Genomic DNA, 144,179 nt, shown 5'->3' on the forward strand with positions numbered 1-144,179 from the left:
TTGTGTGAATGTTATTTGGACACTTAGGCTATTTAAAAATGTTAACATTTTCTTAAGAAATGGATAGATGTTTAGATCTAGTAATTGAGTTTTGTAATTAGCTACAATTAGGTAACTAACTAATTATATGCTTTAATTTCAGGTCATCCAAGTAAGATTGTTTCATATTTGTTTCAGAATGCTTCAATCTATAATAACTGAAAATTGCATTTAGTTCTCATAATTTTTAAGAAAGTTATGGGCTTTTGACTGTCCTCGATCACAGCTTTTGAGTTAAGTCAATGGAAAAGCAATAGGGAACAAGATGCTAATTTCAGAGTATGAAAATTGCCATAACTGTTTTAACACTGAAGATATGAAAGTGAATTAGGTGTCAAATTAAACTTCTTTTTATGCTTTATCTGATGGGATAAATTGCAGACTTGATTTTTTAAATCTCAAAATATTGTAACATTGCTACAATATAATTCAGGTGTGCAGCTCTCACGAGGTGCATGCTTACAGCAGTCGTGAGTTTAATTAATTCAGATGCATGCACAAGATTTATTCCCCATGTTAGACATGCACATCAGTGAGAAGATCAAAGTCCTATAGCGGATCTTTGGTGAGGATGCAGCGTGGACGCGCACCCGCAGACGAGGCCAGCCGGCCTTATGGCCGGCGCTGCGCAGCCGCAGAAGAAACCTGCCTGCCTGGCAGCCGGCGCCGCGCAGCCGCAGTGGCCGGCTGGAGGTGCAAGTGTCGGAGCCGGGGAGAAGCTGGGCAAAGTTGGGCGCGTACCGGCCGGGATGTGGACAAGGTGGGCGCAGTGACCGAATGGGCGGGGGAGCTCAGGAAAACAATCATCAACTACCGCATTGCACCGTTGGACCCCCTCTGTCCTTCGGTTCGAGGTGCAGGTTTCACAGCTGGTCGAGCGTCAGGTGAGAAATGGCCGTGACGTTAAATAAAAAGCCGATGTTTAGATCAAGTGTGTGGCGGCTTCCATCGCCGCTGGCGCCGGCCTGCTGACGTCCCTCGCGGATCCAGGCGCGTCGCGCGACCAACCGTTTTAACGACTCGACGTTCCATTATTTTCGAACTTTACTTGAAGGGGGAATGGCGGGGTTCTGATTTTATGAATGGGCCGGCGGTCACGTGACAGCGGGCTGCGAGCCCCCCAGCTGTGCACCTGGAGATTGATACCTGTGCTGGTCGCAAGGTGCAACCTGCCTCCCGGCCTTGCTGCATGGTCAACTCACTCGCTGAGGCTAGCTGCGTACAGACAGGGTTTTATTTTTGTGCGGAAATCGATTTCACTTGCAGTCCAGGTACTGAGAAAGCACAATCGAAACATTCAGCAATTCCCAGATGGAAACCCTCTACAGATTGAGTGGAGGGGAATGTGTGGAAAACAACCCTCGTCCGTTTCTTCAAACAAAACGAGACTCTGTGAAAGAAGTGGGTTGTATATCGTCAAGAGATTTTCATTTAATCCAGTGACCATTGTGGAATTATCCGCATGGATTAAGAGAATTGATGTAGCGTCGGTTTATTGCGTTATAATAGAAGGCGATTTTTATTTGGCTCCGTTACAAATATAATGTAAATTCCCCCAATTTGTTATTTTTCTCGAGCAGATACACTATTTGTTTAGACATCCTGTACAAAAGATTATTTTCAATCAATTAGATTAAAACAGTTCGATCTCTTTGATTCTGCATCTACTGTCATAATTGTCATCTGTCATAGCTTCTGCATCCACTGTACGTTTACATGTTTACACTCGAGAGTTGAATACAATATTTGCTACAAAACACCAAGTGCTGGAGGAACTCAGTGGGCCAGGCAGCCTCTGTGGAGGCATTCCAGCATCTGCAGTTTCTTGTCCTCAGAATTTGCTAATTAACCAACTAGTTGTCTGATTTCCCACATTTAATTTTTTTATAAACTTAAGTATAAATGCATTTCTTCTTTTGGATCATCGTTTGCTTTACTCATGTGAAACTCCTATATTACTTTCATCTGTTACTTCTAACTTATGGAACAATAGTTGTATTTCCATTTATTTGGGTTGATCAAAAAACAAAGTGCCGGAGGAACTGCTGAACTCCAGGCAGCTCCTGTGGAAGGCAGTGGACAGACAGTGTTTTGGGTTGTGACCCTTCTTCAGACTGGTCACCCGACAGATCCACTGAGTTCCTCTAGCACTTTGTTTTTTTTTTGCTCAAGATTCCAGCATCTTACAGTGCCCTCCATAATGTTTGAGACAAAGACCCCATCATTTATTTATTTGCCCCTGTACTCCATTTTTTACTCCAATTTGAGAATTGTAATAGAAAAAAATCACGTGGTTAAAGTGCACATTGTCAGATTTTATTAAAGGGTATTTATACATTTTGGTTTCACCATGTAAAAATTACAGCTGTGTTTATACATCGTTCCCCCATTTCAGGGCACCATAATGTTTGGGACTCATGACTTCACAGGTAATTTTAATTGATCAGGTGTGTTTAAATGCCTCCTTAATGCAGGTTTAAGAGAGCTCGCAGCACCTAGTCTTTCCTCCAGTCTTTCCATCGCCTTTAGAAACTTTTATTGCTGTTTATCAACATGAGGCCCAAAGTTGTGCCAATGAAGCCATTATGAGTGAGAAACAAGAATAAAACTCAGAGACATCAGCCAAACCTTAGGCTTATCAAAATCAACAGTTTTGAACATCATTATTCAGATTCAGATTCAGATTCAATTTTAATTGTCATTGTCAGTGTACAGTACAGAGACAACGAAATGCATTTAGCATCTCCCTTGAAGAGCGACATAGCAAACGATTTGAATAAACAATAATAAGTGTCCGGGGGGGGGGGGTGGTGATTGGCAGTCACCGAGGTACGTTGTTGAGTAGAGTGACAGCCGCCGGAAAGAAGCTGTTCCTCGACCTGCTGGTTCGGCAACGGAGAGACCTGTAGCGCCTCCCGGATGGTAGGAGGGTAAACAGTCCATGGTTGGGGTGAGAGCAGTCCTTGGCGATGCTGAGCGCCCTCCGCAGACAGCGCTTGCTTTGGACAGACTCAATGGAGGGGAGCGAGGAACCGGTGATGCGTTGGGCAATTTTCACCACCCTCTGCAATGCCTTCCGGTCGGAGACAGAGCAGTTGCCATACCATACTGTGATGCAGTTGGTAAGGATGCTCTCGATGGTGCAGCGGTAGAAGTTCACCAGGATCTGAGGAGACAGATGGACCTTCTTCAGTCTCCTCAGGAAGAAGAGACGCTGATGAGCCTTCTTGATCAGAGTAGAGGTATTGTGGGTCCAAGAGAGGTCATCGGAGATGTTGACTCCCAGGAACCTGAAGCTAGAAACACGTTCCACCTCCGTCCCGTTAATGTGGATGGGGGTGTGCGTGCCGCCTCTGGACTTCCTGAAGTCTACAATGAGCTCCTTGGTCTTCTTGGAGTTAAGGGCCAGGTTGTTGTCAGCGCACCATGCTGCTAAGTGCTGGACCTCCTCCCTGTAGGCCAGCTCATCGTTGTTGCTGATGAGGCCAATCACCGTTGTATCATCTGCATACTTGATGATGGTGTTAGTACCATGTACAGGTGTGCAGTCATAGGTGAAGAGGGAGTAGAGGAGGGGGCTCAGCACACAGCCCTGTGGAACGCCGGTGTTCAGGGTGAGGGTTGAAGAGGTGTGCTTGTCTAACCTCACAGACTGGGGTCTGTTGGTTAGAAAGTCCAGTATCCAGTTGCAGAGGGAGGGGTCGATGCCTAGGTTACCGAGTTTGGTGATCAGTTTTGATGGTATAATGGTGTTGAATGCTGAGCTGTAATCGATGAACAGCATTCTTACGTAAGTGTCTCTGTTGTCGAGGTGGGAGAGGGCGGTGTGAAGTGCCGTTGAGATGGCATCCTCCGTACTCCTGTTCTTGCGGTAGGCAAACTGATAGGGATCCAGTGTGGGGGGTAGGCAGCTTTTGAGGTGTGCCAGGACCAGCCTCTCGAAGCACTTGGTGATGATGGGGGTAAGTGCAACTGGGCGGAAGTCGTTGAGGCTTGCCGCAGTGGAGTGTTTTGGCACTGGCACGATGGAGGTGGTTTTAAGGCAAGTGGGGACAACTGCTTGGGCAAGTGACAGGTTGAAGATGTCAGTCCAGACGCATTATGAAGAAAGGGAGCACTGGTGAGCTTACTAATCGCTAAGGGACTAGTAGGTCACGGAAGACCTCCACAGCTGATGACAGAGGAATTCTCTCTATATTAAAAGAAAAATCCCCGAACACCTGTCCGACAGATCAGAAACATTCTTCAGGAGATTGGTGTGGATTTTTCAATGACCACTGTCCGCGGAAGACTTCATGAACAGAAATACAGAGGCAACACTGCAAGATGCAAACCACTGGTTAGCTGCAGAAATAGGATGGCCGGGTTACAGTGTGCCAAGAAGTACCTAAAAGAGCAACCACAGTTCTGGAAAATGGTCTTGTGTACAGATGAGACGAAGACTAACTTATATCAGAGTGATGGCAAGAGCAAAGTATGGAGGAAAGAAGGAACTGCCCAAGATCCAAAGCATAATCACCTCATCTGTGAAACATGGTGGTAGAGGTGTTATGGCCTGGGCATGTATGGCTGCTGAAGGTACTGGCTCACTTATCTTCATTGATGATAGAACTGCTGATGGTAGTAGCATAATGAATTCTGAAGTGTACAGACACATTCTCTCTGCTCAAGTTCAAACAAATGCCTCAAAACTCATTGGCCGGTGGTTCATTCTACAGCAAGACAATGATCCCAAACATACTGCTAAAGGAACAGATGATTTTTTCAAAGCTAAAAAATGCTCAATTCTTGAATGGCCAAGTCAATCACCCAATCTGAACCCAATTAAGCATGCCCTTTATATGTAGGAGAGAAAACTGGAGGGGACTAGCCCCCAGGCAAGCATAAGCTAAAGATGATTGTAATACAGGCCTGGCTGAGCATCATCAGAGAAGACACCCAGCAACTGGTGATGTCCATGAATCGCAGACTTCAAGCAGTCATTGTTTTCACTGTTTCGCCATATTCATGACAATGACGAATCAATACCAACATTGAATTTATACTGTATGGATAAAGATTCAGATTCAGATTCAATTTTAATTGTCATTGTCAGTGTACAGTACAGAGACAACAAAATGCATTAGACAACGAAATGCATAAACAGTATTGAAGGCCAACAGACAATGCACTGACAACACCAAATCAAAATAGGAGACATGCAATGCCCTCCATGATGGTTGAGACAAAGACCCATCATTTATTTACTTGCCTCTGCTCCACAATTTGAGATTTGTAATAGGAAATAAAAAAAACCACATGTGGTTAAAGTGCACATTATCAGATTTTAATAAAGGCCATTTTTACACATTTTGGTTTCACCATGTAGAAATTACAGCAGTTCCCCCATTTCAGGGCACCATAATGTTTGTGACGCAGCAATGTCATGTAAATGGAAGTAGTCATGTTTAGTATTTTGTTGCTGATCGTAGGTGACAATACCCCTTTTCCCCCACGACTATTCTCCCCACATTCCAATTCTACAACACACGTACACCAGTGTAAGTTTTTTTTTACATTGGCTAAATAGCCCACTAACCTGTATATCGTTGGCATGTGAAAGCAACAAGAGTAAACCCTGGTAACCATAGGAACCGCACCAGAGGGCATGATTGCACCCAGATTACTAGAGCGTGAGGGAGTAGCTACCCTAGTTTCACCACTGTGCAGCCACTATCGTGTGCTGATCGTAGGTGACAATGCACTCATTTTCTAGCTATCTCCATCTCCTTGGAAATATAGAGGAGTACATTTTGGCTCATTTAGTGGATGGCCAACTCGGAACAATCACATTCCTGCACTAATTTTCCCTGAAGTGTATTTTACCCATGTTCCCAATTCTCTTTGATTGCCCTCAATGTGTTCATGCCAACAGTTGATCACACTAATTCTATATTATCCCACTTTCTTATGCATTTCTTACACACCGTGGGGTAATTTAGAGGCCGATTAACCTACAAACGTCTCTGGGATGTGTGAGGAAGCTGGAGCACCCAGAGGAAACCCACCCAGTCACAGGGAGAATGTGCAAACTCCACACAGACCGTGTCTGAGGTTTGGGCTGTGAGACTTCAGCTCTACCAGCTACGTCACTGCTTCTCCTGAAGGACTAAGTGTTGTTTAAGTCGAACAAAGTGTTGTGGACTGCTTTCAATTTCTAATGAGTTGTGATTGGAATTACATTTTGTGATCGTGAACATCTTCATTTCTGATTATGGTGGGAGGAAGATAATGACATTGTTTTTAAGTAGGCAAGCTGTAGCTGCTCATAGCTAGATGGTTGTTGTTTCACATTTCATTGATTGAGCTATCCCATCAGTACATTTCCACCACTTGTTTTCCATGTAACCTATTCTGTTAAATGTTCTGACATATCTTTCACTGAAGACAGAATCTGTGTCTAATAAATGTATCACCAGCACATCTTTGAGGATGTGGGAGAAAAATTGAGCACTTTGGGAAACCCATAGTCACAGGAAGAGCATGCAAACTTCTCGAAGATAACAGCTGAGGTCAGAATTGATCCTGGGTTGCCGCAGTGAGGTGGCAGCATACCTGGTGTGGCTGCTGCTGTTCCTGGCATGTAATTCTGGAATCATTACACCAGTTTATGTTCACTGGCTTCAGTGAGCATTGTGTCAGGCTTTGAGGTTATAAATTGTGGTGGAATACATGTGTGCTGCTTGTCATCGTTGCATCTCGGGCATGTTATTTAACATGAATATTATGTCACATAAAGCAATGATATACCAATATCTTTAATCTAGTAATTCAATGTAAAATGCTAAATTGATAAATTAAGTTAACACCCAATGCATTCACCTGCCCTGAAACAAAATAATATCTTGTGGTTCTGTCATGACTGTAAGTAGGTGAAAAATAAAATTCAATTTTAGAGAGTGGAGACACAGGAACTGCAGATGCTTGAATCTTTCGCAAAACACAAAGTGCTGGAGGAACCTAATGGGCCAGGCAGCATCTGTGAACGAAATGGACAGATGATGTTTTGAGGTGGGACCCTTCTTCAGATCAGTCTGAAGAGGTCCAGATGTTTCAGCTAGATTCCTGCTTTTGACTCCATTGTGTCATCTGGTTTTGCCTCATCTGATTTGGCTTTGGTTAATGATTTTGTTGCCAATAAACTTAAATTCTTGTGCTTTCCTAGGTGGCCTCCATTTAACATTGCTGCAGAAGATTGCGCTAGTCTAAAACTCTGATGCTTATCGGTTCTGTTCACCATCACCGTCATCTTTGCTTATATAATTCATGGTTAAGGTCAAGAGGGCCTCAATATTAAAATGTTTGTCCCTTTTTTGCAAATCCTTTACAGCCTTGCCCTTTTCTATCAGCAAAACTTTCATGCTCCAATTCTTTAACAAGATCTCTGTGTTCCTCTTACTCTAGTTACTTTGTGTATCCTTCATTTTTGGTTTCTGGACCTTGCATTGCCTAGACTCCATATATCTCATCTTTTTTAAAAGTCCGAAAAGCAAATCTCTTTCACCAAACTTGTCACCCGCTATCCTGATGTTATTTTGTGTAATACGTGTCAGATTTTGTTTTTATAAAGCTGCTGCACAGCTCCTTGGAATAATGTGCATCCATTTGGGCAGCATGTAATGTCACATAATTGTTTCTGGTTTGAGAGTAAATGAAATTTTGAAATGCCTTACTGTTACTGATCGCCAATACACAACCTGATCAATTCTGTCGTCGTAACACTTCTTCAACTAAAACCACTAATCACTGTAGGTTTAGGTGCTGTAGATTTACTCGGCAGTCTGTAGTTGAACTTTATTGGGCATTTGTTCGTGTATCTTTTCCTTCAATTTAAATAAAAGCAAGTTGATTTTCCAGTTAAAAATTAAGTAGCTGTCTGAGGATTATATAAACAAACTAACAATCGTCATGATTATTATTTGAATTGTTCAATTTTAACATACAGATAGTTAGGTTGAATTTGTTCCATGCAGCAGGGTATCTGGAACTGCGGAGCCGGCAGAACCGTTCCCATAGTCAACTTCAGACACTGTTTTTTCGGGCCAGTATCTTCTCACCTGGACAGCCCAGGCGGACTGTTCTGGTCCAATGTACTCCTCTTGGAGTCTGTGACTTCCGTTGGACTGGCTGAATGAATAATCCTGTAAGGCTCTGGAACCAAGGGTGCCGGAAAATCGGTGGTGGACCAGTATTATATAAAGTTAATAGTTCTACATATTGTGTGTTATGTCCACAGATGTTTAGTTTATTTTACAACGTTCTAATTTGCCAACCTCTCACTGAGAAACTGCAAGAATTGATTTTGAGAAATGAAATTGACATATTAGCTATCAACAGTCTTGATGAGATGTACTGCTCACTTTTGGAACAATGCAACAGTTCTGCATCTGTGGTTAGAATGCTTTACAATTAACTCCGAAGAACTCTTGTGTGAATCTTAATTTTTTTTAAATTGAAAATAATTTAAAACCCCATCTTGCTAAATCTTGCGATATTGAATGGTTTAAAACCTGGTTGGAAAATGTCTTTCTTTTGAGTTCTAATTTTGCATTTGGTAATTGAGCTTTGTACTGATCCTTAAATAATTTATTCTTTTGTATGTGCTTGTAAATAAATAAAGAAGGCATCTAAGCTTGTGTGACAGCTGCCGTTTGTAGCATGTTGAAAGCAAGCAGAGATAAAGACCTAACAATATTTATTTAAAAAGTGGCCCTTGGTGACAGTACACAACAACTTAGTTTGGACGTTTTGATGTTTTGAAATAAGTTCAGTGAATTGCTACTGTTCTTTGTTTAGGAATTTTTCTAATTTTTTTCAGATAAAGGTTTTTAAATTGATAACAGATGCAACTGCCATCAATTTTTTAAAGAGAACCAGGTAGTAAGTTTATGATAACCTTGTAAATCCAAGCAAATATTGAAAATGGAGAGGAAACATCATTAATACTTTTGTAACTTGCCTGCTGCACTCACAAAAATGGACACTGACAGGTCCATGTGCCTGCGCCTATTCATTTGCTCTCAAGAACCATGTTAAATTGCTTTTGTCAGCTCATTTACAGGACCTAGGAGCATATGCAGAAATTTACATTTCAATATTTGTTTTTTGAGGGGTGTGTTAAACTGGCATGTTTACACACAAACATGTGCGCATCCTCTGTCCTCAATGATTTCAAGAGAGAAGGTTTTCTGTAATGAACCCCTCAAACCCATGTTGAACCACATTGAAACACCCAATTCTTTGGATGTCCGAAATGGATTCCAAATCTGTTAGTGCCACTTGAAGCCCTTTTTTGAAAAACAAAAAGATTTATTCTGGTAGTAAAATAGACAAAGGGATTCTCACAAATCATCCAGATTCGTATATGACATAGAAAGCTTTTCTAAGCTGTGAATGAGTAAAGCTAGACCTTGTTTCTCTGACGGGGCCACTGGACAATATGTGTGGAGCTAATGGGAGTCTTGTATCTGAGCAAACAATATTGCATACAAACACTTACCTGCTGCAGCTGAAAGTAATCTATTTAATAAAAGCTCTGGGCCTCAATGCCATTTGTAGCCGTTTGTCAATGGCTTCAATTCACATGACTGATCAAATAAAGTAGAAGAAAATCTGAGAACTCCTGCTTAGTGCCCTTCCCTCTTGATCCAGCTGGTATTCCTGCCTTGTCGATTCCTCCTTGGCACACAACCAAAAAACACCGCCAGCCTACCAGGATTACACAGAACTTTTATCTCTTTCAAATTTTGTCATAGTTATCAATAATACAAGATCAGACTGATGTACAAAAATATATTCTGGTGATCCAATTATCCTTAACTGGTCCACAATTTTGCATTTTTAGTTTAGTTTAGCAATACAGCTTGCAAGCAGGCTCTGTCCCACCGAGTCCACGCCAACCTGCAATCTCCGCATACTAACACTATCCTACACAAACTAGGGATAGTTTACAATTATACCAAGCCAATTAGCCTACAAACCTCTACATCTTTAGAGTGTGGGAGGAACACGGAGCACCCGGAGAAAACCGGAGCAGGTCACAGGGAGAACGTACAAACTTCGTACATACAGCACCCCTTGTCAGGATTGAACCCGGGTCTCTGGTGCTGTAAGGCAGCAACTCTACTGCTGGGCCACCACCACATGCTGTGACTTCATTCCCCCCCCCCCCCCCCCCCCAAGTGATCATGAATTCTATTTGTAATCTTGGAGGATGGGAAATTACATGGTATCTTTTGTTATTACTCGGTATCTTTTTATCATTTATTAATATTCTCCCAAGTGTTCACTGGTATTAATGTTCACTGGTGACAGCAAGAGCACAAAAATACCACTGGAAGACAGGATTGAACTTGGGTCGTGAAGCTGTGCAGTAGTTGATGTTTCATTTGACAGGTGTTATGTTGGTAGTTATATTTCATAAGTTATAACGATACATACATTTAAAATGCCTCATTCTGATGTTAAATAATTCATTGCAATCACTAGTATATTGATGAGCTGGGAAATATTTTTTGTATGTGTTTTCTGATCAGGGATTTATAAACCACTTGCTTTAAATTATTTGCGACCAAACTGTTCAGTTTGCTTTCAGTTTTTCCAATTCAATATGGACTTTCTGTAATAACGTTCTTTGTAGACATTCAAAATAATGTTGCTTTGTATCAAAACATTTCTGATAATAGGATTGAACACATTGATTATTTAAAAAACTAAAATTGCTGTATCTTTATCTTTATCTTTATTTATTTCGAACGATTAAAAAAAAACGAAAAGATGAAAATGAATAAATAAAAGGAAAAATATATATACATATATATATATATATATATACATAAATACATATACATGTACATATATACATACATACATATACACACATACACATATACATAACATATATGTACATACATAAATTTAAAAAATCAAAAGCCAATTTCAACATAATACACATTAGACTCGTTCGAAAAGGGATAGGAAGAAGCCTATGCTTGTCAAGTCCTACCCCCATTCTTCACCATTAACAATTTTCTATATAATTTTCAGTTAAATGTTACTGTGTTGCTATCCATTTATTTACAAATAATGGGACATTACTACAGAATAAGAGGCTGATCATTTAAAACCTGAGGTGTGTAGAAATTTCTTCTATTGTGAATCTCTGGAATTCTCTGCCCAGACGGTGGTAGAGCCCAGATCATTAAATAAATTTAAGGTGAATATAGATAAATATTTGAATGATTTGAAGTATGAAGGATCATGGTGTACCGTCATAGAAGAGGAGTTGAGGCCAGCATAGATCAGCCATGATGAGAATGAATGGCAAGGCAGACTTTGGGGGATGACTGGCCTACGCCAGCTACTATTTTCTTGTACTCTGGTGTCAAGTGTTTATGATTGGAATCAGAGTAGTTTTGTTGTATAATTCCAGCTATTGGGCCTGCTTGAGATACTGTCACTGAAATACAGGTGCACAACCTTTTATCCGGTGTTCCAGAAACCGAAAAGCTCCGAAAACCGGCCATTTTTTCCAGATGTCGTCTGCGCACCAAAGCTCGCGTTTGGCGCCAAACTTGACCCAAAATGACCCACGGTCAACCCAGGTCTGTACTACTGTAGCGGCTGCCTCCTCCCTGGAGACCGGGAGACGCTTAAACATCTGTAAATCATTGCTTAAATGTTAGTCAGTTAGTTTGGAGGGCTTTTATGTGAAGGGGGGTGAAGGGGGTAAACTTTAATTCTTAGTCCCCTACCTGGTCGGAGAGGCGGGGAGCGGTCAATGCCTTACCGGGTCGCTGTGCAGTAAGCTCCGCAGCGCTGTGGCCCGGTCTGGCGCGGGCGGCGCCGGTTGTAGCTCCGACCCCGGCAACTCTACCCCTGGCTGCGAGGCGCTCCAAATCCAGCGCGGCCCGCGGGCCCCGGACGTCCCAGCTCCGAGAATGTCGGGAGTCGGCGGCGTCGCGAGCAATGCCTTACCGGGTCGCCGTGCGGCAAGCTCCGGAGCGCTGTGGCCGCCGACACACAACATCGCGGAGCGTCGCTGGATTTGGAGCCGCGCAGCCAGGGGTAGAGTTGTCGGGGTCGGAGCTCCAACCGGCGCCGCCCGCGGCCGGACGGAGCCCCCAGCTCCGCGGCTCCAAATCCAGCGACGCTCCGCGAATGTTGGAAGAAGGCGGCCACAGCGCTCCGGAGCTTGCCGCACGGCGACCCGGTAAGGCATTGCTCGCGACGCCGCCGACTCCCGACATTCTCGGAGCTGGGACGTCCGGGCCGCGGGCCGCGCTGGATTTGGAGCGCCTCGCAGCCAGGGGTAGAGTTGCCGGGGTCGGAGCTAACAACCGGCGCCGCCCGCGGCCGGACGGAGCCCCCCCAGCTCCGCGAGGTTGGGAGTCGCCGACCAGGTAGGTAGGGGACTAAGAATTAAAGTTTCCCCCTTCACCCCTACACCACCACCACCACATAAAATCCCTCCAAACTAACTGACTAACATTTATGCAATGATTCTCCCGGTCTCCGGGGAGGAGGCAGCTGCTCCAGACTTTTCAAGCCGCCCGCGCTACCTACCTAATCTACGCTAAAAATCTTCCATTCGAAAATCCGAAAATGTCCGAAATCCGACAAGTGTCTGGTCCCAAGGCTTTCGGATAAAAGGTTGTGCACCTGTACATTGAAATTTGCTAAAATACTTGGTCAAGTTAGATGATAAGGTTTGACCAGTCTGTACAGCATGATATTGAAGAAGCAATCCTTTGGTTCATCACGGAATTTCTTCCAATCTTAATTTGGTTGTGAGGTAAAGTGCTGTTGGCATCTATGAGTACGCCTTTTTAATAATCGGTACAAAAGCTGAATTTGTTAAAATGTTTGAAGTTAATAATGTTCTTCAGCATCAGGAATGGCCCAGCAACAGTTGTGATTGCATTTATGGTTACTTGTGAATCCATTTTGCAAGTGTATAATATGTAGAAATGCTTACAGTGAAATTACTTCTGTAATATTAACGTCATAATTTTATGCAGGTCACTTAATTTAAGCATGTATTCAAGCAAATTTAAATGTATTTCAGTTAATGAAGTATTCTCCAAAGGTAATTATCAGTATATTCAGAGAAGCATATCATAATTTATACTGCAAATCTCCTTGATGTAGTTGAAATATTATTTTACACACATCAAGCTCTTAAAATGGAACACCACGGTTTCAGCAAGACAACAATGGCACAATAAACCTTTATTGAATAAAAAAAATATTTGAAACCATTGAGTTTTTTTGTAAATATGAAAATAAAATGCCAAAATGTTTATTTGGTGGTTGATATTAGTACCTCGTTGGGCAAGATTTATTTGGGAATGAATTGGTATAAACTTTGGAGATTATGAGTCACGTGTTAATATTGAATGTGAATCTCAGAGCCTCCAACTTTGCTGGCAGTAAAGGTTGAGTGATTTAATTGTCTCCGAAATACCTATGAGTGTCAGAGACATCTAAAAATAATCTATTTCAATTTACATTTATTAAATTGGAAAAAAAGGTTATGAGAGCCCATCCTAGTTTTGCTGTTAGCTGAAATCCTAATTTGGTAGAGATGATTCAAAAGCAATTATTTGCAAATGGGAGTGAGAACATTGCTACATAATGCAATTTATTTCTTTATAGCAGTGGGTGTGTACACCACATGACTTTCTTATCAATTAAACTGCAGCTGATATTCTATAACTTGCCGCAGTTCATCCTTGAACCTTGGAGTCTCTTGCTCTGCATGACTCAACAGGGCAGCAGGTAATGTGTTTACTTAGCATTTTACTGAGCATTCAAATTAATCTTCATCGAAGCTGTATGTATTTCAAATAGAAACATTACTATATAAGCAATTCACTATTTTCTGGTTTGCTTTCTTGTTGCACAGACTTCACCTGTGAAAGTTGAGTCATTAATAAATTATTGTTTCATAACTGCTATATTAGTAATCTTACATACATTTTAGAGCTGTTCATTATAATCTCCATTCTTGTTTATTTAACAACATGTTGCAGCTGGCAGTAAAAAAAATGAATATTTCATTAACAAATTTTCATCAAAAAGACATTACCTTTGTACATTACTGGGTTGCAATTAAGCGACCCACATGCCTGCACATTTCAACAACCTGCTTATGGATTCCAGTTTTTAATAGTGCAAAATATGCTTCCACTGTTGTTTAATCTTCAAGGCAAGATAATTTGAGGACAGATTTTAGGCTCAGAGGGAGAACCTTTGAAATTAATGAGGGTCTTTTTAAAAATGTCATAAAATGGGCTTCACTATACAATTGAAACATCCTACTAATTATTACCCTTCACTTCTGACATGAAAATAAATGGTTGTCATGCAGTCTGCTGACAGTGTGGTTGTTCAACGATTTTTTGAATGCTTTGTTAGTTGCTGGGTTTTCCCACTTCCTGCACTCTACAGTATAATGGTAAATTTTTCTTCATCATCCCACCCTGAAACTCGCAGTGACTGTTTTGGAATTGACGTGTAGTCCAATGTGTAAACATTGTCAATGTAGCCTTCGTAAGCTGTAGTGTGTGCAGTTTCTCCAATGAAAGCATGTGTGATCACTCACACTGACAAGAACTTATTGGATTAATAAATAAGTCGCACTGTAAAATACCTTGCTAAAATTATGCTTTGTATTATTTAAATTAGGTTCATGACCTTGTAAGCATTTAACTCCTATTCGACCAAATCTCTCCGTTAAAACTAATTTTAGATATGATAATTTCCTCAAATTTTAGAATATTATATAAATCTTAATTATGTAATGTTTAACTGCAACTTTCATATTTTGTTCTCCGTTTTCTTTCTGCGTATTCTTTATTGCAGCTGCTCAGATATTTTCATGTTCTTGGATGCCAGTGATCGTATTGAATTGATGCCTGACAAAAGCTGATAGCAGGATTTGCTGTCTCAGAGATCACAAGATTTTTGAATTGAGGGATATGGTTACTGCAGGAAAGTGCTGCTGAGATGGAAGATCAGCCACAATCTTAGGACATAGGACATAGAACAGTGCAGCACAAAAACAGGCCATGATCTCTGTGCTGACCATGATGCCAAACTAATCTCATTGCATCTGCCCAGTCTATTCATGTACCTGCCCAATAAGCAAGTTCGGTATTCCGACTGCGCGTGTCCAGGTCATGGGTCACTCGCGGTAAACATTCTCGGCGGCTGTGCTGCCGCGTGGGTGCAGACATGCGTTTCATTTGTGGTTGGGATTGGGCCCGGGTCTCCAACGATGCAAGCGCTGTTGAGTTGCTGCTGGGCCATCCCCATCCCCTCCCGGGTGTCCCGTCCCTGCCTGGGGATGTCCAGGGTGGCCCTGGGCTGGCGGGACGCTTGTCCATTGCGGTGGCGGCCCAGGCTTGCAGCTGGCGCGGATTGAAAGTGCTGGCTTCAGCTTGGCTCTGGCTGTCCCGCCGGGTTGACTGGCGCCCTGGACTGGCCGGGCGCCGACCCGTTGCAGTGGCGGCACGGGCTTGCAGCCGGCGTATACAGAAGCACTACTAATTCCACTGCTCCGGGCTGGTGTCCCGTCAGTCCTGGGCTGTCGGTTAACGCGGTGGGACGGGTAGAGTTGAGCTGGAGTTGACACTTCACTACACTGGCTGTGGGCCTGGGCTGCTGCTGGGGCGGGCCGGTGTCCCGTCTGTCCAGGGCTGCTGGTTGCCCCGGCGGAGTTGGGCTGGAATTGGCGCTTCTTCGCGCACGTGTCGGGCCGGTGTCGCCCCAGGATGGGGGATTGGGCGCTCGGGGGGGGGGGGAGAACAGGGACCAGTGATGGTTCGGCGGCGCCGGAGGCCCAGGTTCGATCCTGGCTGCGGATGGGTCGCGGGTCTGTGCATACTGCAGCACGGTTGCCACGGGTGTTTATCGCAAGTGATCTTTGACAAATCCCATGATTCTTTGCGTTTTTCAGAATACCGAACTCGCCTATTGCCTCTTAAACATTGCTATAGTGTCTTGTTTCTTCCATTTATCCTGGCAGCATGGCCTGGGCACCTACCACTCTCTGTGTTTATTTAGAAAAATACATACCGCATGAATCTTTTAAACTTTCCCCCTTTCATCTTTAACCTATGCCCTCCAGTATATATACTTTATATACTTTCATTAGGTCACCACTTGGTTTCTGACGTTCCAGAGAAACCAATCCAAGTGTGTCTAATCTCTTTACAGATAATTAATCCAGACAAAATCCTAATGAACCTCTTCTACATCCTCTCCACACCCTCCACGTTCATCCTGTAATACGGCAACCAGAGCTACACACAATTCTCCAAGTCTGAGCTAACCAAATGCAACTTTGCTCTTTTATAGGTTAACCAGGTATGTGTAAAGCCTTTATGGTGTACTTTGAAGCACCGCATTTAGGAGGAGGCATTTAGGTTTTGTGCCCATTGCACAGGTCGAACAGAAGAATCATTTTGTGTACTTGACAATCCCTTGAACTGTAATAGGATAAATGATAGCTTAGCTCTCTTTGGTGTCACTGTGCAAGGATTGTCGATTGCAATATATTGCAGTAAACCCCCCTGCTAATTTTGAACTCTGACTTTTATTTGTGGGGACCAAAAGGCCTCTGTTTAATGACCCATTTGAACTGATACAACATTTTGGTGCCAAGCTAGATTGTGCATTGATATTTTAAAGTATGATTTGGAGCTGGAGCGCTCTTAACTAAACCAAGTTTCTGTCCCCTATACATATTAAGTAGGATGTTGGGAATGTTGTCTTTGGACAAAAATATTATGATTTAGTGCCTGTCTAATTCTAGCTCTTAGTAATATTCCACCTGAAGGAGCAATGTTCATCTTCTTACTGTCCAGCTCATTTAGTCCATTACTGCAGAGGTGGTATTAAATACAAATTAATTAAAACTAACTAAAATGTTTGTAATAGTTGAACTAATTTTAACAATTTGTTACCAACTATGCACAGTTTGTTTTGTACCCTATTTCTCTTGCGTTAATTTTGAGGAATTTAGTGTGTCATCTGTCATTTGCATTATAGCTCTGTTATATGCTGTAACTCTCTTGTGTATCTCAAAATTCCATGATGTGTTTGTATCTCATTGGCTTTCACAATAAAGAGCAAAACAAAATGACGGAGGGAAGTTATTGTTAATAGCATTCACGCAAAATTGAGACGGCTTGCATTTTCATGTGTAACTGAAAAATATTTTAGTCTTAAAGCTACTTTAACTAAAAAATAAATTGGAATTTTAGAGTGGCCATATTGTCTTTCAGTAAAACAAGTGTTGGATAATTGCAGAATACAGGCCTTGCTCAGTAGCTACCATAACTATTTATAGTTGAGGATAATCCATTAATCAGAGCAGTGACTAATCCCTATTTTTGCTACTGTTCAATAAGCAAGTTTGTTTGTATACTTGCAGCTTTTATTCTTGGAAATGGTAAATATGGACCTGGAATTCCAGTAAGATGTTTAATTTAGTAAAGCAAGGGTCGCTAAATTGCACTGGTGATTTTTGTTTTGTTATGATTGCAGACATTGATGTTATTTGCTCTTGGTTCAATTAAATCTTTTATTTTAATATAATGTATTAAATTCCTCATAGTGAAATGCAGTGACCAGGAAACAGCATCCCCATTTTTGGAAAATATTGTTTGCGGAACAAACTACTGGAGAAGCAGAAAATGTGCTGATAATGTTTCTGTTCATATTTATATACAAGCCTGTATAAAGTGGAAACCCATTCTGTTCTCATTGCAGACTTTGTGTGAGATTGATGTTTGCAAGCAGCAAACCTGTGTTAACGATGACAAGCCTATCTAATTATCTTGCACTACTTCTTCCTACCTGGTTTCTTCGGCTGCAATTATATGAATTAAATATTATTGCAGTTTCAGAGGCTGAATGTTGGTTGTTTTAATTTTAACCACTAGTACCCCGTTTACAATGAACAGGTGTTTAAAAAGATACTTTCTAATGTATCTCAGAACATGAGCTAAATTTGAAGGTCTATTATTTAGACATGGAGGTACCTGTATTATAAAGCCATTTTTTTGATTAAAAATATTTTTTAACCAGCTTTAAAGATCTCTGAAACTCTATGTGTAACAAAATTCCCGTTGTTTTGGTTTCCTCCCTGATCCCAAAAACATGCAGATTGGTTGGCTAAATGGCCAATATAAATTGCCCTTGTGTTATTGGTGAGTGATAGAATCTGGAGGAGTTGATTAGAATATGGAGAGAATGAATAAATGGGGTTTCTGTCGGTTTAATGCAAATTGGTAGATAATGGTTGGTGTCGGCCAGAAAGCCTGTTTCTATAGGATATGACTTTCTAAAACCAGCGGGAGCTGTTTCTAAATTCATGAATGTGATTTTTTTTTTTTTCCCCCCCTGATGCTTGTTTTTAATTTAATTGTATTTCACTTATGTAATAAGTGCAATGCTCAGACCTATGTTGTGCACTCTCAATCTTCTGTTTTGCTCGATCGTACTTGAGTTTGAATTGTATTTATAGTATATCTGATTTGTTTGATTATCATGCAAAACTGTACCTCTACAAATTATAACAATAAACATAAACCAAAAAAATGTAAGAAATTTAAAGCAACATTTATAAATAAAAGTTGTTAATTGTGCTTTTTCAAAATGAATTTGCAAAATTAGGTAGTCCTATCTATTAGGATGTAATAATTCTATGTGGGGGTGGAGGTAGGGTGAGAAACTTCATAAATATCTTTGTGTAGTTCAGTTGCTGAACGGTCTACATTGCCAACATTGTTAATTTGCCCATGGTCTTCTCTATCAGGGCAACATGCACACAAACCACCAGTGTATCAAATTTAATTTCTGTCTTGTGCGGGTAAGATCTGCTGGCAAATTTAGAAAAGCTGATCTAAATACTAGTAATAACAACAATAAGATTGCCATATACCAATCTGAAGGTTAAATAAAGTGTCCAAGTCATTAAGCTCTGTTATTAGAAGGAACTGCAGTTGCTGGAAAAATCGAAGGTAGACAAAATTGCTGGAGAAACGCAGCAGGTGAGGCAGCAACTATGGAGCGAAGGAATAGGTGACGTTTTGGGTCAAGACCCTCCTTCAGACTGATCAGAGTTTCTCCAGAATTTTTGTCTACCAAGCTCTGTTATTATGCTATTTTTGCTTGGATCACTTACAACTTGTTTAGAATTTGTTTTCCTGATTTGGCAAGTTTACTCTTGTTTGTACAAATTAGACCAAACTGAGATTAACTGGATTCTGCGGGCATTTTTAAAAATGTTCATATTTTCCTTTTTAAATTCACACAGCTTTATATAATGAACCTACTGCTATGGCCAGCAACACTCTTGAAGGCTTCCATGAAGTGAATTTAGCATCGCCTGCTTCTCCTGACCATACAGAACTGTCTCAATCAGAGACTAATGAAGCTGCTGCCTCAGGAATTCTTTATCATCCTCATTCATTGGTGAGCTCAAGCCCCGTTCAGCCCTGTACGCTGATTACTGCAGACCTTCCTACCCAGCCGATTTATCCTTCTTCTCAGAACCTCAGCAGTGGAGAGTCGAGAAATGTCAGGTACATTTATCTGCTGTGTTTAATTGCTAGCTTTAGCTACACTCCTAAACTATTTTTAATCAGTAGAATAATTATACATGCTCGATGTATACATTATGTTTAGATGGATTAAATGTAACAGCTTTGAAATTTTAAATGTTTTATTTGCAATTTTGGAGCATGGCCTTTCTTTTCAGTTTCCATCCCGGACAGTTATTTAGCTTTAATGCAAGTTATCACCTGCAAATTATAATATCTTTGCACTACTGACTCAAAAATAACAAGAAATATAACTACGTGGGCCATTTAGCCCTAGCATTCCTGTCCACAGTAGATCTATGAGGTCATTTCCTTGTACAACCATTTATTTGAGCTTTCCCCTCCCCTCGCCTCACTAATTCCAGATATCAATCTAGTGAAACTTTTTTGCACTCCCTCTGCACAAGTATATCCTCCCTTAAGAAGGGAGACCAGATCCTACATTCCAGGTCTAACTGCCAAGACCCCACATATTTATGGTAATGCATCTTTTATACACACTCAATCCTCATAAAGTGAAAGCTTTCATAATGCTTTCTAATTGTCTGCAATCTCTGCATGTTAATTGATTATAGTGTACATGGGTGTCTGTGCTCTGAGCTCTTGCATTTTACACTCTCACTATTTAAAAAATACTTTTTCTATCATTATGGATATCTTTATATTTTTCTCTTCTATTTTCCATTTCCTTGTAATTTGCTTATCCTTTCCATGGAGGATAAGCCCCTCTGTATCTTCCTCAAACTTGCATTAACACTGAGCATTGTATGAAGCTTTTATCATAATTGATAGCATTTAGAAAGCTCTAATAAGTGATCTTAAATTAAAGTGGAAATGAAGTAGGTGGTCCATATCGAGTTTCATAGTGGTCACTACGACTGTTGTCTGCATTACAAGCCAGGGAGCAAAAATGAGCAGATTTTCCTCTCCAGGTTATTGACATAAACCACTACTGAAAATCTCTTACAAGATATCTTTACAATTTTATTTTTTTGACAAAGAGACAGCCACGTGATGCATAAATGAGGGCACATTTGTTTGGATAGATATTGTGTAAATAACAGCGCCTTCAGCGGAAGAAGGAAGTTTGGTAGCAATAATGTATATTGAATAATTAATAGATATGACTGAGAAATCAATCATTGCAGTAATCTTTAATCTTAAAGATAACGTGCACATACATCCCATGATGGTTTTAACCCACAAGATATTTGCTTTGATTATATTTGTTTTTCCTAACTTAAGATGCAAAGCTTGTTCCATACCCCCACCACCCTTTGTGTGAAAAAGTTACCTTTCCGATTCCTATTAAATCTTTTCCCCTTCTGATGAGGTGAACAGGTACTTTGGATCTGTCTTCACTAAGGAGGACACAAACAATCTTCCTGATATAGCAGTGGCCAGAGGGTCTGGGGTGACAGAGGAACTGAAGGAAATCCACATTGGGCAGGAAATGGTGTTGGATAGACTGATGGGACTGAAGGCTGATAAATCCCTAAGGCCTGATGGTCTGCATCCCAGGGTACTTAAGGAAGTGGCTCTGGAAATTGTGGATGCACTGGTGATAATTTCCCAATGTTCTATATACTCAGGATCAGTTCCTGTGGATTGGAGGGTAGCTAATGTTATCCCACTTTTTAAGAAAGGCAGGAGGGAGACAGTGAATTATAGACCAGTCAGCCTGACATCGGTGGTGGGGAAGATGCTGGAGTCAATTATAAAAGATGAGATAGCTGAACATTTGGATAGCAGTACAGGATCACTCCGAGTCAGCATGGATTTACGAAGGGGAAATCATGCTTGACAAATCTTCTGGATTTTTTTGAAGATGTAACTAGGAAAATGGACATGGGAGAGCCAGTGGATGTAGTGTACCTGGACTTTCAGAAAGCATTTGATAAGGTCCCACATAGGAGATTAGTGGGCAAATGGGGGTATTGGGGGTAGAGTGCTGACACGGATAGAGAAGTGGTTGGCAGACAGAACCAACGTAGTAGGGATTAACAGGTCCATTTCAGAATGGCAGGCAGTAACTAGTGGGGTACCGCAAGGCTCGGTGCTGGGACTGCAGCTATTTACAATATACATCAATGATTTGGATGAAGGGATTCAAAGTAACATTAGCAAATTTGCAGATCATACAAAGCTGGGTGGCAGTGTGAACTGTGAGGGGGATGCTATGAGAATGCAGGGTGACTTGGACAGGTTGGAGGAGTGGGCAGATGCATGGCAGATGAAGTTTAATGCGGATAAATGTGAGATTATCCACTTTGGTAGCAAAAACAGGATTACTATCTAAATGTCGTCAAGTTAGGAAAAGGGGAAGCACAACAGGATCTGGGGGTCCTTGTACATCAGTCTATGAAAGTAAGCATGCAGGTACAGCAGGCAGTGAAGAAAGCGAATGGCATGTTAGCCTTTATAACAAGAGGAATCAAATATAGGAGCAAAGAGGTCCTTCTGCAGTTGTACAGAGCCCTAGTGAGTATTGTGTGCAGTTTTGGGCCCCTAATTTGAGGAAGGACGTTCTTGCAATTGAGGGAGTGCAGCGTAGGTTTACATGGTTAATTCCCGGGATGGCGGGTCTGTCATATGCTGAGAGAATGGAGCAGCTGGGCTTGTACACTCGAGTTTAGAAGGATGAGAGGGCATCTCAGATTCAGATTCAGACATAAGATTATTAAGGAAATGCATCTCATTGAAACATAAGATTGTTAAGGGCTTGGACATGCTAGAGGCAGGAAACTTGTTCCCAATGTTGGGGGAGTCCAGAACCAGGGGCCACAGTTTATGAATAATGAGTAAGCCATTTAGAATGGAGACGAAGAAGCACTTTTTCTCACAGAGAGTGGTGAGTCTGTGGAATTCTCTGCCTCAGAGGGCAGTGGAGGCATATTCTCTGGATGCTTTCAAGAGAGAGCTAGATGGGGCTCTTAAAAATAGCGGAGTATGTGGGGATATGGGGAGAAAGCAGGAACGAGGTACTGATTGGGGATGATCAGCCATGATCACATTGAATGGCGGTGCTGGCTCGAAGAGCCGAATGGCCTACTCCTGCACCTATTGTCTATTCTCCGTGAACCTATGTTCCCTGGTCCTTGATTCCCCTACTCTGGGCAAGAGTGTGCATCTATTGATTTATTCCTTTAAAGTATAGGTGTTTTGCAGATTATTTAATATGATACTGTAAATAGCTGTCATCTTTCACATGTTTCCAGCAATATATTTTCAATGCCGTGTGCTACCTCTGGAAGTGTACATAATTCACCAAAACAACTGACAAGTGATGTTGGCAACCATCGTGCAGAAGTGGAATTTTTACAAGGTGTACTAGCAAATGATGTTCAAGAAGGCGCCGAGGATGCCTTTGAACAAAGTACAGACAGCCTATCTCATTTGAGAAGCCCATTTGTACAAGAAGTGAGGGAGAAAGGCTATGAAAGACTGAAAGAAGAACTTGCTAAGGCTCAGAGGGTAATTTGTCTTCTATTGTTGCACGTATGGATTATGGTCTATTTAAAATCTGTTTAAGGATTACAATATTTCATTTTAGAGCAACTAATTTAAATTGAACTGTTTAGTTTAGTTTAGAGATACAGTACGGAAACAGGCCCTTCAGCCCATTGATTCCATACTGACCAGCGATTATCCATACACTAGTTCTATCCTGTACACTAGGGACAATTTACAGAAGCCAATGAACCAACAAAACATCACGTCTTTGGGAAGATACCGGAGCACCCAGAGAAAACCCACGTGGTCACAGGGAGAACGTACAAATTCCACACAGATAGCACCCGCAGTCAGGATCAAACTCAGGTTTCTGATGCCTAAGGCCGCAACTCTACCGCTGTACCACGTTTTGTTGATAATCATTTCTTGCTTTGGCACAATGTAGTGTGGCTGAACAAATGGGAAATCTAATTCATTTAAATTTCAGTTATATATTTTGTGACAGAGCTATTGTAAAACAGATACAGCAGATGCTAGAAATCTCAAATAAAGCAGTGCCAGATCGGTGAAAAGAAAATCAATTGGTTCTTTTGCCAAAAAATTGAAAATATTGGTGACCAAAACCAAACAGCAAAAGGGATGGTTTGGGATGGAATGACACGCGAGAGAGATTAGATGAGGAAAGGGGTGATGGTGCATATCAAAAGTGGGTGTCAAGGAAAGAGTGTCTGTAAAAGAGATACTAATAGGAGAAATAGGAAATTTTAAATAATCACACCGTCATACAATTTTACTGATTACAAAATGTTGAAGTTATGCAATTTAAAAGTGGATTCATACTTCAAACTCCTAAATGCACCAGGGAGAGGCATGCAAAGCCTAGTATGAGAGACAATTACCTTGAACATAGTTTAAATATACTTCAGGATAAGTCGCCTTAACTATGCTGATAAAATAGAGGAGGTATATTTATCCCTCTTGCGTTTTTAGTAAAATGGTAAGCAACTCTCTTTCTCAGCCAGTAAGCCTGCATCTGTAATATTTAATGAGAATACTGTATGAAACTGTTTAACTGAAAACCCTTAGCCAAACATTTAAACCCTTAAAGTTTTTTGTGGAAAATCACTTGTCATATTCTTAATTTGAATAATTTGGATAATTTCTGTGCAACAGGAACTGAAACTAAAAGATGAAGAATGTGAGCGCTTATCCAAAGTTAGAGACCAACTGGGTCAAGAACTTGAAGAGCTCACAGCTAGTTTATTTGAGGTTTGTATGTGCTGGATTTGAATTTGACTATGTTAAATTCAATTTGATTATTGTTCTAAAAACCCCACCTTTGTGCAGGATCTGATCAAGTTGTTTGTTAGATGTTTTTCCATTTCTAGAGTTGATATGAACAAATTTGTTTTTGAGTCAGGGCAGTTTTCTGGAACAAAAAGCTCTGGAATTGACAGGGAAACTGCCATTTTTAGGTGTGTGATAATTTTCATTTTCTTCTCATAGCCACACAATACTGTGGTGACTTTTGCAAGATGGATCCTACTATTTGTATTATTTTTTTTTCAGTAAGTTATTTATTCTCTTATTCCTTTTGTGTAGTTTTGCCCATTATGAACCTACTATGTCCTATGCTATCTGAATCATAAACTGACAGAGGTAATTAAATTTTTTCCTGCAGTTAATTTTAAAGTTCATGGTCTGTATCTTCTCTTAATTTAGTGGATTACAACAAATGTATAGTTGCTCGTGTGTGTCGCTCCTTTTCATTGGATCTTCCGTTTTACTGCACCAGATAGATGAATCTATCTCTGTGGTTTTTATCTATTATACACAAAATGCTACATTTCCTCAGAGTGGCACTTTTCTATATACCTATTATTTGTTTAAAACATAAACTGTTACTTTATCCCTATTACATTTTTAAACTAGATCTCTATAATATCAATAGTATTATTTGACTTCCTCCCCAGCAGGGACATCAGAGTTTTCTGTTATATCTCTGACTCTTTACATTCTGTGTGAGATTCTGATGTCTGGCAAGCTGGTCTCCTTTTGAGAAGTACTTGCACCTGATTGGTTACGTAAGCTGACATTGGGGAGACACAGTGTCATTTGAGACTACTGTGCACAGCTGCAAAACAGATTCACATTTCAGCAATAATAAGTGTACTTAACGATTAATCTCTTCAGTGTTTTTCCGTTGTATAACCCTTTGCTACATGTTGTTTTTAAAAAAATGAAAGGTGCAAAATGTTGTTTTGGGGATGGGGGGAGACCTTGTTAAAACTTACTGAATAGTGAAAGGCCTGGACAGAGGGAACGCAGAGAGAATGCTCTCACTAATAGGAGAGTCTAGGACCAGAGACTATAGCCTTGGGATAAAAGGACGTACCTTTAGAAAGACGATGAGGGTGGTGAATCTGTAGAATTAATTGCCACTAATTACTGTTGCAAAGGAACTACAGTGCATTCAGAAAGTATTCAGACCCCTTCACCTTTTCCACATTTTGTTACGTTATAGCCTTATTCTAAAATTTATTAAATTCTTTTTTTTAATCATCAATCTACAGACAATACTCCATAATAAAAAAAGTGAAAACAGGTGTTTAGAAATTTTTGCAAAGTAATTAAAAAGAAATATCACATTTACATAAGTATTCAGGCCCTTTACTCAGCACTTTGAGGCAGCGATTACAGCCTCAAGTCTTCTTGGTTATGACGTTACAAGCTTGGCACACCTGTATTTGGGTAATTTCTCCCGTTCTCCTCTGCAGATCCTCTCAAGCTCTGTCAGGTTGGATAGGGAGCGTCGATGCACAGCTATTTTCAGGTCCCTCCAGAGATGTTCAATCGGGTTCAAGTCCAGTCTCTGGCTGGGCCACTCAAGGACATTCACAGACTTGTCACAAAGCCACTCCTGCGTAGTCTTGGCTGTGTGCTTAGGGTCGTTGTCTTGGGAGGTGAACCTCCGCCCCAGTCTGAGGTCCAGAATGTTCTGGAGCAGGTTTTCATCAAGGATCTCTCTGTACTTTGCTCCGTTCATCTTCTCCTCGATCCTGACTCGTCTCTCAGTTCCTGCCGCTGAAAAACATCACCACGGCATGATGCTGCCACCACCATACTTCACCATAGGTATGGTATTGGCCAGGTGATGAGCGGTGCCTGGTTTCCTCCAGACGTGACGCTTGGCATTCAGGCCAAAGAGTTCAATCTTGGTTTCATCAGACCAGAGAATCTTGTTTCTCATGCCTTTTGGCAAACTCCAAGCAGGCTCTCATGTGCTTTTACTGAGGATTGGCTTCCATCTGGCAACTCTACCATAAAGGCCTGATTGGTGGAGTGCTGCAGATATAGTTGTCCTTCTGAAAGGTTCTCCCATCTTCACAGAGGGACTCTGGAGCTCTGTCAGAGTGACCATTGGGTTCTTGGTCACCTCCCTGACCAATAGACAATAGGTGCAGGAGTAGGCCATTCGGCCAATTCTATGTGATCCTGGCTGATCACCAAGGCCCTTCTCCCCAGATTGCACAGTTTGGCTGGGCGGCCAGCTCTATGAAGAGTCCTGGTGGTTCCAAAGTTCTTCTATTTAAGAATGACGGGGGCTACTGTGCTCTTCGAAACCTGTAATGCTGCAGAAATTGTTTTATACCCTCCCCAGATCTGTGTCTCGACACAATCCTGTCTCGGAGGTATGGACAATTCCTTTGTCTTCGTGGCTTGGTTTTTGCTCTGACTTGCATTGTCAACTGTGGGACCTTATATAGACAGGTGTGTGCCTTTCCAAATCATGTCCAATCAATTTAATTTACCACTGGTGGACTCCAAGTTGTAGAAACATCTAAAAGATAATCAATGGAAACGGGATGAACCTAAGCTCAATTTTGAGTGTCACAGCAAAAGGTCTGAATACTTATGTAAATGTGATATTTCAGTTATTTATTTTTAATTCCTTTGCGAAAATTTCTAAACACCTGTTTTTGCTGCTTCATTCTGGAGTATTGTGTGTGGATTGATGATTTAAAAAAAAAGAATTAAATCAATTTTAAAATAAGGCTGTGACATGACAAAATGTGGACAAATCTAGGTGTCTGAATGTTTTATGAATGCACAGTATATTCTACATCCAATCATGGTCGGTTTGATGCTGATCCTGGCTTTCTGAAATGAAAAGTATTCCATTCTCTCTCACTAACTTTCTTCACCTCGTTTCCAAATCACAAAAACATCATGGAACAGCACAGGAACAGGTCCTTTGACCCACAATGTTTGTGCTGAGCATGATGCCAAGACAACCGATATCTGCTTGTAAATGATCCATATCCCTCTATTCCTTATATATCCATGTGCCTATCTGATTGTCTCTTAAACGGCATTGTCGCATCTGCCTCCACCACCACCTGGTAATGCGTTGTAGACACCCACCATCCTCTGTGTTTAAAAAAAACTTGCCCTACACATCTCCTTTAAACTTTGCCTCAATCACCTATGGAAAGTCCACCAGTTACGAAGCTAATGAGTTTAAATCATCACTCTTTCCTTTCTTTCAAGGAAGCTCATAAAATGGTACGGGAAGCAAATGTCAAACAAGCAGCAGCTGAGAAACAGTTAAAAGAAGCTCATGGCAAGGTAAATGCGAGAACATTTTTTTCCAATAAAAACTGCATAGAACCACTTTCATTGGGTGCACCTTAAAACATTTAGTTTGAAAATCTCAGCAATGCTGTAATTCCACATCACTTTTCAAAACCTTTGTTTTTCAGATGTAGATTAGCATATTGTTTTTACTCTGCATTTTTTAACCTTGTGTTTTGTTGAAGTAAACTAATTAAACTTACTAATTTTAATTATGTGGCAAAACTATTTTGCTTTAAAAGATTGATGTGCTACAAGCTGAAGTAGCAGCATTGAAAACACTAGTCCAGACTTCTTCACCAACATCACCCATGAAGGAGCTTCAATTGAATGCAAAACCTCATTTTAAAAAGGGACATGCTCGAAATAAAAGTACAAGTGCCATGGCAAGCAACAGCCAAGAGATGAATGTGATACAACCTATTGCAAGAGATTGCAAAGAAGTAAGTTTTATTAAGGAGTTTCACTGTTACATTGTGTATAATCTAATCCATTTGTAGTTCTTAGATAAACACACCAGTGCTCGAATCGTGGTCAATATTATTTTTCATTTTGGGCATCATTCCTCTTCATTTCTGGTGACATGGTTGACTGTGCCATCGTCCTGCATCATCCATCTGTGTCTGAACAGAGCTTCCCTCACCTGATTACATAGTTGCTTGTGGGGAATGAACAATGAAGTTTCTGGTGCTTTGCAATTAGAAAGAAAACACTGAAAATTATGCAGTGCTTTTTGTTTCATTAAGACACCAGTGGTCAGGGTTAGGGTTTGATTTTTATCAAATGATGCCACCTGATAGTGGAGACGTGTTCTCATTTATTGTCATTATTGAAAACCTATATCTGAACATCTCCCTCAAAGCTTGGATCGTAGTATAGATAGCAAAATCATGACCACAGCTTGATCCTGGAACACATCTGAATGGACTTTGTGCAATTCATAGAATCAAGGCTGACATTCTTCACAAAAGTAAAGTCACTTGTATTGCCACGCCAGTTGTGAAAGGTGCTTTTCTGGTTTGGCAGAGTGGAGAGATTTTGTGTACTAATTTATTTTGGTAAACCTGTCATTCTATCAGAATAAATACATTCTGTACAACCTTAAAAAAAATCCGGAATAGTATTGGTAGTAAATTTAAGAGTTAATGGTAAATTCAAATTATCACGCAATTTGCTAAAATGCGGGCACTTTCAGCAATTATTTTTGAAATTTCCAAAGTTAGATATGATTAGTTTATCTTTGGCCTTACTTACAACTTATTTTGTAACTTTGCAAAAGGTTGATTTGCTTCTGTTTGGTGAATTTAAAGCATGGAAAGAAGAACCAACAATCGATAAAACCTGCTGTTTTTTAGACAGAATATATAAAGAAGATATATATCCTTGTTTGACCTTTTCAAAAAATGAGGTAAGAAACTCAACCATATAACTGAAAGTGACTCAATGTTAGTAATACTTGCTAATCAGGGTATGGAAATACACTACTAGACTGTAAGAAAATAATTTCACTGCGTTTGCACCATACATGTGACAATAAAAGTACAATTGAATGCTATGAATTGGGTTGAATAGTTAGTTCTTTAAAGTTGACTTCATGTTTGCTTATGTTAATAAGGAAAAGTTAGAGCAGAAACTTTGGTTGAATCATGTGGGCATTCAGCATCTCCCTGCTCAGTAAATCCCTGAATATTGTAGTCCAGGATGAGCTGAGTAACAGATGGAGGTACATCTGTCCATCCACTTTATCACTGGACTCCACCAATGGAGCCCAGACATGCTGTGCTTTCCAGCCATTACATCTTTTTGATTTGTATGATTGAAAGTATCCTGCGGAATTTCCAGCATGACACATTTCCATCTTGATATTGTCAACTGCATTCTGCTCTTGAAACAATTTTAATAATGCATTGTTCTAGGCCACTGTCTTTGTGGGAAAAGTGTAAGCCATTGATCATTTTGAGCACATTCTACACTTGTGTCTGATCTGTACCGTGCTCATTTCTCTTGATACTCCAGCAGAAATCTGTGCATCTCAATCTTAGAGCTTTCAAATGATGGTTCACAGACTTCTCAGAGGGTGTTGCAGATCGTTATAAAATCCAGCAACCATCCATTGAGGTGGTTTTGTTTACAATGTATTCCATATAGATATGATTGATGCAAAAACGTAATTAATCGCAGTTAAGTTGGCTGAACACGTTTTTAAGCAATCTTTAAATATTTTTTCCATACTCCAGCTAGCTTCCACAATTCTTGAAGCTGTGGAAGGGAATACTCTAAGCATAGAACCAGTTGTTTTTCAACCTCTCCCTGTTGTGAAAGCTTCTGCAGTGGAATGTGGAGGGCCCAAGTAAGTTTAATAGTTTTAATTATATTGAATGTGTGTAATACACTAATATTTGAACATGAATATATTTCCTGTATCAAATTCTATAGGAACAACGGTATTTACATTTATGATGGAAAATGCAAAAATAAAGTTTTTCTATTTATACTGAAGCTATTAGTATATTTATGGTGCAGCTTCAGTCTTCTATCATAGTATGAATAGTGGAGAAGCCAATGCTTTAAAAGTCATTTCATAAATTAATTGGAGCTTTTTAAAATTTAAAATAAAACAGGAAAGTATGTCAAGGAAATAAAGTCTGAATTGTGTCTGATGCAGTTAACTGAACTGGTCAATAAATACAAATGGTCTTCATTTCCTCTTGCAATAGGACTGTTTAACACAAGTCATAGCATTTTCCCTTGAGTCCAAATGATTTGTAAGGATGGGAATTATATGGAGCTGCATCTAATCGAGTTAGATAGAGCTCTAGGGGCTAGTTGAATCAAGGGATATAGGGAGAAGGCAGGCACAATCAGCCATGATCACAATGAATGGTGGTGCTGGCTCAAAGGGCCGAATGGCCTATTTTCTATGTCCTCAAGACTATCTTTCCTTCAACCTTCATCACAATCCTTTTATTGTTTCTGGTTGATGTTCAGGAATTCCCTCAAGGACCTTGTTGGAGAACATTTGGGCCTAGACTGCAATGGTACAAGAATGCAGTCTGTCAGTGCTATTTCATGATAACAAGAGTTGAACAATTAATATTTGTTTTGACAGCAGAATTCATATCTCAAGAATAAATGTAAAAATATGTTAAATTGTTTTCGGCATCCAGTATCAGCCCTATTGGTACACTTGTACACATGCTTTACTCGTTCTTCCAATTGGATATTTTTTGGAAATATTCCCGTTTTAATTATGTGGTATTCTTTAAGTTTCTATGCATGAACGTGTAGGTAATTCTGTTCAATTAAATACACATGCCACAGAATGAGCAACTTTTAAGCATTAATTATATTTACGGGTGCCGCCTCATTTGTATAGTGGAAGAGAACTAAAATAATGTTGGTATAATGTGAAGCCATTTTCTATCTATAGGGCTTGAGCCCCTTCTCTGCTAGCATCAGTGGCCCAGTGGTAGAGTTGCTGCCTTACCGCTCCAGTGACCCGGATTTGATCCCGACTGCGGGTGCTGTCTGTACAGAGTTTGTATGTTCTCCCTGTGATGCCATGGGTTTTCTATGGGTGCTCCGGTTTCCTCCCACAGTCCAAAGATGTACAGGTTTGTAGGTTAATTGGCATCGGTAAAATTGAAAATAATTCCTACTGTGTCAAATGGCGCTAGTGTATGGGGTGATTACTGGTTGGCGTGGACTTTGGTGGGCGTTGTATCTCTAAAGTCTAAATCAAGAAGATTTTTATTCTGCCATACAAAGTGAGGAAGTGTTTGTTGCTGTTTCTCATTGTATAAAATCTATGGCTACAAGTTGGCCAAGCCCATTTCTTAGCTTTAAATTGTTGCAGGAAGTAAAGATTGAGGAAATATAAATGAAAAATATTTAGTAGAATTAAAGTATCTTCAACACCATCTTCTGAGAGAATGAGGTGTTACACTTAAATTATTGTTTTCAAGGCTGGAGATTGTTGGCAGAATTATGATTAAGCTATGAAATTGAGCTTTTAGGAACTTACCAACACCCCAAAAAGAAAATTGCATCAGCCCTAACTTGCACTTGCTTGGGTGCTAATTTGGTGAACAAATATCCTAATGTATTCATTTAATTACTAAGACCATAATTGGATTTTGCAACTGTGTATCATGTGGATGAGTAAGGAATTTCAGTTAACTTCTAATAGATTTGTGTTTGGTATGTGTATATTGATGTTGCTGTCCATTTTATCTTTTAGAGTGGGTGCTGTTAGTCTCACTAAAGCTTGATCTGCTAATTTTGTACACAAGGTAGTTGATATCTGGTAAATAATGTTATTCATTAATGGTGTTAATAAAATGCTTCAAGATGGTGATTTTTCAGAAGAAAAACAGGTAGTTAAACAAAAGTTTCCAGTTGTTTGGACCATGCGAAAGTGGTCCAATATCCGACTGTTTCTAAGTTGGACTACCCCAGACCTAAAGCTTGTGTATGTTGGCGCTACCTTGAAATTCGGCAGTTTTGGTATGATATTTAAATTTGCGTTCATCTATTCTTGGAATTTTGACACAATTGTGCCTGTTCCTAACATTCATGACTACAGATAAGCTTATTTGACAAAGGAATATAATTTTAAAAAGTGCATTTCTCTAATTGGTTTTCTATTTCTGTTCAGGAAGTGTGCACTGAGTGGTCAAACTAAAACTTGTAAGCACCGAATTAAGTTGGGAGATTCCAGTAGCTACTACTATGTTTCACCATTTTGTAGATATAGGGTATGTATGTTACACGTTTAAAAATATAAGTAATTGTTCTTTCTAGTATTTTCTGATGAGCAGCTAATAAATTATTCTTTTTATTTGAGAGCAAGATATTAGTGTTTTTTTTGTCTTTTTTTAGATTATGTCTGTATGTAACTTCTTCACTTACATTCGATATATTCAGCAGGGTCTAGTTAAACAACAAGGTGAGTACTTATTTGAAAATTGAAAATGCTATTTTGATGGTAATTAAGGAAACATTGTCATTTGTGATTTTGCAATAAAACTGATTAAAGACAAATTATGCCTTCCTACATTTAGCTGAAATCCCAAAACACTGACATGGAATTTCTTTACTTGGTTGCAATGACAACTGACATTAGTCTTACTAGTCAGGAACAGAAGAACGTGAGAAGCATAATGAGGTCATTAGCCCCTCGATCCTGCTCCACCATTTCATAAGCTCATTTATCTTGGCACTGCTTTCCTGTACTGATCCATATCTCTGCAGGTTTGTAAGTGCTGCCAAGGAGGGTTTAAACTAGATTGGCTGGGGGACATAAGCCATTGTAGTAGTGAGGCAAGTTGGAGGCTTGAAGTTATACAGTAGTCAATAATGGCAAGTTCAGTAGACTGGACAGGCAGAGGCATGTCAGAGATCGAGGAACGATGCTTGGAATAAATTGCATTTATTTCAACGCAAGAGGCTTGATGGGCAATGCAGATGAACTCAGGACATAGGTACATGCAACTGGGATGTTATAACTGTTGCAGAAACCTGGCTACGGGGGGGACAGGACTAGTAGCTTAATTTTCTACGGTACAGGGCTGACTTTACTGAAGGATTGCCCAGTGAGGCTACATGGATGGACCTGAGAAAAATAAGGGATGACATCTTGTTAGGATTGTAGGCCCACAAATATTCAACGGGAATGAGAGGAAAAAATATGCCAGGAGATTGCACACAGTTGCAATAATAATAGGGTTGTCATAATAGGAAATTTCACTTCCCTAGAGACTGGGACGTCATAGTGCCAAGGGCTTGGGTGGGGCGAGATCTGTCAATTGTCTTCAGGAATGTTTCCTCAGGTAATATGTAAAGGCCCCACAAGAGACAGCAAAGGACCTGCTTTTGGTAAATTGGGCAGAGCAAAAGACTTAAGTGTTAAGGGGTGAGCACTTTGAGACCAGTGACCACAGTTCGATTAGGTCTATGGATAAGGACAGGGACGGTCCACAAGTTAAAGTTCTAAGATACACACAAAAAGCTGGAGTAACTCATCGGGACAGGCAGCATCTCTGGAGAGAAGGAATAGGTGACGTTTCTGGTCGAGACCCATCAGTCACCCATTCCTTCTCTCCAGAGATGCTGCCTGTCCTGCTGAGTTACTCCAGCTTTTTGTGTCTATCTTCGGTTTAAATCAGCATCTGCATTTCCTGCCCACACAGTTAAAGTTCTAAATTGTGGCATGACCAATTTTGGTATTAGACAAGAACAGATTTTGCCACTGAAAGGAAAAGGTCAGAAAGTCATATTCAGTGAGCAACTGCCAACAGGAACAGAAGAGCGGGACTTTTAAAAGTCAACAGCCAGTTGTTGAGGCACATTCAGTCTGGGAGCTGAAAGCAGTTAGCATTTAGCAAAGAGACTCAAAGATGATGTGTGGCCTCACTGGAGCCATGGTTCAGGATGTCTTGGAGCTGAATATTCTCAAGGGGAGGGCAGGCAGCTGGAAGCCATAATGCACTTTGGCACAAATTATATTGGTTGCAAAAGGAATGTGGTCCTATAGAGTGAATATAGAGAGCTAGGAAAAGGTTAAGTTGCAGGGTCTCAAGGGTAGTAATCTTCAGATTGCTCCTGGAGCCTTGTGCTGGGGAGGGTAGGCACAGGAAGCTGGGACAGGTGCGTTTGTGACTGAAGAATTGGTGCAGGGAAAGGGATTTCGATTTTTTGGACCATTGAGGCATCTTCTGGGGCAGTGGTGACGTACAAGATGGGTTGGGTTGCACCAGGAGCCGATATCCTGGGTTTGCTAATGCTACATGGGCAGGTTTATACTTGATTGGCAAGGTGAAGGTATCCAATGTAGGAGTGAGGGTATCCAATGTAGGAGTGAGCAGGTGAGAGGCTGGCAGTCGTTACAGTGGGTGATGACAGCAAGTTCGGTGGACAAGATTGGCAGGAGCACAGAAGGGAGTGAGGCAGAACAGTTGGTTTAAGTTGGTTTTATTTCAATGTGAGAGACCCGACAGAGTAAGGTGTATGAGCTCAGGGCGTGAATAAATTGAGGCTCTGGTCAGGAAGCAGAAGTAGACATATGTCGGGTAAAGGCAGCTAGGATCAAGTAAATCCCTGCAAGAATGTAAGGAATCGAGGAGCATACTTAAGAATAAAATCAGGAGGGCAAAAAAGGAGCATGAGATACCATAGAGTGATTCAGCTTGGAAACAGGCCCTTCGGTCCTACTTGCCCGCACTGACCAACATGTCCCAGCTACATTAATCCACCTGCCTGCGTTTGGCCCATATCCCTCCAAACCTGTCCTATTCATGTACCTGTCTAACTGTTTCTTAAACATTGGGATAGTCACTATCTCAATTACCTCCCCTGGCACCTTGGTCCATACACCCACCCCCCTTTGTGTGAAAAGGTTACCCCTCAGATTCCTATTAAATCTTTTCCCCTTCACCTTAAACCTATGTTCTCTCATCCTCGATTCACTTACTCTGGGGGCAACTGGGCAAGAAACACAGCGTTTACCCGAACTATTCCTCTCATAATTTTATACAATTCTATAAGATCACCCCTCATCCTCCTGACTCCAAGGAATAAAATCCCAGTCTTGTTAACCTCTCTCTATATCTCAGACCCTCTAGCCCTAGTCACATCATTGTAAATGTTCTCATTCAAATCACCTAGATATCAATCAATCAATCAATCAATTAGTTTTATTCGTCACATTGCACATAAAGTGCAAGTGAAATGAATTTGTCAGCAGCGGTACAATGATAAAGAACACACAATACACAATAAAAATTTAACACAAACATCCACCACAGCATTCGTCACTGTGGTGGAAGGCACAAAATTTGGCCAGTCCTCCTCCATTTCCCCCCGTGGTCGGGACCAGAGTCCAGAGTCGGTCCAGGATCGGCTCTTCCTCACCGAAGGCCGCGGCTTTAGGTTGGTGTAGGCCGCAGGCCAGCGGTCGAAGATTTAAAGTCCCCGCCGCAGCCAGAAGCACCGCAGACCGCCGGGCCGGCGGTCGAAGCTCCCCTCTAGGGGTGATGGTAAGTCCACACCGGGTCCGCGGTAGAAGTTGGCTGCGGGCCGGCGGTGGAAGCTCCTTCTTCTCCCGGGTCCCCCACGAGGGATCCCGGGCTGCGGACGCCGCGCCAGCTGAAACTCTGCAGACCGCGGCTTCAGGCTGCCGCGGGCCTGCGAAACGGAACGCTCCCCTCCAGCAAGGGCTCGCACGCTCCACGCCGAGAGTCCACGCTACGCCTGCCGCAGAAGCCCCGGGTGCGTCTCCGGGAAAGGCCGCCCGATCCTCGTTGTTAGGTCACGGGGGAGGCGACCTGGAAAAAGTCGCCTCTCCATGGAGGAGGCAACCGAAACGGTTTCCCCCTCACCCCCCCACACCACCCCCCACACAAGAAACACAAAAAACAAAAAAAGTTGAAAAAAAACGGACACGCTGCTGACAGGGCACCGGCTTGCAGCGCCCCCACCGATAAACAATAGTGGGCCCAGCACCAAACCCTGAGGCACACCACTAGTCACAGGCCTCCAGTCTGAGAAGCAACCTTCCATCCATGAAGCCAATTTTCTATTCAGCTATCTCGCCTTGGTTTCCATGCGATCTAACCTTCCAGAGCAGCCTACCTTGCCGAATGCTTTGCTGAAATCTATATTTACAGCTCTGCCATCATCAACCTTTTTGGTCACATCTTCAAAAAAAATATTTGGAGCTTCAAACTAGTTTGATTTGACCTGTTCCTTACCTCTTACTCCTTCCAACTGAAATAATATATTTTGCAATTAAGTGTTCATGCAGTTATATATAATGTATATTAAACGTATTTTAGATGAGTCCATGATGTTAAAATGTCTGAAATAATGTAATTTCTGCAAGGCATCGTTCAGTGAATTTTGTTTTTGGAGTGTATTATATCTCAAAATATGACCGTCATTCTATCTATTGCCTATGTGGAAAAAGGTTTAAAAATCAAATCAATATGTCTTCTGTGAAAATCTAATTGTAGTTAGAATTTTAATCACGAATGCAAGCTCATTAAATCAAGAGTAGTACTGACTAATTATTTTGTTTTTATCATTATTTTTACAGTTGAACAAATGTTTTGGGAAGTGATGCATCTGAGGAAGGAAATGTCACTAGCCAAACTTGGATTTTACAAGGAAGAACTCTAAGATTCAGTCTGGAAAATAAAATGCATGAGCTTTGAGTGATCAACAATGTGGTTTCCAGAACTTCCTAGTCTGAAATATTTATTTTTCTTATAATAGGTGTATCATCTGGTTCTTTTTCCCTAGTGACTTGTACTTAAGTGACAAAAGACGGTTTCCTTTCTTGCAAGTATTTAGTATTGTCATTTTAAGAACTATTTGGAGAATTTGCAACTGTATCAGTGGCACACTATATAAAAGAGGTGGGTGGAATAAGAGCAGCTGAAATAAATATTGAGCTCAGTTAAGCAATTTGTTTGCTGGAGAATTGGATGTTTGTGTATTAGTTGTGTTTTCATACGCTCTATTTCCTTTTTTGGATGTAAATCATTTTTTCCCATTTGAATTTAACATGTATTAATAATGGTTTGAGTTATTCAACTTTTGCATCGTGCACTTTAGTGTTTTCAGAGAGCAAACTTTTTTCAAATCTAGCCAACTGAGACAGTAAAGTGTGAAATCTATTAATTATATATGACTGTAACAATCTAAACATTTCCTAAATGGCAATAAATCTATTCTGGTAAATGTTCTAGATTGCAGCTTTGAATATTACCTGCACATGAAGGTTATATGGGAATATGGATTATTCTGAATCACTAGAAATGAATAATAAGTGAACTTAATGAAATATTTGACCTATTGAGAGAGCATTATTCCTATCTTTTTATACTTCAATAGAATTACAATATGAAAATTCAAAATATCTATCTCATTTCCTTCATCAATGTCATTTAATGTTTCCTGCACATACCACGTTGTCACTAGGATGAGTTTGGGGAATAAATTGTTTTTGACTAGGCACCCTGCAATTTTATTCTAATTAGACAAACATTTTTGTCATTGACGCTTACCAAATGTTTGTCTGCACTAGGTGATTGTGTTTTTGTTATATTCCTGCTCTCCAGAATGTTTCCTGAGGATGCCAGGGAATGGATTTTGACCAGATTTCTTCCAGCCCGCTATGAAACCTTTTATTTGTAAAGAGGGGAAAACAAATACTGCATATGGTTGCCCATAGAAATCATTAGTTTCTTGGGCAAAATAATTCACTTCTTTGTTCAATGTCACTTCCTGTACAACATGCATTTTCAATTGGACTCTTCTGTGAAAACAAGGCCTGCAATTATACAAAAAGAAAATACTGTAGATGCTGGAACTTTAAATTTAAAACGCCCAGAGTCAAGTAGCATCTGGAAGAAAGAAACAATTAATGTTTCATGTCAATTAGCTTTTCTGTCAAATTTCTGTTTTGAAGACCAAGATTTTGTTTCTCTGCCATGTCTGCAATGGTAATTGCATTGCAGATCACTGCTTTTTCTGTTCTTGTTTGGAGTCTTGTACACCATGTGAGGAATTGTGTAAAGGATAATCACTCCCTCCAGCGAGCAAAATTTGAAAAGGAGTAAATACCAGCAGCAGAGGAAATGGACAGATGGTGAAAATAAAAGCTGCTGAAATAGAGTTCAGTTATGTTAAGCGACATGTTTGCAACTCAAATGAGTTTGGTCTATGTTTTAAAAGTAAATAAAATGCTAAAATTGGCTTGTTTGTCATATAGTATGCTTTTATTTTATTTGGGATAACCATCTGGTAAAAATAATGACAAATTAAGTCATCAATGAAAGCAACAAATTTCAGTCACTATTTGGAAATCCATAATAATACAGATATGGCTAGCGCTGCACGCAACTGATTATTTTTTTTGGGGGGGGGGGGCAATACTTTTCAGGAGCCCCCGTGAACACAGATGTGCTGATCTCTGCAGGATGTTTCTTGCCAGTGTACTGCTGCTGAATATCTTGTGTTGGAATCCTAGCTTATTGGGGTTCTTTTTGGGCTCTTTAGCATTTACCTTTGGCATAGAATTCCCAACCACATTATTTTGAACAGAAATTTATAAGAATGCAGGGAAGATGATTTTTTAAAGATTACCTTTTCTATTTAATGTTATTTATCTAAATATTAAAATAAGTTTTATATGTTTCTGAATGTCAGAGTAATCATAGCTGCACTGTTGAGAAACAGACATGAAGCTGCAATGGCGACTTACAGATGATCTAAAACATTCTTCAGTGAAGGAGTAAGCTGGAACCACTGAATGACTTGATTTACTTTGGATATTGCTGTTGGAGGTGTGATTATGCTTAATTTATTTGGCACTTTTCACACTAAAGCATCTTGACGTTCCAGTCAAAATGAAAGCCTTTCTGTGTTTAATGGTTTACATTGGGGAAAATGCTTACAATTCTGGGGAAATCGGTGAAGTAGAACTTTTAAACTATTTTCCATTGCAGGCCCTCTGTTTCTCTTTTTTTAATGCAAACATATTGAAATAAAATAATGTTTGAGTGGAGATCATAAAACTAGTATACTGTTATAGCACCTCTGTGTCACAAATGTCCTTCAGGCCTTTACATCTGCCACCGTTGGAGCTCTGGCCTATGTATTACGTCAGATTCAATAGATTTCTAGTTGGACATTTAGAGATGCTTTGGCAATACTGCTCATGTATAATAATGCAGAATTCATTCAGATGGAACATTCGTAAGTTTTATTGTAATAAACCGACTACGTCAATTTAGGTTGTAATTATAGCCGTCTTCAGTGAAATTTGATTGACATCTTTCAACAAGTTTAATACGTTCCACATATTTTAAAGTTTTTCAATACAATTGAAACATTTGAATTGTGATTTCCCCAGCTTCTGAAGTGAGATTACAACTCTTAGCTCTGAACTTATCCAACATTGAAGCATTGTGCTGTGGAAAACAACCGACTTGGATCTGCACATTTCATTTGCAAAAATACTATTTTCCTTTGAAATATATTTGGTTGGAAATTGTAGGCTGGCAACAGAAAACAAAGCAATTTTGTTTTTTTGTGTTCTCAAATTAGTATGTGACTATATTGTCTAGGAAACACCCTAATACAAGATTACTGTGCTTGATTGAGACTCGAATCTGCTCTGCCATTAATATGATTGTGGCTTATCTTCTATATTGATATAATGTTCTTATCACCTTCCAGATATCTATTAATGCTCTTTTTATGTCTGTAAATGTACCCAGTTGCTTGGCCTCCACAGCCTTCTGAGATAGAGAATTACCATCCTTTGGGTAAATAATTTTTGTACTTGGCTTGGTCCTAATTGACTTGCCCAGTAACCTGAGTCTGAGAACCCTAGTTCGAGATGCACCTTCCCTCCTCTCAACCCCAATCAGGCGAAATCCCTTCCCTGCATCCAGTCTATTGAGCTATGTTAGAACAACAATCAATCTTCTGGATGAACTCAGCAGATTGAGCAGCACCCGTGCATGGAAGGGAATGGTTAATGTTTTGGCGTAAATCCCTGTATCAGGTCTGATAGGGGAGATGGCCAGTATAAATGGCCAGTATAAAGAGGGGAAAAAAGGGGGATGAAAAAAACCAAAACACATTGAGCAAGATGTGGGGAGGGTGAAGGCGAAAGCAGTTGCTATATACCTACAGCAATGCAAAGTATATAACTTGGTAACTTGTATATTATGTTTTCAGTTACAAAATTTGTCTGTGGATTTAAAACACAGTTTGAATGAAATTACATATTGCAAAGGTGATTTTTGATACTATCTGGGTGATAATAATGAAGAAATTCCATGGAATATCTATTATAACTAATTTTGCCACCACCGCCAGATGTAAATAACATCTGGTTTGGCAATTCAGCAGATGCTTGCTTTAAGCCTGAATGAAGGAAGTGATGGCAGGAATAATAGAAAAATGGGGGGGGGGGGGGGGGGCTAAAAACCTGCAACTGTTTAAGGTCAAAGACTTGTCATTAGAGCTGGGAAGGTGAGAAAATGAAAAGGGGGTGTCTGGGGCAAAACTGAGGTGACCATGGCATAGATAACAAACCTGTTCTGCATTTTACATTGTGTGGGAAGGAACTGCAGGTGCTGGTTTAAACTGAAGATAGACACAAAAAGCTTGAGTAACTCAGCGGGACAGGCAGCATTCTGAAGAGAAGGAATGGATGACGATTCGGGTAGAGACCCTTCTAGAGATGCTGCCTGTCCCGCTGAGTTACTCCAGCATTTTGTGTCTCCATTTTACATTCCTCTATATGCTCTCACCCTCTAACTTCTCCCATTCACGCACTGACCAGAGAAGCTTGGGGTGGCGCCGTCAGCGATGGCAGCCTTGCCAACGGTCCGTCTGTCTTTTCGTCTTTTTTGTTTTAATTTAGTGTGTTTTAAAAGTATGTGTTAATGTTAATGTTCTCTGGTTTGTTTTATGTGGGGGAGGGGGTCGGGGGAAACTTTTTTCAATCTCTTACCTGGCCAGAGATGCGATTGTTTTCTGGATCGTATCTCCGGTCGCTCTGTGGCCTGACATGGAGCTGAAGGCCTTTCTCGAGACTGACTTTGAGCTCCACCACTGGGCTGTGGACTTACCATCGGAACCTACAATCCGTTTCCTGGGACCGCGGCCTGCGGATTTCACTATCGAGGGGCTCGTAGTCTCGGGTAGAGACTGATGTCGGGATGCTCCAAAGTCGCAGGTGTTTCGACTAACCCCGACCCGGGGTCTGTTCGCCCGGCGCAGGGAGATGGGATCCCCCTGATGCCGGAGCTTGATCGCTCCGAAGCGGAGGGCCCGACTGCCGGCTATGGGAGACAAGATCGTCCCGTCAACGGAAGGCTCGAGGCCCCCGACCGCGGTAGAACAAAGAAGAGAAAAGATTGAACTTTTTTTTCGCCGTCTATCACAGAGGAATGTGGAGGAGTCACTGGTGGATGTTTATGTTAAAATGTCTTTTGTGTGTCTTGTTGCTTTTTATTGGTATGACTATGGCAAATCAAATTCCTCGTATGTTGCAAAACACACTTGGCTAATAAAGTATGATTACGATTACAACATATCACCATGATCACCCCTGTTTTACTTTATCAGAGACATCTTTCTCCACTGACCTCCCTGCAGCTTTCCTTTCCTTTCCAATTGTGACAAAGGTTCTTTGACCTAACATATCAGCTCTGTCATCCCAATGTGGCCTGACCTGCTGAGTATTTCCAGCATTTTCTGTTTTTTTTATTTTGAGTAAGAATAATAGGCCTTTGGGGTTTGCTACCATCGATCATCTAAGAAAATAGCAACACATTTTCAGCACTCTTGAAATGTTTCTTGAAATTGTCATTATTTTTATTGTCTTATTGTCTTATTTTTCCCATCATTTTCCCCTTTTAAAAAAAATACACCATCAGTAAATGCATGACCAGACAACTGTGGAATAAATAGTGCAGTTTATCAAAGTACAGCATTTATGTTACTTGCGCAAGAACCTCACTGCCCTCTGCAATAAAATCTAATTGCAGCAATTTGCTTGGACTGAGTACAGTAATGAGGTGCCTGGTCAAAGGTCTTTCCAATGTTGAGAATGAAGAAAGATTTCCTGCATTAAGTGCACTTATTTAAACATACAAAAGACCCGAGGAAAACTTACCACCTTGAAAGTGTACGGCAACCATGAAGATCAACGTGCTCACTGCACAAGACCTGCACCAATACACAAATGCCGTGTATACGAGGATGCCTCTTGTGCAGTTTGCGGAATGTGAGGTGGAATCCTATTCTGAATAGCTGAACAGTTTTTAATTGGGAGACGTTTCAGTTTTGAGTGCTCTTGAGACTCAACATGGATGTTTTAGGAGAAAAGGAAGCCCTGCAGCAGTTTTTTGATGGTAAGAACAAACTTTAAAGGCTGTCCTAAATTTTTTGTCGTGTGAAAATAGACTGCATTCTGTGGGATGTGCTCTCATTTTTGATTGATTATGTGGAATGGTCAGAGATATAGAAGTTGGAGTGTATTAATATACGTCAGTGATGTATCCTTCTTTTCTGAAATGCCAATTTGCACTATTTATTTTTCCGTAGTTCCCCCTCTGTTATGTCTCTGAAACACAATTAACCTCTCTATATTATGTACAATTTGCACAGTTGGCGTTGAGGGAATAGGGAATGCGGTGTTTAGTTTCACTCTTAGTAAAAATAAATTGTGCTATGGTCATTGAGAATGGGAGCAAATGGCACTCTTACTACAAGTTTTCTTACTTCAATTCTTAATATGGTTTTGTTTTTACTCAATTGCAAACTATAGATCATAGAAACTGTATCGAAAGGAAAAACCTTTCCAAATGTTTGTGCTCAGATACAAATCTAGAAGGAAGCCCACATTTTATGACATCTAGCCAAGTAATGATTAAATATAATTATCTAATGCATTTTCTTGGTCGACTTTACTTTGGGTAGTAAAATGACGCGCCCTTCAATGACTCTTAGATCATTGATCATATTCCATAGATTCATCGTGGAACTCCATTTAATGATTACATTCAAGGCATTCCCAATCCCAGCCAAGATAATGATTTAATCCCACAGACTACATAGTAAACAATTTTGAGGCTTTATGAAAATCTTGTTGGATGCCCAAAATTGGTTACTACATTGCAGTGAGTGGATTGTGATAAATGTTCGGCACATGAATTATATAGAGCTGCAGTGTCTAACCAATATTACTCTGAAGAAATTAATTCACATTTAACAGGAGAGCCTGCCATAGGCTGTATTGAATAAGTTGTCTTGATTGCTGCATAATAGATTCTTAGTTTTGAATCATATGCCCTAATGCATCTCCAAATCTTTGGCAGTATTGGCAATATCTATTCCAAAATATATAATTTTGGCTAAAACCTAGCAATGTTCTCAAATAATTCATTCGTTTTTATCATTTAAAAATAAATTGGATAGTTATATGGATGGGAAGGGAATGGAGGGTTATGGTCTGAGCTGAGTATATGGGACTAGGGGAGATTATGTGTTCGGCACGGACTAGAAGGGTCGAGATGGCCTGTTTCCGTGCTGTAATTGTTATATGGTTATACATGCATTTTGGAACAATGATGCAGATTGTAACCCCTTTTTCTGTCGCTGGTTATCCAAAGAGATTAGTATACAAACTTAAAGCACACGGAATTGGGGGTTTAGTATTGATGTGGATAGAGAACTGGCTGGCAGACAGGAAGCAAAGAGTAGGAGTTAACGGGTCCTTTTCAGAATGGCAGGCAGTGACTAGTGTAGTACCGCAAGGCTCAGTGCTGGGACCCCAGCTATTTACAATATATATTAATGATTTGGACGAGGGAATTGAATGCAACATCTCCAAGTTTGCAGATGACACGAAGCTGGGGGGCAGTGTTAGCTGTGAGGTGGATGCTAGGAGGCTGCAAGATGACTTGGATAGGCTGGGTGAGTGGGCAAATGCATGGCAGATGCAGTATAATGTGGATAAATGTGAGGTTATCCACTTTGGTGGCAAAAACAGGAAAGTAGACTATTACCTGAATGGTGGCCGATTAGGAAAAGGGGAGATGCAACGTGACCTGGGTGTCATGGTACACCAATCATTGAAAGTAGACATGCAGGTGCAGCAGGCAGTGAAGAAAGCGAATGGTATGTTAGCATTCATAGCAAAAGGATTTGAGTATAGGAGCAGGGAGGTTCTATGCAGTTGTACAGGGTCTTGGTGAGACCACACCTGGAGTATTGCGTACAGTTTTGGTCTCCTAATCTGAGGAAGGACATTCTTGCCATAGAGAGAGTACAGAGAAGGTTCACCAGACTGATTCCTGGGATGTCAGGACTTTCATATGAAGAAAGACTGGATAGACTCGGCTTGTACTCGCTAGAATTTAGAAGATTGAGGGGGGATCTTAAAGAAACATACAAAATTCTTAAGGGGTTGGACAGGCTAGATGCAGGAAGATTGTTCCCGATGTTGGGAAAGTCCAGAACAAGGGGTCACAGTTTAAGGATAAAGGGGAAATCTTTTAAGACCGAGATGAGAAAAACATTTTTTACACAGAGGGTGGTGAATCTCTGGAATTCTCTGCCACAGAATGTAGTTGAGGCCAGTTAATTCGCTATATTTAAGAGGGAGTTAGATGTGGCCCTTGTGGCTAAAGGGATCAGGGGGTATGGAGAGAAAGCAGGTACAGGATACTGAGTTGAATGATCAGCCATGATCACATTGAATGGCGGTGCAGGCTCGGAGGGCCGAATGGCCTACTCCTGCACCTATTATCTATGTTTATATCCCTAATATTTACTAGCACGACTATAACTTGAAAATGTATTGACCATACCAACAATGGATGAGAGAGTCGGAGGGTGACTCGTTGCAAAGCAACGGAAGAAACTAAAGCACAGCAGTATATTTCTGAGAAATTGACGAGCGTGGGAGATAGTTGCATTTAAGTTAGGTGCATAATCTTCATAATCAATTACAGCACCATGATGATCAAGTGTGAATTAATCTGTGGTCTCTACTCTCACTATACTCTTGACATCCTCCAATTTCTAAGACTGCCTGTTGTCCCTTTTAAATATTCCTACATAATTTTCTTCCATTCAAATCTCCAACACGTGACTGAATGCATGAGCATATACAGCCACACTTTCTCAGTTTCTGGATAACGAGATGACTCCAGCAGGTTGATATGATTTAAGATCCTTTACTCTTCAAGATGGTTTTGTGTATCCCTTAACAATATTCAACAATCTACCCCATTAAATGTGACAGAGCAGGGACTAGAAGAGGAAAGGCAAATGTGAAGTAACTTGCACTTGAATCGGCTCTGAGGTGTAATCCAGCAACCTAGTGTCATCGTTTTGTGGTTCCCAAAATAATTAATAATTGCTGTCTGTTTGATTTGGGTTTTTAGCAGCTTTAAAGATTTTAAACTGAACACAATACATTCTGTCACATTGCAGGGAATCCCAAAATGGTACTAATAACTGCCAATTTGTAGTCTTGTCATTTACAAAGTTAAATTTGTAGATGGCTATTTCTGGGAATGTTTAAATTCAGACTAGTACAGCTAACTGCATAAACTGCAGTCAGGGAGGAGGGAATAAAACTAACAGGAATACATGTAGTGATGCCAATTTTTCCCCCCCCCCCCCCCCCCCCCCCCCCCCCCCCCCCCCCCCCCCCCCCCCCCCCCCCCCCCCCCCCCCCCCCCCCCCCCCCCCCCCCCCCCCCCCCCCCCCCCCCCCCCCCCCCCCCCCCCCCCCCCCCCCCCCCCCCCCCCCCCCCCCCCCCCCCCCCCCCCCCCCCCCCCCCCCCCCCCCCTTCATAGATTGTACAAAGTGCAAAAATTATTGGTTCCATACAAATCACTCATGATTTTGTTTGGTTACATTTCTTGTAAATACTTTGGGGAAAATTTTACATCCAATTTTTGATCTTTACAACATTGCATATGCAAGATTCAAATTTTGCCTGTAGATTTCAAACCAGCATAGAAACATAGAAAATAGGTGCAGGAGGAGGCCATTCAGCCCTTCGAGCCAGTACCGCCATTCATTGCGATCATGGCTGATCGTCCCCAATCAATAACTCGTGCCTGCCTTCTCCCCATATCTAGTGTTGCTCCTAATTCCCTCTTCCAAATCATTAATATATATGGTAAACAGTTGCGGCCCCAACACCGAGCCTTGCGGCACTCCACTCACCACTGCCTGCCATTCTGAAAAGGACCCGTTCACTCCTACTCTTTGCTTCCTGTCTGCCAACCAATTTTCTATCCTCGTCAACACCCTACCCCAATACCATGTGCTCTAAATTTAGTCACCAGTCTCCCGTGTGGGACCTTATCAAAGGCTTTCTGAAAGTCTAGATACACTACATCCCCTGGCTCCCCTTCATCCATTTTACTTGTCACATCCTCAAAGAATTCCAGAAGATTAGTCATGATTTTTCTTTCATAAATCCATGCTGACTTGGACTAATCCTTTTACTGCTATCCAAATACCCTATTATTTCCTCTTTAATAATTGACTCCAGCAACCTTCCCACCACCGAAGTCAGGCTAACTGGTCAGTAATTCTCTGTTTTCTCTCGCTCCTTTCTTGAAAAGTGGGATAAAATTAGCTATCCTCCAATCCACAGGAACTGATCCTGAATCTATTGAACATTGGAAAATGATCACCAATGCATCCACTATTTCCTCCCTGAGGACCCTGGGATGCAGTCCATCAGGCCCCGGGGATTTATCATCCTTCAGTCCCATTAACCTACCCAATATTATTTCTCGCCTAATGAAAATTTATTTTAGTTCCTCGACCCCCTTAGATCCTCTGTCCTCCAGTACTTCTGAGAGATTGTTTGTTTCTTCCTTCGTGAAGACAAATCTGACGTACTTGTTGAACTCTTCTGCCGTTTCCTTGTTCCCCATAATAATTTCACTCATGTCTGCCTTCAAGGGACCCACGTTTCACTTTGCTACTCTTTTTCCCTTAACATATCTAAAGAAGCTTTTACTGTCCTTTATATTCCTGGCCAGCTTTCCTCCATACTTCATCTTTTCAGCCTGCATTGCCCGTTTTGTTTCCTTCTGTTGTCCTATGAAAGTTTCCCAATCCTCTGGCTTCCGGCTACTCTTTGCTGTGTTATACATATTTTCTTTTAGTTTGATTCTATCCCTAACTTCTCTTGTCAGCCACGGTTGCCTCCCACTCCTCTTAGAAGCTTTCTTCCTTTTTGGAATGAAATGATCCTGTGTCTTCAGGATTGTGTCCAGAAATTCCTGCCATTGCTGTTCCACCGTCATTCCTGCTAGTATCCCTTTCCAGTCTACCTTGGCCAGCTCCTCTCTCATGCCTGATTTTCCCAGTCCACCTGCATATTGAAATCCCCCATCACCACAGTGGCATTACCTTTGTTACATGCCAGTTTTAACTCCTGCTGCAACTTACACCCAACCTCCGGGCTACTAGTTGGGGGTCTGTAGATAACACCTACTAGCGTCTTCTTGCCTTTATAATTCCTTAACTCAATCCACAGTGACTCTACCTTGTCTTGGTTCTTGGTTTCTTGGTCCTCCAAAATATTCCAAATAGAATTTAAACTGGAGGTGGTGGAGGGAAGACTTAAGCCAGGAAGGGTTTTTAGGAAGAAAGAGCTACCTTAAATTTAGTTGTATCTGGTTGGGTAACTATGGTAGGGTGAAGATTATTCCATGCTTTAATTGTGCGGGGGAAGAACGAATTGCAAGAACATCTGTCTTTGTAGCTGGAATCTCAAATTGGATCGAATGCCCTCGTCTGCTCCTAATTGGTTTGGGTTTGGTGTAGGTTTTGTAATCTATGGCGAGCTGACCATTTAACATTTTGTAAAAACAGGTCAAAAGGTGAGCTTCACGTCTGTCTTGGAGAGGGTTCCACCCCAGTGAATTCAGAAGTTTAGTAACACTCGCTTCTCTTTCATAGGTGTTAGTAACAAATCGTCTGTCTTCCCTCACAAGGGACTGAATTCCATTCCTCACCAGAAGAGCTTCCCCCCTCCTCTGCTCTCCTGCCTGTTCTTTCTATTGGATGTATAACCCTGAATATTAAGTTCCCAGACCCGATCCTCCTGCAGCCACGTCTCGGTAATCCCCACAGTCATATCTACCAACCTCTATATGAGCCTCAAGCTCATCTACTTTACTTCTTATACTTTGCGCATTCAAATACAGTACTTTTAATTCCTTACGCATCTCACCATTCACATCGATCCCTACTACACTTGGCCATACTCTCCTATCCCTTTGTGAGTTTTCTTTCCCGTTAATTCTGGGGTCATTAACTATCCCTTTACTCCCTTTCCCTTTAACTCCGTCCTTGACTGTCCCGTTTGACACCCCTCCCCTTATTTAGTTTAAAACCACCTGTGTTGCAGTGGCAAACCTGCCTGCCAGAATACCGGTCCCCCACCTGTTAAGGTGCAATTCGTCCCTTTTGTATAGTTCCCCCTTACTCCAAAACAGATCCCAGTGGTCTAAGAATCTAAATCCCTGCCCCATGCACCAGTTCCCCAGCCACACATTCAGGTCCTGTATCTCCCTGTTCCGGCTCTCGCCAGCACGAGGAACTGGAAGCAAACCGGAGATAACCACCCTGGAGGTCCTGCCTTTCAGCACTTTTCCGAGCTCTCTGAAGTCACGCTTCAGAATATTCATCCCCTTCTTTCCGACATCGTTTGTGTCAACAAGCACTACAACTTCCGGCTGTTCACCTCGCCCTTGAGGATTTTCTGCTCTGACCAAAAGAGTGATTCAAATTTGTGATAATAGATTAACCCCATGAACGTTTGTGGAGGTGGACAGTTTTATTGCCTTGTTAAAAAGACTGATGCATTAGGTATGTTATTTGAAGAGTTACGTTTATTTGCGAATAATTCACTTCAAGAAGTTGTTCATATAATAAGGTGCGACATTAAGTACCATGTTGATTTCTATTTTGAGTCTCATTATTTCAAGCATGGTTTGAACCATTGATAGAGCAAGTTTTCCTCTTTGTGGTGTGAGATTGGCCATGATTGCCTTGTTCATCAGTGCGTAACGCATGGATGGGGCAAGCTGTAATCCGAGTCCCTTTTGGTTCCCATTCAGTGTCACTGAAAAGTGAACAGTTTGGAAACACAAAAGATTGCAAATTCTGGAAACGAGGAAAAAAGACTTCTGAAGAAACTCACAGGGTCAAGCAACCACTTGGAGGCAATCGACGTTTTGGAGCAAGACCCTACATCAGGATTGAGAGCGTACATAGAACTGTCCAGCAGTGGAACAAGCCCCTCAGCCCACAATGTCTCATGCTAAACATGATCCCACTGATCTCTGCTTGCATGTAACAATTATCCCTCCATTCCCTGCATAATCATGTGCCTGTCTATAAGCCTCTTAAATTCCACTATCTAAAGAGAGCGAGAGGGAAGGGTGGAAATGGTTTTCAGGTGATAGGTGGAACCCCTCCACTCCGGTCTTTATACTGGCTATCTCCCCCTATTCACAGTCCTGATGCTGAGTCTTGACCCAAAATATTCACCATTCCTTTCCATCTACAACTGCAGCTTGATCTGCTCAATTCATCCAGCCGTGTGTTTTTGCTGGAAGCTACAGTCAGACAGGTTGCATTGGTATGAAACTCCATCCCACTCTTGATTTTGTCGATCCATCATTGGCCCCCTTCACCATTCAATCAAGACAACATAAACTTGAGGAATTGTTATCTGGACATAATACTGCGTTTGAGGGTCAATATGAGATTCCACAATGTTGGATAACTTTGTTCTTCCCTTATTAACCTGACCTGGCTGATTCTGTTGAAAGATCATCTGTCTGTAATATTAACTCCTTAATAAAAAATACTCTCTCCATCTATAGTGCTCAATATGTTGTGTGTTTTCTGCTTTCACCTTTTCTCTTCAGATTGCAGCACCAGCATCAACCAGCTTTGTTTTTCTCTCTAACTCCCTTTGTTAACATATCAACCAGATGCTTCCTAAACTGTGGAGTTACCTTGGCAATCCAGTTTTGATGTCTTCAAACCTGCGATGTTTTTTCTCTCTGCAGATTGACCCGTGACTCTTGATCTAAATAGAAAGCTGTACAAAAAGCTCAGCAGGTCAGACAGCATCTGTGGAAAGAGAAATAGTAAAAGTTTCAGGTCTGCGACCCTACATCAATGTTTCTACCAAAAGCAGATTGGGAGATTGCTTTGCCAAACACTTGCATCCAGTCTGCAGGAGTGACCCTAAATTTTAGGTTACCTGCCACTTTAATTTCCCAGCTTACTCCCACTCTAATCTTATACTTTCTGGCGATCTGCTCTGTTTTAATCAGGTCCCAACCCAACTCGGGAAACAATACCCCATCTTCCATTTGGGCATATTGCAGCTTTATGGACTCTATTCCATTCTCCATCTTTAGATACCTCACTCATTCTGTCTGTAGACCTGGCCATTTTTGCATGCCGTGCTTCACTTGTTTTTTGTATTGTCAGACTATACAATGTTAGCAAAATATAGAAACATAGAAAATAGGTGCAGGAGGAGGCCATTCAGCCCTTCGAGCCAGCACCACCATTCATTGTGATCATGGCTAGAATATCATGCAGAATTATTGCAACTGCCCCCATTATTTCACCCTATCAGAGACATTTGTTCCACACATTGCTTTATCTTTTCTGCAACCTGGTATAACTTGTTCTTCTATTTCTCAATCTGATGAAACAATCTAGGTTCCACAGATTCTATTTGGCCTGCTGAGTGTTTCCATTATTTTCTGTTGTTAATCCACATTTCCAGCCAATGCATCTTTAAAAATATATTTTCAGTTGAGTTTTCTCCATGAAGCCTATTGATTTCAAATTTCCCAGGGCTACTTTTCTCCATGCAACCTGACCCGCTGAGTTACTCCAGCTTTCTTGCAAAACCTAAATTAAGCATTGGAGAGTAAGTGGCTCTTGATAGCACGTTCAATGTCTCATTCTAGCACTCGACTGATGAAGATGCACAGTTTCTTCCCAGCTGTTATCAGGCAACTGAATCATCCTACCACAACCCAAGAGCAGTGCTGAACTACTATTTACTCTTTGATGACCCTCGGACTATCCTTGATCGCACTTTTCTGGCTTTACCTTGCACTAAACGTTATTCCCTTATCGTGTATCTATACACTAAATTAATCAATTGTAATCGTGTATTGTCTTTCAGCTGACTGGTTAGCACGCAACAAAAGCTTTTCACTGTACCTCGGTACACGTGACAATAAAATAAACTAAGATGAGTAGACTGGATAGTTATTAACTGGATTTGGTTTGTCCTGATTTTTGTGATCAAGATGCATATGGATAAAATTGTACATTTTTGGGTCAATGTTTAGTTTGTTAGTTTAGTTTATTATCCCGTGTACTGACATACAGTGAAAAGCTTTTTGTTGTGTGTATCTAGTCAGTAGAAAGATTGAAGAATCTTTCTGAAACCCAGTCTGAAACATTGCCTATTTCCTTTGCTCCATAGATGCTCCCTCACCTGCTGAGTTTCTCCAGCATTTTTGTCTATAGTAGAAAGATTATACCTGATTACAATCAAGCCATTCACAGTGTACAGATACAGGATAAAGGGAATAACATGTAGCGCAAGGTAAAGTCTGATTAAAGATGGCCCGAGACTTGTAACTGGTCTGCAACAATTCTGTAGTACATTTTCTATAAGGGTCAAGATCCCAGGAAGAAAATTAGGTGGATTATCCGTTCAGGCTGGGTGCTGCAGCCTTTCTTTTGCACGTGCTTGGCCTCAAGTGGAGTTACACAGCTGCCACCTCCCATTGTCTCTCATGACTAGATAAAGCATATTTGCAAAGCTTTATTCAAATTTTGTGAGATCACTTAGTTTTAAATATTGTATGCTGTTTTTACTGTTTTTACCGTTCATCTAGATGTAGCCATTTTGTGTCTGAAGTTGAATAGGTAATGGGTTGGCTTGGATTTTCCTCACTTTACAGTTTGGGCTTCCACCTCCTGCCTCTTCTGTAAGTTAATGATAACCCCATCATCCTGAAATCTGCCTCTGCCCATTTCTTCTTCAGCTCCCATTTCTACCACCGTCTTTCTGACATCCTGAAATCTACCCTTACGATTATTGTTCAAATTTTTTTTTTTATGATTCCATTTCCAGCCTATGCTATTTGAATAGTGAATTTCATGACTGCTATTATCAAAAACCTTATTGTTATGCTGATTAGGTTCTTCATCGATTAATTTATTGTGTGACAGTGCCTTTTTGCATTTTTAGCAAATGAGCAAACTTAAGTGCCATGATCTTCCAAACTACATCTACAGATGCATGTGCCATAAAATATATGCTGTTTATTATCTCTGTGTATTATGAACTAAACTTCAGTTGTGCAAAGTATCAGATCTTATTTTGCCCTCTCAGGTAAAGATGTCACTGGAGAACTGGAGAATCTTTTTGTTGACACCAGTATGTTGGAAGCATATATTAGTAATGAGTTAGAACCAGGACCAATGTAAGTAATCTTTTGACATGGACGACTTCATTGAGTTGCATGATAAACTTGACTCTGATTTGCAACTTTGATTTTATGCTTGTTTTATTTATGGCTTTGAGGGTCTGATGAGTGAATCACTGTCAGATATGACAATAACACTGACTGTTAATGTATTTTGCCTCTGATATATGTGACCTCTATATAGGCCTTACATTAACAAAATTGTTCCTCGACTTTTTACTTTAAAGGGTTACAAAATCTGTTTGGTTCCTGAGATTTATTAAATCTAAATTTTGGAGTACGTTGGTTTAAAGAAGTTGCACACTCCCTCCTGCTTTTCCCCCTTCCCCAGCCTGAAGACAATTACTACCTGCACAGTAAGGGCACAAAAATGCTCCAAGATTTTGCTTGTGGCCACACATCATGTGTGTGACCATGTAAGTTGGGTGCTGGTGGGCTTTCCACTGTGATATATGGAGTGGTTACCACCTTGTCGTGGTGGAGAAGCCTGCCTGTGCCTAAGATCCAGAGAACTAAACCGCCTGGAGCTGTGCTCTTGGCAGGGTCACCCACGGCTGGCAGGTTGAGAGGGAGGTTCATGACGAAGAAGAAGATCTCAATGGTGGAACAAGCAGAGATGGTGGCTGGCCAGTGGGTGGAGCATCACAACAGCTGAGAAGGGAGAAGAAGGTTGCCGCAAGGAGAGACTCCCAACCGTGGTGGTGTCCATGCCGTTGAAGTGGGTCGGCCACTGTCAGAACCATGTGGTGGCTGCCCGTGCTCCAGACTCACGGTTAAAAAGTTGTTGTGCACAGGCATCCACTGGAGGTCCTACCACCTGCACACTAGAATCAGCCTCTTCAACCATGCCAAGACCTACGGAAAGTACAATCATATGCAATGTCGAGTAACCACCGATGATATGTAGGGCATTGCAAAATCACAACTAAACCTCAACTGCAAAGTTCTGTAATGAATGATGCTCAGGATTTCTATCCTTATCATCGTTTGATGCATCTGAGGTGAATTTTGGTATATTTTTGGTGTAGGGTCGAAATCGGGTTCTTGCATAGAATATCCGTGGTATCCATGACAATGTGTGGTATTTATTTACATTCATCAGTGAGATCAAAGTTCTCTAAATCATGGACCTTCTGATGTAATCCATTTACAATAAACCTTTCAGATCATTGGACTATATCTGAGTTATACTGTACAACAAACATTGATGAAAATCCTACAATGCTCAAATGCAACATTTATTGTTTGGCAACTTTTTTTGCAATTGTTAAAAGATTCTCTCTTTACATAGCACGTTACCAGATTCACCACCAGATTCTGTTTCTGAATGCTGTTCCCCTCCACAAATAACAGGTAAGCGACACTTTCAAATGTTACATCGGTCTATGCAGCTAATGTTTTTTAATGTAGGCTTGAAATATGTAAGTAAATATAGATGAAAAATCTTGCTACCAACTGTTGACTTTTTTTAGTAGACCTTAATGTTCATGTCTTATAATCTGCATTCAATGTGTAATCAATATTTAATTTTTTTGCAATAATTTAAATAATCAGGTGATTAAGCCATTTTATCTGTTTCTTCCAGTTCCAAATTTCTACACTAAAACTCAATCTATCGATCTAGTAACTCTAACTTTTATTCTCCCCAACTGTATATTTTCATTATTCCGTATTCCTAATCTATACATATTCTCTGATATCAGTAATGAGTCGATTATTTCTTTTTGTTCTCTTGTTGTATCACAGACACTGCCTCTTAAATTTTACGTAATACCTGGGCTTAAACCCTGAACATTACAATAACTTCTGAATCTTTTAGTCATCATTGCTAAAGTCTATTTCTTTGTGTCAGTTTTCATCTAATTACATTTCTGTTAAGTTTTTTTTTTCTTTAAAGCTGCAGAATGTAATGAAGGGAAAAGAGATTGTCAAATAAAATAGAGTGTGAGGATGTAGATAATAATGAGAAACTAGTGGATATTATAGATATATACATTTTCTAATGCTTTATGGGCTTTTCTAATGCTTTACTGTAACATAATGGAGGACTACTAAGAGAGCAAAAGTAGAGTAGAAATAAATGGCTCACTTTCAGATCAGTGGCTTGGTGTGGTATCAAAAGATCAAAATTAGGCTCTCAGCTGTTCTCAAGTTAGTAACTTAAATGAAAAGACAGAGCACAATGTATTCAAATTAGAGCAAAAGACAGTGCAATGTATTCAATGTTGCAAATCTGGGCAGGAAAATTAGGTGCCATAAGTTTCCATTAGGATGATATACTATTACTTACAAAATACAATTTTGTACTGTAATGCGCTTTGTAATTTCTACCTATGCTTTTCCTTCAATTTAAATATTTGAAACTACTTCAATTTTTTTGCACTGAGCCTTGTTTCCATGATTCCTGTGAAGATATTTATTTCAGAAATTTAATTTCCTTCCTATAAACTCTTCCACTTTGCAGTCTAGGTATTTGGAGTGACACCTTCTCTTCACTTAATGTGAGATTAATTGATAAGAAATATGTGGTGGAATCAAGGGCATTATTTTTAAACCACAATCATGTTTGTCAAAGTAAGGTGCAGTTTTTTTGAAAATGTGTTAAGTTTTATAGATAAGGGAACAGTTGGAGCTGCATGGACAGACCTGGATGATATTCAGAAATAATTATTTTTGTTAAATTACCAGTATTTGATTGGGAGGAAACTCAATGTAGTGAATGATCCACTTCTAGGATGTATAGATGATATCCAAAAACAATTAATAAAAACATTATATTTACAGATCCAGATGAAAGAATACAAGCACAAAGACTTTAAGGAACAGGGGGTGCAAAGTAGGTAGATGTGCAGAATATGCAGTGAGGAATAGAGGGGTCAATGAGTTCATGTGATAGGAGCAGAATTAGGTCATTCGGCCCAACTACACCATTCAATCATGGCTGATCTACCTTTCCCTCTTAATCCCATTCTCCTGTTTCTCTCCATAACCAGTGACACCCGTACCGATCTCTGCCGTAAAAATATCCAGTGACGGCCTCCACAAGCTTCCGTGACAATGAATTGCACAGATTCAGCACCATTTTTGCCAGGCAATGATAGAAATAGGAGAATACATGCAGTGGGAGTATATTGAAAAGTTGTAGATTGTCTGGAACCCCCCCCCCACCCCCCCCCCCCCCCAAGAACAAATTCAAGTTAAAACAAAAAGTCAGCAGAAGGACTATAATAGTTAGGTTTCACAAATGTACATGTTTGGTTAAAAACACACAGGTACATCATTTTTGTAAAATGTTCATTAGGCAACAGAATGCTGTATGAATTGGGGAAAGGTCATTAAAATCACAGAGTTTAAAGTGGTGACAAACTTTCAGAAATTATGGAGAGACATTTTTGATTCAGCAACAGTCGCTGTGTTACCAATATTTATTAACTATTCTTAATCAGTGATGGCTTATAGGACCGACTACTATGGTATTAGTTGGAGCTTTTCAAGTAAGCCATGTGGGAAATATGGGCAGTGTTTGAAGGATCCCCTTCAAGAATGTTTTGCTCTGGTTTATTTAAGACAATTTGACACACTCATTGCCCCCTTTTTCTCGGCCCATCTTTTATTTCTAGTTTTTCAAACACTAAATTAGAACTTTCAAACTGGCATGTTGAGATTTAAACCCATTGCGTCTAAATTATTAGTCCTCATTTACCTAGTCTATAGACGGCATTTGGAGCTGAGAAGTCGTGGAGGAAATTTAATAGAATTTTGAAAATTATGAAGAGTTTGTAAGAGCTAGTTTTATAATCTATCCTTTTTATTTGTAGAGTGGGTGAAGATAGCAATCAATTTAACCTGGTTATTGAGGGACAATAGAGATAAAAATAGAAAGGGTGGTACAGTGGAGCCACTGCATCACAGTGGCAGAGTCCAAGGTTCAATCCTGATCTCGGGTGCTGTCTGTGCAGAGTTTGCACATTCTACCTATGACCGCATGGGTTTCCTCCGGGTACTCCGGGTATTCCGGTTTTCTCAAACATCCCAAATTTGTGCAAATTTGTAGGTTGATTAGCCTCTGTAAATGGCCCTAGTGTGTAGGGAGTGGATGAGCAAGTGGGATAACATCGAATTAAGGTAAATGGGTGATTGATAGTTGGCGTGTACTTGGTAGGTCAAAGGGCCTGTTTCCATGCAGTATCGCTAAACTAATATTTTTCTTTAGAATTATCATTGAAATATGGCTTGATTTTCCATAAAGAGTGATTGTTATCAGAGGGAAATGTTGTTAAATATTTTAAAGTTTAGGCCAAACAACATCTTTGAAGAGAAAAACAACATTTTGTGTTAGTGACCTTTCATCCACAATTATAAGGCCGTGTAGACACAAAGATGGTAATTCTTATGAATTGCATAAGTATGGAACCAGCATAGACACTATATAGCAAATAGTCTCAAACTATGTTGGATCGATGTGGCCATATAAGGTCATAAGTGATAGGAGTAGAAATAGGCCATTTGGCCCATCAAGTCTACTCCACCATTCAATCATGGCTGATCTATCTATCCATCCTAAGCCCATTCTCCTGCCTTCTCTCCATAACCTCTGACAACTGCACTAATCAAAAATCTATCTATACATCCCTTAAAAATATTCATTGACTTAGCCTCCACAGCCTTCTGTAGCAAATAATTTTGCAGTCTTCAGTGGCAAAGAATTTTGCACAGATTCACCACCCTGTGACTAAATACATTTCTCCTCATCTCCTTCCTGAAAGAACGTCCATAGTCTGAGACCATGACCCCTAGTCCTAGACTCTCCCACTAGTGGAAACATAATCTCCACATCCACTCTATCCAAGCCTTTCACTATTCCATATGTTTCAATGAGGTCCCTCCATTCTTCTAAACTCCAGTGAATACAGGCCCAATGCTGACAAACACTCATCATAGTTTAGCCTACTAATTCCTGGGAGTTAAGTTGTTTTGTTTCTTGTATCATCCAGTTTTTCTGGTTGCATATCTTTTTATGAGAAATGCTGTGCAGCTATCTAATACTAATATAATTTAATATTTTATTTAGATGTGCAGTGTGGAGATACGTGGACTGATGGGATCCACCCCCAAATCCGACAGGCTTCTTCAATGAGCCATCATAAAGTTCCATGTAGATTTAGTGAGATGGTGGTGCCTACTCACTCTAACTTGCCACAACAACACAAACAGAATGGACTTCGGGAACATTCCATGAAGTCTCTTGTGAACATGCCTCCAAGCAACTGCTCAGTATCTCCAAGTTCCGTGTGCCTACCAAATCATCCTGTCCAACAGAGTACCAGTCACCCTTCCGAGTGAGTTAAATTTATTTAAATAGAAACGTGGCAATAAATTTGAATTTATAGCTTAGTTCTTGCCTCAATTAAACTAGGTTAAATTCGAGTGTAGAACCAAGGAACTGTAGATGCTGGTTTACAAAAAACAAGACACAAAGTGCTGGAGTGACTCAGTGGGTCAAGCAGCATCTGAAGAACATGGATAGTTAGACTTTGGATCGGGAATCTTCATTAGACTGATTATGGTGATGGGAATGGAGGAGAGGAGGAGCATGACAAAGACTGGCAAGCAATAGGTGCATATAGATGAGGGAGAGGTTTGATAAGCAGATGTTGGACAAAGGCCAGAGGTGAAAAGATAGAAGGTGTGAGACAAAAGGATTGAAGAGTTACAATTTGTGAAGCTAGAGGAAGGAATGTAGTTGGAAGAGTCCAGGTGGAACACAGGAAAGTGGGGGGAGTAGAGGAAGGGGTTTGAAGGGGAGGTTGGTAATTATCGAAAATCGGAGAATTCAATGTTCATACTGTTGGGTTGTCAGCTACCCAAAATCACATGTTGAGTATTATTGTTCTCAATGTTCACGTTGCATTTTAGTTAATTGAAATGCTTTCATTTTAAAACCAAGATATTAATTTAAGTGCCTACTCCAGAAAAAGAAATTCATGCAAAAAGGTCGGCACTGAAGACATAATGATTTACAAAATGATCTAATATTTGACAAATCTTCTTGTGTTCTAGAATTTTCATTCCGCATTCAAACAAAAGAAAACGTTCTGAGTTCTTCAAGGATGCTTCTGAAGATGTGTGGAATGACATTCAAAGCAAAGAAGACTGCTGTAGGTTTATCTTAAACATTTAGATTTTTTTTACAAATTGTCCCAAGACCATAGAATTCTACATTATTAATTTTATGAGTTCAGTGATAAATTTTATACAAAAATATTTTCAGTTAGCTGTGTCTTTAGACAATTACTGTATCTCTGTGTAAATAGAATGCAAGCAGGTTATAAAGATTTCTACATAATTTTAAGAAGAAGAGTAATAAAAATAAAGCGTGCAGGAAGGAACTGCAGACGCTGGTTTAAACCGAAGATAGACACATGAAACTGGAGTAACTCTGCGGGATAGGCAGCATCTCTGGAGAGAAGGACCCCACCAGTCTGAGGAAGGGTCTCGACCCGAAACGTCACCCATTCCTTCTCTCCAGAGATGCTGCCTGTCCCGCAGAGAGACTCGAAAGGCTGGAGTAAATCTTCAATGAAAATAAAGCATGACCTTTTGAATTGACAGGACTGATGCTACTTGTAAGCAAAACACAAAGTGCAGGAGGAACTCAGCGGGTCGGGCAGCATCAGTGGAGGGAATAGACAGATGATGTTTTGGGTTGGCACCCTTTTTGAGACTGATTGGAGTAGAGAGGAGAAAGCTGGAAAAGAGAGGAGGAGGCTTCCGCTTAGGGTGTAATGTGGAGATAGACTCGAAAAGCAGGAGTAACTCAGTGGGTCAGACAGCATCTCTGGAGAAAAGGAATGGGTAACGTTTCGGGTCAAGACTAGGTTGCTTGCCAAAGTGGATATTGAACAGCAATTTTCTGTAAATGAGACTGATGGCTATATGATCTATGTTTAACTTGCCGAAAACCCAACAAAAACTCACAACAATATATGACTCCTCTAAACACAACAAAGCCCAGTCACAATCTCCAGTTTATGCTGACATAATTGGCTTTAGCTGTTTTATTCTGGGTATTTTTGGTTTTGGTTTTAAAAGAAGAGTTGTAATCAAGTTATTTTAATCTGATCATGAATTGATAAGGGAGACTAATTTGAAAATGTATGTATTACCCATAAATAATCTAATTCACTGAGAGAATTTAGTTGGAAAACTAACAAGGGGGAAATAATATTTTGATGTTTTTCTTGTGGGATTTGATTGAGAAGGGAAAACAAGTTTCACGAAGATAAGGATTGATTAATTTTCCGTAATATCTATTGGGTGAAATGGAGAAGGGTTTGGCTGGGCCACGGAAAAATACTGACATGTGTAAGAATCAAGTTCATTTTTTCCTTTGGATGTGCAGAATTTGATCAAATCCTGAAAATGGTGAATTTTTGATTTAATGTACACTATCCATCAATGGGATTCATTTACAAGTGCATACATTTTTCAAGGTTTGGTGAATCCAACTATTATCTCATTGCATTCTTTAAATAACTAATTTGCAATGCCGATATCAATATGCATTGACAGTTCTCCACAATTTCATTGAAGTTTGCTCAGTAAAAATAACAAATCCAATGCATTTTTATTTTTTATTTTTATTTTTTGTAAATCCAGTATGAAGATTTTATTGTATAGCCAGTGCCATCCATTTTAGAATGAGCTCTCTTCTATTTTACTATCAGCACAGCCATATCAATATACATATTTGATTTTCTGAACAACAGATTCCAATGAACACAATGCAGATAATTATAGTTATGATACTGACAGCCAAACAGGAGTTTCGATGGATTATGGTTGTCCATGTTTGAAATGGAATCCTTTCCAACCTAATCATTGGGCAGCATTGTGCAACAGTAGTTACAATGAATTGTAAGTACATTTCACTTTTATTGAAAGATTGTGGCTGAATCTTGTAAATGCCACAGATGGAAATACACATTGCCACAATCTTTAGAGATTGTGCCTAAAATCCTAATTTACAATAAAGATCTCAAAAGCAGTACTATTGATTTTCTGTCTAAAGCCTAATGGCATGAACCCTGATTTTTCCAAATTTCTGGTAACCTGCACCCCTCCTGTCCCTTTCCTCTTTTGATCTATCACGATCCTCTCATCCACAACCTTCTTTCCAGTTTCCTATCATCCTGTTTCTTTCCCCCTCCTCCACCCACTCCTATCTGTTCTCCACAAACTCCTCCCTCTGGTTTCTTTGCTACTATACCGATTTCTTCCCCACTGACCAGTTATATATCTACCATAGTTTTTGTTGCCAGTCACTGGTAGAAACGCACACATACAGTTTTTACCATTTCAGTTCATTCCTTAAATCCTCAATTACCAAGATTCACAAATGTTGATGTACGTTTTTAATAAACCTTTAACCTTCTTTAGGAGATATACATTCTGATTCTTTCCCAAATATTATATTTAACAAATACCTCATTGTATAAAAAGACAGATACATTCTTGTTCCAAAATAATTTGAACATCCTTAATTTAGAGTCATAAAGCACAGAAACAGGCCCTTTTGTCCAACTTGCCCATTCCGACCAAGATGCCTCATCTATATTAGCCCCACTTGCCTGCATTTGGCCAATCTCTCTCTAAACCTTTCCTATCCATGTATGTGTCCAAATTTTTAAAAATGTTGAAACAAGGAACTGCAGATGCTGGTTTACCAAAGGAAGACACAAAATGCTGGAGTAACTCAGTGGGTCAGGCAGCATCTCTGGATAACATGAATGTTGTTATAGTACCTGCCTCAACTACCTCCTCCAGCAGCTTGTCCCATATGTCTACCTCCATCTGTCTGAAAAAGATGCCGCTCAAGTTTCTATTAATCCCCCCCTCCCTCACCTTAATCCTATATCCTCTGGTTCTTGATACTCCTACTCTGGGTAATTTGTTATTTTTTTATTCCTGAAGTAACTTTGTATTATTACAGTATAAACTTGGATTTTCCATGGAAATTACAAATTGGTTTTATATTTCTGTGTTACTGTTGTCATTAGACCTGCTCTAGGATATCAAGTTGATGCAGACAAGGGATTTAATTTTTCAACAGTGGATGACTCATTTGTTTGTCAAAAGAAGAACCACTTCCAGGTCACAGTTCATGTTGGCCTGATTGGACACCCAAAATATGTTAAAACACCTACAGGTCATAAACCAATTGAAACATTCTTCCTTCAAGTTTTTGGAGTAAAGGCAAGTTGTCATAAATTTTTGTCTGCAAATTTATTTTGATATTTAAATAAATATAAATATAATCCATAAAAAAGTAAAGATTACTGGTATAGTTTAGTCCTTAGAATATATTCATAATTATAGTGTGTATGTTGGTGGATACTAGAAATTGTATTTTGTTTAATTTTAAATCTTGAACTTTTATTTGTATAAAAGGTTTTGCGCTGTTATCTGGAATATTGTGCTATGAACTGAAATTTACTTTAAAATTAGAAAAAGCATTATTCAAAATAATGCATAAATTCTATCAACTAATACAGTAAAAATCTGACAATTTGTTATCTGCCGAATCCAAAATTCCAATAGCTCACCATTTGGCCCACCAGAGACGGATTCCTGTACTCCCTTTAAACACGACATCCCCTGCTCCCTTTAAATTCTCTCAGGCTCCATTTCCTGCCCTCCCATTAAACTCACTATTAAATTAATTGGAATATATTTTGAAATATTCCAATGGAAACCACCAGGGGCGCCGCACCACCGGCAGCCCCACCAACAGTTGTCTTTAAAGTTTTTTAGTGTGTGTTAAAAGTTCATGTAAATGTTCTCCGGTTTGTTTTATGTGGGGGGAGGGGGAAACTTTTTTCAGTTTCTTACCTTGCCGGAGATGCGATAAATTTTCGGATCGCAATCTCCGGTCGCTCTGCGGCCTACCATCGATGGCTGGAGGCCTCCTCAGACTGACCCACTGCCCCCACGTGGACTTACATCGGAGTCAACCCCTTGCCTGGGATCGCTCCAACCATGGCCTGTGGACTTTACATCAGGAGCTCGCAGTCTCGGGAAAGGCCGTGAATGTTGGGAACTCCAACGTCGCAGAAGGTTTGACCAGCCCCGACACGGGGTTCTATCGCCGGCACAGGGGAGATGACATCCCCCCGATGCAGGAGCTGATTGCCTCAAAGCGGAGAACCCGTCGCCGGCTACGAGAGTCAAGATCATCCCGTCAACGGATTGCTCGAGGCCCCCAACCACGGGAGAGCAAAGGGAAAAGATTGAACTTTTTTTCGCCTTCCATCACAGAAAGGAATGTGGAGGAGTCTCTGTGATGGATGTTTATGTTAAAATGTGTTCCGTTGCTTTTTTATTGTATGACTGACTTGGCAAATGAAATTGCTCGTATGTTGCAAAACATACTTGGCTAATAAAGTATTATTGTGATTGTGATTATAATACTGTGTAATATCTTTAAAAAATGTTCAAGTGTGTTGTGGTATTAATAGAAATTAGTAAGATTAAACGAGAACTTACCAGTTTGAAGTTTGATCTGTATTTTATGAGGAGTTACGATGAGGGATTTCGTGAAGAACCCCGCTTCCACGCATGCGTGTCATTCTTCAAAGCAGCGGTGTGAGGTCACAGAAACCTATAATGATCTAACATAGTAAGATTATCAAAGAGATACCAGTTTTTGATATGATCATAAGAGGGTGGGAGCGGAGGGCACGAAATCCCTCATCGTAACTCCTCATAAAATACAGATCAAACTTCAAACTGGTAAGTTCTCGTTTAATCTTACTATTTTACTTCGGAGTCACGTGAGTGACTTCGTGAAGATTTCAAAGCTCTGTGACCTCATGCCGTGGAACGAGTCCATGCTTCACAACTGCCTTGGGTATTGGGAGAGAGCATCATTAGTAGTTTTAAAACACAATTATACAAAGAGTTGTGTGGTATAACGAAAAAATATAACATTTTTTTAAAATTTGAGAATCATAACCCTGTAACCTATCGGGCAAATTATTTTGTTGAACCTAAAATGTTTTCTTAATACAATGATGGCTCCAAATTAACTGGTTTATAATACAACCTGTGGAAAAACACTTTTTTAAAATGACCCTCCTGCCATTCTGAGGATTTGGTCTGTGGGTACCTGTACAATATTGCTGCGGATGTTGCTGCAGTCCTGGTGGAATGAGAGTTGAAACATCAGTGTCTATTCCTGCCATTTTTAGGACCTATTTGAGCCACCTTGATATAGTTTGAGTCGTGACCCTATCATGCAGTTTCTTGTAAGAGATAAACAACTCCATACTCTGACCTCGAATGTTCTGAGTATATGCTATGTATTGTTAGATGTGTCTTGTTATACACAGTCGTTTGCCATATGGGTGTACCATAAAATCAAACCCTAGACCCTATGAACCCGATCTTTTATTAAATCCTGTATGACAACACCAGTTTCTCGGTGAGATGATCAGGGAGTCCAGGCTCAGTTTGCTTAATGGCTGGACTTGTTGTGCGGTAAATAACACCATGAGCATAACCATCTTCCTGGTCTGTTACTGAGGTGACAACGCTGTTATGAGCTACAAGCTCCTCAGCATGTTGAGAAAACGACACCCATGTCCCAGATTTTGGAGTACCTGGTTTGCTTACCAGGGGTGCGCTCCCACCGCGTGCCGTTCCGATCCTTGTGATAGGTAATTGGAGAGTGCACTTGTGGCACTATTGAAGGCACTGTAGCTCCATCGATTATCCTAATGGAGGCTTGTAAAAATTCCAATACGGCCAGAATGTTCTTGGCCTTTTGGTCGAGATTGTTGTCCAAGCAGTATATGCCCCATTTCTTGATATGTCCAAGGTACTGCTTCCGTGTTGACAGTCTTAGTGCAGATGAGATGAGATTCATCGTCCTGTCTGACAGTGTAGTGGGTCTGTTAGACTCTACAAATCAATAAATCCATAGTGTTATGGCATGGATGACTGCCTCCAGTCACTGGATAAATCAATAATTATTTGGCAATGTTCATAGGGAACATGGTTCTAACACCATCCCCTGTAAGACTGAAATACCATGATTGAGAAGGTCAGTCGGGTACTCTGAAAATTCCAGATGCCGAGTGTAGTTGAATTTTCCCTAGTACCCCAATGATGGGTCCGAACGGGGGAAAACATCACCCTATGGCTTATTTACATAACAATGTCAAGCTGGTTTACGAATTTTAGTACATAATAATGGGGCTAATGATTGCCCCTTTTGTAAGCTCTATATTGCCAAAGTTCCTCTATTGAGTCAATGCCTGCCATATAGAAACCCGCAACTGACACCAAGTCTATATCAATAATAAGAGCATCCATCTTAAAATGAATATCTAGAACAAATGTGTTTAGGGTTAAAATCAATGATAATCCTGCAACCCTACTCTATCTTATATTTAATAAATATGTTCAATCCCATCTTTTGTGTACAATTCTTGTAGCACCATGTGGGTTTTAGATTGTTTGGTTTATGTAAGGACAAAATGCCCTTCTGGTGTATGATGTACTGTGGTTATTGGGATGAGAAAAACCCTATCAGATAACCCTGAATACTGCTGAGATTATATGAATCTGTAGTGATTATATACCATACATAACTGTAGTGTTGCAACCTCCCCTACCCTCGTAGGTCCCTATTTTAACAGAAGAAAACCCCACCCACCTACCTCCATGGTTACCGGTGGTTTTGTTATTTCCTTGGTTTTTTGAAAATAAGGTTCTGGTTTAATATTTCTTGTTCGGGGTTGTGTGGGAGGTTGAGGCTTCCGCATCTTCCAGGGTGGCCGCCCTGGCCATACCCTAAAACGGATCCTGCAGGTTATATTGATTTCTGACACTGCTACTGGTATGAGCCACATTTTTTATGGCCTTGCCTGTGGCTGGTATCATGCTCCAAAATAGGCCCTTGCGCTGGCCTTGATGAGCCCCAGTGTCTTGGCTTAGTCCACACACGGTTCTTTATTTGCAAATGGTAGCATTTTTGGGGTCCTAGTGCTGGCTGAATGGCCGCCTTCCACGTGTAGTTCAGGTTATATTGCATATTATTAAACAGATCTAGTGCGTCTTGATGGTCTTTGGTTACCTACGTTTAGTCCAGGGTGCTGGTGTGTGCTATGATGCCTTCCGTCAATCCCTTGAAGGTTCTCTGGATCTTGAGGTCCTGGGTTTACACTGGGCACCTGTAATGCCTCACCGTTGCCAGGTGGCAGATGTCTGGCCAGTGTTTGTAAATTTTTCTTGTTGGCGTTTGTGGCCAGACATATAGTAATACTATTGCCATCCTGGATCCAAGTCTACCCATGTTTGACTTGGCTAAAGTAATCGGCCACCATGTCCAGCAGAGTCCCTGCTGTGTTAGGATCATGGGACGCTGTATTACCAGGCTCTGGCCCATCAGGGTCCTGCCTACTCTTTTTTATAGAGTTAGAGATCTCTAGGGTCCCACACGGGGTACCCATGTGGGGCTTAACTGCTGCCCACTTGTCTTTTGTTCTGCGGACCCCTCTTGCAGGTCAGCCCAGAACTGACCCACAGTGCTCCCCTCTGATGGGGTAGAAGCATTGTGCAGCCCTCAAAGAGGTACTGCTGTGGTTTTATCACGTTGGAGCAAGGCTCCATACACCGCTTCTTCCCGCTCCAGCCCTCTCGGGCACTGGTTGCCGGCGGTTTTATGCAAAGTCGGACCCTTCTGAGTCCACTACCTTGTTTGATTTGTGTCTAGCCTACCGCTCGGTCACATGGATCTGGCCGGTGCGGGGCCGACATCGGGCACAGCTGATCCCACTACAGTTGATCCAAGTGCCGCTGGCTGCTGCTGGCTGCCCGCTGTTCCATGGTCCTCCTTCTCCAGTTTTGTCCTTCCTTCCGTGAAGTGGATATGGCCGGTGTGGAGGATAACTGGCACAGCTGCTTACATCTATTCCTTTAACCTGACTTCAACGCTCTCAGCACTCCTGGCTGCTCCTTTATCTTAGACCCCTGGGACCCCCCCCCGTACTGACGGTACTGGTCCCTTATGGTCGTTGCAGCCGGTCAACCCCACTCTAATGCCCTCAATTCTGGGCACTCCTACTTATATGGTCCTTAGATAAGGGACATATAAGACATTAAAACTGATGATAACAGCTACTATAGTTTTTATATAATATATATAGTCCCTAGATAAGGGGTGTATCAGATATTAAACTGATAAGAACAGATACTACACTTGATCTTAGCCAAAAAGCCGAGAAGCGATTATTGTAACTAAAACCCCGCTGGGACCGATCCTGGTACTCACATACTGGTCCCTTATAGTAGATTGCAGCCAGTCAACTGCAAAGTCCTTTGCTGCCGAGAAATGAACTTTCACACCATGCTGGAGCGAAGTTGGGCACAGGTGTTTTTCCCCCTCCGGGAATCGATGTGCCCATGCTGCTCCTGCCGTTGCCAGCTCCTCACGAAGTGCCAGCTGCCACTGCTGCTGTCTGTGCTCCTGCCGCTGTCTGTGCTCCTGCAGCTGCCGGCTGCCACTGCTGCTGCCGCTGCCGCTGCTGCTGCTACTGCTGCTGCTGCTGCTGCTGCCGCTCCTCCGCGGTTCTCCCGCCGGCCTTCTGCACCTTACATGGACCTGGTCCATGTCTGCACCTAGAAAGGTAAGTTGAAGGAAACGCAGGGTCTCTTACCTGCTGTTCCCGACTTTCCTTCTCCCGCCGGTGACCGTCGTTCCCTGTGTCGGGTTCAAGCCGCTTGGACCGACCCCGGTGTTCACGGGCCTGGTCCTTCGCGGCAGTTCCGCAGCCGGTAACCCCGGCTGTTCATATGGATCCCCTGGCCCTTACCTTGTGAAGAAGGTGTCCAGCCCGAACGTCCCGTTCCGACTCCATAAGTGCCGCTGCACTCGCTGAGCGTTTCGAGCCCCGGTACCGCTGGTCCGAGCTGTCTGTCCCGCAGCCTCTGTGCTGGCTGCTACCGACTGCTCCCAAGCCAGTCTCGTTTGAGACTGGCATAGGGACCTTTTTTACTTTGCTTCCCGCCCGGCCGAGAGGTGAATTTTGCCGGTGCGGGAGCAAAGTCGGGCTCAGGTTGTTCCCTCCAGGGAAACTCGTGCTGTTGCTGCTGCTGGCTGCTCGCCCTCCACGGGTCTCCCCGCAAGCTTTCCGCAGCCTCCTAAAAGTAAGTAGTAAAAAGGAACGCAGAGTCTCTTACCTGCTGTTCCCGACTTTCAAATCTCCCGCTTGGGGAACGCCGTTCCCCCCTGTGTGACTCGTTGCAATGCGTGTAGCGATATGTCACGACACGCATGCGTGGAAGCGGGGTTCTTCACGAAGTCACTCACGTGACTCCGAAGTAAAATACAGCCAGTAGGTTGGAATGCACCCACAAGTCCAGAATTATTAGAGTTTGATTGTATTGGTTAAAAGCAAATGGTTTGAAACAACTAAGAATTTATGAACAAGCTTTATGAACAGCTATGAACATAGCCTGTATCACAATCCTTCATTTCAAAGTGCCTTTCAAAGCGACTACCTTTCATTTCCATAGATTATAGGGCCACTCCACTGAGGAACTGCAATCACCTAAGTTCTCTCAGCACCAGTTTTAATTAATCTAATTGGTAAATGTAAATTCTGTCTGGCATGTTATCATCATTAAATCAACCAAAATGCAAACAGTTATAACAACAAACCACTCTAGATGATTGGTTCTGACTTTAGTGTGTGAATGGTCGCTCCAATAAGTCATTGAAATATAGATCAGTTTTTGTTGCTATGTTATTAAAGGTTTTTCTTAATATGAGAGAATTCTTGAGCATTGGCATGTTTAAAGTACTATTTAATTAGTTGTACTGCCCAGCTCTTACCCCAGAACTTCGGCATTTAATATATTTTGTCAGATTTTAGCAATGAGTATTTATCCTATTCTGCTTTAAGATTTATCATGAAATAATTCTTCTCCCACCATCTTTTCAAACAATGCATTTCAGATTCCACCCACTGTCTATTTTCTTAATGTGATTCCCAGAACAGTGCAAAATATTTCAACTAAATCCTAATCAGTGTTTTATAAAGGTTAGAAAACTTGGATCAATGACAAAACTGTTTGCTAACCCAAGAATGGCGGAGACACAAGCGACAGCAGATAGTTTAGCTTAGATACACAGCATGGAAACAGACCCTTCGGCCCAACGATCACCTGTACACTCATTCTACGTTATCCCAGTTTCACATCCTACACACAAGGAACAATTTACAGAAGCCAATCAACCCGCAAACATGCACGTCTTTGGAGTGTGGGAGAAAACCGGAGCACCTGTGGAAAACCTCCACGGTCACAGGGAGAACGTACAAACTCCGTATAGACAGCACCTGTTGTCAGGATTGGACCCGGGCTACTGGCACTGTAAGGCTGCAACTTTACCGCTTTGCCACTGTGCACTGTAAACCTTGAACTGGAATTGAGCCGGGACTCGAAGCGTTACCTGTCCATTTTGTTCCACACTTGCTACCTGACTCGCTGAGCTCCCCCGATAGTTTGTTTTTTAGTTCAAAAGGGCTGTTCACCGTTGCATTTTCAAGGACATTTGTGGAGAGGTCACAGAATATTTGCCTCATCAGCATTCTGTAAATTAATATAAAATGCCCAAACTCTGTAGAAACAATGGATATAATTCTGTACAATAGCTATGTGTGTCCTTTGATCTATGGTAATCTAAAATGAACTATATTTTACTATCAGTGGGAAATTGAAGGCAAATTCATGTTTGTACCCAAAATCATTTTCTATTTCAAATCAAAAAGCCATAAGCTGCTGCACACTTTGGGTTGCTAATAGATTAGTTACCTAAAATTGTAGCGTTTAATTTTCATGCCATTGAGTAAGGTACCCAAGCGGAATATGAAGTGCTATTCCTCAGTTTGTGTGTGGCCTCACTCTGGCAATGGTAGTGCCCCAGGATAGAAAGGTCAGAATGGGAAGCATGTCAAAATGGTTAGTAACAGGGAGATCCAGCAGGCCTTGGTGTTCTGAGTGCTTGGTGTTTGGCAAAACGGTGGCTACACATGGTCCAGCTGATGACCAAATGGTGACTCGCCGACCGTCTGGCTGAACACTTGTGTTTGCTGCCTGACCCGCTGAGTTATTCCAACACTTTGTGCCTTTTATTCTAAACCAGCAACTGCAGTTCCTTGTCTCTGTACATTTTCTGCAGGAGCTCTGAATAAATAAACCAGTCCAGTTGAAATGAGAGATGTCTTTCAGTCAAAGTGGGCAGCAAGTTTGAAAGCTCCAGCATTTAGTGCTATTTTGATCACGAGCCAGAACAGTTAGGAAATAAAATATCTGGCTTTGTCTACAGCTGTGCCATTGAGTGCAATATAAGGCCGCAGTTGGGGTATTGTGCTATTTACCTGGGAATTTACAGTATCCTCATTTTATTTGCACCATGTTTACCAATATCTTCTTTTTTATAATGTTGATATGTTTCAGGATATCACTGTTCTGTTCCTTGAGCTCACCAGCTTTCACATCCTCCTCCATGCTAAATACAGATGAGAAGTATTTATTATTTAACACCTTGTCCCTCTCCTATAAAGGCGACCAAAATCATCCTCGGGTTGTTTGTCTGCTCTCAGATTAACCCCTGTTTGATTTCTTCACTTTATTCCAACATGGTTTACAGTACTTCTTTCCTTTGCTTCCAGTATGTTTTCCTCCAATTCATAATGTATAATATGATTTATTTTCCTCATACTTACCATAAAGTATTGCAATAATGAAAATATTCCTTTTGCTCACAGGCTGAGGCTACAAATCAGGTGATCAGTGTTGAGCAATCTCAATCAGACCGCAGCAAGAAGCTTTTTAATCCTATAAGGTAAATTTAATCAAGCAGTTCAAGGCGGCACAATGGTGCAGTGGTTTAGTTGCAACTTACAGCACCAGAGACCCGGTTTGATGTTGATTACAGGTGTTGTCTGCACGGAGTTTGTATGTTATCCCTGTGACAGCGTGTGCTTTCCCCAGGTGCTCTGGTTTCCTACCACACTCCAAAGACGCACAGGTTTGTAGGTAATTGGCTTTGGTAAAATTGTAAAATTTCTCTAGTGTGTAGAACAATGCAAGTGCAAGGGTTCCCAACCTGGGGTAAATTTACTCCCAGGGGGTAAATGTCACCTACCCAGAGGGTAAATTTATTGATTCTGGATTTGTACATATTTTTTCTCATTGACTCACTGTGATTGGTTCTGGTATACTGGTATCTGTTCTTTCTTCAATAGTTATTCATATAAAAGTGAAATAACGTTGTAATGTGCTATTGAAGTTGCCAGGGGTAAACGGGACGAGAAAGGTTGTGAACCCCTGTGCTAGTGTGATGGGATGATTGCTGGTCAGTGTAGAGTTGGTGGGCCGATCGGCCTGTTTCAACGCTATATCTCTCTAAACTAAAAATGAGGCATAAACTAACTTAGAAAATTCAGCTTCAACCACCAACAAAATGTGGTAAATGCAAAAGGAAGACTGTCATCTTTATTGCTACTGAAAATTAAATGGGACAACTTCTGGTGATGGTACAAGAGCAGTTAAATGTGGATATCAGGAAGTAGCTTCCTGAGTTGTTCTTCACTGTACTGGGATATACTCGGCTTTGAAATGCATTTAGGTATCAACGTAACCCACTTAAATTGTCAGGAACATGAAAAAAAAATTGGAAGTGGAATAGAATCTGCAAGCACTACGATACAAATGATTTCAAGCTAATTATTGGGGATAACCTCAGCTGCAAATTATATATTACAAGAAAATGCTGGAACAATGTAACGGATCAATAAATGAAAAGAGAAACATTTCAGTATTTTAGGTGGAAATTCCTCATCCAAATTAATTTAAATATTTCATTTAAAGTGTTGGAGTGTGTGTCTATATCAATCTTTTTTATATTTGGCTATGCGTGCATCCTTCATGTGACTTTCATTTCTTCTTCTTGTATCACTTTCTAATCAAAGCTTTATAACTAGTTTTGTCGTTGTCTCCATTTTTTTTTCATTTTGGATATTTTAGAATGAGGAGGAATTCCTTTAGCCAGAGGGTAACAAATCTGTGAAGTTCATTGCCACAGATGACTGTGGAGGCCAAGACATTGGCTATTTTTAAAGCGGAGATTGATTTTATTCTTGTTTAGTAAAGGCATCGAAGTTTATTGGGAGAAGACACGAGAATGCGGTTAATCAGCCATGATCAAATGGCAGAGTAGACGATGGGCCGAATGGCCTAATTCTGCTCCGATGTCTAATGGTGGCTCCCTTTGTCCAAATTTGAATCTCCAGCTGACAATCATCATTATTATTGGTCACATTTTAATAAACAATAGTTGCGTTTTTCATATTTCCGACAAGCTGCCATTTGTAATCTTGAAGTGTTTTCAATTGATTTATTTTTAAAGGATTGATTTGCCAGAAGACCAAACAACGAAAATCACTTTAGGAAGATTACATTTTGGTGAGACAACGGCGAACAACATGAGGAAGAAAGGAAAACCTAATCCTGAACAGAGGTAGAATGTGATCGAAATAAAACATGAATATTGAGTGTTACTGGAAAAGAAGTGTACAAAAAAAATTTATCTGATGCCCCCTGTTAATTCCAATCATGAAGAATGATTCACACATTATTACCAAAACTTTCTTCAACTTGTGGTGTGCTAAATTTTATTTCTATTAGCTTTCGTTCAATCTCAGTAAATAATATAAAATTATTTATTCATAACTCATCAAAATTATCTGTGTGTATATATATTAATAGAAAGGAAAAGGATTTTGCCATAATTGGACTTCCTCCTTTTTCAGATATTTTATGCTTGTGGTGGGCCTTAACGCTATCAGTCAAAACCAGAGTTATTTATTAGTGGCTGATATATCAGAACGGATAATTGTGAGAGTAAGTATGTCGGCACCCTACTTCATTCAAGAAAAGTCAGTTAATCTATCGTGTTGTTCAGAAATGTGTCATTTTAAAGCAGACAGCAGAGACTTTGAGTGTTATATAAATCAATGACATTAGCATTCTAGTTTTGCAAAATATCTTTCCAGTCCATGTATTGCATTATCAAACCTTGTATCTCTTTTAAATAATATTTCTCCTTCAACAATGGACAGATTCAACCCAGCCTTAATTTATTTAACCTCTTTATAAGGGGAAGCAAATCTTTACTGTGTAGGGTGTGGGAGGGGGGTGCCCCCCACTAAATCATGTTTTAGTGCATTGTAGAAGTATGATTTCAATGATTTTTGTTTGAAGTATTTTTAAGATAATGTACATTGCCTACATGAGAGATAGGAGCAGGTAATTATTATTTTTGTTATTGCTCGACCTCCAAAAACTGGGGGATAATAATACAAGCCATCCCCAACTCAAAGTGGGAGGATATATCCCCCTCCCCCCCCCCCGGATCGATGCCAGTGCCTTCCACAGTACAGAAAATTTGACAAAAAAACTTTTAAATGTTATAACTTTTACATTTTATAATTTCAAGTGCTATTGGTTTTTGTTTGTAGTTGGAAAAAGGGACAATAAATAATCATAACATTTCCTGATATGGCAAAGTCATACAAATAATGTTTTGCTCGGGGGAAAAAATCAGAGTATTTTGAAAGTATGCGCTTTCATTTTGATTTGAATTTAGAATCATCAAACCATGACATTAATAAAGGGGCTATATGTTTGTGGAAACGTTACTTTTTAAAAAGTAAGACTTTCGAGAAATCTAAAGTGCATTAGAAATTAGAAATATACATTTCTATGCACTGAATCTTTTGCAGGTGAATCGAGGACCAGAGGACAGACTGAGGGGTAACATTTTCCACACAAAGGGTGGTGGGTGTAGGGAACAAGCTGCCAGAGGAGATCGTTGAGGCGGGAACTATCCCAACATTTAAGAAACAGTAAGACTGATACATGGATAGGACTGATTTGGAGGGATATGGACCAAAAGCAGGTAGTGTAGCTGGGACATGTTGGTGGGTGTGGCAAGTTGGGCCCGTTTTCACACTGTATCACTCTATGACAGCATTCTCCACCATGTATGAATGCTTCAAAATCAAGTGGTTGAGTTTTATTGCCATATACTCAGGCATAGAAACATAGAAAATAGGTGCAGGAATAGGCCATTTGCCCCTTCGAGCCAGCACTGCCATTCAATTTGATCATGGTTGTTCATCTAAAATCAGTACCCCCTTCCTGTTTTTCCCCCATACCCCTTGATTTCACTAGCCCCAAGAGCTAAATGTAACTCTCTCTTGAAAACATCCAGTGAATTGGCCTCCACTGCCTTCTGTGGCAGAGAATTCCACAGATTCACAAATCTCTGGGTGAAGAAAGTTTGTCTTCATCTCAGTCCTAAATGGCCTTCCCCTTATTCTTAAACTGTGACCCCTGATTCTGGACTCCCCCAACGCCGGGGACATTTTCCCTGCAGTTACAGTAAGTGATAATCTAGCAGGCACGCAGGATGCTTTCTCCAACCACCCCCATTTGAAGGCCACTATCTTCCACCACTTCTACCTAGTGCTTGGTACCTACTTCCAACAGCTATTGGTTGTCCTCCAGGATGCACCAAGCCGCAGCCTGGTCCATGCTGGTCACCAGGGCGAATTCGGCACAGAGACTCTCACGGCCGTGGCGCAACGCTTCTGATGGCCCGGGACTCTTGCAGTGAGGCTACTCCTTGGCCGGAGCTTATAGTGAGCGACTCGCCAGCCCGGTAAACACTCGCCAGCCACGGCTCCTCGCCGCTGCTTCTGCCTCCATCCCTCCCTCCGCCCGGGCTCTCCAACACCTATGACCAGGTTGCTCAGAGCACAGCAGTGCCTCATCCACAGCCAGAAACATTGAAACATGTCTAGCCAACAAAGTGAGGGGGCTGCAGGCCGGAGTCCCCCCCCCCCCCCCGGTTCCAGGGCCCATGTATTTCATGTACTTTATTGTTATTTATAGTGCAAGATGTTTGGTACATGAATGCTTACCAACTTTGTCAGTCAGGCAACTGTTGTGATGTCTGTTATAAAGGAATGCGGCATTGTTGTCTACATTAAAATTGGCAATTTCTGTGTAAAACATTGCAGTCGTGGTGTTGATTCCATTATCTGGAGATATATAAATTTGCTTGAGTAAACTTTGTTGAACAACTCTAAATAATCTACACAAATTTGATATATCAATTACTCTGGCAATAATCTCACTGATCTGAATGCATAACTAAAAGAATCTCACTGTACTTTGGTACACGTGAGAAAAAAGGAACCAATGAACTAACTTTAACAAGGATAGACTAAGCTTGCACATTGACTTCTTTTTCAGGCTTCAAATCCCAGTCAGTTTGAGCATGATCGTGAAGCAACATGGCAACAAGGACATCTGCCCAATACAATTGCCTGTCATGGTCAAGTGGGAATCAACACGGATAGTCCTGATGAGGCATTGGTCGTGTGCGGCAATGTAAAAATAATGGGCACAGTCATGCATCCGTCTGACCAACGAGCAAAGGAGAATATCCATGAGGTATTACTGATACTGGAAATCAAACGGAAACAAAGCAGTTCAGGCAGCATTTAACATAGAAACATGGAAACATAGAAAATATTTGCAGGAGTAGGCCATTTGGCCCTTTGAGCCTGCACCGCCATTCGATATGATCATGGCTGATCATCCAACTCAGTATCCCATCCCTGCCTTCTCTCCATACCCCCTGATCCCTTTAGCCAAGGGCCACATCTAACTCCCTCTTAAATATAGCATTTGTGGGAAAACGAACTACAGTTAATGTTTCAGGTCATTAATCAGGTGAAAGGTTTGCAGAGCTGCCTGATTTGCTGAATATTTTATTTTTCATTGTAGGTTTACATTGTCCATAGTTTTTGCATCTGTACTCTGTGAATGCCTTGATTATAATCGTGTATTGTCTTTCCACTGACTGGTTAGCTCAAAACAAAAGCTTTTCACTGTACCTCAGTACCCATGATAATAAACTACATTAATATAATTTAAATGATGCATAATGATTTATTTTTCTCTCAAATATGATTTTCAACAGATATATGGAGAACTTCCCTAATCTCTACCTAACTCAGGAGGTATTCAGGATCAGGCCTCTTCACATTTCTTGGCAGTCATTCAGTGGTATTTGAGTTGTGGGCTAACTAATGCCTACTGCTACACTAATAAAACTGCCATAGTATAAGAGGCCAGACCACCTTAAACTCTGCTCTATATCAAGTGATCAGTCCTCACACCAGTCTCCACCATTTCTTAGATAGACACAAAATGCTGAGTAACTCAGCAGGACAGGCAGCATCTCAGGATAGAAGGAATGGGTGACTTTTGGGGCCAAGCCACCATTTCTTGCCTGCCACTGTGACAGATAGATTTCCGTAATGCAGCCGCATTCAATGTATTGAAAGTTTTTGTTTATTTTGTAGGTGGACACTACTGAACAGCTAAAAAGGATAACGCAAATGAGGCTCGTTGAGTATGACTATAAGCCTGACTTTGCATTAAAAATGGGAGTAGATCGTGCTCATGGAACTGGTAATGCGTCAAGTTTTCATCACAGACTATTCAATGAAATCTGTTACGTGTGCTTTTGTAGCAAATGCTAATGGGACAGGTCCACCACTGATTTTCCAGCATCCTTGGTTCCAGAGCCTTGCCGTATTATCCATTTTGCCAGACCAACAGAGGTCATGGCCTCGGATGGGGTGGGGATGGGGGCTGAGATATTATGGGAATGGATCTGCCGCCTCTGGATGGGCCGGAATTCCAGAGCCACGGCCGCAGGGGGGGCAAACTTGCTTACCTGGCCTAAGTTCCACATTTATGGGGGGACTTCTGGGGGGATTTCAAATGCGGTCGTGTAATCTTGTCCAGCTTATAGGAGGCACTGAACCACTAGTTGCCAGAAAATTGGTGGTGGACCTGCACCACTAAAGGTAGATGAATTTCACAAGGATAGTGAAAATGAATGAAGGCGTCTTAGTGTACAGGTCCGCCTCAGCTTACAGATGCCCGATTTATGCAAGGCTGGTCATGTGAAAGAGCACTTGGGAAACTAGCGCGTGGATTGGCTGGCTGCTGCGTGACTGCAGGTGACCATAGCCAACTCCCAAAAAATACATTCTACTTCATACATTGAAATCCATTTATTGATTCCTTTCCAAAGACATGCCATTCAGGCCACTAGCAGTATCCTTTTTACTGTATACCCACCAATGGTATTGAAAACCGTGTCTGCAGTAAATCTTGCAAAAGGATATAATTAGTGGCGAGATATGGCTAAATTTGTCAATATAAGTTTTATCATTAAAAATGAGATTTCAAATGCTATCTGTTTCACAGACTATTTATTCCTATGAAACAGCCCATCTCTGCAGGCATTGTTTGTCATGTAGCAATTTGGTTCACAGCCACAATTCCGTCTTGTAAACTGTTCAAATTGGGAACGTAGTTCATTCATATCCGGGAAGGATCTGTTGATAGAATAGACTTGAAAGTGCAACTCTGATTTTTTCTTTGTGTTGTATTTTCCCATAAATATTCAAGAGTATTAAAATGGCATGCCTCAATTTACCTTGTGTTTTATTAATCCTATTAACGTGTGAAGGAGAGAGGGGTGAATAACCTGAACGTTCTAAATTGCTGTGTGTATGAGGCTCCTCTGTTGAATGGTCGTTTACCTTTTCTACAATAGAAATTTTGATTTGTCATGATTTTGAATAATTATATTATTTAGTTTCAATATGATTTTACTAATATTTATTCACAGTTGTATTGGTGTATCAACTTTTGCTGAACTTGTGTCTTGCATATTATACAGAAGTCAACTGTTCAACCGTGTAATTTGATACCTCTGGGTTTTACTTCTGACTGTATGTTGTTGGGTGGAATGGTAACACTTGCTCTGCCATGTTCTTGCATGAGATTTTAAGCTGTTGCTTTCAAACTCATGGAGGAACATGGGATAGCCGAAGGTCAGGAACTACTAATGAAAGTTGATGGAGCAAAGATGAGAATGCTGTTTCTATTCTAGTCAATAGCATAGTGTGCACAATTAACTTCAACAGGAATTGTTAACTTTGCCAACTTGCAGTACCCACCACTCCCTCCAACACTTTTTTTTAATACCGAGACACCCCTTGCTAAATATTCATGCTTACACACATGCCATGTCCAAAATGAAGAGTCTATAATTTTAGGTGATTATGAACTTAATAAGCAATTCTAGAGTAAGTTCTCTACTCAGAAAATACCGTAATCAGAGTCTGGAACATCTACCTACATTGAGTAGCAGGCCAAAATTGTATGGATGCTTTGGTGCAGAAATCACTTAGGTTCACAAGAAAGGCATCTGATAATTTCTGGTATTGATGATCATTTTATTTACTGCCATTACAGTTGTTTGAATGAAAGTTTAGTGTTTGGTGTGTGTGTAGGGGAAAGTGATAGCAATTTGGTCACGGGCTTTGATGTTGTACAGCTGGGAAGGTTCTATCCGGTTTGTCACAATGTCTGGCCAGCAGTCATCTCTGGTCACCCCTAGTCCCTGACAGCAGAGGGGCAGATTAAAAATTATGTATAGGAAAGAACTGCAGATGCTGATTTGAACCAAAGATAGGCCCAAAAAGCTGGAGTAATTCAGCGGGACAAGCAGCATCTCTGGAGAGAAGGAATGGGTGATGTTTCGGGTCGAGACCCTTCTTCAGATCGATTAAAAATTATGTTCTTCCACTACTCGTCAGAACCATTCAGGACAAATGCTCTTTTGGTTGTTTCTTATGCCACCTGTCCTTTGCCATGGCAGATTGGTTCCCAAAGGTCAGTAAAGCCTTCTGCCGCTTTGATGGGCAGCTTAAGCTCTCCATACCCCCCCCCCCCCAGCAAACTTTCTGGCAAAACTTTGTAGGAACATCTTTCCATTCACAATTATTCAAAAATAAAAAACTGTTATTGTCGCTGCTATAGAAAAAATGTTTAACATGTAAATATTAAATAGTCAAACACCTCATTAGTACATACTTAGAAGCAATTCACAGAAATCACAGTTGCATTTTCAATATAAATACACATCAGTTAAATGAATTAATACAAAATGTAACTACTGAAACTTTCTCATCTCCCTTGGAGCCAATTCTCTCCATTGCATTGAACAGAATCTCTGAACCTGGCATTAGATTTTCCAGATTAATTGTTGAGTCAGAATGACAGTGTTGACAACCTCCCAGGAAATTCAGGATTTCAGGGATGACATGAGTGATTGTTGGGAATGTTGCAGTTTGCTAGTCTTTCTTTCTCTTCAAAAATGTTGTGCTCCACTCAGGTACTTGGGAAATTAATTTTAACGGCTACCACAGAAGTGATATTCAATGGTTTAGATGGATATGGACCAAACATGAGCATGTGGGACTAGTGTAGGTGGAGCATGTGTAGGAAGGAACTGCTGGCTTAAACCAAAGAGAGACACAAAAAGCTGGGGTAATGGTTCAGACAGCATTTCTGGAGAAAAGGAATAGGTGATATTTTGGGTCTAGAACCTTCTTTAGACTATCTTGGTTGGCAAGGGCAAGCTAGGCTCTCGGGCCTTTTTCCATGCTGCATGACTCTATAACTTCTTGCAGTTTTGAAACTAATTTAATGCCTGAACATCTTAAAGAAATCAAGTATAAAATGTTAATAAACTAAATCAATAGTAGGTTAAAACCGTGGATAATATTCTATGTCTGTTAGAAATGAGTTTCATCTTTCTATGCTTGAAAATTAATGCTCTTAACGCCAATGCATTGGTCAGTTTAATGGTATGCCATGATCTTCATGGGCCTTTTTTGTTTCTCTATGTAGGTATGATAGCACAAGAAGTGAAGGAGATTTTGCCAGCAGCAGTAAAAGAGGTTGGTGATGTGACCTACACCAATGGAGAGAAGATCGAGAACTTCCTCATGGTTGATAAAGTAATGGAAATTAGTATTTCTAATATTTGTAATTGATTTGTAATAGGAAATATTGACTAGTGCTTCAGGCTTCATCTTGCACCTTTAATGAAGTGATTTTTTGTATTCAAATCAAATTTCCCTTGCATGCTTAATTAGTTTAAGAGTTACCATGAGGTCACATTGGATACCACATCACTTTGATTAAGGTCATAAAAGATCTTACATTATTATTATGAATGACAAGACTGTTTAGAGCATCAGATACCCAGCAAAATATAAGCTGATATTCATGGTTCAATATTTGAGCACACGTTAAAAAGAGTAAATGAAGTTGATTTATCAAGTGCCTTTCGTCCCCTAATTATTATTATTTAAATTTTTTAAGTATTCATTCTGGAGGCTTTAAATACACGACTAATTCCTGAATTGCAAATTATGCTTCTAGGTTTCAGGTCTAGTTTCTTATTTGTGTAATGCCCTTTGTGTATTTCCCTTTACCTATTATTTAAACATTAAAAGAGCCTTCTATCGTGGCAGAATTTGCTTTCATTTGGCTTTCCTACGTTTTATACTGAGGCCCAGGAAAAGTACATTCAGCCATCTCCCACCTTAACAGCAAATTTGTATCTTCCTACTTCCCGTTTAATAGGTATTGACTTTACCGATTTTCTTTTCTATATGATCTCAATTCAATCTGCCAGGTTATGATATGATCTTGTGTCGGACGCAACTGCAGGTGCTGGTTTACACTGAAGATAGACTCAAAATGCTGGAGTAACTCAACAGGACAGGCAGCATCTCTGAGGAGAAGTAATAGGTGACGTTTTGGGTCAAGACCTTTCTTCAGTCTGATGAAGAACTGAAGTCTCAAACCCAAATGTCACACATTCCTTCTCTCCAGAGATGCTGCCTGTCCTGCTGAGTTACTCCAGCATTTGTGTCTATGATATGATCTTGCTGTGATGTTACTGGTTCCCAAGGTACAACTATTTTGCAAGCAGTAAACTTGAGGGCAATACTTGATAAATTCTGGCTTCTCGTTTCAGTAAATCCGACAAGTTGACTTTGATGTTGCCAGTCACGGCCACAGAAAGAATGTCTACATTTTCAATAGTTTTAATTTATATTAGTAATTCCAATAGAATGGAAAGAAAGGAATCACTTTCTATATGGATGCCTGGATTTGTACTTCTGTTACCTGAAATAGGATCTTTCTGTTCCCTAGGATCAAATTTTCATGGAAAATGTTGGTGCCGTGAAGGAGTTGTGCAAGTTGACTGACAATTTGGAAAAAAGAATTCAAGAGTTAGAAGTCTGGAACAACAATCTTGCCAAACTGAAGCAAAATGGGAGCAGAAACTCCACAATGAGTGAGAAATACAGGAGCAGGTGTATATATGCTACAATTTCTATGTTCTATTCATTAACTTCTTTAGAATTAATGTTATGCGAATGTGGCACAAATTGGATAGACTCACTGAATGAAATCAAGTGTTAGTTAAAGGGGAAATATGGTTATTATATCATCATGCGCTAGATAAACTATTCTAACAAGGATGTCTGCTGAATAAAAAACAAATAATGTCAGTGTAATTATGAGAATATTTGTTAATTACTCAGAAAAATAAGGAAAACAAAAGAAGCAGCAAGTTGTTAGCAAGAAATAAAGCACATTAAGTTTCTTTACTCAATATTTCTGTTACCCCAGCAATATATCATGTCAAAACATTGTTCCACGAATACTTGCAATTAACTGACAAGTCAGTGGTATTCTATATTATGATTCATTATATTGTAGATTATTATTTTAATTGCACAAACTATTCACAAAAATACTGCTTCATGTCTGCTGCAGGACAAAATAGTTTCAATTTTCTAGAATGGAGAACTGTTATATTTGGATTAATGCGGGATTTATAATTTCCCTGCTCCTTAAAAATCAATGATTCATCTGATTTTGTGGAAATGAGAGCATTCCTGCAACGGCATCATCTGTTTTTGGTCCTTGTAATGCATGTGGCAAACAATGCAGCGTTTTGTATTTTCTTTTTCTAGTGTGTAGCATTAATGTAATGATGGCATTATGGCTGTGGCCAAGAGAAGAGGTGGCTCTCCGGCGGCATGGAACTGCATTGGTCTATTATGCTATCCATCTTGTCACTCCTTTCCTCCAGACATGCTGCCTGACTCGCTGAGTTACTCCTGCAGTTTGTGTCTGTTCAACAGAATTAACTGATATTGACATAATTTGAGGTTGAAAACCCCTTGTCGACTACGGACGTTATCTCTGTTTCTCTTCCAGCCGATGCGGTCTGACCTGCTGAGAATTTCCAGCATTTTCTGCTTCCATTTTATATTTTTTGTATCTGCAGTTTTATTAAACGTTCACATTTGTAAATCATATGATTATGAAATAGCGATGCTCCCACAAATTTCCAACTATTTACGCTGATGTTTGATATTTCTAATTCACCCTAAAAATATAATTTCTAAATCCACCCGATTCCTCCCACCCCACCCATCCGTGGATGAAGGAATTTACCTGCACATGTTTGTTCTTTGATAAAACAGAAACATGTTTATTCAATCCACCTTTCACCTGCAGGGGGCAGAAAGCCTACTCACCTTATAGCTGTGGCTCACACACTATATCCAGTTGTACGGGACGCAGTGATAGGACAAGGTAAGACAAATGCAATTTTATTCATATCCAATGTTAATTATCAATGTTTAGTTACTGCCCAGGAGCCAACCCATTACAACCCAGGAATGGCACAGTGGTAGAGTTGTTGCCTTGCAATGCCAGAGCCCCAGGTTCAATCCTGACCTCGGGTGCTGTCTGTGCAGAGTATGTACCTTCTCCCTCTGACTGTGTGGGTTTTTCCAGGTGCTCTGGTTTCTTCCCACATTCCAAAGATGTGCAGGTTTGTAGGTTAATTGGTAAATTGTCCCTAGTGTGTAGGATAGAACTAGTGTATGGATGTTCACTGGTCTGCATCGACTCGGTGGGCCGAAGGGCCTGTTTCCACTCTGTATCTCCAAACTAAAACAATGCAAATTGGACGACCAGCACCTCATATTTCGCTTGGGCAGCTTACAACCCAGCGGTATGATCTCACTAATTTCAAGTAACCCTTGCTTTCCCTTTCTATCCCTCCCCCGCCCTAGTTCTCCAACTAGTTTCACTGTCCTTCTGATTAATTTTACTGATTGTATGTACCCTTGTCACCTTCCCCTCAGCTAGCCATGAATCATTTTACATAAGGTACACAAAAATGCTGGAGAAACTCAGCGAGTGCAGCAGCATCTATGGAGCGAAGGAAATAGGTAACGTTTCGGGCCGAAACCCTTCTTCAGACTGATAGGGGGTGGTGGGGAGAAGGAAGGAAAAAGGAGGAGGAGGAGCCTGAGGGCTGGGGGATGGGAGGAGACAGTTCGAGGGCTAAGGAAGGGGAGGAGACAGCCAGGGCTAATAAAATTGGGAGAATTCAATGTTCATGCCTGCAGGATGCAGGCTCCCCAAGTGGAATATGAGGTGCTGTTCCTCCAATTTCCGGTGTTGCTCACTCTGGCAATGGAGGAGACCCAGGACAGAGAGGTCGGATTGGGAATGGGAGGGGGAGTTGAAGTGCTGAGCCACCGGGAGGTCAGGTAGGTTCTTGCAGACCGAGCGGAGGTGTTTGGCGAAACGATCGCCCAACCTCCGCTTAGTCTCACCGATGTAGATCAGCTGACATCTAGAGCAGCGGATGCAATAGATGAGGTTGGAGGAGATACGGGTGAACCTCTGTCGAACCTGGAACGACTGCTTGGGTCCTTGAATGGAGTCGAGGGGGGAGGTAAAGGGACAGGTGTTGCATTTCTTGCGGTTGCAACGGAACGTGCCCGGGGAGGGGGTGGTACGGGAGGGAAGGGAAGAATTGACAAGGGAGTTGCGGAGGGAGCGTTCTTTGCGGAAGGCAGACATTGGGGGAGATGGGAAGATGTTTTACATCATTTTACATAGTCTGCTTTGATCCTTTGCTTTCACACCTTACCCTTCCATACCTCTAGTCTCTCTCTCCCTGACTCTCATTCTGAAGAAGGGTCCAGACCCGAAATGTCACCCATTACTTCTCTACAGAGATGCTGGCTGTCCCGCTGAGTTACTCCAACATTCTGTGTCTTCAGTAAACTGAATAACTGCTGCCCCTGAGTGATCAGCATGTGTATTAAGATATCCACCTCGTGGGGGGTGGGGTGGGTGTTAGCACTGATATTTCTGTATCCATGCCTTTATTTTTCCCCAAGTCATATTTTGTTCATAAAAACCGATGAATATACAAACAGGACATGGTATTATCTTCATTCAATTTACCAGGTACATCCCTGCTTTCACTTACCATATTCACAAGACTCCATTGTCAGCTCATCTTGCTGAAATACAGACAGATGCATTTTCATCAATATTGTCTTATGTCTGTCATTGAACAAAATAAAATAGACACAAAAAGCTGGAGTAAGTCAGCGAGTCAGGCAGCATCTCTGGAGAAAAGGAATTCATATGCCTGAAGAAAGATTTCAACTGGAAACGTCACCTATTCCTTTTCTCCAGAGATGCTGCAGTTGTACAGAGCCCTAGTGAGACCACACCTGGAGTGTTGTGTGCAGTTTTGTTCCCCTAATTTGAGGAAGGACATTCTTGCTCTTGAGGGAGTGCAGCGTAGGTTTACAAGGTTAATTCCCGGGATGGCGGGACTGTCATATGCTGAGAGAATGGAGCAGCTGGGCTTGTACACTCTGGAGTTTAGAAGGATGAGAGGTGATCTCATTGAAGCATATAAGATTGTTAAGGGTTTGGACATGCTAGAGGCAGGAAACATGTTCCTGATCTTGGGGGAGTCCAGAACCAGTGACCACAGTTTAAGAATAAGGAGTAAGCCAGTTAGAACGGAGACGAGGAAACACTTTTTCTCACAGAGAGTTGTGAGTGTGGAATTCTCTGCCTCAGAGGGCGGTGGAGGCAGGTTCTCTGGATGCTTTCAAGAGAGCTAGATAGGGCTCTTAAAAATAGTGGAGTCAGGGGATATGGGGAGAAGGCATGAATGGGGTACTGATTGGGGATGATCAGCCATGTTCATATTGAATGGCAGTGCTGGCTCGAAGGGCCGAATGTTTGATCTGCTGAGTTCAGCATTTTGACTATCTTTGTTGTAAATCAGCATATGCAGTTACTTCCTACATATGGAACAAAATAATTATCACGTTTCACGATTATTACTCTTAACGGGATTTACACAGATCATTTTCTGTTATCAAGACTCTGAGCACACACTCAATTGGACAGTTCAGATGCTGCCTGACCTCTTTAGTTCAAACATACATTACATGAAGATCTCCAACCACTGAAAATGTTTATAACTTGATCACCTAAGAGTAAAAATTGCTCAATCTGCCATCCGTGGAATAGACGCTTAAATTGAGACATTTTTGTTTTACAGCATGATTAGTCGATTGGGCAGTTTAGTAACTGCGGAGAGGCCTGTCATGACCACGAATAAGGTATGTGAAAGCAGCAGAGACCCGTCTTGTTTTTGTGCGTTCTTTCTCAATGTTGAAAAGTAGTCAAGATTTGTTTGGAATTGCAAAATAATTTCTGTCGCCATATCCTTGAGTTCCCTTAATATTGCAATATTCCTCATTTGTGTGATCCTAGAAAACACAAACTGAGGAACAGCTCTTGTGATAAACAAATGCCATAAAACTTTGCATACTAAGAAAGAATCCAATTAGAAATATTTTAGTAAAAGGTTAAACTGATCATTTAAAATCAATTTTACATGGAAAAAATTGTTATTCAGTGATTTTATATAATTATATAACTATATACAAAAGTCAATTAATACCTAAAAATCAAAAATATCTTAGATTCTTAAGGAAAGTAAAAATGTATGTATCTTACACAGCTTTAAGACATCTCAAAACTTTTGGAGTATGGTGGCTGTTGTGACTCAGAAAATCCAACAATGAACTACATCTGTGGTCTTTGATGAGAAATGCTAACCTTGCTTCTCTTTCTATGGTTGTTACCTGACCCGATGATTGTTTCCAACATGTTTTGATTTTTCTCCTACAAATAGCATGAGATAAATAACTGAACCATCTATATTTTAGTTGCTTGAGGAAGGAAGGTCAAAAGTTTGATTCAAACTTAGATTGAAGTAAATTTAAACTTTTTGTCTCAGTGGCAATAGGAATTCAATCAACCAAATTCAAGCCTTGTGGGCAAAGTCAAAGAATAAACTGAGCAAATGGATTTAAAATTGTCCCTCACAGAACACATTATCGAAAATATGCTAAGGTGCATCTGGTGGCACAGTGGCGCAGCAGTAGAGTTGTTGCCTAATAGCGCCAGAGACCCAGGTTTGATTCTGACTGCAGATGCTGTCTGTACGGAGTTTGTACGTTCTCCCTGTGACCGAGTGGATTTTCTCTGGTTGCTCCAGTGTCCTCCCGCACACCAAGGACGTACAGGCTTATAGGTTAATTAGGTTTGGTTATATTGTAAATTGTCCTTAGTGTGTAGGATAGTGCTGGTGTACGGGGATCGCTGATTAGGACAGACTTGGTGGGTCGAAGAGCCTGTTTCCACGCTGTATCTGAAGGCTAAAGTGGTGCGCAAGAACCACGATATTGCTGAAATTAGCACTTCCCTGCAATACTCCATATCAAAAGTGGAATTAGATTGAAGTATTTTGTTGTGGAAAATATCATATTCTATACAGATTTTCACATAAAGGTTAGTGGTGTACTTAGGGGGTCGGTGCTGGGTCCATTTTTGTTTGCGCTTTAGATCAATGATTTGGGTGAGAATGTACAAGGCATGATTAGTAAGTTTGCAGATAACACTAAAATGAGTGGTATTGTAGATAGTGCAGATGGTTATCAAATATTATAGCAGAAGCTTGATCAGCTGGGCAAGTGGGCTGAGGAATGGCAAATGGAGTTTCATGCAGGCTTTTGGCCCATTGACCTTCATCAGTCAGGGTATTGAGTATGGAAGTTGGCATGTTATGTTATAGTTGTACATCATGTTGGCAGGCCCCTTTTGGAGTAGGGTGTTCATTTTGGTCACCCTGTTATTGGAAGGATGTTGTTAAGCTGTAAAGAATGCAGAGAAGATTTACGAGGATGTTACCAGGACTTGAGGGTCTGAACTATAGGGAGAGGTTTGGGGCTAGGACATTTTTCCTTGGGACACGGGAGGCTAAGAGGTGATCCTATGGGGATGTATATAATCATGAGGGATATAGGTCGGGTAAAGGCACAAAGTCTCAATCCAGAGTAGGGGATTAAAGAACCAGAGGTCATAGGTTCAAGATGAGGGGGGAAAGATTTAATAGAAATCTGAGGGGCAACTTTTCACACAAAGGATGGTGCGTATATGGAAGAGGAGGTAGTTGACACAGGTATTGTAGCAACATTTAAAGAACATTTGGATAAGTACATGGATAGGAAAGGTTTAGATGAAGATTGGCCAATCGAGGGCAGGTGGGATTAGTGTACAGGAGGCATCTTGGTCAGCATAGCCAAGTTAGGCTGACAGGCCTATTTTCATGCTGCTCGACTGTGCCAATATGATTATTTCCCTTGTAATTTGTGTAGTGTTGATATTTTAGTAATAAAACTTGATCTCATTTCATCTGATGTCAGTAAATAAATTAATCCAGAAGCACCAATTGTTTTCACTTTTTGTCATCCAGGCCTATTTTAAACAAGACTGTTTTCCACAAAAGATTTTCCAAATTGTCATCACGGCCTTGCTGGCTGTCATGGCCTTTAGGTAAGCATAGTATTTACAAAATACAATTACTAATTAGTTGCATCCTTTAAAAAAAAAAAAAATTGTCATCCATGCTCAGCATTTTTCTTTTCCCGTGTTCTGGGTAACAGTTACGTTTCACATGTTTCATACAGTTCTGTTTCTTCTCGTGTTCCCTGTCAGGGCAAGTGCTGAAACGCTCTTCTCCCTTTTGTGACTCATTAGCAGGCCTGTCAATGGAATCAAAATTGGATGTGATCTTAAAGGACATCCCCTCTTCTTTAAATAACAATAGTTTTCCTGACAATGGGTGCGAAAAAAGTACTTAGTTTCCATGATCTAAATGTATACCATTTATATTAAAAAAAAAAAAAAAAGTTTTTTAAGATGCATTTTTAATTTATCTCTCTGCTCTATCCCCTCCTGCCAACCCGTCACCCCAAATCATTGAAGTTTTCAGTGGCTGGTCGATAATTCCCTCCTATGGTTAATTCCAATTTGAATATCTCCTCGCGATGGATCATTTTTCCCACTGAATTCCAATGGGGCAACTTTTCACACACAGGGTGGTGGGTATATAGAATGAGCTGCCAGAGGAGATAGTTGAGGCACAGACTATACCATTTAAAAGAAATTTGGCCACGTACATGGATAGGAAAGGTTTTGGGGGATATGGGCCAAACACGGGCAAGTGGGACTAGCGTTGATGGGGCTTGGTTGGCTTGGGCAAGTTAAGCTGATGGCCTGTTTCCATACTGTATGACTCTATAGTTTAATGACACAGTGTTGGAGTAATATCTTGCGCTTTGCATCTCGTAAATGCTGGAGCGATATCTCTGGAGAACATAGATAGATGAAGTCTTGGGTCGGGACCCTTTTTCAGACTGATTCTTTTTACTTCTGTCATAACATTTGAAAATAGGTTTCACACTTATATGTAATGTAAATGAGTTACGTGCTTTATTTTATATGTTATATGTTATAATCCACCCAGGCCGTGATCCGACCAAATTAAATCACTGGGAGAAATTTGCGATCCATCTAACAGCAATAGCACTCAGGATTTCTTACATGAGATGCTAGAATCCTGAATGTGTTTTAGTTTATGTTTTTAATCTTATGGTTTTGCAAGGTGATATATTGAAACAAAAACTTTTTTTTGTACTCACCTAATCTGGCATTTCTTAATAACTCCAGAATTATTCCAGAAATACTTCAGGATTTCATATGAAAACATTTAGTTATTGAATCAATTGAAAGCTTTACTTGCGTTTGTTCTAAATTGATTTTATATAAGGAAAGACTGTGGCGTTCATATACTGTTTGTCATTGGTTCAATGTGTGACAAATAACATATGTTTTTATTTTTGACAGTATTATTTTGATATCTATACTCTATGTGCTAACTTTGAGTGATGAGAGAAATGATATCAATCATTTCAATAGCAGGTAAATACTTTCCCTTTAAACTTCTGTTATTGATGGTATCTGGAACTCCTCTGGAGCACCATATCGCTGTCTCTAATGAAATAAAAAATGATCATTGACGTGGTTTGGGGAAGCTGAATCCCTGAAAGATGTTTTTATAACAGTAGTTTTCCTGTTACAGCTGTATTTCAGAAGTGTTGAGCACCAGTGGACAAACTACTGATACATCACATACAACTTTGCCAGGTAGATTATTTCACTGAAGAAGGGTTTTGGGCCGAAACGTTGCCTATTTCCTTCGCTCCATAGCTGCACCCGCTGAGTTTCTCCAGCTTTTTTGCGTACCTTCGATTTTCCAGCATCTGCAGTTCCTTCTTAAACAGATTATTTCACTGAACGTATTTAAAATGTTGCTTATAAAAACGCTCATTGTTGCAAGCCTATTGTGTTTATTTTATTATTTAGCAGAGACTGCAATTTCATTTTATACAACACTAAAAGCTGAAACCTCCCAGCCTGAAGTGACCTTCTGCCATATCTTACCCTGTGTCACTGTGCATTGCTGTGCCGAGCAGTCTCAAATCAAAGGCATTCCTTTCCATCACAGAAAGAAGAGAAACCCTTATCCTATCTTACAAAAACTTACGGAAACAGGTAAGTTTTATTGCACTACAATAGTTTTATAAGAAAGTAAGATTTTATGTTTCAGAAATAATCATGCTCTTTTTTTCTGTAATCTTACAATCAATGTTAACTAGGTGGTTCTATTTAAATGCACATAACTAGTTTAAGTCAAATTCAAAGTACAGGTCCACCACTAATTTTCAGGCAACTGATTGTTAGGCACCTCCTTTAATCTGGACAAAATTGCCAGAGTGCACTTGAAATCCCCCCTGGAAGTCTCCCCTAAAATGTGGCACCTAGACGGGTGTAGTGGCCGACCGCGACTTAATCGGGACTTCCGTGGCTGATCGGTGGGGGGGATTTTTGAGGTTCCTGAGCTCCCCCTGTGGCCGGGGCTCAGGAACTCCTGCCCGGCCGGAGACAGCAGATCTGTTACCATACCTGATGTCCGAGGCTGACGTTGCTGGCTGCTATCGTGGCCCCAGCAAGCTAGGCTGACCGTTCCGATCAGGGACGTGTGGTCAGGGGAGGCAGGGGAGGCAGAGCCTCACCTATCATACTCCCAATGAAAATAGATGTTAAGAAAAGTAAAGAAAAATAATAATAAAATAAAATAAATATAAAGATTTTTCCACTGATCTGTTATAAATGTCATTTCTATATGAATCTAATCATTTTTTACAGTAAATATCGCCAAATTTGTGCAGCTCCGCTGCAGATACAGGGAGAGATGAGAAGTGAGGCAGCGAATAGCTGAGCCTCCCCTCTGATTGCGCAACCCCTCAGAAACTGGATGGAGTGCGGGCAATAAGCATGTGCATTTTACCAATGTAATGTTTGTAAACCCTTTCATTACATGTCCTTGCCTTCCATAGTCCAGGTAGCTTATTTCACCTATAAATATATTAAATTTAGGCTCACAGGACTCGTCATAAAACTGCAATGAAAAAGCACCAGGGGAGGCAGCGATCACATCTGCCTCACTGAGGGGGCGTGTCTTGAGCCCAGTGGATGGGGACCGAGCGTCAATTACGTAGGATCAGCCCACGTAATTGATGCTACCTCACACTCCCTCCACGTTAGCTAGCTTCAGCAGCGGCGGCGCAGCACTGGATTCCACCGCTGGCGGCGCTGACTTTCCAGCCACGGGTGGCGCTGATTGGTAGGTTGATTCGTTGATTTGTAGGGCCCTGCGTTGGTGTAATGTTCCTCGGCTCAGGTAGATCTACCCTGGGTGGAGGGGGGAGAGATGGGTGGAGAGAGAGTAGAGGGTGGAGGGGGAAGCAAGGGGTAGACGGGGAGGGGGTTGTGAGGGGGAATGGAGAAGGGAGAGGGGGGTAGTGGGTCGTTCCCTCACGGTCCCGGGGTAACGTTCCCGCCCCTCCAGTCGCCATGCTTCACGCACACAGCCCCGGCTCCACCCCTCTCTCTCCTCGGGGAGACGCGGTGATCAAAACAGGGAGGGCCGGGCCACTGATACTAGCCAGTGCCTCCACAGCCATTGACCTCACCGCACGTCACTGGTTCCGATATCATTCAACACTTCTCGGAGGCCATGACCTCTGTTGGTCCGGCAAAACTGATAATCTGGCAAAGCTCTGGAACTAAGGGTGCCGGAAAATCAGTGGTGAACCTGTATAATCTGTATCAAAATTGCTTGTAAAGGTTTCTTCATTCTTGTTAATTAGAATGGATGCAAGTCATGAATATATGAAGTAATTGGTGCCAAGTCCCTTATACCAGTTAATTCATATACAATTAGGATAGAGTTACTCTATCATTACCAGTATCGTTTTACCAACCTTGGGATATTATGACGGTAAGATACACATGTTATAAAGTGCTAACAATTCATTATAAAGTGAATTGTAAATGTTGTATAAATTGGTAATTTAACAACTTGTCTTTGCAAAGGGCGGCATAGTGGCGCAGCGGTAGTTAATGCCTTGTAGCGCCAGAGATCAGGCTCGATTCTGACCTTGGGTGCTGTCTGTATGGAGTTTTACGTTCTCGCTGTGACCGCATGGTTTTTCTCTGGGCGCTTCAGTTTCCTCCCACATTCCAAAGACGTGCAGGTTTGTAGGTTAATTGGCTTCTGTAAATTGTCCCTAGCGTCTAGGATATAACTAGTGTATGGGTGATCGTTGGTCGGTGTGGAATCGGTCGGTCGATGGGCCTGTTATCATGCTGTATCTCTAAACTAAACTAATCCAAAAGGTTTTACATGGAATAACCATAAAATACATTGGCCTTGCTTCCATTCATCAGTTTGCCCCCTGCCAATCCTTCAACACCAATTCAAGCTCTCACCTGTTCAGTTAAGATTGAACTTTTCTGCAAATCCAGTATTATTTGTACACCAGTATTTTCTCCACATTCTCATGCTGTTTATCTAATAATACTGTGTGGACACATCCTACATTTCAACCCTTTAGATTTTGAACCATCTGGTGGCCATTGAATTTTCTGGCCTTTGAAGCTGCTTTTATAGATGTACTCTTTACATTTCTATCACGATAAGTCCTACTCATAAATTCAATTTTATAGGTTCCTTTAATACACAAATTTCAATATATCGGAAACATGCTTGAATTGTGAATGTCATGAATATATTTCAGAAATAACACAGCACTAAATTTATCTTTCAGGGTCAGGGCCAAGCCCAGCATCAAATAAAAAGAACATGAAACAGGGTGATTGTGAGTGAAATCTTCAGTCTTGTTCTCTATCTTCAAAAGCAAACTGTATTGAAATTTAAAAGGACTTAAAAGAACTTAATGCTATGTCAGAGTAAAATTGAAAAGATACTAGAGCAAGCCGGGCCCGTTTGGCCCCATTCCCCCAACGCGCAGTTGCTGGGGGGTGGGCGGCCTGCGCCCGCGCGCGCGTGTGTGCGCACACACACACACACACAGACACAGACACACACACACACACACACACACACACTAACGCCCCCCCCCCTTGATATTAATATTGTTCATTCGCTCCTTTTACCCCATCCCCCACCATATCCACTCACGCATAACCCCCAACTGCGCAGGCATGGCTAGAGGGGGGGGGGGGGGGGGGGGTAGAGAGAGAGGGCAGAGACACAGAGAGAAGAGGGAGAGGAGAAAGAGGAGAGGGGCGAGTGGGTAGAGATGGGAGAGAGGGCAGAGAGACTAGGTTGTTTTAAAATTATGTCTGAAATATACTTTGGCTAATAGATGTCAGACAAAGCTACCAATTTAATATTAAACGGAGAATATATCTGCATTCATAGCACCATTGAGTTTCATACAATTATACCATCAAGCCTTAAAACTAAATTTTCACCAGATGCGTAATTATTAAAAAAATACCTTACCAAAATTGAAAGTAAAAATGACTGGGGCAAGTGCTTCCCTGCAGAGTGAAGTCAATGATAGAAAAACAGTTTTCACACTTTTTAAGTAGAAAATCCTCACTTTTTTAAAAGTAAAATATCAGTGTCATTCTTTAATTGTAATATTGTACCTGGACAAATTTCTGTTGGTATTTACACTGTTTATATTAAGCCCTTGTTAAAATGTTCATGTATGATTCAATGATATCACCGACATAAATGTGCAGTAATATTGGATAGTTTGATAGCATGTACTTGTGCTGAAAATGATAAGTTTGAGTTGAGATCAAGTTATGTACTGCTTAAACTTGTAATGACTTTGAATTGTTTTTGATATTAACAGGGTTTGATACATCTGTTAGATCAATACAGGTTATGGAAAGCCAACAAGTTATTGACCAGCAGTTCTGTGCAAAAGGAGTTCACTGTGGGTTAGTTCCCTTAAAGCTTTATTCATGAAACTGAATGTACTTCCACAAAAAGCAGTACTGAGTTTCCTAATGTGTTTCTATTTGAATATTTTACTGCAAAGTCTATCTTAACTGTTTCAGGTTCGAAAACTTTAAAGGAATGCATGTGGTGTGGGGGGTGGGGGGAGGGGGGTTTACAATGCTTTCTGACAGCTCTGAATGATCAAATCATCCAATCTACAGAGTCCCTGTATTTGTCTCTTGCATTCACCCTTTTGATAGATTCTGTTCATTATTTATTTTCATTTTAAAGTTTTGTAGATTTCGTTTTAAAGATTTGTAGAGCTGTAGATGTTATATAAATGACACAAGGCTGGGTGGCAGTGTGAACTGTGAAGAGGATGTTCGGAGGTTGCAGGGTGACCTGGACAGGTTGAGTGAGTGGGCAGATGCGTGGCATATGCAGTATAATATAGATAAATGTGAGGTTTTCCACTTTGGTGGCCAAAACAAGGGGGCAGATTATAATCTCAATGGGGTTAGGTTAGGTAAGGGGGAGATGCAGCGAGACTTGAACATCCTTGTACACTGGTCACTGAAAGTTGGCGTGCAGGTACAGCAGGCAGTGAAGAAAGCTAATGGAATGTTGGCCTTCATAACAAGAGGATTTCAGTATCGGATTAAAGAGGTTCTTCTGCAGTTGTATAGGCGGCTCTGGTAAGACCACATCTGGAGTATTGTGTACAGTTTTGATCTCCTAATTTGAGGAAGGACATCCTTGTGATTGAGGCAGTGCAGCGTAGGTTCACGAGATTGATCCCTGGGATGGCGGGACTGCCATATGAGGAAAGATTGAAAAGACTAGGCTTGTATTCACTGGAGTTTAGAAGAATGAGGGGGAGATCTTATAGAAACATATAAAATTATACAAGGACTAGACAAGCTAGATGCAGGAAAAATGTTCCCAATGTTGAGCGAGTCCAGAACCAGGAGCCACAGTCTTAGAATAAAGGGGAGGCCAAAAAACGTTTTCACCCACAGTTGTGAATTTGTGGAATTCCCTGCCACAGAGGGCAGTGGAGGCCAAGTCACTGGATGGATTTAAGAGAGAGTTAGATAGAGCTCAAGGGGTGAGTGGAATCAAGGGATATGGGGAGAAGGCAGGCACGGGTTATTGATTGGGGACGATCAGCCACGATCACAATGAATGATGGTGCTGGCTCGAAGGGCCGAATGGTCTCCTCCTGCACCTATTTTCTATGCTTCTATGACTTCACCAAATCATTCGACAAGGTTCCGCAAGGTAGGCCGTTCTGGAAGGTTAGATTGCATGGGATCCAAGGAGAGATAGCTGAATGGATAGAAATTTGGCTTTGTGGAAGGAAGCAGAGGGTGATGGTGAAGAGTTGCTTCTCGGACTGGAGGCCTGTGACCAGTGGTGTGCCTCAGGGCTCGGTGTTGGGCCCGTTACTGTTTGTCATCTACATCAATGATTTGGATGACAACATACATGGCAAGATTAGCAAGTTTGCTGATGATACTAAAGTGGGTGGTTTTGCATATAAATTGTGGCAGGATTTTGATCGATTGGCCAGGTTGGCTGAGGAATAGTTGATGGAATTTAATACAGAGAAATATGAAATGTTGCAATTTGGGAAGTTTAACATGGGCAGGACCTACACAGTGAAAGGTAGGGCTCTGGGGAATGTTGTCACGATCAAATCTTTAGAATAGAGATGAGGAGGCATTTCTTTAGCCAGAGGGTGGTAAATCTGTAGAATTTATTGTCTCAGACTGTGGTGGAGGCCAAGTCATTGGATATTTTTAAAGCGGAGATTGATAGGTTATTGATTAGGAAGTGTGTCAGGGAGAAGGCAGGAGAATGGTGTTGAGAGGGAAAGATAGATCAGCCATGATTGAAAGGTGGAGCAGTCTCGATGGGCTGGATGGGCATAATTTTGCTCCTATGTCTTCTGAATTGTTACATCGCAAGAACCAAATTGTCATCTCTTTGTACAACAGCATGTTCTTCATTACCCAGTCGATCAGTCCTATTCTTATTAACTCAAATGTTATTGTTCCAATAATAACAGAATACCCTACAGAATATCCATGGAATATGAAGTGCAATTGCTTTTTGTGCCTTCAGTCATTAATGAGAGATTTGTTTGCCAAAATTCAAGTGCTGCTTTTCTTCATTTATTTTTCAGGAATGGTAACTACAATTACGTAATCCCAATCAACAAATACACTCCTGTAGATATGAGGATTACATTAGAAATAAAGTGAGTACGTCTTTTTTTCCTTCTCTTAGTACATTGCACACTCGTAGGTCTATAGGCACCAAATTCTTTCTCTCTCCACTATTGCTGCCTGTCCTATTGAGTATTTCTGCAGCGTTTTTTGCCTTTATTATACATGCATCAATTTTGTTTGACCATGGATTTTAAATAAGAGGCATTGCATTATCCAAAAGAGTTTCCTGAAATGTAAGTGACTGGATTTTATTGAGCAATTCAAACAAACAATCATTGTGATTGAAGATGTCTGAAGAAGGGTTTTGGCCCGAAACGTTGCCTATTTCCTTCGCTCCATAGATGCTGCTGCACCCGCTGAGTTTCTCCAGCTTTTTTGTGTAACCTTCGATTCTCCAGCATCTGCAGTTCCTTCTTAAAAACAATCATTGGCTTGATATATTAAATGCCTTTCCTCATAGACCATTGTTGAGGTACCAATGAAAGGCTAACAGGGATGTAATTAAGTTTCAGAAGTCATGACATCAGTGGCACTTTGGGTTAATTTTAATTGTAGGTGAGTAAGTCGTGTGGCATTGTCAGTTTGCAGATCTGACTATAAAGGCATTAGATGTCTAAGGAAGAAGAGCATGGGTCACTTTTTTTTCAAGCACTCTTTGTGTATCAGAAGTATAGTTCCAGGATTCACAAGGCTCCCTCGCGCCTGGCTTGCTTTTACTGTCAGGACATTAATATCGGCTTTCTTATTAATGCTTGTAGTTGTTGATAGGAGAGGCAAAGAATGCAATGATATGTGCAGAATGCGAATGATATTTCTTCCAACCAAGCATTCATTCTATCTCGGTACAAACACCCATATGTATCAAATGTGGTCTTGGAATAATGTAATGCCCCTGTCCCACATAGGAAATCTGAACGGAAACCTCTGGTGACCTTGCGCCCCACCCAAGGTTTCCATGAGTGGCCAGAGGTTTTGGTCACTTGCCTGGAAAGCCTCGACCGAAGCGTGAGCTGCATCTACTGACCAAAGATCCTACATGATCTTTGCTACCCACACACACACACACACACCACACACACACACACACACACACACACACACACACACACACACACACACACACACACACACACACACACACACACACACACACACACAAACACATTGCGAAGGTGGGGGCCAGGGACAGCGGAGGAGCGCTGTCTGCGCGATGAAGAGGAAGGTAAACGGCTGCCACAGGGCACAGTAAGTCCTTTAGAGAGCGTGGGAGGGAGGGAGAGAAGGTGAGAGAAGGAGGGGGAGAAGCAGTGGAGCCAGTTTTAAGAAGTTTAATAAAGTTACTGGGCATTTTACCTTCTGGCGGATCTTCTAGGTCCTGAAACCCAAAGGTCCTGCAGGATCTTTGCTGAAAACTCCAATGAGCCAATCAAAATGGCGGGTCAGCGAAGGAGATTGCCTTCGACTGCCTGTAAGTAAATAGCGACCCCACTCCACTGGCTTTGACCAAACGGCAACCTATTTTTAGTCGAGGCCGGTTTTGGTTTTGTTGAAATAATTGCAGAAACATAGAAGAAGCCTCGACTACGCGGAAACCACTTTCGACCATTAGGGAGAGTGACCAAAACCTCCAGGAACCTCGCGGAAACCTTGGGTGGGGCGCAAGGTCACCAGAGGTTTCTGTTCAGGTTTCCTAAGTGGGACAGGGGCATAACTCTGTAAATTAAGTGCTCTCGTGATTACCGTGCCAGGTATGAGCTGTGCACCATTTTAGTTTCATTTTGAGCATGAAAACACTGAAAGAACTAAAACCTCAACAAGATTTCCCTGGAAGGAGCAAAATGTTCACACACAAAGTCAAGCCAATCATTGACTTGCAGATGCTCTCCAATATATTTTCATCTTTATGCTTTGCCCTTGGCAATTTGAATTATTTTTTTGAACAGAACTTTCTCCTACTTTAATCATTCTGTTTCAGTTGGAACTATTTCCTCAAGCTTATTTGTCATGTTACAATGAAATTTTAATCAGTTATTCTTCACAGCACCACAGCACCCTTGCTTGTTTACAAATGTACGATGCACATTGGCAGAACCTGCAGGAACTCTGTAAGGATCACAACTAAAAATGACGCTTGGCTAGAAATGACACAGGTAATTTTCCGTTTTGATGCCTCATACAATATCTTGCAGAGTACATGTTTAAATGTCAAATCTATCTGTGCTTAGGAAACGAACTTGCCGATAATAGATAGTGTGACTGCCAACCTATTGTTAATATAGAAGCTCAGAGCAAATTTGAACTCCACTACCTTTATACCTCCATTCCCCCACCAGGATGGTAATGGTGGCCCTCTGGTTCTTCCTTGAACAGAGACCTAATCTGTTCCCCTTTACTAACACTCTCATCCGCCTGTACTCACCCTCAAAAATTCAGTCTGAAGGTTCCCAGCCCAAAACATCACCTATGCATTTCCACCAGAGATGCTGCCTGACCTGCTGAGTTTCTCCAGCTCTTTGTGTTCCATACTTGATTCTAACATCTGCAGTTCTTTGCTTCTCCATTGAACTCCACTCACACGGCAGTGAGTTATGTCATGCATTCTCCCACCACTAATGAGTTGCCTCTATAGGACACTCCCTGACCTGTGGAGTCCACATTTAGCTGGAACATTTATCGTGACAACTTCATGAATGAAACTAGTTCTGACAGGATCGCTGGTAGAAATTGTTTGCCATTTGATGCTTTGGCAACTGGTGCTCCATCCATCTCCTCATCTAACTTATTTGTTACTTTTGCCTTCTGCTGAGAAGGTCATGGCAGCCTCTGCCCTGCGTATCTTAGTGTTTAAGAAGGAACCGCAGATGCTGGAGAATCAAAGGTACACAAAAAAGCTGGAGAAACTCAGCGGGTGCAGCAGCATCTATGGAGCGAAGGAAATAGGCAACGCTTCGGGCCGAAAACCCAGGGGCCCGAAACGTTGCCTATTTCCTTCGCTCCATAGATGCTGCTGCACCCGCTGAGTTTCTCCAGCTTTTTTGTGTACCAGCGTAACTTAGTGTTGCTTGGCCCAATGCTTGTCATTTGGGGCCATGATTATATTTTTCCAATTGGGCAGCACTGCTGAAAAATTGTCCAGTGGATTAATTTCCCACGTTCTGTTCCCGTCTGATGCATGGAATGAATGCTGCACTAGGATTGTGCTTGGATCAGGAAGAGATTTTATTTCAAAAAGGACACAAAGTACTGGTGTAACTCTACAACGTCAGGCAGCATCTCTGGAGAACATGGATAGGTTTCCCTGGTCCTTACCTTTCACCTTATCAGCCTCTGCATCCAACACATTTTCTCCCAAAACTTCTAAACCTTAATTGTGGTCCCATATCATCCCATCCCCACCCCTTTCCACAGAGACCACTCCCTCCGCAACTCCTTGGTTCACACATCCCTTTCCACCCAAACCATTCCTTTCCATTCGTCTGCAATCGCATCCTACTACAACCAGAGAGCAGTGCTGAACTACTATTTACTTCTTTGGTGACCCTCGGACTATCCTGGATTAGACTTTGCTGGCTTTACCTTGAATGTTATTCCCTAATCATATATCTATACACTGTAAATGGATTGATTGTAATCATGTTTTGTCTTTCTGCTGACTGGTTAGTCACTGTGCCTCGGTACACGTGGCAATAAACAAAACTAAAAGGAGATGTAACACCTATTCCTATAACCTTCCCTTGAATCCATCCAGGGACCTCAGCATTCCTTCTAGGTGAAACAGAGGTTCACATACACCTCCCCTGATATCATCTTCTGTTTCTCCAGCACTTTGTGTCTTTTTCTGAGTTAATTGCCTGAGAGTAGAGTATTAAAGTCCTGTTCATTCCAAGAGCTCTCCCGAGTTTATGAAAAAATCAAACTCGCTGTAAGCATGGAGAATGAACGTAGCGGGTACATTGGAGCTCGGGGACGTCTCTTAGCGGCTCGTAACGCTAACGGCAGGTACTCGAGAAGACTTGCTAACGGCAGGTAAGCACGGGAAGACTCGTGAAGATTTTTCAACATGTTGAAAAATGTCCACGAGAGCCCCGAGTACCAACGAGTGGCCATTACCGTAAATCTCCGAGTTCGAATCAGGGCAAACTCTGGAGAGCTCTTGGAATGAACTCGTACCGTGGGACAGGGCTATTACCTTTGTTGCAAAGCTCAGTGTAAACCCTATAATATGATCAGTGAGAAATGAGCTTTCAGGGCTAAGTATTATAACTTGAAGGCCCACTGAACATTTTACACCCATTGCAGATATTAGTTTTAAAAATATATTTAATCAATTGAATATAAATTTGCCACGAACCACTTATTAAGTTATTTTTTAAATGTTAATACTGATGTGTTTTAAAATTTATAGAGTAGGCATAATTTTTTTCCCTGTATCTACTTGTTCATAGAATGTTAAACCAGTATTGGTAGTGCACTGGAAATTGCCTCTCAACTGGTGGTCTTAAGGGGCAGCCCCTTTAGTAACAACATCACAGGGCCTCCACATTGTTCAGTGTGATTATGCAAAGGACAAAGGAAATATTTGGCACAACAGCCCAATTAGTGTTTACTAATGTTTACCTAAAAAATCTATTGTGCACAAGCCTTGGAAACCAATATCTAGAAATACCAATGTACTGACTGCAGCAGTTAGTGACTTACTTTGCAAAATGTTGAGATTGTGCAGTGTTTTTAAGGTTAAGATTTTCAGGATCATTTCATACCTTTAATGTACAGTGAACCTGTTTCATTGAATTTATAAATCTTCCTGCAGGGTTATCAACACTTCTGGACCTTGCCTGTAGCACATTTGCACAATAGCAGATACCACTTCCGTGTTGCTGCACCAGTAAGTCCATTTGCATTCAGTGTATGATATAGGTAACCTCTACAGTGCACCCACTGCACCTATCCTCTCCCCTCTCCTTCCCCTTCATCTATATTCCTAAACAATTTGCACCTCATCAATCCTCTAGCTTCACAATTTGCAACTCACTAATCCTTTTGTCTCACAACTTGTGTTCAGCTCTGGCCTTTGTTCAACCGCCCCCCCCCCCCCCCCCCCCCCCCGACCTGTGTTCATCAATGACCTGCCATGTTTTGTCCTGCCCCTCCTCCCTTCTAGCTTTATTTTCCCCAGAAACTCTACAATCAGTCCGACACATCACCTAACTGTCTTCTCCTGCGATGTTACCTGACCTGCTGAGTTACTCCAGCATTTTGTGTCTTTTCTCAGTAAACCAGCATTTGCAGATCCTTTTTTCTACTGTTTGTACAACATACAATCATCATGCATTCTATACTTTAGCACATGTTCAAAACATAAAGTATGCATCTGAGATATCATTTTACTTGTTTAATTATTGAATATTCTTCATTTTACAGGATCTGGCAGATTGTGGAACAAATCAGGATTTTGCTGGGAGATTTTTTACAGATTTTTACTTTTATTTTTATCGACAGTGTAACTAATTTAGTACGATCAAAATCACATGTGCATTGAACTTGGACATTTCTGTGATCTGTGTTTCATACACTTTGTAGTTTCATCAATATGTTCAAGTGTTAATCCACCTTCTTAATCTTAGGTACTCATGTTACAGGCCAGTTTATGACTCTAGTTTCCTGAGGTACAAAACTAATACAAATTATTGCAGAAAAGATTTTGCAAAACAGTGTATTGTTCACAAGACCACTATTTGTATTTTAAATGAATTGTTGAACAACCATAATTGTAAATGTATTTAATTTTTTTTCTACCAAGGTTTATAGATTAATGTTAAAATTTCTACAAGGGTTATTCACTCTTGGACTCTGAATACTATTTTAAGTTGCCATAGTCGATATCGTACCCCAAACGCAAATTAAATGTGATAAGATTGCAAATGTCTTATTCTCTGTCTTGTTTGCTTGCTTCTGTGTGAGAGAGATGTTGATGTCTTGCAAAGTGATGACCATGTATAACAGATAGGAAGATGGTACAATGCAGAATAACAGATCTAATCAAAGTAAGAGCATTTGTGGTGGGAGTAATGAATGATGGACAAAGGAAATTGTTGCTCTGGGCCATCTTATTAAAATAGTACGTGGGGAAAATGTGTGTAATAAAGATAAAGGGATCATAAAATATATTGAATATAAAGATTAACAAGTGAAACTAGAGTTCTATAGTCCTAATTGACTGCCTTTGGAGCACTGTTTTCAATGTTATACTCTCCACCTTGAGCAATGTGGGTTTGCAGGGTGCAGTTAATAGAGTTACTGCCTCACAGCAATAGTGATCTAGGTTCAATCCTGACTTGAGTTCCGTCTCCCTCTGACTGTGTCGGGTTCCCCCAGGTGCTCTTGTTTCCTCCCACATTGCAAAGATGCATGGGTCTTGGGAGGTTCATTGGCCACTACACAATTGTGGGTAGTCTGTAAGTGAGAGGTATAACCCAGCGAGGAGTTGGTGGGAATGTTGGGAGAATAAAACGGTCAAGGTCAGATCAGTGAGGAAATGGATGGTTGATAGTCAGCATTTGCTCTGTGGGCTGAAGGGCCTGTTTCCATGCACTATCTCTCCATGGCTATAAACAGAATCGATGGACCATTGTATCTGAAAGACGTATCCAATTGGCCCCACATACTCTCCCTGTTGCCTTGAAAATCATTCAAATAATCTAAATAAATAAAGATGTGAAGGTGCAATGAATTAATATTCTATTGTGAGCAGAGACTACATTAAACAAATTGAGTTTAGCTGCAACTAACATTCAATTAATTGATGCATGGTTTATTGTAAATACAGGTTATATGTCTGTAAAAAGCACAGGAACTCTACAGGGCAAGCATTCAGCTGTGAGAAGCAAGAGGATTTAAAGACATGGTTAGCTCAAAGGAAAAGGCTTAAAATATTGACAGAATGAACAGTTTGCCTGCAGATTGGAACATTTAAGATTTCAGTAATGGAGGATCCAGATGTTGATAAAAGATATGTAAGAAATTAGAGTAATCTAGCAAGAAGCATAAACATAGGCTCCAAAAATGGTTTATAGGTATGTATGGAGGAAAAGAATAGCAAGAATTGTGGTTAGTCCCTTGGGAAGAAAAGGAGAAGGTATAATGTAATTATAATGGAGAATAAGCGAATATTAGAGAAATTAAGTTATTATTTTCTGTATCTTCACAGAAGACACATCAAATCCCCTAATGGCGAGCCATGGCCCAGAAATGAATTAGGAGCTGACAGATATTAAATCTTTTAAAATTTAATTGGAAACATTTATGACACAATGCTAAGGCTGCAGTAGATATTTGGAGAAGTTGAGGGATATAGACAATATGCAGCAACGTGAAGGTGATGCCAAGTTCAGGTATGAATAGTGGAGCATTCTAAAGGTTCTGTAGGTTGTTTCTGCACCTATTTCTTCATGTAATTATATTGAAATATTCTGCAGAGCCAATTCATTAATCCATTGTGCAGAACTGTTGATCATGTATTATAGATCCTCTAGAGGGCAGAAGATAGTCCTATAAATGAGAGAAAATTGTGGACGGACATAAATCATAATGAACCTTTGATTCTGTGAAGAAACAAAAATAGTATCTTAGTGGGTTAAATCACTACCTGTGTAGAATCCAATCAAATGAAGTGTTTTATTGTCATGTGTACCAAATACAGATCTGTTAAATTCTTACTTGCAGGCGCACAACAGGTTTGTAAACACAATACTCAATAGATAATATCATGAACAAACCAAAAGAAAATAAATTCAATCAAATTAAAAAAAAAACAATACAGTGCAAAAAGAAAACAAAGCCTGAAGTTCCAATGTAATCAAAGCAGTTTGGAGTTTAGCTGTAGTTCGTGGTGTTCAGTAGCTTGATGGTTGTTGGGAGAATTCTGTTCTTAAACCTGGATGCTACAGTTTTCAGTCTTTAGAGATTTAGGCTTTGAACCTGGCTCTCTGGTGCTGTAAGGCAGCAGCTCTACCACTATGCCATTGTGCCACCTTCCATATTCTCTCGGATGGAAAGAGTGAAATGAGAACTTGGGTGGGGTGGTGTGGGTCCTTGATGATGCCAGCAAATCCTGTAAATCCCATGATGGACTGGCCTATCAGCAGGATATGAACAAGTGTTTCACACATGCTGATCTAGACGTCCCATCTAAACTAACCCCATTTGTCTGTGTTTGGCCCATGTCCCTCCAACCTTTCTTATCCATGCAACTTTCCAAATCTATACATAACTATAACTCTGATCTTGTTATCTCCCGGTTTGGCGGTCTTTCTATTTGCGTAAAAACGGTTCGGGATAGCGCTACGAATTTTTGCCAGTTCACCCGGCCCAGCCCAGCCCAGAGTCGGAGACCCAACCCAGCCTGGAGGTGGAGATGGAGATGTCGCCAAATGGAAAGCGGAGACTGATCCCGGTGAAGGAGAACGACCAGCAACCAGCGCCCGCTGTGAGTCTCCATCACACCGCCAATTCCAGCCACTACCCCTCTGGTCCCCCTCGCTGGCTCCTCCCCCCCCCCCCCTCCACTGTGATTTCCCCCCCCTCTCCCCCATGGCTCTTCCCCGGTCTTTTCTCTGAGCTCACTCCCCCCCCACCCACACACCCCTCCCGCCCACAAGCCCCCCTACCCACGCACACCCACCCACCCCCTGTCCACACACACCCACTCCCTGCCCCACCACACCCACCCCCCACACACTTCCCCCCCCCCCCCCCCCACACACCGCTCCGCCTGCACAACGTGGATAGGAACATTTTTAGAGACATGGACCAAATGCAAGCAAATGCGATTAGCTTAGTTGGGGCACCTTGGTCGGCATGGATTAGTTGAGCTGAATGGACATTGGGCCTGCGAGCTTCATGTCAATGGTAGGGAAACTATTCGAGAGGATTATTCAGGATAGCATTTACTCCCATTTGGAAGAAATGGGATAATAAGGGACATTCAGCATGGCATGTCATGTCCTACTAACTTGATCGAGTTTCTTGAGGAGGTGACGAAGGTGATCAATTTGGGTAGGGCAATGCATGTTGTCTACATGGATTTTACGAAGGCATTTAATAAAGTCTCCCATGGTAGGTTAATTGAGAAATTTAAATGCACAGGATTAACGGTGATTTGGTCATATGGATTTGGAACGGAATTATTGATAGATGAGGCGAATGCGGTAGAAAGACCATATTCAGGCTGGACGTTTGTAACCAGTGGATTTCTGCAGGGATCTATGCTGGAACCTCTGTTGCTTATGATATACTGTATATAAATTACTTAGACGTAAATATTGACGGGTTGGTTAGTAAGTTTGCAGATGACACCAAGATTGCTTGCGTCATGGACCATGAGGAAAGCTGTCAATGTATACAGTGGGATATGGATCAACTGCAGAAATGGGCAGAGATATGGCAGATGGAGTTTAATTTGAGCAAGTACTCTGGGAGGTCAAGTGTAAGGGGTTGATGTAATTAATACAATTAATGGCATCATCCTTAACAGTACAGATTTGTAGAGGAACCTTGGGTCCAAGTTCATAACTCCCTGAAAGTGGCAATGCAAGCCGATAGAGTGGTAAAGAAGCCATATGATATGCTTGCTTTCATAGGTTGGAATTTTCAGTATAAGAGTCAGAAAGTCATGATGCAGATTTATAGGTCTATTGGAAAGGCCACATTTGGAATAATGTGTGCAGTTCTGGTCGCCTCATTCCAGGAAGGGTGTGGAGGCTTTGGAAAGGGTGCAGAGGAGGTTTACTAGAATGTTGCCTGAATTGGAGGGTATTGTCTACATGGAGGGGTTGGACAGATTTTTTTGGAACACCGGAGATTGCGGGGAGACCTGATAGAAATTTATAATGTTATAGGAGGCAAAGATGGGGTGGACAGTTAGAATCTTTTCCCCAGGATGAAAAAAAATCTAATACGAGAGGACATATGCTTAAGGTGGGAGGGGCAAAGTTTAAAGGAGATGTGCGGGGCATGTTATTTTAACACAGAGGGTGGTGAGTACTGGGGAAGTTGGTTTAAGCAGATACATTAGTGGCATTTAAAAGACTTTTGGATAGGCATATGGATATGGAGGGATATGGATTATGTGCAGGCAGATAAGGATTGGGCTTGGCAACATGTTTGGCACAGACATTGTGGGCTGAAGGGCCTGTTCTTGTGCTGTACTGTTCTATGTTCATGCAGAAGTCGGGAACATTATCAAACACAATATATTGGAATCGGTATTTCAAATGACGAGAAACTCAGGATATCATGCAACCCAATTCTTAAAAGTTATCCAAGACTACTTGAGATGTTGAAATGTCTCCACTCTAAAGGGATAAACAAAAATAATAAATAGAAGTGTAAGAAATTATCTGCAGCCAACGACAGAGAATATAATATATTCCGGATCAATCTTTTGAATAATCCTACTCGAGAGCTCGTTCACCAATTGTCTCCACATATTTTAAGAAAACAACATAGAATTTATGTTTCATATTCAATATCTATGACAAATTAAAAGTTCATTAACAATACTTTTCCTCAGTCTTAACTATGGCTTCACTTTACAGTTTATATTAATCAGTCTCAACAGTTTAGATGGAATCTGAAGCTGAGACATTACTGCCATTCTTTCAAGATTTAAATTCATATTCTTAGCTCTGAATTGCGAGTGCAGCTTTATAATTTGTCCCTTGATATATGACCTGTTTTAGTAAATATCCCCGCAGTTAACATAACCGTGTTAGGATAATAAATATGCTTATATATACAGTAGATGCAGCACTTCTGTGCCTGTAGAAATTCCTCAGCTGCATTTTAGTAGGTTACTTAGAAAAGCATCATTTCTTGGTACAAACCCCCCCAACAAAGTGAAATAGTTAGACATGAGAGGATCTATCTAGGGCGGCGCAGTTGATCAGCGGGAGAGTTGCTGCCTTACAGCGCCAGGGACCTGTGTTTGATCATGACCACGGGTGCTGCTTGTACGGAGTTTGTATGTTCTCTCTGAGATTGTGTGGGGTTTCTCCGGGTGCTCCGGTTTCCTTCCACACTCCAAATGATGTACAGGTTTGTAGGTCAATTGGCTTCAGTAAAATTGTAAATTGTCCTTGGTGTGTAGGATAGTGATAGTGTGCGGGGTGATCGCTGGTCGGCGTGGACTCGATGGGCCGAAGGCCCTGTTTCCATGCAAAGTCTAAAGTAAAGTCTAAAGTCTGAATGGATATATAGAAAGTTTGTGTTTTCATAATGATCGAACATATGAAAAAGCAAACTTTAGGCTGCCTTTTAATTAAAAAAAAATTAAAAGTTCTTAAACTGAATATGAAAATTCAAGTGACATGTGTTTGGACAAGATTCACTCTGATGTCAACCAGCTCACATGGCTTGTTTAACACATGGAATAAATGTATTTCTTAGATAGGCCAGATCATCACTTCTTCATTTCTGGTCTTGCGAACAAGCTCTCACACACATACCAAACCTTCATGGCCTCTTAATTGGTTAATTTCTATTTTGTAGTCTTTACGATTCAAGCTCTGTGCCGGGAAAGGAATTCATTTCTCGATGGCATTTTTTGGTCATGTTAGCATTACCTCTTTCCTGTTCTCGGAGTCATGACACAAATGGAGGTTATTTAGGCCAGTGAGTGCAACAATCCAGTCAATCTCATTTGTTCGGTCTTCCCTGTCATCCTGCAAATTATTTTTCCCTTTCCATTTCTCTTTTTAAATCATTTATTACTAGCACTCATTTTCATTTGTCAATACATGACTGAAGAAGAGTCCCGATGCGAAATGTCACCTTTCCATATTTTCCAAGGATGCTGCCTGACCTGCTGAGTTACTCTAGTACTGGCTTGTTGTGTAATACAGTTCAAGAATGTCTTTTGGTATGTTTTGGGTGATTGCTCCTACATCAACATGCAGTCATAAGTATTGTTACTTGGCTCAATGCTTTAACTTTTATGATATTCTGAAATGCAAAATGTGAAGAACACATGGTATACTGTAGAAACAGGCCCAGTTGCCCAATCCACCAGAGCTGCTCTTTGAGTGTCTTGGGTCCATATCACTCTTTAATCCACAATCCTATTATTTCTTTTTCTGTTTTGTATTTACCTAGTTACCTCTTAAACCCATTTACACATTTTTTTTAAACGGTGTTGTTTTTTAGGGCATCTGTTTGGAACATCTTAATTCCTGAATCAATACCTTACTAACTTCTGTTGCATGATAATTTAAGACTATAATTTAAAAACCTTTGCAATCATAATTAAAGAAAATAATTAACACACTTGCAATGTTCCCTGATAAATTCCAATTAATGATTTTCCAGGGAGCAGTATAATTAAACTAAATGTTTAATTAAATTAGAAGTTTTGCTTGTAAATGTAACTAAAACTCTAAGATGTTTCTGTCACACAGTGCTTCATTTGGGGAAAATAAGACACAAAGTGCTGGAGTAACTCAACGGGTCAGGCAGCATGTCAGGAGAACATGGATAGGTGATGCTTCAGGTCGGCCAGTCTGAAGAAGGATCTTGACCTGAAACAGCACACATCTGAATGCCTTTGGAGTGTAGGAGGAAACCAGAGCACCTGGAGAAAACCCGCATGGTCACAGGGAGAACGTACAAACTCTATAGACAGCACCAGAGGTCAGAATCAAATCCGGGACTCTGGTGTTGTAAGGCAGCAACTCTACCGCTGAGCCACAGTGAAGCCTCAACTCAATAACAATCTTCAAGATTACCAAATCTTGCCTTTACTGTTGTTTAACTATGTAACTCTCATTTGAAATGACCCTTTAAATAACAGTTAATTCTAATCAACCTTAATTGCCCAAGTTAAAACTTAACATAAGCTTGCCGTAGGCAACAGTGCAATATTCTCACTGACGCTGGTAAATCTAGAATTATGTCTTTCATAGGTCTTGTCACGTTTTGTGAAGAGACATTATGCAGAATTCCTAATAATATATAATTATATTTGATGAGGAAAAGATGTTGCTGACATGTTCCCTGCCACGTATATGTTTCGAAATGTAACTGAATTTAATGTCCCTTTCACCCGGTATTGATCCCAGCTTGCTGCACTCCACAATTTAAAATGTGGTTGCCAAGGAAAATAATCGGATAATCTGAAGGTCAAACGCAGTTTACAATTTTAGATAAAATGGTAGTTGGGCCCAGCAATTTGAATCACTTTAGGAATAGGCCATAACAGTGATTATCCTTTAATCTCACAGCTGTCATTCTGCTTGCGTTAATGGTTGCCACAAAGCAGGCCTACGTTGGTGAAGCAGATGACGGAAAATCGCAGTATCAGATGTTTGGATGGACTGGAGCCAGAAATAGCTCTAATTTTTCAGCATTTGTTTGTTTACTTATGGTTCGAAATAATTAGAAAAAAAAACAAGCGGATAGCGATCCTGACTATGGGTGCTTGTCTGTACGGAGTTTGTACATTCTGCTCATGAACTGCATGGGTTTTCTCCAGGATGTTCGGTTTCCCCCCACACTCCAAAGACGTACATGTTTGTAGGTTAGTTGGCTTGGTACATTAAAAATATTAAATTGTCCCTAGTATGTGTGGGGCAGTCAGTGTGTGGTCTGTGCGGACTTGGTGGGCTGAAGGGCCTGTTTCTGCGCTGTATCTCTGAACTAAACTAAATTAATATGCAATTTATTTCCAAATTCATTGTGTTACCATAGCAGTGTGCCGTTGCAGGCCCTGGTGAGGATATGGACAGAAACGATGGGAGAAGAAAGTCTTAAAAATGTAAAGCCAATTGTAAATCCTAAATTGTTTCTTGGCTTAGAGATTGTGCTTTGAAATAGTATGAATGAATTATACTCCAGCGTCAAAAATCACTGGCATGAACATCAATGCGACTGTAATTATGAGTACAGTCCTACACATTGCATCTTCAGTATAGTGTGTTCAGCAGTAATAATGGAGGATATGTTTCCTGAGAAATAAACTGTGTTGAATGAAGCAAATCTGTGGAATTATCCAATTGGTCCTATTCTTTCTACACCTGCAACATTTTACTATTTCTAATATTTATCTAGTTCCTCTTTATCCGGAGAGTTGTGGACGTAGCTCAAACCATCACAGCCTCCCTACCATCGACGCCATCTACACTTCACGCTGGCTCGGCAAGGCCACCAGCATAATCAAGGATCAGTCTCACCCCGGTCACTCCCTTTTCTTCCCTCTCCCATCAGGCAGGAGGTACAGAAGTTTGAAAACACATACCTCCAGATTCAGGAACTGTTTCTTCCCAGCTGTTATCAGGCAACTGAACGGTCCTCTCGTCAGATAGAGTGTATTCAATAGACGATAGGTGCAGGAGTAGGCCATTCGGCCCGTCGACCCAGCACCGCCATTCAATGTGATCATGGCTGATGATCCCCAATCAGTACCCCGTTCCTGCCTTTTCCCCATATCCCCTGACTCTGCTATTTTGAAGAGCCCTATCTAGCTCCCTCTTGAAAGCATCCAGAGAACCTGCCTCCACCGCCCTCAGAGAATTCAGAGGCAGTGAATTCCACAGACTCGCCACTCTCTGTGAGAAAAAGTGTTTCCTCGTCTCCGTTGGTCCTGATTTCCCATCTACGTCATTGGAGACCTTTGAACCGTCTTTAATTGGACCAATTTTTTCGGAAAAAATTCTGGATTGACAACTTTCACCAAGAATGAGGGAAACATATGTGTGTAGGAAGAAATTGCAGATGCCAGTTTACACCGAAGATACTGTAGACACAGAATGCTGGAGTAACTCAGCGGGACAGGCAGCATCTCTGGAGAGATGGAATGAATGGGTGACGTTTCGGGTCGAGTCTCTTCTCCATACATAAGAAGTGAGAAGCAAAGATGAAAAAGAAACACAATGTGAGTGTAACTGAAGTACCAGGTGCCTGCCCCCCTTTGGCTACTGAAATGAAGGCAATGTCCTGTTTTGAGACTCCATACTTGGGTTCGACCAGGGCAATGTGCTCGATGGGTTCTGTTGCGTGTTGTGAATGCAGCTCTCTCGTCCAGTAACGAACCCAATGTCACAGCTGGAAGATCCATCCCTCTGAATCATTGCTGGCTTTAGTAGCTCCATCACCGACAACAACGATATCAGCTGTCATAACCATTAGGAATTCCTACCCTAAATCTCTGCACTTCGCAAGCACTCTTTCTTCCCATAGGATGAATTTAATCATTACTTCCTTCACCAAGTTTTTAGTATTTCAACGGTTCAATGGTATTTGTATCTAGATATAGTGAAATTCTTTGTTTTGCATTCAGTTCCATAAAACCACACGATACATGAGCATAATCATACACAAGTCCAAAAATGCAACACATGTAGTGTAAAATGGTAGACTTCTGTGAGGCACCATCATGTGTGGTTCCTATCTAATATTGTTTGATAACCTTTCTAAGAATTGCTTTCTATATTAAGGGCCTCAAGTAGTTTGTGGTTTTTGTTACATCTCCACACCTGCGGTGACAGCCCCACATGATTATCACTAGTAGATGTGCCGACGTCCACATTTATTATGATTGGCATTGTACCACTTTGCTCAAGTGGCTCTCACACCCATATTAATGAAGTGTTTTGAGCGGCTGGTCATGCAACACATCAAAACTGTCTCCCTGCGAACCTGGACCCACTACAGTACGCCTACAGAACCAACCGGTCCACAGAGGACGCAGTCTCCACTGCACTCCACCTCGCACTGTCACATCTCGACCAGAAGAACGCCTACGCCAGGATCCTCTTCATAGATTTCCGCTCGGCTTTTAACCCAATCATTCCACAGCAGCTGGTGGAAAAGCTGAAGCTGTTGAAGGTGGACACTGGCACCTGCAATTGGGTCCTTAACTTCTTGACGCAGCGGCAGCAGACAGTCAGGGTGGGCAGCCATACATCAAGAACCATCGCAGTGAGCACTGGATCACCCCAAGGCTGTGTCCAGAGCCCCCTGCTGTTCAGTCTGCTTACCCGTGACTGCACTGCCAGACTCAGCAACAATCACATCAACAAGTTCGCTGACGACACAACAGTGGTGGGTCTCATCAGTGACAATAATGACTCGGCATACCGGATGTCGGTGGAGCTGCTTACAGAGTGGTGCAGACCTCACAACCTCACCCTCAACGTGGATAAGACAAAGGAGATGGTGATTGATTTCAGGAGGGCTGGCAAACACCGTCACACACCGCTGAACATTGATGGTGCTGCTGTGGAGAGGGTTAGCAGCGTGAAGTTCCTGGGAGTTCACCTAGCGGACGACCTGACCTCAACGACCAACACCACAGCAGTCATCGAAAGAGCACAGCAGCGGCTCCACCCCCTCCGGAGACTCAGAAAAGCAGGTCTCCCCACTGTTCACATAACGAACTTCTACAGGGGTACCATTGAAAGCATACTGACCTACGGCATCACTTCCTGGTTTGGGAGCTGCAAGGCCTACGAACCAAGACAGCTAAACAGGATAGGGAAGACAGCCAGTAGGATCATTGGTGCCCCCCTCCCTTTCCTGTTGGAGATCTATCAGAAGTGCAGCATTCGCAGAGCCATCTCCATCATTAAGGACCCTTACCACCCATCCCACCACATCTTCTCCATTCTGCCATCTGGGAAGAGGTACAGGAGTATCAGCTGCAGAACCAGCAGGATGCTCCACAGCTTCTTCCCACAAGCAATAAAAATGGTTAACGGACTGTGTCCCCTCCCCATACATCATACACCCCCCACATCTAACCTCGCCCAACACTTTGACAGCTAGACACCTGTCAAGGTAAAGCCATTGTTCGGTTTGAATGCCTGTTTTTAGTTCTATTTTTAGGTCTATTTTAGAGATGATAATTTTTTACTTGTATGTATTTATTTCTGTTTTTATTAATTGCACTGACAAAAACTGATGAGAAACAATGTTTTGTTTCTTCTGTGTAAAGTGAATACTGATGTGGCCTAAACTGGTTCCTCCGGACATTGAACATATTTTTCTGCACACAGTATCACTGAAAACACAAACCTATTTTGATTGCATCCATCCAATATTATTGTTATACGAGTCTCCATGTATCTACTTACATATATGAACTGCTACCACCCAGACTGGCAACTCGTCCCTATCATGATATTGCATAGATTACCCAAAAGTATGATAACTTTGTAGTTAACTCATCTTTGCAGGTACGTAGATATCATTTTTTGGTTGCGCTCAGTTTTAATATGTAATAGTCGCCATTAACTCTCCCCCCCTCTGTCTCCAACCCCCCCCCTCCCCCTCTCCCCCCCTCCCCCTCTCCCCCCCTCTCCCCTCCCCCCCCTCCCCCCCCCTCCCCCCTCTCCCCCTCCCCCCCCCTCTTCCCCTCTTCCCCTTCCCCCCTCTCCCCCCTCTTCCCCTCTCCTCCCTCCTCTCTCCCCCCTTCTCTCCCTTCTTCCCTTCTCTCCCTTCCCTCTCCCCTTCTCTTCTCTCCCTCTCTCCCTTCTCTCCCTTCTCTCCCTCTCTCTCTCCCCACAGTCACACAGAGTCAGATTCAGCCACAGTTTTAGCTTAAGTCCAGAGACTGAAGAAGGGTCTCGACCCGAAACATCACCTATTCTTTCTATCCAGAGATACTGCCTGTCCCGCTGAGTTACTCCAGCATTTTGTGTCTATCTTCAATAGGATTTAAGTGTATCATGGTAAATTTCTAAATGATATTGAAGAAACGTAACTGCATATTGTGCAGTGACCATGATGCAGATGGGTAGTGAATTTCCGAAGGTGAGCAGAACAGATGAGCATCTGCACGGCCATCACACACGTCCCGTTCCGTGCCAATGTAATTTGATCTGCAAGGCAATAAAGCAGGTTGGCTTCACACTTCTTTGATGAAAAAGCTGCGATTTGTTTACACGTAGTCAAACTTTTGGGATGTTACTGTCAGCTGAGAACTGGCTCCTTAACAGAAGGTAGACACAAAATGCTGGAGGAACTCAACAGGCCAGGCAGTATCTCTGGAAATGCAACAGAAACTCTTCTCACGAGTTCAGTCTTGGTAAAAATTCTTAAAACTCAATCTATCCTGGAGCTCTCTTTGAAAGACATCTCTTTCTCCATATCCCCCCCATGTGCTCACTAATATTGTAAATTGATGCCGAGGCATGAGGACAGCAGCTGAAAGGAACGTAAATTACAACGACAATGATTTCAAGAATCCCTAATTAAATAGACGTCTGATCAGTAGATTTGTCAGAAATTATTTTCCGGTATCATCTATTTGTGGTTATTAATAAAAGTTTGCAGCAAAATATAATTACCATTTAATTCCAAGATATACGTCTGAATGAAGTGTTAATCGCAGGAGTTATGGAAAAAACCCAAATCTGTAATATGAATCAATTACAAATTACCAGACTGATTTTAGTGTTGAAAGTGAATCTGGTCACAATCTTTAATGTAACAAATCTAGAAGTTGATTTAAGTTAAGGGCCTGTCCCACTGTACGAGGTAATTCAAGAGTTCTCCCGAGTTTTCCCCCAATTTGAACTCGGAGAATGTCTGTAGCGGGTCCGTCGGAGTTTGTGGATGTCTCGTAGCGGCTCGTACGAGTAAAAAGTAACAATTCTTTTCATCACAAGTATTTTTTTACTCATGGACATTTTTCACAAAATATTAAAAAAATGTCACGAGTTTACCGGATTTCCCGAATACCGACCGTTACTCGTACGAGCCACTATGGGATATCCACAAACTCCTACGGACCCGCTACGGACATTCTCCGAGTTTGAATCGGGGGGGAAAACTCAGGAGAACTCTTGAATTACCTCGTACAGTGGGACAGGCCCTTAAAAGTGTGACTCTTGAAACTAATTAGGCACAAAATCATTTCCACTTTTTCTTAGTTTGCGGATGACACGAAGCTGGGGGGCAGTGTTAGCTGTGAGGAGGATGCTAGGAGGCTGCAAGGTGACTTGGATAGGCTGGGTGAGTGGGCAAATGCATGGCAGATGCAGTATAATGTGGATAAATGTGAGGTTATCCACTTTGGTGGCAAAAACAGGAAAGTAGACTATTATCTGAATGGTGGCCGATTAGGAAAAGGGGATATGCAACGAGACCTGGGTGTCATGGCACACTAGTCATTGAAAGTAGGAATGCAGGTGCAGCAGGCAGTGAAGAAAGCAAATGGTATGTTAGCATTCATAGCAAAAGGATTTGAGTATAAGAGCAGGGAGGTTCTACTGCAGTTGTACAGGGTCTTGGTGAGACCACACCTGGAATATTGCGTACAGTTTTGGTCTCCTAATCTGAAGAAAGACATTCTTGCCATAGAGGGAGTACAGAGAATGTTCACCAGACTGATTCCTGGCATGGCAGGACTTTCATATGAATAAAAAAAGACTGGATAGACTCGGCTTGTACACGCTAGAATTTAGAAGATTGAGGGGGGATCTTATAGAAACTTACAAAATTCTTAAGGGGTTGGACAGGCTAGATGCAGGTAGATTGTTCCCGATGTTGGGGAAGTCCAGAACTAGGTGTCACAGTTTAAGGATAAGAGGGAAGTCTTTTAGGACCGAGATGAGAAAATCATTTTTTACACAGTGGTGAATCTGTGGAATTCTCTGCCACAGAAGGTAGTTGAGGCCAGTTCATTGGCTATATTTAAGAGGGAGTTAGATGTGGCCCTTGTGGCTAAAGGGATCAGGGAGTATGGAGAGAAGGCAGGGATGGGATACTGAGTTGGATGATCAGCCATGATCATATCGAATGGCGATGCAGGCTCGAAGGGCTGAATGGCCTAATCCTGCACCTATTTTCTATGTTTCTATGTTTATGTTTCCTGTACATAATGGACGGATTAGTATAGTATGTCACATTTGAGTAATCAGTTGAAACCATTTACACTGAAGACAGGCACAGGTATGATTACCAGGCATACGTGAAACAATGAATGGTTTCTGATGATGTGTTTCAAATCCGGGACTGCAGTTATCTGAATGCTGTGTGGAACTAATTGACATATTTGGGTGAACTCGTGAAGTCCATATACAAAGAGATTTGTGTCTCTTGCAGATTTAAAACTTCTGACTTCAGAACACTGCTGAATCAGAATAACTGAGGTTTCAACTGTGGTGAAAGCAAACTGGGAACTTAATCTTTCAGAAGAAATAAAAGGAATAGTAGGCCATTTGGCCCTCAATGTCTGATCTTTACCTCAACGCCACTTTCGTGCACTAATTCTCTATAAACTTCTCGGAAAACAGAGGCAATGGCAATTGGCAGAGCAGGTTTATATCCATTATTTAAAATTTTGAGACCCAAATGTATGTGATCTTTTATTCACCAATTTGTTTAAATTAATTTGCTTTTGAGTGTTATCTCCATGATGCTTATTACAAATAAAAATCAACTACTGTGCTATTTTCAATGAAAGGTAACCAGATGCATAAAGCTACCCTAGAATTCGCTTGCAAATCCACCAACCACATGGACCCACCATTGTGTATGACAACAGAGAAGGAAAATATTTCAAGTAATTGCCTTTACATTAGCTCCTGGATAGTAAGACTCTCTGTACTAATAAGATTGCAGTTAAGTGGTCCAGCAAATAAATTGAGAATATTGACGTCTGCTCCACTCACAGAAATTTGACGATACTAAATCATAAGGAATTAATTAGCAATTTAAATAATTGTCCTTGTTTCTGTGGACCTCTTTTAAAAAGCAGTCCCTCGACTTCTAGATTAAGTGACATCGTTTGAAAGGGATAGATAGTAAGACAAAAAGAGCTGACCATCACAAAAACACAAAGGCTCATGACTAATTTAGTAAGAAATGGCTGTTCTGTGGGTCATCCACTGAGAGCTAATTCAATAAAAATGTAGACTGCTGGTGCGTTTGTTACGTTAAGTGAAGTATAATGTGCTCCAACTGAGAATGCCACTTGTCCTTAAATACATTATTTAGCAACTGAGTGAGTTAAGAAACAAAGAAGAGAAGCTACCATCACCAAGGTTAACGGGAGATGATAGGATGGTAAAAGCAGTGAAAATCTTCACGGCACTTTAACTGAAAGCAATCCAGGTGGAAGAAAGACACGATGGAAACCAAACGCGAGGTTAGTGATCAATTATTTGATAAATGCAGTCAACAATTAATGGAAATTATAAAAAATATTGTGGAGGTTGTAAATTAATGCTGCCCTTTGTTTATAAAAATATCAGAGAATAGTTGAGCAAATGGAAGGGTTATAAAGTCCAGCTTAAGTTAATTTGTGTAATGTTCATTAGACACCAGCATTTATGTCTTTTATTAAAATGTTTATATAATTCTTTGTTAAATTTACTGATAAATGTTTATTTTAACTAATTTCCTGCAAGGTTGCACACGCAGTCTTGTATTCGCGTAATGATTTCCAAATAAGATAATGAAAATGATGCAGTATATTTTGTAAAACTTATTCACTGCTCGTTGTGATAAGTCCTTTAACAATGTACAGGGAGAAGTATTTAATTAATGCATCTGCAGTGATAATTAATGTAGATTGTAACCTTATCAACAGGTATTGGACATTTTGAGCCTTTGCCACCATCTAATTACTGGGTCATTGGAGTAATGCACGCAATAGTTTTATATATTGGTTATTTCAAAGGGGACCAGAAACTAATCTCTCTTAAATGCAGCCAGATCATTACTAATCCCTCTTAAATTCAAGCAGATCATTACAGCACAAACACTTTTCTTGAAAACATTTCATGAAGTCATCACTAACTTTATCTGTATCAGTCTTGGCCTTCCAGCCATCTGAATACAAGTACAGTCCAAGGGAACTTCAGGAACCATTTTGCACAAAGGCAACTCTGTTCAAACGGAATCATTTTTTTATCTCATGGCATAACGCCTCAAGCAAAACCAACTCTCAGCAAAGCTGCAAGATCCAAAAACACTCTTCACATTCAACCCTTGAACATATCATTGTCTAGAAATGTATTCATATAGAATCCAATGTCATTCAAAAATCGTATACAGTCGTACAGCATGGAAACAGGTCCCTTGGCTCAATTCATCCATACTGACCAAGACCATCTAAGCTCGTCCCATTTACCTGCGTTTGGCTCGTATCCCTCTGAACCTTCCCTGTCCATGTACCTGTTCAAATGTCCTTTAAATGTTTTTATTATACCAGCTTCAAATAATTCCTCCATCAGGTCTTTCCCCATACCCATCCCCTCTGTGTGATAAAGATTGTTCCTCAGGTTCTTATGAAATCTTTCCCTTCTCATCTAAAATTTGTGCTCTTTAGTTTTGTATTTCCCCTTCCCTACATTCACCATATCTATTCCCCTCATGATTTTATACATCTCCATAAGAACACCCCCCTGCCTCTTGAACTCCAAGGAATAGTCCTAGCTTGATGAACCTCTTCATGTAGCTCAGCCACTTGCAACCATACAAGATCCTTGTAAACCTTTCCGCTCTCTTTCTAGCTTAATGACATAATTCCTACAGCAGGTTGACCAATGGAGTTGACATAATACTCCAAGTGCAGCCTCATCAGTGCCTGGCACAACTGAAACATAACGTCCCAACGTCTATACTCAATTCCCTCCGTGACAAAGGTCAATGTGTCAGAAGACCTCTGCGCCACCATAAGGTCATAAGTAATAGGAGCAGAATTAGGCCATTCGGTCCATCAAGCCTACACCACCATTCACTCATTGGTGATTTATCTCTCACTCCTAACCCCATTCTCCTGTCTTCTTCCCATAACCGCTGACACCTGTACTAATCAAGAATATATCTATCTTTTTAAAAATATCCATTGACATGGCATCCATAGCCTTCTGGTGCAAAGAATTCCATAGATTCACCACCCTCTCTAAATAAATTCCTTCTCATCTCCTACCCAAAGGAATGTCTTTTAATTCTGAGGCTATAACCTCTAGTCCTAGACTCTCCCACTAGTGGACACATCCTCTCCGCATCCACTCTATCCAAGCCTTTCACTATTTGTGAACTACCCTACCTACCTGCGATGCCATTTTCAGGGAATATAATTGAAAATAATGAGTTGCTATGTTTCAAAATCGCTGCATCTGATCTCATCTCCCTAGCCTTTACTTCATCAGAACTTTCCTATACAGCACAGCACAAAGCAGCTAGTGCAGCTAGTTTTGAAATTAATCTAAACTATGGGGTAATTTAATGAGAATTGATTTTCAGAGTTACTGGTTATACCACAGGGATATCCACAAATGCATCTCTCTTTCTGTCTAAACACAAATTAACTTGTGAGATTAATAACATTTGCCTTCTGCCCATGAATTTATCTTTCAGAAGTTCCACTAGTCCAAGTCACATTAATATATATCAATGCATTTTCCTGCAGGAACCATGTAATTTAAGTTCATCAAAGGATGATATGGTGTCAGTTTCTTGGCTCTGCTCAGTGCATTTGTTCTCAATGAGAGCACAAGCTTTCTCCAGCAATCACATAATTCATGCAGATTCAAGAACTTTCACAGAAGCTAAGTGAGAGCCATGAAAATGAAGCTTGTTTTTCACAAGGGTGACTCAGTTTTACTCCACTGTTAAGGAACCACCCTTGAGGAAAATTACAGAAAACAGCTTTTTATTTTGGAAGAAAAAAGATAGAAACATAGAAACATAGAAATTAGGTGCAGGAGTAGGCCATTTGGCCCTTCGAGCCTGCACCGCCATTCAATATGATCATGGCTGATCATCCAACTCAGTATCCCGTACCTGCCTTCTCTCCATACCCTCTGATCCCTTTGGCCACAAGGGCCACATCTAACTCCCTCTTAAATATAGCCAATGAACTGGCCTCGACTACCCTCCATGGCAGAGAGTTCCAGAGATTCACCACTGTCTGTGTGAAAAAAGTTCTCCTCATCTCGGTTTTAAAGGATTTCCCCCTTATCCTTAAGCTGTGACCCCTTGTCCTGGACTTCCCCAACATCGGGAACAATCTTCCTGCATCTAGCCTGTCCAACCCCTTAAGAATTTTGTAAGTTTCTATAAGATCCCCTCTCAATCTCCTAAATTCTAGAGAGTATAAACCAAGTCTATCCAGTCTTTCTTCATAAGACAGTCCTGACATCCCAGGAATCAGTCTGGTGAACCTTCTCTGCACTCCCTCTATGGCAATAATGTCCTTCCTCAGATTTGGAGACCAAAACTGTACGCAATACTCCAGGTGTGGTCTCACCAAGACCTTGTACAACTGCAGTAGAACCTCCCTGCTCCTATACTCAAATCCTCTTACTATGAAAGCCAACATACCATTCACTTTCTTTACTGCCTGCTACACCTGCATGCCTACCTTCAATGACTGGTGTACCACGACACCCAGGTCTCGCTGCATCTCCCCCTTTCCCAATCGGCCACCATTTAGATAATAGTCTGCTTTTTTCTGTTCTTGCCACCAAAATGGATAACCTCACGTTTACCCACATTATACTGCATCTGCCAAACATTTGCCCACTCACCCAGCCTATCCAAGTCACCCTGCAGTCTCCTAGCATCCTCCTCACACCTAACACTGCCCCCCAGCTTAGTGTTATCCGCAAACTTGGAGATATTGCCTTCAATTCCCTCATCCATATCATTAATATATATTGTAAATAGCTGGGGTCCCAGTACTGAGCCTTGCGGTACCCCACTAGTCACTGCCTGCCATTGTGAAAAGGACCCGTTTACTCCTACTCTTTGCTTCCTGTTTGCCAGCCAGTTCTCTATCCACATCAATACTGAACCCCCAATGCCGTGTGCTTTAAGTTTGTATACTAATCTCTTATGTGGGACCTTGTCGAAAGCCTTCTGGAAGTCCAGATACACCACATCCACTGGTTCTCCCCTATCCACGCTACTAGTTACATCCTCGAAAAAGTCTATAAGATTCGTCAGACACGATTTACCTTTCGTAAATCCATGCTGACTTTGTCCAATGATTTCACCACTTTCCAAATGTGCTGCTATTCCATCTTTAATAACTGACTCTAGCAGTTTCCCCACTACCGATGTTAGACTAACTGGTCTGTAATTCCCCGTTTTCTCTCTCCCTCCCTTCTTAAAAAGTGGGGTTACGTTTGCTACCCGCCAATCCTCTGCAACTACTCCAGAATCTAAAGAGTTTTGAAAGATTATTACTAATGCATCCACTATTTCTGGAGCTACTTCCTTAAGTACTCTGGGATGCAGCCTATCTGGCCCTGGGGATTTATCGGCCTTTAATCTATTCAATTTACCCAACACCACTTCCCGACTAACCTGGATTTCACTCAATTTCTCCAACTCCTTTGACCCGCGGGCCCCTGCTATTTCCGGCAGATTATTTATGTCTTCCTTAGTGAAGACGGAACCAAAGTAGTTATTCAATTGGTCCGCCATATCCTGGTTCCCCATGATCAACTCACCTGTTTCTGACTGCAAGGGACCTACATTTGTTTTAACTAATCTCTTTCTTTTCACATATCTATAAAAACTTTTGCAGTCAGTTTTTATGTTCCCTGCCAGTTTTCTTTCATAATCCATTTTCCCTTTCCTAATTAAGCCCTTCGTCCTCCTCTGCTGGTCTCTGAATTTCTCCCAGTCCTCCGGTATGCTGCTTTTTCAGGCTAGTTTGTACGCATCATCCTTTGCTTTGATACTATCCCTGATTTCCCTTGTTATCCACGGATGCACTACCTTCCCTGATTTATTCTTTTGCCAAATTGGGATGAACAATTTTTGTAGTTCATCCATGCAGTCTTTAAATGTCTTCCATTGCATATCCACTGTCAACCCTTTTAGAATGAATTGCCAGTCAATCTTGGCCAATTCACGTCTCATACCCTCAAAGTTACCTTTCTTTAAGTTCAAAACCATTGTTTCTGAATTAACAATGTCACTCTCCATCCTAATGAAGAACTCAACCATATTATGGTCACTCTTGCCCAAGGGGCCACGCATAACAAGACTACTAACTAACCCTTCCTCATTACTCAATACCCAGTCTAAAATAGCCAGCTCTCTCGTTGGTTCCTCTACATGTTGATTTAGATAACTATCCCGCATACATTCCAAGAAATCCTCTTCCTCAGCACCCCTGCCAATTTGATTCACCCAATCTATATGTAGATTGAAGTCACCCATTATAACTGCTTTGCCTTTGTCGCAAGCATTTCTAATTTCCTGTTTGATACCATCTCCAACTATTGGAGATGATATCAAACAGAAAGAATCTTTAGGACGGCACAGTGGCGCAGCGGTGGAGTTGCTGCCTTACAGCGCTAGAGACCTGGGTTTGATCCTGCCTATGGGTGCTGTCTGTGCAGAATTTGTACATTCTCCCTTTGACCACATTCCCAAGGCGTACAGGTTTGTAGGATAATTGGCTTCGGTAAAGATTGTAAATTGTCCCTAGTGTGTAGGATAGTATTAATGTTGGGGGATTGCTAGTTGGGGCAGGCTCGGTGGGCTGAAGGACCTGTTTCTGCGCTAAAGTATCTCTAAAGTCTAAAGTGGTGCGCAGGAACCATAATGTTGCTGAAATTAACACTTCCCTGTGTTTATATCAAGAGAGGAATTAGTTCAAATATTTTGATGCAGTTTTCAAGGATTTTCTGGTTCTTTGATTACTACTACAGGAGAATATCATATTCTATCCATTTTTACATAAAGGTCATAAGAGTCTAAAGAATGAATCACTTGTTTATGCAGTGGGAAGGTGCTATAGACCTGCACGGGAAGGTAGATGCTCCTGCCCCCACGTGTCTCAGGTAGATGGGGCTTGTCAGCCTGGAAGGCAGTCCATCTAGGAGAGGTAAAACTCTGATTTAAAACCTCCACTGCCTTGTGGCCATATCCAGTCATGGAAAAGGCTCCAGAAGTAAACCTCAAGTAAATCCGGAGTTGGAGCCCCCAAGGTAGTTCGTCATTATCTACAACCTCGCTCTGGCAGCTCCTGCGATGGCGCTGGTGCCAAACTGTAACGGCCCTGCTGTTCCTTTGGATCGATCAGCGACGTGGAGAGGGGGGACGTTCTGCATGGGCAACAGCCTGTCCTCCATATGACATCGCCCAGGCTTGCATCCGACCACACATCACCTGCAAACTAGGATGCATCACCCATTGTCAGTCAGGACCGAGGCGGGGCCCACTTCTACCCATATCCTTTTTGTCACAATTGTTTGATTGATTGTGAGTTCACAGAGAAAGTTAAGGAATGATGATGGGACACTTTTTACAATGATAATTATGTACCTGGAAAAATACATTCAGCTTTTTCATGAATCTATTTTTTCCATTGGTTTGAATTTAATTTGGCGTAAGGTGTTAGGGGAAATTTCTCTGCCTTTATATTTTTCTGAAGGTTACTTTCTGATCGATGATTCTGTCAGCTCGAGGTTCAACTTGTCGAGGACTAGAGTCAGTTGATGGAGTAACAAGATACACCCAGATGGTTTATTCAACAGTCCAGATGGTAGAGCACTCTTTGTCTCCGAGATCTATTACAATCGTGTATCATTTATGGTGAATTCTATTCTGGTAGCACAGTAACTTTTCATGGTGTTAGAAAACTATCTTCATGTGAACCTAATCCTTAAGCCTCATCTGTGGATAACCTTCTAAGCACATGCACCTCAGGTTTTCTATCTTATAAGGATAGGGTGGGTTTGGAATCCGTGACAAAATCTGCTGATTTTTAATAGACTTAAATTTACTAGATCATGCACCAGATTAAAATTCCGCTGTTCCCTTCCTAACTTGGACATATGTTTCCTCCTTGGCTTTGCCGACTGAGTTAAAAAACGTCAATACATGTCAGCTTCAAACTTTGGACCCTCCTTTAACTTGTTGAGTCCGAAAAGGGGGTCCCGAACCGAAACGTCACCTACCCATGTTCTCCAGAAGTGCTGCCCAACTTGCTGAGTTACTCTAGCACTTTGTGTCTTTTTTGTAAACCAGCATTTGCAGTTCCTAGTATCCACATTTACCTTGTTGATGGTTTAGTTAGTTCAGGGAGCACATAGAGTTGAGTTTAATTTTTTAAATCAATAACCAAGGCTTTTAGTTCCATTGTCATACTTACTGTGAAATGAGCTACACAAAGGATAAAGCTGGTTGATATAAAACTCTTCATCGAGGTACATGGATAGGTTAGGTTTAGTGGGATATGGACTAACAGGCAGGTGGGAGTAGTGTAGATGGGGTAAATTGGTCGGCGTGGGCAAGTTGAGTCGAAGCATGTTTCCATGCTGTATGAATCTATGATTCTATTGTTTGATTATTGGGTAAAATTGGGTATGGAGTCATACTTTGGTCATTTGTTGGACACGGTGCTGGGGTTAACTGCAGGAGTGGAGGAGGCAAAGTTGTAAATAAACAGTGAGCCCAAGTTGGCAGAACAATCTCTTTGGTTATTGCAGAATCTTTGTAATCCCATGTGTTATGCATGTCATGTTTTTAATGTAGGGTACAGCTTGAATCATCTGTTACAATGTCAAGTAGTTTCATTCATTTGGATTTAGCTGTATGTACAGCCAAGGCATATTTTGAAGTGTAAGGATTATTTGTCATTAATCTATCTATCTGATGAATAATTTAAGTAGAATTAGCAGCAGCCAAGTGCTTAGTATTCTAGCACTTTCATACTGTAGATGCACCATGCATTGATGTTTATAAGATTGTAAATATATTGAACCCATTTATTTTAGACTTTAGATATCTAGTGTGGAAGCAGACCCTTCGGCCCTCCGAGACTGTGCCGACCAGTGATCACCTGTTCACTACCACTAGCCTACGCACTAGGGACAATTTACAATTTACAGAAGCCAATTAACCTATAAACCTGTATGTCTTTAGAGTGTGGGAAGAAACTGGGGCACCCGGATGAAAACACGCAGTCACAGGGAGAATGCACAAACTCCGTCACACAGCATCTGTAGTCAGGATCAAACCCAGGTCTCTGGCACTGTAAGACAGCAACTCTACTGCTGCACCACTGTGCCACCACCTATATATGGTAGTACCAGATAAACACATTTTTTTTTAAATAACCATGCTCTTGGGAGGTTACTTATTTTGTCTGGAGATGTAGAATATTCAAGAAAGACAGCTGCTTAACGTTCCATGGATGTACAGCAGGTGAAATTAAGTCACTGCAATATCCCTGTGCAACACGATGATAATCTACGGGCCACCTTGAGAAAGTTAATCTATGTTAGCAACCATTATTAAAGTCATTATGGCAGGACAATGAAGAATTCTATTAATGCATTGGAAGCAGTTCAGAGAAGCGTTACTAGACCAAAAGCTGTAATGGGTAGGTTGTTTTATGAGGAAAGGTTGGGCAGGCTTGGCTTTAATCTGCTGCAATTTGGAAGATTGAGAGGGGACCTGAGTGAAACAGAAGATATAATGAGTAGATCATTCAGACATTCATGTCTCCTCCACAATTCCACAAGGTCATGACAGAATATCCACTTAAATAATATTTTCTTACTTTCTCCCCATATTCTTTAATGCCTTTAGCATTAAGAAATGTATCTACCTGCTTGAATATATTGAATGACTTGCCATTGTTGACTACTGCGGTCGAGAAGTCCATGGGTTAGCCACCAACTGGGTGAAGACATTTCTCCTTATCTTTGTTCTAAACTAACAGCATACCTGGTTCTGCAGCTATGCACCTGGTTTTGGACTTCCCAGCCTTTGGGAACATCCTCCCTGCATCTAGTTGTCAAGTCCTCTTTTCTAATCTCCAATGAACATAGGCCTAACTGACTAATATACCCTTGTGCTTCAGAAATCTGCATTGCATTTATCCATGACAAGAATGGCCTTCTTCAGATAAGGAGATTAGAATAGGACACAGTATTCTAGATTGGGTCTCATCGAGGCCCTGCAGAGTGACTTTTCCACTCCTTCAATCAAATCCTCTTGCAACGAAGGCCAACATACCAATGGCCTTTGTAAGTGCTCACCTCACGTAAATATTTCCTTTCAGTATCTGGTCCCACTGCACCTTCCCTTTTCCCAGACTATCAACATTCAGAAATAATCTGCCTTCTGCTCTGGATGACCGCTTGTTTACCCAGATTAAGCTCTATCTGCTATACCTGTGCCCAGTTACCCAACTTGTCTAAATGATATAAAAACTCAAGGAGTCTCGACAATATTGACAATATTGATGTGGTGACGATGCTTCCTCATGTGGGAGAATCTTGAACTAGAGATCCATTTTTAAGATAAGAAGTTGTTTGTTTAAGATGGATTAAGTATTTTATTTCTTAGAGGGCTTTGAGTCTTTGCAACTCTGTCTAGAGGGGCCAAGTGTCCAGCTCCTGCTCCTAATATGTATTATCATCAATAACATTATGTAAGATTGGATACCTGTACCTCTGTGAAATATATTTGTAATTAGTTGGGAGAAGCAAATGTTCAGACTCCCCACCTTAACTATCTAAGAACAGCTTTGCAAGAGATTAACAGCAATTGCCAGAGACTTGTGCATCTAATTTAAAGCTGCTATTTAATTAATCAAAGGAGCAATTTGGGGGAAGAAGCAATTTGTTTTTTCTTTTTCTTTTTTTTTCTTGGAACAAGTAATTGCAATTTGTATCTTGTTACACTTGGTGCAATGTACATGTGATGTAACGCTGAGTTCAGTTTGATCTCGAGATTAGGAACCTAATACCCAGCTCAGCTATCATGATGGGCAGTTCACTTTGCCTTAATAATTGAACATCAACCTTTTTAACACTCATTCTCCCTCGTGCCTCCTGAAACTACCAATGTTTCTGATAATCGGAATTATTTTACCTTAAGCTGAAAAAAACAAGAAAATGTTTCTATTTCAACAGGGTCAGGAAGACTTGCTCAAAACAATGAAAAGAGCTGTTGTGTTGGAGGTACATTGGCAAATGCCCCAGGACTTGGTATACGCACAGCAACTGGAGCTTGAAAGACAAAGGTACAAGATTTCATCCTTGCAGCAAATTATTAATCACAAAGCTGGGTGGCAGTGTCAACTGTGAGGAGGGTGCTATGAGGATGCAGGGTGACTTGGACAGGTTGGTAAACTGCAGATGCATGGCAGATGCATTTTAATGGGGATAAATGTGAGGTTATCCACTATGGTAGCAAGAACAGGAAGGCGGATTATTATTTGAATGGTGTCAAGTTACGAAAAGTTTAACGAGATCTGGGTGTCCTTGTACATCAATCACTGAAAGTAAGCATGCAGGTACAGCAGGCAGTGAAGAAAGCTAATGGCATGTTGGCCTTCATAACAAGAGGAGTTGAGTATAGGAGCAAAGAGGTCCTTCTGCAGTTGTTGTATAGGGCCCTAGTGAAACCACACCTGGAGTAGTGTGTGCAGTTTTGGTCTCCAAATTTGAGGAAGGGCATTCTTGCTATTGAGGGAGTTCACGAGGTTAATTCCCGGAATGGCGGGACTGTCATATGTTGAAAGATTCGAGCGACTGGGCTTGTATTCACTGGAATTTAGAAGGATGAGAGGGGATCTTATTGAAACATATAAGATTATTAAGGGATTGAACCAGGGGCCTCAGTTTAAGAATAAGGGGTAGGCCATTTAGAACGGAGATGAGGAAAAACTTTTTTACCCAGAGAGTTGTGAATCTGTGGAAATCTCTGCCCCAGAAGGCAGTGGAGGCCAATTCTTTGGATGCTTTCAAGAGAGAGTTAGATAGAGCTCTTAAAGATAGCGGAGTCAAGGGATATGGGGAGAAGGCAGGAACGGGTACTGATTGTAGATGATCAGCCATGATCACAGTGAATGGCGGTGCTGACTCGAAGGGCTGAATGGCCTACTCCTGCACCTAATGTCTATTGTCTAATACAGAGTCAAGAGTATTTAATTGGAACAATTCTTACTTGCTGCCGTTTAACATATGTTTAATACAATAACACAAATAAATACAATTGATATTAATTCATATTAATCATTAATATAATAAATTAATAATGAATTAAATGAGGTAATCATCATAGTGTGTAACAGAAATCCCATGGTGCAATCCAGTACATGTGGATAAGGTGACAAAGAGGCAGATAGAATGCTTGCCTTCATCTGTCTGGTTATTGAGTATAAGAGTCAGGAAGTCATGTTACAGCTTTATAAATGTTTTGTTTGGCTGCATTTGAAGAAATCTGTGCAGTTCACATTACAGGAAAGATGTGGAGGCTTTGGAGAGTGTGCAGACAAAGTTAACCAGGATGTTGCCTGAATTAGAGAGTATTGGCTAAAAGGAAAGGTTGGACAAAGTTGGATTGGTTTATCTGGAGTATCGGAGGCTGAGTAGTGACCTGATGGAAATACATAAAACGGTGGGAGGCACAGATAGGGTAGATAGTTGGTCTTTTTCCCAGGATGGGAATGTCAAAATATCGCAGATTAAGGTGAGCGAAGGAAAGTTCAAAGGAGAATTATAAAGATGTTTTTTACACCGAGTAGTAGGTACCGGGATCAAACTGCCGTGGGCGCTGGAGGAAGCAGGGTATGTTTCAGTGTCATTTCGACGGGCACATGAACTGGAAGGATATAGACCATGTGAAGGCAGATGGGATTACATTAATTTGGCATTATGGCTGGCACAGATATCTTGGGCTGTAGGGTCTGTTGATGTTCTGTACTTTCCTATATCCTACAGTATGCACTAACCAGACCACCTACATTTTTATCCATGTCATTTATATACAGCTAATTCTGTTCAAACAAGATAGTTGCCTTTCTGAGAAATGTCAAGTTATGGAAAATTGTAATATAAAGACAATTGTGTTAATAGGGCAAATGGGGCTGGGGGCTAGAGTTTCAGACTCTAGTTCAAGTTATTTTTCCCACATATTTAAAATTAAATGTCTTTTCAATAGGCATAGGTTTATTTTTGTTACTGCAAGCTGTAAAGACTTAAGGGTCTACATTACAATGTGTAATAGAACATCATTGCTGAATGAAGCGATCACTTGTCTATTTCAATAGCCACCATAGATAGGGTGGTAAAGAAAGCTTTTGGTATGCTAGCCTTTATAAATCAGAGCATTGAGTATAGAAGCTGGGATGTAATGTTAAAATTGTACAAGGCATTGGTGAGACCAAATCTGGAGTATGGTGAACAGTTTTGGTCGCCCAATTATAGGAAGGATGTCAACAAAATAGAGAGAGTACAGAGGAGATTTACTAGAATGTTGCCTGGGTTTCAACAACTAAGTTACAGAGATAGATTGAATAAGTTAGGTCTTTATTCTCTGGAGCGCAGAAGGTTAAGGGGGGACTTGATAGAGGTCTTTAAAATTATGAGAGGGATAGACAGAGTTGATGTGGACAAGCTTTTCCCTTTGAGAATAGGGAAGATTCAAACAAGAGGACATGACTTCGGAATTAAGGGACAGAAGTTTAAGGGTAACATGAGGGGGAACTTCTTTACTCAGAGAGTGGTAGCGGTGTGGAATGAGCTTCCAGTGGAAGTGGTGGCGGCAGGTTCGTTGGTATCATTTAAAAATAAATTGGATAGGCATATGGATGAGAAGGGAATGGAGGGTTATGGTATGAGTGCAGGCAGGTGGGACTAAGGGAAAAAAAGTTGTTCGGCATGGACTTGTAGGGCCGAGATGGCCTGTTTCCGTGCTGTAATTGTTATATTGTTATATTGTTATATTTTAAATAGTTCTGTAGTTCCTTATCAATACCGCAAATGTTCCTTAATTCATCACTTGTGTTATATCCAATTTGTGTTACGGAAACGCATTACAGCAGAACTAGACACAAGGAACGGCAGATGCTGATTTACAAAAGAAGACTCTGTGCGGGAGTAAGTCGATGGGTCAGGCAGCATCCCCGGAGAACATGGATAGGTAGCATTTCAGGTCAGGACCCTTCTTCATTCTGATTGGAATAGGGGGGACAAAACTTGAAAGAGAGGTAGGGGCAAGACAAAGCCAGGCAACCAATAAGTGGATTCAGATGAAGGGGGGGGGGGGGGGGGGGGGGGGGGGGGGGGGGGGGGGGGGGGGGGGGGGGGGGGGGGGGGGGGGGGGGGGGGGGGGGGGGGGGGGGGGGGGGGGGGGGGGGGGGGGGGGGGGGGGGGGGGGGGGGGGGGGGGGGGGGGGGGGGGGGGGGGGGGGGGGGGGGGGGGGGGGGGGGGGGGGGGGGGGGGGGGGGGGGGGGGGGGGGGGGGGGGGGGGGGGGGGGGGGGGGGGGGGGGGGGGGGGGGGGGGGGGGGGGGGGGGGGGGGGGGGGCAGATGACAAAAGCTGGAGACAGGTAGACGACAAAAGGCTGTGAGATAAGAGAAGAGGCTCAAAATGTGAAGCCAGAGGAAGGAATAAAGGTGGAAGAGGATGGGGGATGGGCAGAACTACTTGTGTATTACAAACAACAAATGTCCCAGCAATGATTCATGCAGTACACTATGAGTGGTAGACTTTCAGCCAGGAATCACCTGTCCATCACGCCCCTCCACCTGTCCATCACGCCCCTCCACCTGTCCATCACGCCCCTCCACCTGTCCATCACGCCCCTCCACCTGTCCATCACGCCACTCCACCCCCTATCACCCAACCAATTTTGTATTCTACTGGCAGTATGTCATGGATTCCTCGTCTTCAACTTCTGGACCGGCCTATCATGTGGAAATGTGTCAAAATCCTGATTGGAGTCCCTGTAAACCATACGCACCCCACTGCCTTCACCTATTCAAAATATTAGATTTGTGAGACATGATCTCTCATCCACAGAACTATGATGATGACTGCTACTTAGTCGCAGCCTTTCCAAGTGAATGTAAACTCTGCCCCTCAGAATCATCTCAAATAACTTCTCCATCACTGATGGACGGATCAATGGCCTGTAGTTTCCAGCTTATCCTTACTGCCCTTCTGGACTATGGGACAACATTAACTATCATCCAGTCATCTGGTACCGTACTCATGGCTGATGCAGATTCAAAAATCTCTGCCACGGCTCCAGCCATCTCATCTCTTGGTTCTCTTAGCATCCTGGATAGTTTCTGCACTGCAGTTTGCCTACCGCCACAACAGGTCCACAGCTGATGCAATCTCCCCGGCCCGACATTCATCCCTAGAACACCTGGATAAGAGGGACACGCCTACGTCAGACTTCTATTCATAGACCACAGCACTACCTTTAACACCATTGTCCAATCCAAACATCCCATCCCTCAACACCAAGCTCGTGGAACTTGGAGTCAGCTCTCATCTCTGCAACTGGATCCTTGACTTCCTGACCAACAGACCACAATCAGTGAGGAAAGGGGACAAATTATTCTCTACGATAATCCTCAACGCTGGTGCTCCGCAAGGGTACATGCTCAGCCCCCTTCTCTACTTCTTATACACCAACGAATGTACAGCCAAGTACAAATCCAATTTAACCTACAAACATAGTATTTTCTCTGATTGGTTAGCACGCAATAAATTAAACTAAGCTAAAAGGCTTGGAGTATTTATCTACCCTAACGTGTGACAATATTTCTAATACTTCCTTCTTCCTGTTAGAGACAAGCTCCAGAATATCAGTCTGATGAAGGGTCTCGACCCGAAACTTCTCTCCAGAAATGCTGCCTGTCCCGCTGAGTTACACCAGCTTTTTGTGTCTATCTCCAGAATATTAGCACACCCCTCCCTCAAACCCTTCACCCTTCCCTCTGTTGAATACCAAGCAGTCATTTTGGACCTTGCTCATTCCCTGGCAGATAATGAGTGAAGACATATATAAGTATATAAATTCTGAGAGTAAGACAGCAAGTAACATAAAAACAGACAATAAGACAATATAATGGAAAAAGCAAAGATAGATGTTTTCTCAGAGGATAGTGTAAAGTCATGGAGTTGGAGAAAAGTGCAGCACAGAAACAGACACTTTTGACCAATGAGTTTCAATACTGATCACCAACTCATTCTAATCCTACATTCATCCCATTTTAATTTTATTTTCCTGGAAATTAATAATGAGAAATGAGGAGATGATAGAGACTTTTAACAAATATTGAGCATTGTTCTTCACACCAGAAAACATCCAAAAGGCATTCTAATAATGTCAAGAACATCCAGTGGCCAAGGTGAGGTGAGACCAAAGCCAATCACTATCTCTAGATCTAAGATGTTGACAAACGATATGCCAATAGGCAATCATCCCTTCTACCTGATTGTCGACATCCTAGTCTTGAAGTAGTAGTTGTAGAAATAGAGGATGATATTACTAGATTCTGGAAAGGTCCCAGTGGGTTGAAAAACTGCACAACTAACAGCCCCATTCCAAGGATGAAGTGAGACAGAAAACTGGAATCAGCGGACCAGGTCATTGGGAAGCTGCTGAAACTAAAGTAGAAGCAAGATATGTAGAAAATCATAACATAATCAAGAGAGTCAATATTTCTCTTACAGAAGGAAGATTATGTTTGACAAATTAATTGTTGCTGCCAAAACTTGGCGACTCTTGTATACTGTCTCAGTGTTTTATTCCTATACACTTGTACTTAACTAAGATTGTGCTTATGTATAGTAATACTGAACTGTATGCAGAAAAGGAATTTCACTGTTCCCCCGATACATGTGACAATAATGTACCATTGTTCGATTGAAACTAAAAAGAGGAAAGATATGTAAAATTCAAGAGAGTCAATATCTATCTTGCAGAAGGAAGATTATTATGACAAATAATTGGAGTTCCTTTGAGATGCAAGAAAGGGTGAATAAAGAGGAACTCGTAGGCCTAGTGTATTGGGATTTCCAGTCTGATAAAATGTCAAATAAAAGGTTACTGAAAAAAGATAAGAGCTGGTGAATAATGTATTAGATTGAATGGAAGATTATGTAACTAACAGAACTCGGACACCTAAATGCATCATTTTCAGACTTTCAAGCTGTAACCACAGTGTCAGAGTTTCAACTATCGCAATCTATGTTAAGTGCTTAGAAAAAGGGGCAAAGTGTATTGTAGCAAAATTGATGGACAACAGAAAAGTAGACAGAAAAGCAAACCGTGAGAAGCATGTAAAAAGTGCATAGGGTGTGGGTTAAATGAGCAGACATAATTTCGTCGGACGCAGTGTAATCTGGGGAAAAGTGAGGTGGGAAGAAAAGAGTTTAGAACATGGCTTAAACAGAGAGGGGTATTTAGGTATCCTTGTACATGGCACATTAATTTATTATTTGGGTGGAGTGAGTGAGTTGAGATGCACAAAGTCTCTTGCCCAGTGCAGGCAAATCGAGGACAAGAGGATATAGGTTTAAGGTGAAGGGGAAAAGATTTAATAGGAATCTGAGGGGTACCTTTCTCACACAAAGGTGGTGGGTGTATGGAACAAGCTGCCGGAGGAGGTCGTTGAGGCAGGGACTATCCAAGCATTTTTTTTTTTTTTTTTTTTTTTTTTTTTTTTTTTTTTTTTTTTTTTTTTTTTAATTTTATTTTATTAGAAGTAAGCACAGTCATATGGCACCAAAGTGCCTAATATATATTTTCATAATACATTTTATGTACAACTTCTTTTTTTTTTTTGTTACATTGAAAAAAGATGAGAATAAGAAAAAGAGGTTAGATAGTAAAGGATAGAAAAATGTGAAATATATAGTGTGTGAAGAAAGAAAACGAGTAAATGAAGAAAGTTGAGAGAGAAAATAGTGAAAAGAAAAGGAGATCATTATTTATAGTCTTGACCAACCCTCGTCCAGTCCTGAAACAGTTTTTTTTTACAATTGTGTTGCACCATATGATTCCAAAAAAACGACGAATGGAGACCAACTCGTTATGAATTGGTCTGATTTATCCATTAGGAGGAATCGCATTTCCTCAAGATGAGCGGTGTCCAACATACTTGCAATCCACATTTTAAGCGTTGGTATTGATGTACCCTTCCAAAATTTAAGTATTAATTTTTTTGCTATTATTAAACCATAATTAAGGAATAGATTTTGAGATGTGTTCAATTTATTCCCATCTTCCATTACACCAAATATAATCATTTCAGTATTAGGTTCCATTCTTGTCTTGAATAATTTTGTAAGTATTTCAAAAATATCATTCCAAAATCTATAAAGTTTTATGCAGGAAACTAAGGAGTGTGTTATAGTTGCCTTTTGGGCTAGACATTTATCACAAGTGGCGGATATATTTGGATAAAATTTGTTCAATCTTGTTTTTGAATAATATAATCTATGTACAATTTTAAATTGTATTAGATTATGTCTTACATTAATTGAACATTTGTGAATATATATCAGGTATTTTTCCCATTTAACCTTCGTAATTTTTATCATTAATTCCCGTTCCCACTCTTCTCTAAGTACCTCTGTCGATGGTAGCAAGCATTTAAGAAACAGTTGGACAGATACATGGATAGGACAGGTTTCGAGGTATACGAACCAAACATGGGCAGGTGGGACTAGTGTAGCTGGGGCGTTGGCTAGTGTGGGCAAGTTGGGCTGTTTCCATGCTGTATTGCTCTATGAATCTATGTGATTAGGCAAATTGAATGTTGGCCTTTATTGTGAAGGGGTTGTTGTATAACAGCAAGGAGTCTTGCCACAACTGTTTGGGACATTGAAGAGATTACACCTGGAGAAATGAATACAATTGTGGCCTCCTTATTGAAAGACTGAAGTACCTTCATGGGGAGAGGATTTGAGTATAGGAGCAAGGAGGTCCTACTACAGTTGTACTGGGCCCTGGTGAGACCACACATGGAGTATTCTGTGCAGTTTTGTTCTCCTAATTTGAGGAATGACATTCTTGCTCTTGAGGGAGTTAACCTGGTTAATTTCTGGGATGGCAGGACTGACAAAAGATGAAAGCATGGGTCGACTGGGCTTATATTCATAGGACGAGACGGGATCTTATAGAAACATATATAATTCTTAAGGGCTTGAACAGGCTAGATGCAGGAGACAATTTCCAGATGTTGGGGGAGTCCAGAACCAGGGGTCACAGTTTAAGAAAAAGTGGTAGGCCAATTAGGACTGAGATGAAGAAAAAACTTCAACCAGAGATTTGTGAATCTTTGGAATTCTCTGCCACAGAAGGCAGTGGAGGTCAATTCACTGGATGTTTTCAAAAGAGTTGGATATAGCTCTTAGGGCTAATGGAATCAAGGGATATGGGGAGAAAGCAGGAACAGGGTGCTGATATTGGATGATCAGCCATGATAATATTGAATGGCTGTGCTGGCTTGAAGGGCCAAATGGCCTACTCCTGCACCTATTTTTTTATGTTTCTATGTTTACATATGAGGCAGTCACGGCTATATCTGAATGTCTCTAATCAGGAGATCAAGGTGGCCCAAAATCTAACCCCCCCTGAGGAAAAGGTAGTCCCAATATTGGCAGAGGCCAGACAGTTCAAAGGAAACAATTGCACAAAATCCTCCAAATTCACTAAAGAATAAGTGAACTAATGGCACTATCCTTCAGTAGGCTACCATGCCCAGTATCTAGTCCCTAGTTACAATTTGTAGGCTGTTGGCAAGACCCCTCGTTTGTTTACCTGTCACTAGTCTTCCGAAACAGATGTTTTATTCAAACTCTGTCATGGGGGAAAAAGCATTTGGCAGACTGAGGTAATGATTCAAGGATACTTTCAAGGGCTCTATGGATAAGTACAACATTCTCCTTGGAATCTCTGGTCTTTGACTGCTCGAAGGAGAAGGAGCAAATGGGATAACATTGGACACGTTGAGTCCTTGCAACCGATGCACACAGAAGCCCTGCGTGAGCAGCCGAAAGAGGATGCTAACTCATTAATTGCTCATATACCCATCCCATGTGAGACCTCCTGATTATCTTTGTAACAGTCCATGGTCCCCATATTAGCCTCATTTGCCAGCGCCCACAAAACAGGATTGGAAGCAAATTCGATGCATCAGTCTGAAGAAGGCTCTCAATCCGAAACATTACCAATCCATTTTTTCCAGAGATGCTGCCTGACCCACTAAGATACTTCAGCACTTTGTGTCCTTTCTTATAAGCAGGTCATCTTTGACTGTGCAGGTCTGGCTAAGATCATCTGGAGAATAACTTATTTGAGATCTGGTGCAGTGTAACTCTTTTTATCTTTAGGATTTTTATAGTGTGCTTCATGATAAATTTTCTTGTAATTTAAATTTGACAACGGCCAAATTGTAGATTAGTACTTGGTAATTATTGGTATGTGGTCCTCAAGAATAAGTAAAGGGGCTGTCCCACTGCGGTGACCTAATTGGCGAGTTTAGATGGGTTTAGGAGAGTTTGAAAAAGTGTCATGTTGAAGACCTCCTTCAACTATGTAGAAAACCTCCTTCGACCTCCTTCGATTATGTTGAAGACTAGCTTCGTCTAGCTATGACTAGCTTCGGGAAAATTGGACATCGAATGGTGGAGAGTGAAGACAGCCTCCTTCGACTTTGTTGAAGACTATCTACGACTATCTTCGACTAACTTAGATTACCTTTGGCTACCCTCGATTACCTACGAATAACATGCCGACCTACTACGACCTACTTCGACTAAACCTACTAGTAAAAAAAAATATCGATTTTTTTTCAATGGCAACTTTTTTTTACTTGCAGACATTTTTCAGCATGTTGAAAAATACGCCGCGACCTAGCTGACGCCTCAAGTACGCGGGGACTACTCTCGAGCGTGAAGGAGAGTTACAAAGACCTCCTAGGACCTCGTGTTATTTCTGCGAATTTCCCCTGAATAAGGGGATTAATAAAGTAATTATTATTATTATTATTATTTTTTTTTATTTAATTATTATTATTATTATTATTATAATGTCGAGGGCAAACTCTTCTAAACTTGCCAATTAGTTCACCGCAGTGGGACAGCCCCTTAACAGATAATGTTCAATTAAGTTTGTTATGTTTATTAAGTAGATTTTGGGCAGTCTCTTGACAATGGGATTTCCTTTTGATTAATAGCATAAATTATTGATGCACTCCAGCTGTGGTGGAATTGCCACAGAAGCATTGTTATTTCTTCATACAAAATCCTTAATTTTAATTTTAATTAGTTGCAAACAATTCAACAATTGTACGATATTAATTTTGAAAACAACTCAAAAGATGACAATCACTGACTTAGCCAATTCTGTTTCTCCCTCAGGAATGAACTTGAGATTCTGCTTTGCTACATCGAATCATTTATTATTCAAGTCCTTATAGGAGTGTTTAATTGTCTTATGTACCATAAACTGGAACAATAATATTCTTACTTGGTGCGGTTTTACAGGACCATTAACACAATAGCACTACAAAAAAATAAATCAGTAATACAATAAATAAATAATCAGTTATAATGGGTAACCAGAGAAAAATCATTGTGTAAAACTCAAGTATGTGATGCCGCCAAAACAAAGTCCATAGTGAACATATTTGTCGAGGTAGTGTTGTTGTTAATGTTGTGGAGTGTTCAAGAGCTGGATCGCTGTTGGGATGAAGCTGTTCTTGTCACAGTCCTTGGGCTCCTGTACCACCTTCCTAATGGTTGGAGCAAGATGAGAGTGTGGCCAGAGTCTTTCATGATATTAGCTGCCTTTTTAAAGCAGTGTCCCCTATAGGTCCCGTTGATGATGGGGAGGTCATTACCCATAATGGACTGGGGAATGTCCACCATTTTGTGCAGCCTCCTTAGTTCTTGGCATTTTGAATGACTGTAACAGCACGTGACACAACTGGTACATGCTCTCTACCATATTTATGTAGAAGTTCGACAGAGTATTCGTCAACATAACGAATCTCCTCAATCTTCTGAGCAGGTAGAGGCGTTGATAAGCTTTCTGAGTCATTGCATCAATGTGCTGGCCCCAGGTCAGGTCTTCAGAGATTTGCACACACAGGAACTTGAAGGTGTTTAAGAAGGAACTGCAGATGCTGGAAAATCGAAGGTACACAAAAATGCTGGAGAAACTCGGTGGGTGCAGCAGCATCTATGGAGCGAAGGAAATAGGCAACGTTTTGGGCCGAAACCCTTGGTTTCGGCTCGAAACGTTGCCTATTTCCTTCGCTCCATAGAAGCTGCTGCACCCGCTGAGTTTCCCCAGGAACTTGAAGGTGTTGACTCTCATTGATGAGGACATTTTCATGGATCTCCAGCATAACCTTCCTGAAGTTAACAATCAGCTCTTTGGTCTTGCTTCCTAATTTTGCGAGCGAGGTTGTTGGTCTGGCAATAATCATGTTGATCAGATTATCAATTGTACTTTGTACTTATCGTTGCCCGTTATTTGTCCAGCAAAGGAGGTATTGATGAATTTAAGATGGTGTTGGAGCTGTGTTTGCCTACACAGTCATAGGTATTGAGAGAGCAGAGCGGAGCACACAGCCTTGAGCTGTTCCTGAGTTGATGGTCACACAAATAACTACCGTAAGGAGCCCATTCAAAATACCGCACATTGTTCAGATGAAGACTTTTTACTATCACTCCTGAATGTTCCTTTTTATTAGTTTAAATTGACAAATACATATAAGGGTGGCACGGTGGCGCAGCGGTAGACTTACTAACTTACAGCACCAGAGACATGGGTTCGATCCTGACTACAGGTGCTGTCTGTTTGGAGTTTGTACGTTCCCCCTGTGACCTGCGTGGATTTTCTCCTGGTGCTCCGTTTTCCTCCCACACTCCAAAGACATACAGGTTTGTAGGCTAGTTGGCTTGGTAAAATTGTAAATTGTCCCTTGTATGTGTAGGATAGTGTTAGCGTGCAGCGGTCGCTGGTCGGTGTGGACTCGGTGGGCCAAAGGGCCTGTTTCTGTGCAGTATCTCTAAAATAAACTAAATAAGCAAAAAATGCCAACATGATCTGTATGAAACAAATTACTTAAAGTTGTTAAGAATAATGATTGCAATTTAACAGTGTTTATAATTTTCTAAACTTTTTATGTCTCTTTTTTTGGCTTGCAATAAACACTAGCTATATGCTTTAAAATTATTATTTTATATGTATCAATCAGGGAAGGACAAGCAGAGGAAATGGATGGGAAGCAATTGGAGTGGCACAAATGGGAGCAACAAACACAAGAGTATCTTTTTTTAAAGGAGGTAAAATTTAAGGACTTTAGATTGTGCCTAATTTACTCAGCTCCGCATGCAATGTTAGTGTTTACACATTATTGGAAACATTTATTTTAAAGTTGGTGTATGAACATCACTTTGTGCCATACTTAAACTTACTGCTAACCTACTTTGGATAAGTAATTATTGCACAGCCTTTCTGCTTTAATTAGGTCTTGCATTTGAAGTAAAACGAATAGATACATTTGACCTCCAAACATATTTTTATTCAGTACAAAGTTTTCTGAATCAAGTATATTCTGACACAGTTTATTACCAATTCACAGAAAAAAAGAATCTTGATTGAACTGATCATTGCCATAGAAACAGGCACCATTCTATACTCAAAACTCAAAAATGCTGGAGAAACTCAGCGTGTGCAGCAGCATCTATGGAGCGAAGGGGATAGGCAACGTTTCGGGCCGAAACGTTGCCTATCTCCTTCGCTCCATAGATGCTGCTGCACCCGCTGAGTTTCTCCAGCATTTTTGTGTACCTTCGATTTTCCAGCATCTGCAGTTCCTTCTTTAACACCATTCTATACTCAGTCCATTTACCAGCACTTGATCTGTAGCTTTCTATGTCATGGTGATTTAAGTGTCCATCCTGATACTTCATAAAGGTTATGAGATTACCTGCCTCAATCATCCCCTTATGCTGTGCCTTCCAGATTTCAACCATCCTCTGGATGAAAATGTTCTTCCTCAGATCCACTCTGAACCTTTTGCCCTTATTATTAATAAGCATACCATCAGGTTGCATTCACAGCTTGATTTGGGAACAGCTCTGCCCAAGACTGCAAGAAATGGCAGAGAGTTTTGGATGTCGCCCAGTCCATCACAAAGACCAGATTCTCCACCATTTACCTTTCACGCTGCCTTGGAAAAATAGCCATCATAATCAAAGACTTGTTCCATCCCTCCTGTTGGGCAGGAGGTACAGAAGCTGGAAAGTGCGCGCCACCAGAGTCTGGAACAGCGTCTTGATTAGAACGGGTGTCAAGGGTTATGGGGAGGAGGCAGGAAAATGGGATTTGGAGATCAGCCATGATGGAATGGCGGAGTGGACTCGATGGGCTGAATGGCCTAATTCTACTCCTATAATTTATGAACTTCTTCCCCTCCATTATCAGGCTTCCAAACAACCCAGCCACAAGCAAGGGTACTGTCCGATTCACCTCTACCCCATTACACACATTGGACCTTTATTGCACTGTATTTCTGAGAACTATATATTCCACATTCCTATATCTATCCCTTTGCTCTACCCGTTGTATTTGAGTTTGGATTGATAATGTGCAGTTATATCTGATTTGATTGGATAGCATTGCAAAAAAAAGCTTTTCATTGAACTTTGGTACATGTGAAACTAATGACCCTAAACTTTTCCTAAATCTTTGCCATCTAGTTTGGGCACATATACTATGGGGAAATTATACTCTTGCTGGTCCAGACTATCTTGGTGAATCTCATTTGCCCCTTTGCTAATGCAATCACATCCTTTCCACATGCTATCAGATCCTTACTCATAAATAGCAGCCTGTTAGCCACGAAGGAAACGGGTCATTTGTTCCACCAAGTCAACGTTGACCATCAAACACCCAATAACATTAATCCTATCTTCACCCATTTTATGTCCCAATTTTCACATTGACGAGATCACCCCCACATCCAGACCACTCTTCCTAGGGCAATTTACTGTCACCAATTAAGCTACCAATGTGGACATTTTGTGGAATGTGAGAGGAAACCAGAGTGCCCAGAGGAAACCCATGTACATTCACATTTCATGCTGCAGCACTGGAGGTCAGGATTGAACCTCGATCATCGGAGCTGTGAGGCTGCTGTTCTCCCAGTTAGCCCTGGAATTGGAAAAAAAAAGATTCATTATGCCCTTTAAAAAGGGGATGTGCTGTTCTTACCCAGTCTGGTGCTTCAGTGTTTCCAGATCCACGGCAGTATGGATGGCACATGGTGAATGAAAGTTAGGAATCTGGGGTTCGTATACTTTTACACTAACTAATTGCCACTTAATATCTGGGTAATTAATATTTCACACTCTTACCACCCAGGCAATTCTGCAAGAGAAAAATACATTTGCTTGAAGAATTGCCAATCCATTTTCTTTGGAATGATTGGAGGTCTACAGTACATTCTCAACAGTATAAGAACCCTGCCTTTTTTTCCTGCAGTTCAGTTCGTACAGACTTATTTAACGATCTCTTTCTAATATATCATCGCTTCACACAGCTGTATTGTACAATGCTGACACATGGCATTCAAAAATAGTGTGCATTCAGACAATATACACCGTGCCATGGGGAAACCTATTGATCATCAGTCAGCCATGTGGTCTCTCCACAAAGGTAGTGTAGTTATATTCTTGCTTCCAGTTCCACCCCACTGCAATCAGTCTGAAGAAGGGTCCCGACCCGAAACGTCAACTATCCTTGTTCTCCAGAGGCGCAGCTTGACTCACTGAGTTACTCCAGAGCTTTGTGTCTATCTTTAGTAGAGTTATAGTTTGCTTTGCTTGTATCCCCAGACCTTCAGTGGCCTTCTCTATCCAACAATGGATGATTCATGGTCATGCTAATGTCACTAGTTCAAACTTGAAATGAACCAGAGACAGGTTCATTATGGCAAATCATTTTCATGGCAATTGTGAATGTAGTTTTTGCACTCCTCTGCAGTCATGGCAATACTTAAATGAAGACTTCCTTATTACTGCCCAAATAAGCTGAGGCACTATATCCTTCTGTCAAGACCCATTTCTCCATTTCTTCCTCTTCCTTTGGTGTGTCCTGGTGTTAGAACCCTCTGGTCATTCTTCCTGTCTTGTTCCACCATAAGAGAAACCCTACTTATGCATCAATGTCTGGGAAGAAAACTTTCAGCTGATACCAGAAGTCAGCAGAAACTTCTTCAACACTTGCGCAACTGCATTCCCTGCAGATTTCTGCAATTGGAATTAACTCGAAGGAGAACCAAACGTTTGTAGAAGGCTGGCAAACCCCTGAGAACACAGCAGATGACAACTGACCTGTAAGCAGCTGACGATTGTTGAAAATAGTGTTGGTGGGATGTTCCTCACCTCCTGAATGTGTGCACAACCAGGCTTCCATAAGAGGGGGAGTTTGCTGCAATATTGAGGTTAAAGATAGTTGTGAGAGCATCTAATTAGTCATGCAGTTTGATCTACATAAGTTACGATCTAACAGCTCTGCTTAATTCTAGCAGATCCTCAATATACACCCTCCGATACGTCATCATGTTCGTGCCCAAGAGGACTCGTATGTACCATGTGAACCCTCAGGGTTTTAAGTCTTCCAAACATTACTGCCAAGTTCATTGTTGCTCTTCAATCTTCAATTGAGAGCAAATGTTCCACATGCAGAGTTTGGGAAAGAGTGGATTTAGTCCATGAATGTTTTTTTCTCATTAGGTCCACAAAGGTCCATTGTAACAGGCATGGATAAATAATTGCTGATTGAATTTGGAGCACTTTTGCCTTTTTTCCAGTCTAAGTAAATAGAAATTATGGATTACTAGTGTTTAGTTTAGTTTAGATATACAGCGTGGAAACAGGCCCTTTAGCCTACCGAGTCCGCTCCGACCAGCGATCCCTGCACATTAACACTACCCTACACGCACACTTGGAACAATTTTTACATGTATACCAAGCCAATTAACCTACAAACCTGTAGGTCTTTGTAGTGTGGGAGGAAACCAAAGTTCTCGGAGAACGTACAAATGGGAACGGAGAACGTACAAACTCTTTTTAGTTGGGATTGAACCTGGGTCTCTGGCGTTGAAAGCGCTGTTAGGCGGCAACTCTACTGCTGTGCCACTGCCTCAATCAGCTTCAGAAGAGCAGTTTAAATCACCATGTATTGCAGATTTGTGGTATTATCCAGTGAGAAGGAAGTTTTCATAAAAAGTATGATTAAATGGTGTCACTAAACTAATCGTGTGTGCCTTATTTGACTGACTATTTACAATAATTGCTAAAGTACATACCAACAGTTTAGTTACAACTAATGGGGTAATTGGCAAGATGTGGCACAAATCTCTGATGTCTCCATCTGATTCAGCTGTGCTTTTGGATAATGCATGATTGTTGCATTGTAGTATTCTCTGATGTATAGCAGTGCACTGAGACATGGTCTGGAACCTTGCTAATAAATCATTGCTGGGGAAGCAATTTATCAGATCTCGAGCTGTCAGATGAAATATGGTCACACCTTATCTGAGCCACCACTGAAGATTAATGTTTTGCCTTTCCACAGCTAGCTCAATTTGAGCAGGAGATCCGCAAAAGAGAGAGGAAAGAATTGGAGCGTCGGGAGGCTATAATTAGTAAGCGCAAAGAAGATAATCAAGACAGATGGCGAGACCTGCATCATATCACACTGAACCAACGCATTAGCAAGTAAAAATTACTTTTGGAGCATGAAAACTTGTATTGAAAGTATTTTATATCTTGTAAAATATTCAATCGTAAATGTTCATGAACAAAATTAGAATGTAAAAGTTACCAGAAAATGCTCTTCCTTCAGTATTTGATGATGAACACTTAATTACAGCACTTATTGTGGATGCAGGAATTCGAAACACAAATAATTCTAATCACAAGCACATTTGCAGAGATGCTTATTCATTTCACAAGAGGGCCTTGAAATGAATTTTACCCCTCTTGAAATAAAAGTAGTGCATCAATAATTGCCTTCATCTATTGCGTGAAAATCGATTAAAATGGTTCTATCCTTAGACTTAGACTATCCATAAAATTGATTATCCCTCCTCATTCATTGTTTATAATAATAATAAAAGCAAAGATGTTTATATGTATAATTATAAAACCTTTGAGATTGTTGAAGTAACTTAATATTCAGCTCTTTTGAAAGTGAAATTGATAAATAATATACTGCAATTTAGGAGAATCAAGGAAGATTTGATTGGAAAGATAGACACAAAATGCTGGAGTAACTCAGTGGATCAGGCAGTAGCCCTGGAGAAAAGGAATAGGTGATATTTTGGGTCGGAACCCTTCTTCAGACTGAAGAAGGGTCTCTGTTTGAAGAAGGGTTCTGACCTGAAACATCACCTATTTCTTTTCACCAGAGATGCTCCCTGACCCACGGAGTTACTCCACTATTTTGTGTCCATCTTTGGTATAAATCAGAATCTGCTGTTCTTTCCTACACATGTAGAGTTAATAGGCATGTGAGAGAGAATAGGTTACAGGGAAATATGTGATGGGGTTAATGGGAATGCTCTGAGAGTTAGCACGGACTTGTAAGA

At 41.1% G+C, this 144,179-nt stretch overlaps 3 protein-coding genes and 1 pseudogene across 7 annotated transcripts; 3 read left to right on the forward strand and 1 right to left on the reverse strand.

The window, feature by feature from the left end:
• Positions 1 to 595: 595 nt before the first annotated feature.
• On the forward strand, positions 596 to 37,794 carry rab3ip (RAB3A interacting protein (rabin3)). 5 transcript variants are annotated; one of them, XM_055650717.1, is made up of 11 exons: positions 596 to 923; positions 19,406 to 19,673; positions 22,910 to 23,165; positions 24,318 to 24,413; positions 27,696 to 27,773; positions 28,022 to 28,222; positions 29,059 to 29,187; positions 30,017 to 30,129; positions 32,437 to 32,536; positions 32,661 to 32,727; positions 36,874 to 37,794. In XM_055650717.1, exons 1-11 carry the CDS (start codon positions 611 to 613, stop codon positions 36,954 to 36,956), a joined length of 1,704 nt encoding a protein of 567 aa, XP_055506692.1. In that variant the 5' UTR covers positions 596 to 610; the 3' UTR covers positions 36,957 to 37,794. The 5 variants fall into 5 exon arrangements, with proteins under 5 accessions (XP_055506692.1, XP_055506693.1, XP_055506694.1 ...); XM_055650719.1 differs by having other exon boundaries at positions 784 to 923; positions 19,406 to 19,563; XM_055650718.1 differs by lacking the exon at positions 32,437 to 32,536.
• Positions 37,795 to 42,216: 4,422 nt separating this feature from the next.
• On the forward strand, positions 42,217 to 60,549 carry LOC129706562 (myelin regulatory factor-like protein). Its single transcript, XM_055650923.1, has 6 exons — positions 42,217 to 42,715; positions 52,792 to 52,882; positions 54,177 to 54,238; positions 57,957 to 58,224; positions 58,946 to 59,043; positions 60,545 to 60,549. Exons 1-6 carry the CDS (start codon positions 42,670 to 42,672, stop codon positions 60,547 to 60,549), a joined length of 570 nt encoding a protein of 189 aa, XP_055506898.1. The 5' UTR covers positions 42,217 to 42,669.
• LOC129706563 (myelin regulatory factor-like protein) lies at positions 60,401 to 102,830 on the forward strand. The gene is made up of 22 exons (XM_055650925.1): positions 60,401 to 60,802; positions 61,945 to 62,140; positions 70,720 to 70,796; positions 72,363 to 72,473; positions 72,766 to 72,856; positions 75,275 to 75,475; positions 76,393 to 76,501; positions 79,805 to 79,914; positions 81,122 to 81,285; positions 82,502 to 82,579; positions 85,377 to 85,437; positions 87,639 to 87,718; positions 89,072 to 89,146; positions 89,307 to 89,371; positions 89,591 to 89,802; positions 91,438 to 91,444; positions 92,398 to 92,448; positions 93,460 to 93,547; positions 95,737 to 95,811; positions 97,824 to 97,932; positions 100,593 to 100,667; positions 101,204 to 102,830. The coding sequence occupies exons 1-22, from the start codon at positions 60,717 to 60,719 to the stop codon at positions 101,288 to 101,290; spliced, it is 2,208 nt and encodes a 735-aa protein (XP_055506900.1). The 5' UTR covers positions 60,401 to 60,716; the 3' UTR covers positions 101,291 to 102,830.
• Positions 67,071 to 67,178, reverse strand: LOC129706591 (U2 spliceosomal RNA; annotated as a pseudogene).
• Positions 102,831 to 144,179: the final 41,349 nt, after the last annotated feature.

The sequence above is a fragment of the Leucoraja erinacea genome, chromosome 19 (genome assembly GCF_028641065.1).
Source record: "Leucoraja erinacea ecotype New England chromosome 19, Leri_hhj_1, whole genome shotgun sequence".
NCBI lineage: Eukaryota > Metazoa > Chordata > Chondrichthyes > Rajiformes > Rajidae > Leucoraja > Leucoraja erinaceus.

Bases quoted from the DNA above. Each gene is read 5' to 3' on its own strand.
- rab3ip (XM_055650717.1), top strand. From the start codon at position 611: ATGCAGCGTGGACGCGCACCCGCAGACGAGGCCAGCCGGCCTTATGGC. The intron at 27,774-28,021 runs GTAAATGCGAGA...TTGCTTTAAAAG, and splicing joins TAAAAGAAGCTCATGGCAAG to ATTGATGTGCTACAAGCTGA. The intron at 32,728-36,873 runs GTGAGTACTTAT...TTATTTTTACAG, and splicing joins GGGTCTAGTTAAACAACAAG to TTGAACAAATGTTTTGGGAA.
- LOC129706563 (XM_055650925.1), top strand. From the start codon at position 60,717: ATGGATTATGGTTGTCCATGTTTGAAATGGAATCCTTTCCAACCTAAT. The intron at 79,915-81,121 runs GTAATGGAAATT...TCTGTTCCCTAG, and splicing joins ACTTCCTCATGGTTGATAAA to GATCAAATTTTCATGGAAAA. The intron at 97,933-100,592 runs GTAATTTTCCGT...ATCTTCCTGCAG, and splicing joins CTTGGCTAGAAATGACACAG to GGTTATCAACACTTCTGGAC.
- LOC129706562 (XM_055650923.1), top strand. From the start codon at position 42,670: ATGGATGTTTTAGGAGAAAAGGAAGCCCTGCAGCAGTTTTTTGATG. The intron at 42,716-52,791 runs GTAAGAACAAAC...TTGCCCTCTCAG, and splicing joins CCTGCAGCAGTTTTTTGATG to GTAAAGATGTCACTGGAGAA. The intron at 54,239-57,956 runs GTAAGCGACACT...TATTTTATTTAG, and splicing joins TTCCCCTCCACAAATAACAG to ATGTGCAGTGTGGAGATACG.